Below are 144179 nucleotides of genomic sequence, written 5' to 3'. Positions count from 1 at the left end.
TTGATTGTATCCTGAAAATCCATCCAAAAAAGACATTAATTCTGAGCCTGCTACTGCCTATAATATCTGCTCCATAGGTGGGAGGGGAAAATTGTCCTTTTGACAGGCTTTGTTGAGATTCCGAAAATCGATACAGATTCTAATATCTCCGTTTTTCTTTCTAACGGGTACCATATTGGAGACCCATTTGGAATGTCTGACGGGGAAAATTATTCTGGCTCTTAATAACTTATTTAGCTTAGTTTTTATCTGATTTTCTAAATTGGGGTGGATTTTTCTGAGCTTTTGTTGGACAGGTTTTTCATTGTCAATCATAGGGATAGTATGTTGAATGATAGAAGTGTCGTATGTCTTCAGCTCATCGTAATTCCAGGCAAAAACATTTTTGTATTGTCTCGAAAGACGGATATACGCTAGTTTTTCTTCAGGGGCTAGGCCGTGGCCTAGATTAACGTTTTGTGGTTTATCATCGGTTCCTAGGTTTACTAATTCGTAGTTCAGAGTTGAACTGTAGAGCTTAGAATTGGTAGACCTTTTAAACTGAATTTTCAAATCATATAAGTCTTCTAACTTAACCACCGATTTAGGTATAGCATTATCAGTGCTATTTGTTGTATTTGTCGATCATGATGGTCTTCATCAATTATTTGATTGGAGTAGGATCCTTCAGAAGTGAGGAAATTTACAATGTCAGGATCGTCATTGAATACTCTCCAGTTTGTAATGTTGTCAGGGATGGACGGTCTAAAGATTAATTCTATTGAGAATCTATCTGGACTAAAATCTTCGGAGGGAATAAGTCTAGAGGCTACGTTAGCTAACAGGTCTGCACTCGCATTTTGGAGTCTTGGGATTGATGAAATATTGAATGCTATGGAATGTGCAGTCAGATCTTGTACTAAAGATTGATAGTGTTTCAGATGACCTGATAGACAATGTATGGTGTTATGTACTTGTTTGACGACAATCTCAGAGTCTTCGAAGACTTGAAGGTACTTAACGTTCAACCCAATTGCTTTGTATAGGCCTTTCACCAAGGCCTCGTATTCCGCTGTATTGTTTGTGCAATCGAATTCAAGTCTGCACGTAAGCATGGTCTTATTTCCTTATGGGCTAATCAGAACGCATCCTGCTCCTGCTCCCTCGTTAGATTTAGAGCCATCAAAATATAATTTCCAAAACAAAGATGTATTTACAGGTTTACCTAAAAAATTAACACACTTTGAATTATCAGTTTAGGAAAAATTTTCGACTTGGGACAAAACTGAATTTTCTAAGTAAGGTGAGGTATGAGCATTGAAATTGCCGAGGAAAGAATCTACCGAGTAATTACCTATGATACTGTTGTTTTATGCTATTGCTTCATTTTCTCCCTCCAATTCCGTTACTATGTACTTCTGGTGTAACTCTCATTTAACCTTTATTTGATTCGGTTTACCATTGTAGGGTAACCACATGTGCGACCAGTCGGTTGAGAAGTATCCATGGAGTTTTTTGGACCAATCCCTGCTAAGAATCAAGCCATAGAATTCTGGGATATCAGCTACTAGAATGTCAATAACCTGACATACCTTCGGGTTAGAAGACAATCTTATGGTCACTTTATTAAGTTCACCAATCACTTTGACTTGAGATCGATCAAGATAAACTATGCGCACTGCGAATTTTTGTGGTTGAACATTCAACTTGGCACATATTGATCTGGGTAAAATATTCGTTGAAGCACCAGAATCTACCAAACAATTGTGCACATTTTTATTGAAAATTTCATAAGTGAGAAGAAAAGGGGGAGTGTGAGACCTTGATCTTCCTCCAATCAAGGCGATGTCATTTGGATCAACCTTATTGATCGTGTTGGTTGCAGGTCTTCCCATGTTGTGGGAAGCTACAGCTGTAGGAAAAGATGTAGTAGGCACGGCATGTAATTCTTTCATCATTATCTTCTGTTGATGTTTCAATTTGCTCAATTCATAAAGAGTGATATTAGCCCTAGTCTTTTTCATGTCATCAATAATATTGTACTCCATTTCATCCGACACAATCAGTGTTCTTGATGGAGGTGATTGGTCTGATTGGACTGGGCTAGATTGAGTCACTTTAGCGGTTGTTTTCTTTGTTGCAACTTTATCTTTTGCTGCAGGGCTTGCACCCTTCTTCTTAGGGATAGTTTGGGGAGGACCAAGTTGATTTTTGCTTCGTGTGTTAACCGGAAATGCTTCTTGATCTTCTTCTTACGAGAGGATGAAATCCCACATTCCTTGTAGTTCCACAACTTCTTCGTCATCGGTCTGCCCTTCAGTGGTATTCTCTTATTCTTCCTTTTCTTCGGATTCGACGTTTGAGATAGCGTTGGGTGGTTTCACATCCATTGAAGGACTTCTTTTAAAAGCTCTATAGGGCTTTTTTGAAGAAGTTTCTGATACTTGTTTTTTTATGTCAATCATCTCGTTGGACATGGTTTTTAACACTTTTTGTAATCCTTCCAAATCGAAAGGGTCTTTCGTTTGTTTCTTCTTGGCGTCTTCCTTGAAGGAGACTTTATTAGATTTGCGTTCCTCTATTGCAGATCTTTTTTCCAGGGCTACTATGCATTTCTCTACTGCTATCGCCTCTATCAAGTTTTCAACTAAGGTTGTCTTATTTGCCCTATCCACAAAGATTGCCAAGTTTGATGGTAAGGCCGTAATATACCATTCACATCTTACTTCTTCGCTGGGTTGGGAAGCAGTGGGAATTTTGTTGAGGATTTTATTGAACCGTAAATTGAAATCTTTGATGGGTTCTCTAGCTTCGGCTTTAAGATTGGATAGGTCATTGATTAATGTCGATGTTGATCTGTCATCACCAAACTTGGTAAGGAATTGACTTTGAAAAATGTCCCAACTTGTGATAGACCCGGAAGGTAATGAAAAGTACCATGACCCGGCTGTTCCTTGCATTGTATAGGGCAAAAGCCGGACAACAGCATCCTCGTTGGTAACTCCGTTGAGATTGCAGAAAGCATGAAATTATTAATATGCTCTTCAGCTAGCATGCCTACTTCTGGATTGAATTTGGGTAGCCATTTCTCAGGATGGGCCGGTATTTGGCTCAGGGGTGGAGACATTAAAACTGCCCCATGATTGTTCCATGGAGACTGGGCCATCGTTGATCTGCTAGTAAATTAAAGTGCAGAGGATGATCCCTGATGCTGGGAAGATGAAGATATTATATGACCTTTGATGATTGAAGAGGAGGGGTTGTGGAAGATGGATGAGTGGTTTGGAATGAAGATGTGGGTGGCTGACTTCGCGGTGAGGGAGTTGAAATGGACGACGTAGATGAAAGAGTCTCACTGTCAGACTCTGGAGGTGTTTTCCTTGCTCTTTTCCTGGTGGGGAGAGGGAATTTAGTTGGCTGGATGCCAAATTTTTCACTCTTTAATCTGGTCAGGGGATGAGAAGGATTGTACTGCGAAGTCACGCTGCTTTGAGATTTATCAGACCTCTGCGTAAAAATAGAAAATCCCTGGAGTTTGTGAATCAGAGTTTGAACTTCACGGGGTTCAATGGTAAATTGGTCTGAAATATTAGGGTATGTAGCAGCGGTTGATACTCGAGCGACTTCTGACTCTGGATTTAAACGTACTGGGGAATTCGGGGGAGTTGATGAGGGCGATTTACTCTCAGAATGGTATTTAGATTTTGATTTAGGTGCCATTCATAGTTCGGGTCCTCCTTCTAGCACCAAATATGTTGAAGCCCCGAAGATCGGGTCGAAAACAAGGGGGATACCCACCCGATCAGACCTTGGTTGCCAACTCCTTATCCGTTTGGCATAGCGGGTCCGACTGGGGATAATGGGACCAGTTTCCCAATCTAAGGGTGTTTGTGTGTGTAGAGTTGGATGATGCTGATCTAGGAGTACTTAAAGCTAATTTAATTCAAACTTCTAAACTAACTCTATGCTATTGTAATCTAATGAGAAACAACACATCTAATCTACGCTAACCCGGGGTGTATTTCTTCTATTATGCGATCTAAAGAGATTTTGAACAATAACTGGTAATAAAGATCATTCAGCTATCATAAGAATAGAAATCAATTAAGATAAACCACTCTGCATAAAAAGTTAAGAAAAACAGTTATGAACAACATATCGCATAATAAGTTATTCATATATCAAACACAAATAAATGATTGCACCGTACAGAAGTGACAAATGGTAACCCACACATTCATGCATTAACATATAAACAACTGAAAACTGTATATCACTTTAAGAATATAAGCAGAAATGGTCAAGAGATAAAAGTACCATTTATGACTGGTTCCACTCATAAGCTTCAAGAAACAACGATTTATCTCTACTTTTTCTAACATCTACTAAGAGTACAGAAGTGTAACATCAGTAGCAGACGTTAAAATGCAAACATTAATAAATCTCGATCCATCCATTCGTCAAAAACCCCCTCCGAGGGTGCAAAAGTGCATGTTCTGAGGACAAGTTTTTTGACAAATTTTTGGACCCTTCTCCAAATTCCCGAGAAGGGTTTAAATACTGGTAACTAATTAATCTTAATTACATAAATTTAGGACACGGTTTTAAATGACCGCCCTTCTACTAAAGCAAATTTATTTCTAAAAATTGAATCTAATTCCTAACCATTTTTGTATTTGCTCCTTAGTGCTGTAAGCATGCAACATTTGCTTGGGAAGAGTCAGTTGGTCGTCTTCTCCTTTCGTTTGAGCTACGAAAATAGAAATAAAAAGCACTGGCACCACTTTCTGGCAAACTAGAAGATATTTTCGAAAATCTTCCTCTGGCTTGGTGTATTCACTGTGTGTATACTTGGTAATAACCCAAATTTCTCTCAAACTGGTTCTGCTTTTGCTATTTCAGTTTCCGGCCTTGCAAATGACTGAATAAGTTAGGTACTTTTCTCTCTGAACAATTTTCTGTATTGGAAACTGCCTCCGTTCTTTTTTCCGGGCTTTTCTGGTGCGTTTTCCCTCTTTAGTGCCTTCTTTCTTTTTGCTTTACCGGGCATAAGCTTCAGGATCTTTTGCAAACATGCTGCTTTTGTGCGCCTTTGATTCTGAGTTTTGGATGGCCTATTGACATCAGTATCTGTTGAGTGATACTGTGGAATCTGTGGTCCTGTTGCATGCGGCATCCGTTTGTGAAGGCATCTCTTCTCTGTTCTCCGAGCATTGACGCTTTCCCCTTTTCCTTAGATGTTTCCTGCACATTGCTTTATGTTATTTGCTGTCTTACAATTTACGCAAAGGAAAAGAGTACTGATGAAAAGATTGACATGAAAGCTTTAAGCTCTAATGAATGCATAATCATGACACCCATAATGAACTGACTCTTCGAAAAACACAACACAATCCTTCTTGGATACTTTGGCGTATAATCATTAATTTCTTTTAAGGCGCGCGCCCAATTTTGGTCTACAGACAACTTTCCTTGAATACTGTGCCGAGGAAATTTTGCGATGGGTGATTTCTGCGACTCGCATCGCAGTATCGAGGATTGCATCGTCAAGATGTGTCATCGCAGGAATTGATGATCGCATTCATCGTAGATCGCAACATCGCAAATCGCAACATCGCAGATCGCAAATCGCGCTTAGTCATCCAATCATTATGTGCTGCTTATGCGATGTTGCGATATGCGACGTCGCATATCGGCCGTCGGAGATTCCTTAAGTTTTTCATTTAAGAGTGCTTCATAATATATGCGATGCGATGAATTTCGTGTCGCTTCTTCGCAGCTTATTATGCGCATAGGAAAACGTTTCACTCTCTTCTCGCGATGCGATACAGCTTTAGGGAGTTAAAATACAAAAAAAATTGATAAAATGTTTTTCTTGGATTTTTATTAAGGGTCCCCATTGCTTGGTGTTATTGCTAATACCAAACAAAGAGGGGGGTTGCTGGTGGCCACAACAGGATCCCAGCAAGCTGCATGAGCATCCGAAGGTGGTGGACCTCTTCACCCGTGCCAATTGGATGTCCTTTTGTGAAAAAATTTAGGGTCATGACGATGCGATAATGGAGGAATTCTTAATGTCCCTAAAACCTGAATCAAAGACACAGGCCACAGTGAATTTTAGGGGTTTGATCCTAGAAGTTACCCCTGATCTCATCAGTCATGTTACTGGTCTCCCATTAGGTCTCCCTTGGAGAAAAGAAGAAAGGTCATTGGGCCAGGCAGCCAAGAAAGCATTCTTCCTACCTGAGGAACATCCTATAGGAGACAAGAACGGAGTCCAGAGAACCATCTTACCTCCTCTCTGGAGCGAATTCAGTTTCCAAATCATGAAATAAATTACCTGTGAAGGGAGGTTCAGCACTGTCTACGACTATCATTTTAGGTTTCTAAATGGACTAAGACATGGAATGGATTTACCTCCAGAAGAGAAGTTGAGCATCCCCTATCTTCTTCTGCAGTCATTAAGTGAATGTGGCACAAAATTGAATGAATGGACACCAGATCAGTTAGCCCATCGTGGGCTCATCAAACTTTTAGTGGAAGATGCCCTCCACACCTACACTGTCCCCCTCTCTTGGGAAATTTTCCGAAACATGTCCAGAGATCACGATATCATAATTCTGGCCGAGGAGGTCACCTCATCGAGCAGTGAAGAAGGGGAACACATTGAAGCAGGAGAGAAAACCAGTGGTAAAGAAACACAAGACAAAATAGCACAAGCAGGACAAAAGAGAAAGAGGGAAAGGGCCAACTTGCAGAGCCTAAAACAGAGAAAGGAATAACAACACAAACACCAAGGGAAAAGAGACTGCAGAGGAGAGCAGAGAAGGCAGAAGCATCCCAAGTAAAGGCTAGCATAGCCACAAAAGTCACACCAAGACAAAAGGTAAAGACAGATCTTGAAATGGCCACAATACAGACAGACACAGTTGACACAAAGGCTTCTACAGGAAGCATGGAAACAGAACAGCAAAGTGGGAAATCACCAGAAATATTGGCAAGACAGGCAGCAGCTGTGCTGGCCGCCTTAAAAACACCTCCAGAACAAAAAGGGAAGTGAAAGAGGCAAACCTCCATGTACTTTAAAGCAAGAAGGAGCACATGTATCAAAGTAGGCAGACCCCAGTCGTAGTCAAATCAGCCAATTATCATTGACGACACAACTCCTAAACCAAACAAAGGGTCTCCTTCAAATATTTCCATCACCTATGAGCGAGGAAGCCCAAAAACTTCCACCTGGAGAGAAAGACTGAAGACAATGGACTCAAAGACAGTTCTATAAGAAGATGAGAAAGCTCTACAAGAAACTTGGGCTAAGATAAAAGAGACCGAGAAATTGGAGGAAAAGGTGGCCAAACAACCACAGGAAGAAGAAAGGACAGGGGAAATATTGGAACCAATCCCCCAGCCCAGTTTGGGCTCATATTATAACCTGTTAGAAGCTGGGAAAATAATTCCCAGAATTTTGCGGTGCCTCTATTTTTTTCCACTAGAGGAAGAAAGAATTAGGACTCATACTTGGATGAGGATTTCCAAGTCCAAGGGTGTGGCAGACCTAGGCCCCCTAGAAGAACAACTCAGGGAGTCAAGGAAAGAATTGGCCATGGTGAAGCTTGTGGAAATCATTCAGAGGGCCAAACTACAAGAAGAGAATGAGCTGCTGAAATAGCAGTTGTGGCTACAGGGAATCCATAAGGAAGATAGGACCTCCATTCTAGGAGAACAATAGCAATGGGAAAAGCCTCCAACAGATAAAGAAACCTTGGATGAACAACAAAGAAAGGATGGGTTCAGGCTGAGATCGAGGCACTAACAAAACAACTATAGGAGAAGGAGTTGCAGGCAGCAGACGAGATACAGTCTCTAAGGAAATAGGTACATGAGAAGCCCAACTGGCCTACGTGGCCAGCTGGGCAATAGAGGCCATATAGTGTAGGAAACCTGCCAAGTCATACGCTTTGTACCTTAAAGATCAATGGTTGCAGTTCCATATTAACAACTTGGCACAAAGGGGCACTACTCTGTTTCAAAACTACCATCAATTCATGGCTTTATGTGACAGTAGCTCATTGGAGGACAAGGCTAAATTATCAGAGTTTTATTTACACAACTTGGCCCTTCTAAACATGAATTTGTGGGATCCCAATGCTGTGGTAGGAGATGTGCAACTTATGGCCATGGCCTCTTGGTTGAATCATGAGGAAAAAAGGGCAGCAGAGGTCCGAGATATTATGAACAGGGAACTCAGTGAACCACTAATTATCAGAGCAGAGACGAAGGATCCCTCAGCATTGATAAGTGCCCACTAGCACTTGGCCAATAGCCCTCAGGATTTACCAGATTACATTGAATGACAAGCTCAAGCTATTGCCCACTTTGAGGACATGGAGAGACTGTTGGGGGATAAATGCCTTCATGCTTGCAAAAGGAGGTGGAACACACTGCCCCATAGTTTTAAGATAAGAGAATACCACTCTCCAACCAGGATGAGAGAGGCCTTGGCAAGGGTACCCCTCTACAAACAGTCAATGCATAATCTGTAGGCCAATTGGATCGGCCTAAAGTTGAGTCCTCCCTTGCTTTTGGGATTGCTGGAAGGAGTTAAGGAAGAAGAGGAAAACATACAATGGGAGGAAGTGGAAAGAAAAGTAGGATTTCATGACCGAGAAGAAGACATGACCTTGGAGGCCGAGGATGTGAGAGAGGCAGTCAAAGATATCAAGGATGATGAGCTAGATTAGTTGCTCAGAGGATGATCAACCCATTTACCAGGGGGTGATGATGAGCCCCAAAAATGGGTAACTTATTGGGCTCATTTTGCCTATTGTTATTCATCAATCCACCATTTTTCATAGTTTATGCATGTTTTTTTAGTATGTTTATGTTAGTTCAACGAATGAGAATAGTCACTTGACCAAGAAGGCTAACACGTGGTTATTGCAAATTTTTGGACAAATTTTGGACCAAGGCCAAGCATTTATGAGCCATATGATAGCCAAGCATGAAGGAACAAGGGTGAGGATTCATAGGAAGGTTGTCTCCTGCACTAAATGGTCCCTTCCTCGAATTCTCCACCCTCAGCTCGGAGTTCAGCAGTCCACCAAAAAGGATTCCCAAGGGCATCCAAGCAGTTTTATGTAAAGTGACTGATCACTGGCAGATCGAGCAGCCGATCCCCTCGAGTTAAGGAGGGTTGTTGGAGACTCTCGTAGTGCATAAATAGGAAGTCTTCCAGCCTTCGTAGGTTACTTTTTAAACAGTTGTATTCTGCACTATAGTGCTGCTAGTTTCTCAGCTCATTTTGTAGCTTCTGTTGTACAACTTTTTTGTGACATGGTTATTTTTTAGTAATGGAAAGCAGTTTATTTTGGCACCATTTCTAAGATTTTTCCTAGGAGCCTGTAGTTCTTGGGGTTGGGCCCAACCCAAGTTCCAAGGCCTCCTTCGTGTACTGTTATATGTTTTCAATGTCTTTATCAAATACTTTATGTTAAATAGATTCCAGTCTTGCTTGGTTACCTAGGTCATTGTTGATGATTAAAAGGGATTTTCATGTTCAAATTTATTTGATAGGTTAATAACAGAGAAGATCTTCAGAAAAAGGCAATCAAGCACCCCTGATCTCACCTCTCCCTCTGTGGGACCATTATCTGAGACCAAGGTGTCCTTGCCACCACCAAAAACATTGTCTTTACTTCATCATGCAATTGTTAGTGTTAGATTCTCTTTTGAAGAAGTTGATACCAGTTGTGGTTACACACTCAGGTTCATGATTTCTTAGTTTTCATAACTATTTCACATGATTTTGCTGCTAATAAACTTCTGTTCATTTTCTTTGCCGATATTTAGGTCAGATTAGGTTAAAGTAGCTAGGTCTTTGGTTTTCCGAGTCTTTGTTTGAATAGTTTGGAAAATAAATTGCAGAGCACCTGTGAAACCTCCTCTCCTACCCTTACCCCATAAATGCAACCTGCTTTGTCCTCTAATTGATATTCTTGCCTCTCGTTTGCCACGTTTTCTCACTTTGCCCTAGCTCCTACATTTTCGCACAACATTGCTTCTCTTATCTTTGAACCAACCCAATCACCTTAGCCACTCTTCATCCTCATTCACCAAGTCCTAGACCTCCTCACACCCTTATCTCACCTCCATACCCACTTCTTCACCTTTTTCCACCATCAGCCCTTCAAAATTTCCTTTCGGAACATCCTGTAGAAACATCCTATAGAAGCTACAGTACATCCTATAGAACCCCTGCAGACTTCCTGTAGAAGCTCACGAAAATGGTTTCTTGTGATCCGAACACTATGAAACTCTCTAGAAGGGTGCTAGGGACCCCTTAGGCCCTCTTCTAACCTTCCCAACCTCCTGCAAGTGCCTACTCCATTTCATTTCACCAATCAACCTCTGCACAGTGGTTAAAAACAGTTAAAGCACATGCAAAATAATTCTGAGAGATTACTCAAAAATTCAAAAAGATTTTTTCTTCGTATTTCTCTTCCGAATTAGCTTAGTCACATGCATTTTACCTTTCTAGAAGTCAATGGCATCCATTTCTATAGCTTTCATCCTTTTACTTGCACTAGTAGGGTTAGTCGGTAAAACTAGGGTTTGCGTTCCTTTCTAGCTTTCAACTTCTTTCTGCAAGATAGATTAGCCTTTGGTTGAGTTATTTTTCATCCATAATGGTTAAAAGCTTCTTCTAAGAGCTCATAAAAGTTGGCTTAAGCTCCTAGCGGACTTGTACCAGCTGATCAAGTGACAGCCTGTGGCAAGAGCTAGTACTTGTGCATATAGCACCGTCGCTTCCAAGTTTGTTACAAACTACCGGGTTGATAAAACAAAAGAAGGGAATACCAAGAGTTGCAACATTATTGCTGCAATACTGGAGCCCACCTATTCTCAAAGAGGAATTTACAATAACAGATAGTTCTGTAAATTTATCTCTTATTTAAATTACAACTTCACAAGGATCCAAAATGAAACTGAAATTCAATTAAATTTTAAATCGGATTACTCCAAAAGACATGATTTATATGAAGAAGACATAATGAATAAATAAAATTAAATACAACTCACTGAGAGAATACCATATGAGGCAAATCCATAATCTTTTATTATCTCAAAAATGCTCCAGCTTAGCATAAATCTGCTTGATAACTTGTTCAAGGGTTCAACCTTGAATACTTCGACAGAATGAAGTATTTAAGAAAAAATACAAAAATATTACAATTAATTATTGAGTGACACGACATTCTATTATTAACTTAGAACTAATAGAAAAGAATTAATTCGATCAAAAGGAATGAATCTAAAAATCTGGCCCTACTTTGAAGGAGAATAGTTGTTGAGTGGCCACTATTCAAGTCTTGCGTTGGTGAAGATGACCTGTCTTTTAGTCCTGAAATTCACACAACTTATCCCCCCATTATTCATCTAGAATAATAATATTTGTTACCTTGTAGTAGATCTCATCTACCTCCAAATACCAATAAAAAGAGGGTTTTACTATAAAAATGTGTTTTATCTCAAGTTGGATAAAACTTATGTTGCTGATAGCTTCATAAAAAGCTCTGCCTGTCATAAAACCTTTGATATTGGAAGACTTGGTTGTATCCTTGGCAATGTCCTAAAGCTTCTTCATGTAGTCTTCTCTGGTCATTATTTTATCATTAACTACAAATAAGGAAGGCAAACCTTTTTTGTTCAATGCATCAATTCTACTGAAAATCCTATTAACTTCTACCTCCAGAGTGTGACACTTCTCTATCAGCTACACAACTAAGTTCTTCTTTGTTAGAACTTTCTTTACCTCCAGAATAGTTTATTTTCTGTCATCCACTCCTAGATCATTCAGCTCATATCTGTTTTTGGAATTGAGGAACTTTATGATGTTGTTGGTTGTAGCAGGCATTTCTCCCAATTGAGCATTGATAGTAGAAATAGTTTGCTTAGTTTTCTCCATCAATTCCTTCTGCTCGAATATAATCTGGATACATGGCCAAATTTCATCTATTTCTTAAATGATATTGTTCCATATGATTTCTTTAACATGACCCAGTGTGTAGCCAATAGAAGACTCAGTTTCTGACTTCTTCCATGCCTCTATCTGATTTCAATGAGCTCTATGTAGCTCTACTACATGAAAAGTCTTAGTGTTCTTTTGACGATCCTGTAGAAGTTTCACTTGATCCTGCAACTTTTTGATCTCTTCAGTCTAGAGAGACATGTTTTGTACTACATTTTCCAACTGACCTACAACATCCCATGTACTCATTGTAGAACATATGCCTATATGAATGGTTGTAATAGGGAGTGCTTGCAATGGGACAACATCCATTTTGGGATCTTTCTCCTTCTCTTTAATCAATTTTTCCATCTTTGTCACCATTTTCTTCAGTTGTGCACTTTGCTTCATGATGACCTTCATCATATCTGCCTTTTGTGTCTCTTTCTCTTCAATATCCTTGGCTAGAGGATCTTTTGTAGATGGAATTTTAACTGTTTTCTTAATGTTTTTATGTCTCAATTCTTTTTCTTTATAAGCCCTTCTACAGAATTGATGTTTGAAGGGTCATAAACCACTTTGATCACCAAGTCCTCCAGAGTTTTAATCCTGGTGTCTTTGGCAAGTGCAGAGACCTTCTCCATCTTCAGTTGTGATTGGACATTTGCTAATGTAACCTACAGTTTAGACAAACTCATAGCAGTGTTAGTGATAGTTGAAAATATCATTTCTCCAGTCTGCTTATGCATCTCCATTTGGTCAATGGGATGTATATCTTTTACATCAAACTCAAAAGTTCTCTTCTTGTAGTTTGATGTTGCCTTGGGCTAGGGAACCTATGTCTGTAGGAACGCCATTTGCATTGTCCCTTTCTCTAAATGAAAGGCTGACAGAAGCCTACTTTGAGCACCAGAAGTCTGCTTCCAAAACTAGTTGTAGGTGTTAATTTTCAAGGCCTCATTCCTGACTTTTATCTCCTTAAAAATGCCCATTATAATTTTCTTTGTCTCCCTTGAAGTAGATTTTCTGGTTTGCATAATTTTTTGCTGCTCTTGTGAGGTCATGGAGGTACTGGCAGACTGTGTGGTCTAATCACCCACTAATGAGGAAATAAGTGGCGCATTAGTGGTGATAATGGTCTCCTGCTCTAAGTCCTTGCTGAGGCTTAGTTTGGATCTAAGCTTGGCCTTTTTCCTATACATGATTTTGAATCCCTCACTGAAAATTTCAATCCCTGAAGGGGTCTCTTCTTCTCTGCTTCTCTTAGTTTTTTTCTCCTACATCGTAGGAGTCTGTACTGTAGAGGATGGAACCAGCTGCTCTTATGCCTCTTGTAGGGTATTCTCAACCCATTCTAGCAAGTTCTTGTACTTCTCTATCTCTGGTCTGGATGTGTGAAAATAAGGAGTAGATTTGGTTTCTATTCATAATTTAGAAATTATCCCTAATGGATGCTATGACCAAGTAAAGCTTAAGCTAAACTACATTTCCTTTAGTAGCTTGTCTGCTTCTTCCCCTACTACTCTTGTGTTGCAAATGAAAGGCCCAATCTGTGTTTTGATTTTAAACTGGGACTTCTTCTTGGTAGCAACAAAGTGGATTTCATCCATAGTTAGCATCTGCCTTATGTACTCTCAAGAAAAAATCTTCATTAGGAAGAATTTATGTAGCTTGTAAGGTGCAAGCTCACACCCAAATATTCTCAATTATGTATAGTTTTGGTAGAGGTACCAATCTCTTATCTGAACTTGGTCTGATAGCTACAACACCCTTCTAATTTCCTCACTGATCCTTGGTTTTATGATATTGCCTAAAAGACCGATTGTTTGATGCAGAAACATCTGTATGAACTTTTTATATGTGTATTCCTTCATCACCAGAGTAGTCCAAAAGATGAATGACTATTTCTTTCATTTTTCATCCAGCTTTTGCAAACCAAGGATGATGTTGTCTCCCTGAAAGTATAAGAACATATAAACTAATACAAAAGAAAACTTGAATACCTCCTTAGTTGGGAATTTGATAAGATTCCGATGAATTGACTCTACAAGAGATTGGCTAGTGTTAAATATGATGGAGGGATTAGAATCAATAGAGAAAATGGACAAAAATCCTATGATGGCCTCATATACCCACTCATCAGAGTAGTAGCCAAGAAGGTAGGAGACAACTGTGATGAATTGTTTAGCTCTCTCAAGGAAAATAGAGGAGGGATAGGGAGGATTTTTCTTTGGCAATGGGGCATCTTGTGTCAAGAACAACTCAAGAGTTTGGGCCCTCTTGGCAAAGTCTAATTTCTGGTATAACTCAACAAGTGCTTCATAGGAAAAGGGGGTGGCATTCTCTACTGTGGGGGCTTGCATCATCTTTTCTATGGCTTGAGGAGTAATAGTAAAGAGAATTTCTCCAGTGGGGGTAATGATGGCCCTTTGGCTTGGAAAATAAGATGCATGGAACTTCTTAACAAACTCTGGGGTGTTGTGGGTACGAGGGAAAATATAGTGGGGTAAATTGGACTCCCACAGCTAAATGTCATCGGATTTTTCAATGTATTTTTCCTCAAGCCAGCAATACATCTCAAAGAGGTCCAATTCACAGAGAGTTTCATGGATTTTGAGGTCTCTTTCAGCCAAAGGGATGTAGTGAAAACCAATGGGAGTATAAATAAGAGGATTGACAAGCTCTTCTGGTCCTTTGTCCTTTGGAGGCATCTTTGGATAAGGCTATGGATAGTAGTGAAAATCAGATAGGAGGTTTCAATACATAGAGAGGAGTCAGGTTTTGGGGGAAAAACAGAGGTAGTAAGCTAAAAACAAGTTAGCAGATAGTTTTGTTGGCGGGTGAAAATGTCGAAGTTTATCCCAGCGAACCTGTAACAAAGCAATACAGTGATAGTGAATGGATTCAGTAACATGTTAACAAGTGAAAGGGAAGTTTATATAACAGTGTGGCTTTTCCATTGAAGATGATGCAGGTCCGTTGGATAAACAACTAAACCATTTACTGCTTAAGGGCTTAATTGTGGGGGGAGCGGATGCAATAGTTGAAGCTAACTGACAAATGTCATGGTGGAAGGTGAATGGTGGGAGGAAAATGGTTAGGAGAGTGGTATTGGAAGTGAGGGAAATAGCTTTTTTGAGGGGGGGGGGAGTGGTTAGCAGTTTCACCCAAGGGCGGTCCAAAAAGCCATAGTGCTGACTCGTAAGGGAGGGGGTGGTTTGAAATACCACCCATTTTGGACCCCAGACGGTAAAGTTTAGATGGTGAGGGGGGGTCGAAATGCCATGCGAGCCATCAAATATTGGGAGATGGGTAGAGATGGAGTGAGAGGTGGTGGAGATTTAATCATGACATGACGGGACACCCAGTGGAGTTGGCAGGAATTAATTTATCACCCGAGGGGAATATTTGCAATGTATGAGGGGGGTAATAAACTTAGGAATAGGTGGGTGGAGGGTAATGTGAGCGGATGGGGAACTTTGGGGTTTTGAAAACATAGAGATAGGAATTGATACCAAAATTAATTGATATATAAAACCTTAGAGAAAAACCTTTACTCCTTTGCCTTTTCTTCTACACATGAAAATAACATTTGATATTTGACTTGTGGCACATTTTTATTAGCAGCCTGTGCATTTATAAAAATATAAAATGAAGCCACTCTTTTATTTTTTCTTTCCTAACATTTTATTTTACTTTTTCCTTATTTGTTTCAGGCAACTAACACCCAACATTTTATTGATATGAATGCCTGTAAAACATTAAATTGATCTAAAATTTTAATTGTTCTTTCTTTTGCATCCATATCCTAACTTATCATTTTAAAATTATTGTTGACTAATATAATAACTTATCAAAACCAGATAATGTTACAACATCAACTTCAGCTAGGGACTGCTTCCCCCTATGGAATGCAGAGAACAAGTAGATCCAAGTGCCTTCTCCTCAAGCTATGGAGTCTTTGCTAAAATAGATACTCACTGGCAAATTTTTCAAAAATAAAATAAACTCTCAGGATATTTACAGATGATGAATGAATGGAAGAAAAATTAATACTCTCCTTCTATATTCTGTAGGATGAATGTATTGTTCCCTTTGACTTCTTCAATGCTAAATGGACCAAACCAAAGCTTGTCAAATTTTTCATGCTTGCCTTTATCTTCTCTCCTTGTATCCCACCTAAGCACTAGGTCAACTTTCTTGAAATTTCTTTCTCTAGCCTTTTTGACGAATAGTTCTTTCATCTTGTTTTGGTATTTTCTTAGCTTGTACTTAATTTCATCCTTGTCTTCATTCAACTCAATAATTTGATTATCCTTCTTGAGAAATCATCTTTTTCTTCATAGGATTCTTGAAGGAATCTCATAACAGTTAAAGCTAAATGAGTAGGAAAAGCTTCTTCCTTGCCATAAACTAATTGGAAAGGAGACTTGCCTATTGATCTATTAGGAGAAACTATGTTTGCCCAAATTGCATGGATTAGATGGTTGTCCCAACTCTTTTTATGGTCTTCAAGAGTCTTCTTAATAACCTTAACTAATCTCTTATTGGAAGACTTTTCTAGGCCATTACCTTGTGGATAGTATGGTGTAGAATGGTGTAATAGGATTGAATATTTTTTACAGAACTCAAATATTTTAACACTGCTGAAAGTTGTTGCATTATCTATAACAATGTATTGAGGACATCCAAATCTTGATAGGATCTTTTCTTCAAGAAATTTAATCACAACAGTATCAATTTCATTTTTAATAGGCATGGCTTCTACCCACTTGGTAAAATAGTTTGTAGTAGTTAAAATCAATCTGTGTTGATTACTTGATTGTGGATGAGTTTTCCCTATAAAGTCCAACCCCCATTGTAGAAAAGGAGCTTGAACCAATACTAGAACCAAAGGAAGTGCTGAAAATTTCTATTTTCCTACAAATAATTGGCATGGTATGCAACTCCTTACTCTTGCTCCAACTTCTTTAAAACATGTGAGCCAATAGAAACCCGCATTTAAAATTTTTTAGGCTGTTGCTCTCTAGGCATAGTGTCCACCACAAAACCATGCATGAAATTGATTTGTAATTCCCTCTATTTCATTTTCGGTTAAAAAAAGAAGAAGGATATTAAGAGGGTCTTTCCAATATAGATTAGCATTGATAATGCAATATTTTACTTCTCTAAGCTTCAGGGCTTTGCACTGCTTCAATTTAAGATCAATTGGACATTAAAAATCCTGAAGAAACTGCACAATATCAGAAGAAGGAGGTTCTTGTGGGTTCTCCTCAGATATTAAGGAAGGTTCTTTTGGATTATCCCCTGATATTAAGGAAGGTTCTTTTGGATTATCCCTTGATATTAAGGAAGGTTCTTTTGGATTCTCCTTTGTTGAAATTTCAGAAACCAGATTTATCCCCAATTCTTTGCAGTGAGACTTGTTAGAGTCGGTCTTTACATCCCTCAGTTAGATATCAGTTCTCTTTTTGCATTTCATTTTTAGGTGTCTCGCTTGATTCATTCAGTTGAATTCCACTAGGAGCATGCCATAATCTGACGGAAGGGTTTTGTCATTCATTACCCTTCATGCCTTATCATTGCTGCCTCAGGTATGTCCATCAAAATCAAGTTTTAAAATCACTTACAGTCCTGTTTTAGTCTTTTGATCAGTAGAGTCATTTCAGTCACTAGGTCTAGGGTTTCATAAATTGTGTCTTAAAAGTGTCCAATAATGCCAGCATGACTCATGAGGGAGGTCCTTAATAAGTTTTCAGTTTCAATATTTTCATCATCATATGCTCGACTATGACTTTTCTTCAAAACTATATTTTGAAGAAAATTCGTCATTCCGTTTTGTAATAATGTCATCTAATTTTCAAAATTTTTCAGTTGTTGAAATCTCCAGGCACAGCCCCGGTCTCCCTTTGTCAAAACATGCCATTATCCCTGCATCAATCACCAAAAAATTCATTATTCAAGTCAAAAATCAGAAGGAAATTTGAAGAGACAGAAGTTGTATTAAATGCAAAAAGTGCCAAAGTTAAAAACATTACAAAATAGGTTATTAAGAAGAAAAAATTTAATCCATCTCTTTATAAGATATTTATAAAGTTATTGATCCATTTGCATCAAGAGACATTTAAAAATCCAAGTGAGAAGTCGATGTTGAAGTTTGGAAGGCTGACTGTGTGTTGGAATACAGAGCGCAGCGCATTGGGATAGGTCGCGGTGCACCCACAGAGCGTGGCGCATAGAGCCGAAATACACTATGTATTTTCTAAAGGGCGCGGTGCATCTAGGCTACGCAGCGCACTGGGCTTGCGCGCAGTGCACAGAACCTCCAACACAAAAACTCATTGTGGCCTCAACTAAAATCAAACCCATTACTCCATGATCCATGTTCATCACTTGAAACACATTTTTCTGTGCCAAGAGGTCAAAGGATATCAAATGGAGGTTTGGAGGAGCGATTTTGTTGTTTGAAGAGCCGAGACTGCATTGAAGGGTTGCACGACACATTGGAGGAGGTCGCGGCGCACACAGGCCACACGACACATCGGGCGAAATTCCGCAGTGTAAAATTACACTGTCACGGCGCATCCATGAGGCGTGGCGCACTGGGTTAGTGTGCGGCGCACAGAGCCTACTGGCCAATTTCATGCCATCGGTCATCAAAACTCACAATTTCTTCTGCTCCAAGTAAGTTCAAGAGCTCTTCTAGTGAATTTAACTTGTGTAAGGTGTTGTTTAGAAGGAAGATTTAAGGGTTCAAGGTGTGAGAATATAAACCCTATATATTAAAAGTTGCTCCTTTGGTGTTGAGAAATTGGTGTTTTCGAATTATAATTTTGGTGCCAATTTTATTTTCCCACTTGTGATCCCTTCCCTTTTCATAACCCTATCATTGTAATTAATCCCTTATCCTCTCACCTCCCATCCCTGCTTCCCATTTTCCATATCCTAAGATCCTATCATTCCCAATCATTCCCCCTTTACCATATCACTTTCAAAATCCCTAAATTCCCACATCCCTCAAAGTGACTGTTGCACATTTTAAATTTCACTTAGAAAGCTCCATCATTCACTTTTCCCACTATCCCATATTCTTCCTCACAGTCCCATTTCCCTTGGCACATTAGCATTGAAAACACATCACCTATTTCTCTTTTTCAAACCAAACACCCACTCAACATATACATTGCAGCACCATGACAGAGACAGATTCGTCATATGAGAAAGAATATGAGCAAAGTAGTGACTCAACCACTGAGCTTAATGTGCCGAGAAGGCCTCGAAAAGGTGGCAGACATGTTAGAGAAGAGCCTACTTCCTTAACTCAATTGCAGGTATGCCTACTTGCAATGAATTGCTTTTAGCAAATGTCATGCTTTCAGTATTGTGAGATGATTTCTCAGATCCAGCATCATCAAGAGTTAGTTGGTTGTTTTTTTTACATTTTCATGATAGTCATGTTACTCTTGCTGGAGTAAACTTTACCTTGACACCAGAAACCATCTCTCAAGCCACCGGGATACCGAATATAGGGGAAGAGTGGAACAAGGGGCTGCAGCTGGATAGATCATATTATGAACCTTACATCAGGCCTAGCTATTTGAGATAGCTCAGGAGAGTATTCCCATTTCATTTTCTGAAGGAATCTTATGTGCCATTGATGAGACTCATTATCAGATACTTCAGTTGTGAAGGTCGCTTCTCACACCTCTATGCATACCATATTAGGTTATTGATGCATTTCACAAGAGTGAGATTCATGAAAATTCCATATTTCATGTGCCAAAACATCAAGAGGATAACCACTATTTTGCAGAAGAAGACTCTGGAACAACAGTACAACATCATTTACCACTGCGCTCATCAAGATCATTGTTGTGCATCAACTTGGTTTGCAGGGTATCACATGGGATGATTTCATTTCTCGTGATTTTTTCAGAGCTTCACATGGGATTTTAGAAGTTGGGCATGAGATAGGTGGACCTTCTCATCAGTATGAGTGCCATGAGACTGTTAGTGTGCTTGGTTTCATCACATATCAGAGGGGCACTAGACATTTGCTTGCAACAGCAAAGCAAGTGTTATCTCCACCCGGGGTGGAAGGGGCCTCGCTTCCTCCATCAGCACCATAGGTACAAGACAAAGGCAAGAGTCCAATGCAGGATGATGGGCCTTCAGGTGAATGAGAGACTGACTTCATTCTCATTCATGATGATGATACAGATATGGGCCTAGAAAGTGCCAAACTTAGAGAGATCATCCAGGAGCAGCAAATAGAGATCAAAGCCTTATCCCTTGACCTGGAGAGGGTTAAGTGGACTATGAAATACTTGGAGTAGAGGAACAAATAGCTTGAAGATCAGCAAGCTATCATGGAGTTACAAAACATTCGCAAGAATGACCAAGCTGCACAAAGGAGGAGGATTGAGCTCACTTCATTGGAGCAAGAGATTAATGAGGATCGGGAATCTTGGCTCGAAAGAATCAACATCCACTTGGAGAGACTGCTAGACAAGGCTGATAGAGATAAAGCATTGTTGAGACACATGGTTTTCCATTACAGGGCATGACATATGAGTTCCAAGGCACGAATAAGGAATTTAAAGCAAAATTGAAGAAGGCGACAAAGAAGCAAAAGAGGAAAAAGGAGCATGATCGTCTTCATATCTTGGCCGAAGCTTCTTTGGCTGAGCATGGCACTTGATGAGGCACCTTCAGCCCAAATTTCAAGAAATTTTGAGGAAATTGTGTCAATTTTGAATTTTTGGTTTTAAAAATAGGTTTTTTTGCCCAATGCGTAGCGCCACTTGGCGAGCGCTTATAATTGGGAGATCTCTAGGAGGAAAACTTTACATTTTTGGATTTTTCATCAAAATTTATGTATTCTCATGGATTACCTAAGGATTTTATCAAGTTCTGGGTTGCCTAAAGGATCAAAAACACCTAAAAATGACCTCACTGCCCCTATTTTGACACATAGGAAGCAACCATCGGATATTGAGGTTTTGGAGGGGAAAATGACATCCAAATCTAGAAATTCCACTTGGGTTGGAAAGTAGACAGGTAGGGCTTTCGAACAAGCACACTTGGGCTCAATTTAGACTTCAGGAAGTGCCTACAAACCAGCTCCAAAGTGGCGCGACGCATACAGATTTTGGGGCGGCGCATAGAGAATTTTGGCCTGTTTTTCACTCAGCAACTCAGAATTTCGCATAGTTTTGACCAGTTTTACTTTTTGATGTAATTATTGATCTATATTGATGTAACTTGATGAATATGATGTAATTTTGTCACATATTTACTTGTTCTAGATTATTCATTCACTAAAAGGTGAAAATTAAATAAATGAATCAGTTTCCTAGCATATAGGGGTAAGTTGTTTGACTACCTAGATTTCAGTTCCTTGTTTAGAATTAGTTCAAACAGCTCCTATAATGATGATCTCGACCCCTAGAGGCAAAGGAATTGGTTGGGCTAGTCTATATCATGTATCTTCTGAATCATTTTCAGGGTTGGACACTTGGGATTGCTTAGCACTCTATTGTACATTTCATTTCTGCAATTTTGGCAAAGGAAAGACCAGGGTTTTGCAGCACTTGTTTGGATCCATGTGGCTCTAGGTTTTGATGGTGTGTTTCTCTATGTATTTTTAAGTTCATTGATGTTTTATGTATTCCATTTCCCTTCTCTTGTCTTCTGCAATTAAACAAATGAGTGATTAAGGTAGAATTCATGGACTGTTATGCTCTGCCTAGATATTTTGTTTAATTCTTCATGTTTTCATCTGTTTGAGGAGGAATATTGAGACTCTCTTGCCCTCATTGGCTCCTCACCAGTATGATCCACCCATTCATTCAATCCAAAGCATCAAAACTACTGCCTATCTTGCCCCTACCTGAACTCTGCAAAAAACTGGCCTCATCCCCGGACCCAGAATTTTCCTGTCCCTTTTTTCCAACAAAACCCCCAAAAAATCAAATCAAAACTTTGCACTTCATACCTAGCCTAATATTAGTTGTTAAATCAGTCATCTCAAGCCCCATCTGATTATCTTTTGCTGAGATTGACCCGGAGAGAGCCCTCTCCTATCCTCATAGGGCTAGCTACAAGGCTGAGCGTGGTTTGATGTGGACCTAGAACCTTGCCTTTTCAGCCTTAGGCAAATCTAGGCTCTAACAGGACTCAACTAACAATTTGGCCAAGCCTTGGCCTTTTACTAGCTTTGTGGTTTTAATTTCAAGGTAAAATTCAAGGATTTATGTAATCCATCTCCCTCTTCTTCCATCAGTATTAGGCTGGGTCAAAACAAATTTAACAGCATGATTAGGGACATAAGCACTAATGTGTGAATGTAGGACATAGGTTATAAAGGCTTTGAGGGTTTGAATTAAGGCATGAGCTTTTTTTTCAATAATATCATACCTAAGTTCAACGTCCCTCATAACTTTGGAAAAGAAGGCTATAGGCTGGTCATCACCATTTGTGTTCTCCTGTAAAAGTACAGCAGCTCAGGTTGTCTCGGATGCAAAAGAAAATATGCTAAAAGGTGAAGAATAATCAGGGGTGGCTAATGTAGGGGCCTCATATATAGCCTTTTTGATCTAAGCAAAAGCATATCTAGCAGAAACTATCCATTTCACTTCACTGTTTTTATTTAGCATATCATTTATATCCTTAACTATCTCTACATAATTAGGGATGAATCTTCTGAGAAAATTAATCTTTCCAAGGAAGGTTTGTATCTCTTTCTTATTCCTTGCTAGAGATAGGGTCTGAATAGTTGAAACTCTCTTTGGGTCAATTACGACTCCCTCCTTGGAGATTATATGCCCTAGTAATTTCCCTTCCTTTACAACAAATAAAGATTTCTTTAGATTCATGGATATGCCAAATCTCCTACACCTGTCAAAAACCTTTCTTAATCAGAGAAAACAAGTTAAATCATCTAAATAAATGATAGTAAATTTAGATGTTTTACCTACAAATGCTAGATTCATGGCTCTCTGGAAAGTGGCTCCAGCATTGGTTAACCCAAATGGCATTATAGCATACATAAATGCACCCCAAGGAGTGGTGAAAGAAATTTTGTCTTGGTTAGCTTGACTTACCATGATATGGTTGTAACCAGAAAATCCATCTATCATAGAAATCTTGTTTGCACCTGAAACTTTCTGAAGTAAATGATCCATTTTCGGCAATGGATAATTATCCTTTAAAGATGATTTGTTTAGATTTCAGAAGTTTACACATAGCCTAGTCTCGCCATTTTTCTTTCTAACCAGAACTAGGTTGGCTACCCAATTAGAATACCTTAAAAGTAACATGATATGAGCATCAAGCAACTTTTTAAGTTCTTTCTCAATGGTTGGAAGTAGTATGGGATTGATTCTTCTTAGTTTTCACTAAAAGGGTTTTACTTCTGGTTTCAAAGGAATCTTATGCTCAATCAAATATGTATCATAAGTTTTTAACTCATTATAAGACACGGTAAAAACATCTTTGTGATTTTTAAGAAGATTCAAGTATTTGATTTTTACATCCAAAGGTAAGGTTGATGACAATTTAATATTTCTCACATCATCCAAAGTCCCAATATTGCATTCTTCGATTTCTTCTTCAGGTGAGTTAAACAAGGGATTTTTAGAGACATCATTATTGTCAAATAGTTTTTCCAATGGAACTAATCCTTTAGGAATAAAATTATTATATGATTGGATGATATCATGATAAATAATTTTAGGATTGAATGAGGTTTCTATATTTAGGCGATTTGATTCTTGAACATCATTTTGATCTTCTTCAATTTGCATATTTGATAATTCATCAATGACTTGAAGAAAATATTTTAATTGTTCATCAACTTCAAAAAACTGCGAGTGTTTAAGGTTATTAGGAATTGATGGTCTATACTTGATTTGAATTTAGTATTCTAATAATACTGGCTCAGGGATTTTGAAAGATATTGCTAATACAGCTAGTGAGTCAGCATGCATATTTTCATCTCTTGTAATAGTAGTTATGTTAAATCCTTGAAAGAAATTTTCAATTGTGTCCCAAGCTTCATTTCTATATAACCTAAGCCTTGGGTGTTTCGTTTGACACAAATTTTGAGCCTAGTTCACTATAAGCTTAGAATCAGAAAAGACACTCAATTTTTGAACCTTTAATCTCCTAACTAGCTCAAGAGCAAGAAGAAAAGCCTCATACCCAACCACATTATTGGTGACCTCAAATTCAAGTTTACATGACTAAGTTATGTTTTCTTTATTTGGTGAAATCAAAACAATTCTTGCTCCTGCTCCTTTTGAGCAAGAGTCATCAAAATAAAGTTTACGTTTGGAAACTACATTTTCAATGGTAAGTTGAGTGTTCGATGCACTTTGTGAAAATAATTGAAAGCAACCAAAATCTTGATCTACTACATAGATAGGGTGGTTTTTTGCTTGATCATACCTACAAACAGTATGAAGGAATCTGACCTCCCTATATAACCTTAAATGTTCACCTCCATAGACTAGAATAGTAACAAAAGACATGTCCATCTAAAGTGATTCTCCAAGCTTAGAATATCATGATCTATATAGAAGCATGCCAAACTTGGCAGGAATATCAGTGACAACTATGTCTAAAACTATACTCTTGAGCTAAGGTCCCAACTAGTTCTTTAATCAATCCTAGGCATGGTACTTTCTTTGAATCAAAGGTGTAAAGATCATGATAAGAATGGGTAACTTGTAACTAAATCTGGTTCATAATTAACTTTGGCATAAGGTTATGAGAAGCTCCAGAATCAAACATGCAGTTATACAAAAGAAATGCATGAGCTTTCAAAGTTACATAAAATGGTGGAACAATTTCATAAATCATATTAGATATCATTTTTGGGATTCAACTGCGTTAAGTAAGTCATTCAAACGTATGACCATTTCCATGAGAGGAAGTCGTAACTGACTAATTTCTCATGATTTTTGAATAGTTCACTTAGCACTCATTGCATCGGGTGATGCTCACAGGGGTGAAGAAGTGGGATTGAAACTAGTGAAATGTGGAGAACGAATCACATAGCATCAATCATCACTTCCGGGGCTTGCACCCGGTAACCAGGACTTCCCAGGAGGTCACCCATCCCAGAACTCCTCTGGCTCAAGCGCGCTTAACTGTGGAGTTTTTCCCCACAATCAAGCCCACTTAGCTTGCTACCCCATTTGCAAAACCTTAGCAAGTATTGTGCCTCATGAACCATTCAAGTAGAGATCCCTTGACTCTTTTTGAATTTAAGTATCAGAACTAGGGACAAAGACTACTGAGAGCTTTTCATCTTGCAAACTAATAACATATCCCTCAAAATCTATGCTAGAAGACTGTATCCATTTAGACAACTGATTTTTATAACCAAGGTTTTTGGAAAGTTCAGCTAAAGGTATAGTAATCTTGACCCTTTCCAATTCCTTTTCAATATTAAAAGTTGTCAAAATAGTCTTGTCAAATGAAAAGGTTTCAATGGATGACTCTGTAGTCTGAGGTGTTGGAGTTTGTGTTTAAATGGATTTTATTTCAGGTTCAATTATAGTGGTATATTTTGAAGGTCTACCAAGACCTAATCTTGGTTATATCTCTTATTCAATTCTGCAATCAGAAATTCAAAGAATGATAAGTATTTTGAAAGTTAAGCATCTCCTTGTTCTTGTTCAAAAGACTGAGGTGAAGAGGAAGGAACTATTGTCATCTGTATTGTTGAATAATAAATATTATTGATATCTTCAGTGATTAAAGGGCTTTTATCTTTGTTGATCATCAATCAACAAAGGTGGTTGAACGTTTTGACCAGAACTTGGTCTTTGAAGAATCTGCATTTGAGGAGTTCTTTGAAATTGAGTTTGAGCTTGAGGTCTGACAACAGTTTGCTGAGAAGTTCTAGGTTGTGTTTCAATTTTAGAAATCCTATTAGAAAGGTTTCTGAGTAAACATGTAGTTTCATCAATTTTTTTATCTTCAAGTTTAGATTTGGAAGAAGACGAATCATCAACCCTAGCTTTTAGCTTTCTTTCGTCTTTCTCTGCTTTAGCTTTAAGTTTGCCAAAAGCTGACCTATTGCCTTCTACCTCTATATCATTTGTTTTCATGTCTCCTAATGTATTAGAAACCCTTTCCCTTAGCATGACTGCAAAATCCTCTTCAAATGCTTTGGAAAATCTGACCTTTGCAGCTGCTACTGGTCGTTTACAATCAGCAGGCATTTTATGATAGAGTTTGTTAAATCTTTTGATGAATTCAACAACTGATTCACTGGGGTTTCTCTTTAGTTCTCTGAATTCAGTGAGAAAATAAATAGGATCTTTCTTTTCCCCCTGTTGGTTTTTAAAGATAGTTATGATCTCATTCCATTTTCTAATAGAGTCAACTCTAAGTTGCCTAAACTAGATCCTAACATTTCCTTCTAAAGATTGTACAAGTAATATCATATAAACATCTTCATGTTCTATGTTCATATTTTCAGCAAAATCAAGGTAATTTGATACATGATCCTCTACTAAGGGACCTGTTTCTCCATTAAATCTTCGTAGATGTTTTAGATATCCATCAGGAAACTTTCCCAAGATTGCAAGGAGAACTAGAGTAGCATACCTTTCTTGCACAATGGGTCAAAAATCCATAACGATGGGAGGAGTATGGGGTGACTGAGTGGATGATGATGAGGAAGAGGAGGCTGGTGAAGATGAAGATGTAGGAGATGAGGATGAATCTATAGGTGTATTAGTATGTGGAAGAGAGAAATAGGGAGGAGACCTTTTTGAGGATTTTGAAGGGGTTTTAATAACCAACTTTTGAACTCTTGGTAGAAAGTCTTCCTTATTATCAAAAAAAGGATTCCAATAGACAGAAAATGTTTCTTCAAGATTAGTAGAGGTTTTTGGAATAAAATAAGGAGTTGGGGTAATGAAATCTTGAGGCTTGAATTCAGGTAAATGTAAACCCAATTCTTCATCAGATGAAGGTGATTTGATAGTAATGGATGGGACTTGATATGACTTAAGTGATTGTATTAAAAAGGTTGATGGAAGATCTACTCCTCTATAATGGAGTTCAGAAACCCTAGGACATAGTTCAGTCTAATTAGGATGGATTCTATGTCTTCTCCTTAAAGAGGCTCCCCTAACAAGTCTTTTTGGGTCTGGTAGATGGTTAACAATATCAGAATTAGAACGTGATTTAGTGTGCTTAAAAGGAGCCATCTTGGACCACTAGAATCGCCAGGTGAAAGATTTTGACCTATATCCTTATCCTTTATTCACCTTAAAGGAAAGGGAGAATCGTTTCCCTAGGGAAATTTTAGCTTTCAATTCTTTGCTCCTTGGAAACACCGCTAATATGATGTTATCCTTTGCGATAACCTAAGGTCAATTGGTTATGACAAAGCATCTATAATTTTTTGTTGATTTTAAATGATTGGATGACCAGTGAACTATTTATAAATAGGTTCTTTAAACTTATATAGATTCTTAATAAAATAAAAGGTTGTTCTTTACATGCACATGATTATTTTGATTTTAGTGGGATGGATAAGTAGAATATGGATAATTATAATTGATTTAATATTCGAACTAAGTATTTAACCATTTATAAGCATAAATTAAGAAAACAACATTTTCTTGATCAACAAAATACAAACAGACTATCACATAGGTCTAGTGCAATTTATTCTCAAAGAGGAATTTACAATAACAGATAGTTCTATAAATTTATCTCTTATTTAAATTACAACTTCACAGAGGATCCAAAATGAAACTGAAATTCAATTAAATTTTAAATCGAATAACTACAAAAGACATGATTTATATGAAGAAAACATAATGAATAAACAAAATGAAATACAACTCACTAAGAGGCAAACCATATGAGGAAAATCTAGAATATTTTACTATCTCAAAAATGCTCCAACTTAGTACAAATCTGCTTGATAACTTGTTCAAGGATTCAACCTTGAATACTTCAACAGAATGAAGTATTTAAGAAAAATTAAAAAATATTACAATTAATGTCTGAGTGACACAGAATTCTATTATTAAATTAGAACTAACAAAAAAGAAGTAATTTGATCAAAAGGATTGAAGTTGAACATCTAGCCCTACTTTGAGGGAGAATAGTTGTTGAGTGGCCATTATTCAAGTGTTGCACTGGTGAAGTTGACCTGTCTCTTAGTCCTAAAATTCACACAACTTATCCCACCGTTATTCATCTAGAATAATAATCTTTGTTACCTTGCAGTAGATTTCGTATACCTCTATATACCGAGCAAAAGTGGGTTTTACTGTAAAAATGTGTTTTATCTCAAGTTGGATAAAACTTATGTTGGTAATAGCTTCGTAAAAATCTTTGCATGTCCTAGAACCTTTGGTCTTCAAAGACTTAGCTGTATCCTTGGAAATGTCCTGAATCTTCTTCATGTAGTCTTATCTGGTCATTAATTTATCATTAATTACAAATAAGGCATACCATTTTTGTTCAATCAACCAATTCTAGTGAAAAACTTGTTACCTACTACCTCTAGAGTGTGACACTTCTCTGTCAGGTGTACAACTAGGTTCTTCTTTGTTATAACTTTCTTTACCTCCAGAATAGTTTCTGTTGGGTCATCCACTCCTAGATCATCCAGCTCATATCTGTTTTTGGAATTGAGGAACTTTATGATGTTGTTGGTTGTAGCAGGCATTTCTCCCAATTGAGCATTAATAGTAAAAATAGTTTTCTTAGCTTTCTCCATCAATTCCTTATGCTCGAATATAATCTGGATACATGGCCAAATTTCATCTATTTCTTCAATGATATTGTTCCATATGATTTATTTAACATGGTCTAGTGTGTAACCAATAGAAGACTCAGATGTTGACTTCTTCCATGCCTCTATCTGATTTTGAGCTCTCTATAGCTCTGTTGCATGAAAAGTATCAATCTTCTTTTCATGATCCTGTAAAAGTTTCACTTGATTCCGCAACTTTTTTATCTCTTCAGTCTGGAGAGACATGTTTTTCACTGCATTTTCCAACTAATCTGCAGCATCCCCTATACTTGTTGTAGAAGATATGGTTGTAGGAATGGTTGTAATAGGGAGTGCTTGCAAAGGGACAACAACCATTTTGGGAGCTTTCTCCTTCTATTTAATCAATTTTTCCATCTTTGTCTATATTGTCTTCAATTGTGCACTCTGCCCCATGATGAGCTTCATCATATCTGTCTTTTGTGTCTCTGTCTCTTCAATATCCTTGGCTAGAGGATCTTTTGTAGATGGAAATTTTAACTGCTTCCTTAATGCTGCTATGTCTAAATTATTTTTCTTTATAAGCTCTTCTGCAACATTATGTTTGAAGGGTCATAACCCACTTTGATCGCCAAGTCCTCAAGAGTATTAATCCCGGTGTCTTTGGCAAGTGTAGAGACCTTCTCCATCTTCAGTTGTGATTCAAAATTTGCTAATGTAACCTAAAATTTAGATAAACTCATAGCAGTGTTAGTGACAATTGAAAATATGATTTCTCTAGTCTGCTTATGCATCTCCATTTGGTCAATGGGATGTATATCTTTTACATCAAACTCAAAATTTATCTTCTTGTAGTCTGATGTTACCTTGGGCTGGGGAACCTGTGCCTGGAAGAATTCCATATGAATTTTCCCTTTATCTGAATCAAAGTTTGACAATAGCCTACTTTGAGCACCAGAAGTCTTCTTCCATAACTGGTTGTAGGTGTTAATTTTCAAGGCATCATTCCTAACTTTTATCTCCTTAAAAATGTCCATTATAATTTTCTCTGTCTCCCCTGAAGTAGATGTGTTGGTCTGCATAATTTGTTACTACTCTTGTGAAGTCATGGAGGTAGTGGGAGACTTTGTGGTCTGATCACCCACTAATGAGGAAACAAGTGGCGCATTAGTGGTGATAATGGTCTCCTTCTCTAAGTCTTTTCTGAGGCTTATTTTGGAAATAAGCTTGGCCTTTTCCCTATACATAATTTTGAATCCCTCACTGAAAATTTCAGTCCCTGAAGGGGACTCTTCTTCTTTGCTTCTCTTAGTTGTTTTCTCCTACATGGTAGGGGTCTGTACTATAGAGGATGAAACCAACTACTCTTTTGCCTCTCGTAGAGTACTCTTAACCCATTCTAACTGGTTTTTGTACTTCTCTATCTCTAGTCTGGATGTGTGAAAATAAGGAGTAGATTTGGTTTCTTCTCTTAATTTAGAAATGATCCCTAATGGATCATATGACCAGGTAAAGCTTAGGTTGAACTGCATTTCCTTTAGTATCGTATCTTCTTCTTCCCCTATTGCTCTTGTGTTGCAAATGAACGGCCCAATTTGTGTTATGATTTTAAACTTGGAATTCTTCTTGGTAGAAAAAAAGTTGATTTAATCCATATTTAGTATCTGCTTTATGTACTCTAGAAAAAAAATCCTCATTGGGAGGAATTTAGGAAGCTTGTAAGGTGCAATCTCACACCCAAATATTCTCAATTCTGTAGAGTTTTGGTAGAGCTACCAATCCCCTGTCTAAACTTCATCTAATAGCTTCAACACCTTTCTAATTTCCTCACTGATCCTTGGTTCTATCCTGCTGCCTAAGACACTGATTTTTGGATGCACAACATCTCTATGAACTATTTATATGTGTATTCCTTCTATTCCTTCATCACCAAGGTAGTTGAAAAGATGATTGACCGTTGGTTTCCTTTTTCATCTAGCTTTTGCAAAGAAAGGTTGATGTTGTCTCCCTAAAAGTATAGGAACATATAAACTAATAATGAAGAATACTTGAATACATCCTCAGTTTGGAATTTGATAAGTTATTGATGAATTGACTCTGCAAGGAATTGGCTAAAGTTAAATATGATGGAGGGCTTAGAATCAGCAGAGAAAATGGACATAAATCCTATGATGGCCTCATATACCCACTGATCAGAGGAGTAGCCAAGGATGTAGGAGACAATTGCGATGATTTGTTTGGTTCTCTCAAGGAAAATAGAGGAGGGATAGGGAGGATTTTTCTTTGGAAATGGGGCATCTTGTGTCAACAACATCTCAAGAGTTTAGGCCTTCTTAGCAATGTGTAATTTATGGTATAACTCAACAAGTTATTCATAGGAAAAGCGGGTGGCATTCTCTACTGTGGGGGCTCGCATCATCTGGTCTATGGCTTAAGGAGTAATAGTAAAGATAATTTCTCCATTAGGGGTAATAATGACCCTTTGGCTTGGAAAATAAGACACATGGCACTTCCTAACAAAATCTAGGGTGTTGTGGGTACGAGGGAAAATATAGTGGGGTAAATTGGACTCCCATAGCTGAATGTCGTCGGGTTTATCAATGTATTTTTCCTCAAGCCATAAATACATATCAAAGAGGTCCAATTCACAGAGAGTTTCATGAATTTTTAGGTCTTTGTCTGCCAAAGGGATGTCGCGAAAATCGATGGGAAGATAAATCAGAGGATTGACAGGATCTTCTAGTCCTTTGTTCTTTGGAGGCATATTTGGATCAGGCTAAGGATAGTAGTGAAAATTGGATTGGAGGTTTCAATACATAGAAAGAAGTCAGGTTTTGGGGGCAAAAATAGAGGTAGTAGGCTAAAAACAAGTTAGCAGATAGTGTTGCTGGCAGGTGAAAACATCGGAGTTTAGCCCAATGAACCTATAACAAAGCAATTCAGTGACATTGAATGAATTTAGTAACCTGTTAACAAGTGAAAGGGAAGTTTATATAACAATATGGATTTTCCATTGAAGATGGTGTGTTTCTATTGGATAAATGGCTGAACCATTTACTACTTAACGACTTAATTATGGAGGGAGTGAATGCAATAGGTAGAGATACCGGACGAATGTCGTGGCTAAAGGTGAATGGTAGGAGTGCAACATTTATGAGAGTGGTATCAGAAGTGAGGAAAATAGCCTTTTAGAGGGGGGAGGGGGAGTGGTTAGCATTTTCACCCAAAGGGGGGTCCAGAAAGTGATAGTGCTGACACGTAGGGGCGGGCACGCTTTGGAATACCACCCATTTCGGATCCATCATGCCCGACGGTAAAGTTCGAATGGTGGGGGGGGTGAATTTCCATGCGAGTCGTTGTATCTTGGGGGATGGGTATAGATGGAGTGAGAGGTGGCAGAGGTTTAATTATGACATGACAGGACACCTAGTGGGGCCAGAGGGAATTAATTTATCATCCAAGGAAATATTTGCAATGAATGAGGGGGGTAATAAAATTAGGAATAGGTGGGTGGAGGGTAATATGAGTGGAGGGGGAACTTTGGGGTTTTGAAAACTTAAGGATAGGAAATTAATATCAAAATTAATTGATATATAAAACCTTAGCGAAAAAACTTTACTCCTTTTTCCTTTCGCCTGCACATGAAAATAACATTTGATATTTGACTTGTGGCGCATTTCGACTAGCATCGTATGCATTTATAAAATTACAAAATAAAGCCACTCTTTTATTTTTGCTTCCCTAACATTTTAATTTCCTTTTTCCTTATTTTTTTATGGAAACTAGCACCTAACATTTTATTGATATGGATGCCTATAAAACATTAAATTGGCCTAACATTTTAACTATTCTTTCTTTTGCATCCATATCCTAACTTATCGTTTTAAAATTATTTTTGACTAATTTACTAACTCATCAAATCCAAATAATGTTACAATAGGTTACATGAGGACATGCCATAGGCTCGGCTGGCCGGGATGATGAGTGCCTCAATTGGAATCTTTTTAGCACCTATAGAATACCTTTTTGTCAACCATTTTCCCACTTTCCATCATTTCTTATTACCTTTTCCATCCATATTGTTAGATTTTTTGTCAAGGTAAGAATATCCTTCTATGTTCCATTTAAATGCCTATTCTTATACATTTTTCACGAAATTGTTGCCTTTCTATACTAACAATGGCATACAAGATACAAGTACTACTTAGTGCATGTGTCTTAGCAGTGGATGAAACCCCCTGAAGGCATTGCACTCTCTACAGGTTACAACTCCCTACAGGTGCTACAATTCTCTTTGCTTAGGAAAAAATCAATTGTTGCAACTCTGACATGTAACCATAGTTATTGCAACTCTTAATTGTTGTTGCAACTCTTCACTACCACTGCAACTACAAAGAGCTACAAATCCATATCACTATCACTTTTGCAACTCATGATGTCCATGCTAGTGTTTCATTGTTGCAACTCATGATTTCCATGCTAGTGTTTCATTGTTGCAACTCCAAGTTTTTCCTGTTGTTGCAACTATCGTGACAGTGTTGCAACTCTAAGCCTATTGTGCCAGTACAATAGTCAACAATCCAATTGTTAGTTTTTTATTGGAAAAGCAGTCAAAAAGTGGTTTGTCATAGAGGAAAATGATAGGATCAAGTGGATGACCAAGGATAGAGGATGAGTTAAACACCACCTATCATACAGTTGAATCAAGTAAGATGATGCTTGTTTTCCCCATTTGCTAAAGAAATCAATGTAGTAGGATGAACAATCTAATTCTCATGGTTTTCCATCCACATGTTTGATTTATTTAGATATAAGGCATCTTGTATAAAAACCCTCTTCTTTCCTTGAGTTGGGTAACTAGGAACTAGTAACCAGAAACTAAGAATATTGTTGTACTTTCTAGATTTTTGCAATTTAATTTCCTTTTCACTCTAGTTCAAGTAACTGTTTTGAACATTCAAATTCTATTAGTTTCTAATTGTTGCCTTGTCTAAGGAGGTAGGTCCCCTCCTGAGTCAAGTATTGTATGTATCAATAGCATAGATATAGTTTTAATTTTTTTTTTTGTTTATTTCTACATTTACTCTATTTTTCGTATTGTTGAAACTCTAACTTACTAATTGCTACAACTCCAATAAATTTCATTGTTGCAACTCTGAATTGTAGGTTTATTGCTACAAATCTAGTGCTAATGTTATCTTTATTTACTCATTAATTGATTTCAAAAGGGATTTACAACATTTCTTGAGTTAGGGTTGTTGTTGCAACTCCCATTGCTACAACTCTATTGTAGTATTAAAAATTACTCTATTCCCATAATCATAACAACTGTGTTTTCCTAAACATTTTGGATTGATTTTTTTATCAAGGATGTGGATTATGGTTATGTTTTATTTACAAGAAAGTGCCAATTAATGGTTTTTCATTGAATTAATTTCATTTCACTTGCAATTACATATTAGTTACAACAACCAAGGTCATATTAATACTTAAGAAAGTCACCTATAGATTCTAGTGTGATTTACTTTCTTGTGTGGGTGATTTACTTTCTCGTAAAATAGATTAGACAATGTGCATTTACATTCTTGTAAGTGTAGTGTGATTTAGATTACGTGGTGACTTATAAAGGCATATTTATATCTTGAACTCTGACAATCATTTAGTTTCTACAACTTTATACACATACACAAATATACTAGCATATATGGTCATGAAAATTCACAAGTTCCCCTAATATGAACCTTGGGTTGAAAATGAAATGAAAACCTTTTGGTTGTCTCTCTAATAAATTGGAAAGGTAATTAAGAGGCTTCTGAAAACCCATAACTTAAATATACCTATTTATTATTGGACCTTAGGAGGTCAAGCAGATATTATAAAAGTGGTTAACAAGAGTTTATTCCCTCATTCGCATCCTTGCATGAAACCTACCCTTATGCCCATCTTTCTAAGTGGGAGTATGTAGGTTTTAACCCCGTATAGAAATTACCTGCATACGAATTCTATAAATCGAAAATAAACAATGGCAAGAGCATAAAACATAAAATAGATATACATAGATATTTTCCCTTGGATCCCAAAACCAGGACAACCATATTTACTTTTCATTATGTTCCTTTCAATGTTACAATACATATATATACATGCCAAAGCATCCATAAACCCCAATCTATTAACCCTAGATTAGAACATAATCGTAGTTCCCTTCACTGGATCTACAAAATACCATGAACAATAAACCATCACGCCCAAAAAACATGTGCGAAATCCATGCACAAAACCATAGGTAGGTCCGTCGACCTAATATAGGGTCCAAAACAAATTTCTCAGGGCACTTCCCTAGACCGAGTATAGGGGGACTACCACCCCCTACATACCCCCCAGCAGTGCCTGATGCAACTTACGAGGGGGGTTACCACCCTCCTTGTGACCCCCCCCCCCGCGCGTGGGGTAGTCATGGAAAGAATATAACAAAACCCAACAGAGTATAGATTTGACCAAATCTCTTTGGTTTAATGGTCTTTACCAAGAGATTATTTTAGTTAGTGTACAAGAAATGGTATAACTTACCATGTCAACCAATAGTGTTACTGAAGGTGTCCCCAAGCAAACTTTCACATGATAAAATTGTACCATGGGTCCCATTCTCACCATGCCTATACCCTTCATTTTCTCACTAGGAGACTAACTTGAGTTTATTGTTTCCACCCTTTAGTACATCCAATGTAAGTGCCTCCACAATATTGGCAACAACCCCTCCATTCACATCTAGCATAAGTTCTAGTCCGATTATAAATATAATACCCACATCTATTATCAGATGTTGAAACATTGTATCCTAATCATGGGGTCTCCACCTAGTCAACCTATGCTATAGTTCCTTCATTTGTGGGATATTAAATAACTCCTCTGATTTCACTAGATATTGAAGAAAGCCTCCCAAAATGATTTTGTTGAACCCCCATCCCAATACATCTTGATAATAAAAAAATCCTTATTTTTTATAGATATCCCCTATTTACTAAGTACCCATTTATATACCCCACAATACATATTAACCCCCCCACCACCCCACATTCCCCCAAAAATATCTACAATATATTTGATTATATTTTTCACGATTTAAAAACCCCACTTTATGAATACACATGGTGACATATTGATCAACAAGGTTAATTTCCCATGCTCCTATTTTGGGTCTAGGAGTCCACTCTTCACCTTAGTAGCTTTGTAGGAAGTTCATTTAAATGTTACGTTTCTTTTTCGATGGAACTCTAACACTAGTTCCATATTGTTCCCTAGCACAAATAGGAGGACACACATTTCTCGTGGATTCACTAATCCATGGGAAATTCAACCTTGAGGGGGCTCACCTTTTTTAGGGAACACTTAATTCCTAAGAATGTCTAAGGGGTCAAGAGAAACATTCCCAATATTGTGTTCTACCCTTGGGATGCCAAGTTCTTTGATCATCATTTAGGTCCAATAGGTTTCCCACTTACACACCCTTTAGTCCTAGAAGCCAATAACCTTTCAGAAGTCCCTTTTACACTAGAGGTCCATCCCTTGGTGATGATAACCATTTTCCTACTTCCATGGGTCCCATAGTCAACCCCTCTAGGAATCCATTTTCCTTAGGAAGCCCAATAGCTTCTAGAAACCAAGCTATGGAAATATTGAAGAACCCATCTAGAGCATGGGGAGCACAACCTCCCCGAGGAGCTCATTCAACCTACCCTACTTGGAAACACTTATATGGCATGTTCTATCCAAGTTAATGTGCCAAAATTACCTATGCCAATGGTAAGGGGAAATGCCTTATGAAGGCCCCAATTAGGCCTATAAGCGTTGAAATGGAATTTACCATCAATATGTAGACTCGATTCTAACAAAATGAAGATTTGTTTAAATTTGTCTTATTCCTGATGCATTTATAAACTAATTTAAGAAAAATCAATCATAAACTATTTCGTGATGGCCATTGAACTAATAATATAAATAGTCATAAATATTAGTTATGGAAATCTAGAAGAAATTCATAACTCTCAACATAAAGTTTACTAACATTTACAATTTCTCATTCATAAGAAGAAGTTTATATGTAAAAGATATTTCACATGTCCTTTGAATTAAATTCACAACTTGCTCATAAGTAATTTCAATATTGAAAAGAACTCAATAAAACACAAATAATCAACATTAATGTAAATTTACATAAATATGGTATGAATTAGTTTTTGTCATTCTAAAGGTAGTATAAAGATGAATTCAAATTAGTACATCCATTTCACTTATAGTGGCATAAGTAATGAAAATTTAAGCTCAACGCCACAATGGCATGGAAATTCCACTTTGCACATTTTGTCCCAAAAATACAATATGATCTGAACTTAAATAGGAACACAGCAAAGTATAGATATAACCATAAATACAGAGATGCAGTAGAAATAAAACTTCATTTCACTAATATCAAATATTGAAATATTCTTAAAAATAGAATGGAAATAAGACTAGCTCAGGCGATGGTAGCTTATCTCTGAGAAGATATGTGGCGGCTACATGCCTCTGAATTGTGTTACAATGAGGCTCAGAGGCCTATTTATTATTGAGAAACAATTGAAAACCATAAACATCCAAAAACCTAGCCCTAGGAGATGAAGTGTCAAAACTATGGGCCGTGTTTGGGTAAATTAGTACATCAACTTCTCAGGGTCGTAACTTTGGCATATGATCTTCTTTTGATGTGCACAATACCTCGTTAGAAATAGCTATTCAAGGGCTACAATTTTCGAGTGGCCAACATTAGTCTAACACCTACATTGGCCCTGATTTTCCCAAAAAAACGTTGTTGAGGGCCTCAAAACGGCTCTGGAAGTTTAGGACCCGAAAAACTACCAAAAATAGTAAATTGTGCTACAATTAAAAAAACTAAAAAATTGAAAGATATAGTGGTGGGGATCCAAATGGAATAGGCAGGTGGCCACCAACATCCACCTAGATCACAATAACATGATACTTTATTTAACTTATAAATCCTAGATAAGAAAACCCATAACATGTTTATTTCCCTTTAATTTGCAAATTTCAACTTCAAATGTGATGCTTAACTCTGCACCTATGCTATTATTTTCAAGATCTACAACCACAATATCATGGCCTTTAACCACATGAGTGTAATTAGATTGAAAATTTTGAAATATTGCAAAAAACTGAGGGACATGAGAAAATTCAAACTATTGACTCTTCTCATGTCCTTTATATTTTAGGGTGTTATGGAATCTATAATTGCCATAAATTTGAAAGCTATAGTTCATGCACAATGTATAACCATGATAACATGGCCTTTCACACTATGCATCAAAATTGAATTTTTTCTCAGGGGAGAAATAACCATAGCATCTCTCTTAACCTAATATATTCCTCCCCTTCTTGTGGTCTAATAAATTTTTGTCCAACAAGACAACACTACACTTCAAGAGAGAGTTGGGCTTTGAATCTATCATTTATTACAATCAAATGTTCACCACTCTTAATTTAAATACTAGAGTGATGCAATATGGAGACGATTCTCATGCTTGTAGTTATTTTCCTTACTTATATTATGGATTCCTAACAAATTGATGTGAAGCATGTATCACTTGATGACTTGTAGGTTATCCTTGATTTATCAAAGCCACTTTGGATTTGTAAGTTGTACATTGGTGAACTAATCCCTTTTCATATGTATTTCTTCCTTTTTTATGACAATCAATTCTTAAATGATCCTAATTAAGATTAGGTATGAGTTAGATTAGTTGTATTTTGTTTTTGCATGCTTAGATGTTAAAACATAAAATAGATTACAATAGCCTATTTGTAACCAGAGCATTTACCATTTTCAATGGATGGGACTCTAATTAGACCCCTTTTTTGAGTGACTCGATGTGGTTGATAGTGAACATATTCCTACATCAACATCATCCTATCTCAAAATTTAAGGTTAAACTTTTTTATATTCCTTATGTCAATGTAGAGTCTGAAGATCATCTTACCATGACATCCCTTTTTGCCTAATATTCCTCTCTTTTCCTATATATTTACCACCTAAATAAAGCCATATCCACCATTTTTTGATGAAGGTATGTAATAATATGTCTTCTTATTCATGTTTTACTTTATAGCCTATCATTTTGTTAAAGAATGTAATTGGCTACCAAATCGGTTTGTTTCCACAACTAATCTAGATTTCTATAGTTGTCTCCATTGTTTGCAAGGTTTAAAAGCTCTAGGTCAGCAACAAAGGATGTGGATGGATAGAAAATGGTTTCCTCGTGGATCCCTTCCTATCCCCTTGAAACTGTTCATTAAGATAAGCGTAGGAGATCATGGTCAAACCCCATGTCAACTGCAGGATTGTCGCTGAAACAAAATCCGAATTCAATCGAAATCTTATCGATTTTCTTTCGGAATAGCAAATCAAAGATTTAGCAATATAGTTTAGCTAAGATAAAGATATTAGGCTTAAATTAATCATGTTGTTATGCCAAAGACCTGTTATAAAACTTATGGACGCTCTGTGATTTGGTGTGCGCCAATTATGTAATTTTGAAACAGTTTGTAAATTTCGTTTGCTAGCAATAGAATTGGTTTTGTGTGTATGATTTGCATTGATTGCAGATTATGAACTGATCTGTGGAGGGCCCCTATGAACAGTGACAATTCTTAACCAATTGCAATTCAATTTCTTTTCATTCCTTGAAAACTCAGTTTTGTGTGGAAATGTAGCATAATGAATTTGCCAATGAATTGTTATTTGCATAAGTACTTTCATATGATTCATACCTAGTTTAGTCTGTTATTTGAATTTATTTATACTTGGTACAACATGGTTGCTTCATTTTCTTATTATCTAGCATAGTTTAAGTGTGTTTACTTCATAGCATAGATGTTATAAGAAGAGCTTCAGCGTAAATCACATATAGAAAGACCTTTGTCGACGTGTTTCGAACCAACCAGTGTGGTTCATCGTCAGGACAAGTTGAAGAAACAGATCCAGCAATTGCATGTTATATAGTCTGAGCAGAGCCTCCAACGGCTATCAACGGCTAATTTTGACTTAGGGACCAGGGTCAAAAAGTCAAATTGATAATTTAAGGAAGTTAGTTATATTCGGTGACCATACCTTAAATATACATATATATAAATTAATTTTAATGGTATTAATAGTTGAAAAAGAATCTTTTGATAATTAAAAATTAATTATTATTTTAATTTAAATGGGATTTAGGTAAATATTAGAACGGGAGATTAGTAATAAGTTAAATAAAAATAATTAATTCATTAATTCATTAATTAATTAAATAAAGAACGTAGCTCGAGAAGGTTAAAGTTAGTTAAAATTAAATTAAAATAATAATAATAATAATAATAATAATAAAAATAAAAATAAATATATAAATAAATAAATAATAATTTATTTATTTATAATAAAATAAGATGATGATAATAATAATAATAATGATAATAATAATAATAATAATAATAATAATAATAATAATAATAATAATAATAATAATAATAATAATAATAATGAATGGTAGCAATGAGGCGGGATTGAGTTCTGGTGTGGCGATTCGACGCTAGGGTTTCTGCGAACACCTGCAACGGCAGGACATTTGGACGGAAGCCACCAGATCTGATAGCGGGAGCACAGCAGCTCACAGGCTGCAGGTTTTGGGAGACGGCAATGATGAACCCCCGCCAGGGGGAAGGAGGGATGCCTCCTCCAGTAAACGACATCCAGCAAGGGCATAGCGAAGGTCCAGAAAAGGAACAGGGGCGTACTGAGAGGAATAACAACAATAGTCAGCAAAAGCACACAGAACAGGTACAGCCAGATAAGCCAAAAGTAAGCTCATCTACATGTAAGCCAGTAGCCACGATACGGCCAAAAGTGGAGCTACCCAGTCATCGAATCAACGCCAGAATTCAATATATGAGAGATCATGCTCTCATAGGTAAATTTATAGGTTTTTGGCCAAATGAGAAAGCCTTGAGAGCCTGGATCAATGTTAAATGGCACCCAAAAGGACACATATCCTTGCATCTTGGGCCGAAGGGGTTCTTTATCGCAGTCTTCAACTACTTGGAAGACAGAAACAGAGTATTTGAGGGAGGGCCACACTTCTTCAACTCTACCGGGCTATTTCTCAGAGAATGGGTTGCACGATTCAATCCAGATAAGGAAGATCTAAGCTGGGCACCGGTATGGATCAGGCTGTATGGACTGCCATGGGAGTATTGGGAAGAAGACTCGCTCAAAGCTATCGGCAAGGTACTGGGAGATTTTGTGAAGGTCGCGGAAGAGACAAAAACGCAGAGATACACCTCTTACGCAAGGATCTGCGTCTACATGGATTTGAAGCAACCCCTGCCTGATACGGTAAGTCTCGATCATGAAGATACGGAATGGATCCAGTTAATTGATTATGAGCATGTACCCTTTAGATGTAGAAAATGTCATGATCTAGGCCACCTTTATAGAGATTGCCCGTTAAACAACAATCCTCCAGCGCAAGTTGACCAGGAAAACCAGCCATTGGACGGTTTTACAAAGGTGACAAATCGAAGAAGAGGACATAAAAAACCTGCAGTCCAGACAAAGGCAGCCCAAAAGGACCCATCAAAGCCCTCCACAAGCAACAGCTTTGAAGTCTTGGCAAACGAAGAGGTGCAGGATCCGGATCTCTTGAACTCCAAAGGAAAAATATCTACCCAGGACAAAACTGAAGGAACCCAATCTCAAAAGGGGGAAAAGAAGGCGGAACAAGATGGCAATAATACCAAGACCATGTCAAAAACTTGGAACTTCCCGGAAATGGAGATAGATAATATGGACCTAGTTACAAGAAAAGAGAAGGAGGGAGAAGGAAGTAATCAAGAACCTCAGATCATGGATGAGGACACGGAATCAATAGATATTGGCGAGCTCGATATTCTGGGTCTAGAACAAGCATGCAAAACAGGGAATTTCGACAAAATACCTGATAGACAGGTGGATAACCTAGTGGAAGTTCTTAATAAAGCCCAAAAGAAATACTCCTTAGGGGTTCAAATCGGCAGTCAATGGGATGGGAAATTCATCACCAAAGACAGCAAAAAGCGAGGAAGAAAAACGGCTTTAGAAAGAACCATCAGGATCGGTGAAGTCTTGGTTGAATCAGGCAGATATGCCAAGCTAACAAAGTACTACAAAAACAACCCCAAACCTTCCCAATGAAGATGATTTCTTGGAATATAAGAGGGCTCAATGGCCCAAAGAAAGGAAGACTTTTAAAAAATATTCTTATGGAAGAAAAACCAACAATCCTTTTTTTGCAGGAGACAAAATGTAACTTGGCAGTATTGGAAAAAGTTGCGGCAAAAGCTTGGCCGGGGGGGCAAGTCACAGCTGTAGATGCTCAGGGAGCCTCAGGAGGACTTGCAGTGCTCTGGGATGCAAGAATGATCCAATTAAATAACATACATGCTAACAAAAACTTCATACAGGCTATTTTTCATATTTTGGGGACTAACATCCATGGCCACATAACAAATGTGTACTTCCCCCAAGAAAGCCAGCACAATATAGAAATCCTGGATGCATCAACGCAACTTAATGCAGAAAGGACTTATCCGGTATGGGTCTCAGGCGGAGATTTTAACATGATCGCTTATATAGAGGAAAAGAAGGGAGGGAGATGCAGAACAAACATGGACGGCTCAATATTAAAAGATTTCATTCAAAATAACTGGTTAATAGATATTCCTACAAACAACGACCTCCACACTTGGAATAACAAAAGAGAAGAACCTATGCAAGTAGCCTCCCGCCTAGATCGATTTCTGATTTCCGACAATGCAGTGCATATAGGGGGAGAATTTACAGCCTCCATCCTCCCTTACTCAGGTTCGGACCATTGGCCCATAGCCCTACACTGGAACCGACCGGGTAGTAGCATACGACAGCCATTTCGGTTTGAGGCTTTCTGGTTGACACATCTGGAATTCCATGAATTTATCATACCAACTTGGAAAAATTTCAATCCAATGGATGGGACAAAAATGTCTATATTCCACAGGAAGTTGAAGCACCTCAAAGAGCAAATAAAGCGCTGGAACAAATCCACTTTTTGCAACATATTCAAATCAAAGGAACTCCTTACCCAAGAGATGAAAGATATTCAGCAAAAAATGATCTCTGAAGGACGTTCTGAAGAATTATTCCAGAAGGAGCAGGTTATAGAGAATAAAATCCTCGTACGAAACCTCCAGGAGGAAACTCTCTGGAAGCAGAAATCGAGAGTCAGATGGTTGAAGGAAGCTGAAAAGAATACGAAATTCTTTCACAAAACCACCGTCCAAAGAAGAATGATCAACCAAATCTCCTATGTCTATAATGAACAGGGAACCAAAATTGAAACCCATGAAGGAATAGAACAAGAGTTTATCAACTATTTCAAGAAGATGAATCAAGAACCCAATATAGATAGAACAGAGGCCATTGACACCATCATCGGGCAGATACCAAGATTAATCACTAAAGATCACAACACTCTCCTTCTCAAACCTGTTAGTCTTCAAGAGGTTGAAACCGCGGTGAATCAACTCAAAGCAGGGAAAGCGCTAGGACCAAATGGGTTTACTTCTAATTTTTTTCAGCACTTCTGGGAACTAATCAAATGGGAAGTCTGGCAGGTGGTGGAAGAATCGCGTACGCTCAGATGGATGTATCCAGCCCTGAATGCAACTTTCATCGCCTTAATTCCCAAAGTAGAGGAATCCAACACTCCAGATAAGTACAGACCTATCGCTTTATGCAACATCATATACAAGATTGTCTCCAAGGTCATAGCATTGAGACTGAAGCCCATGCTTCCGCTCATTATATCTCCAGAACAATCTGGTTACGTAGAAGGAAGACAGATCACGGATGGGATTATTTTAACCCATGAAATAATACATTCCCTCAAGCAATCAAAACAACCAGGTATGCTTCTAAAAATTGACTTATCTAAAGCTTTTGACAGCATCTGCTGGGATTATTTGCAAAAAATCCTCAAAGCTTTTGGCTTCGCCCCCCCTTGGATCAGATGGATCAGCAATCTTCTATCTTCCTCGTTCTTTTCCATTCTCATCAATGGCCTTTCGTCCCCCACCTTTCGTCCCTCTAGGGGCATTAGACAAGGGGACCCTTTATCGCCCTTTTTGTTTGTCATCTTAGCAGAAGGCCTAGGACGCAGCATAAAATCGTCCATTCTATCTCGTAATCTAAAAGGTCTAGCCATCCACCAAGCCCCCGTTGTCTCGCACCAACAATATGTTGACGATAATATGTTATTCGGTCACCCCTCTGTGAAAGAAGCGCGCTCTTTTAAAGCCATTCTTGATAATTTTTCGATCGCCTCAGGAGCCCTCATTAATAATGTCAAATCTCAGATCTTCATTTTGAACACTCCTCCCTCTACCCAACGAGCTATAGCATGCATTCTCGGTTTCACCATAGCGTCCCTTCGTTCTAAATACTTAGGAGCTCCTATAATTGCTTCAGCTCTCAAGCATTCTTCTTGGACCAGCCTTTTAGAAAAATTGGAGGCCAGATTATTCCTCTGGACACACAAAGCTTTAAATCTGGCCAATAGGACAGTGCTAATTAAAGCGGTCCTGCAATCTATGCCTCTCTACCTTTTCTCCATCCTGGCAGCACCGAAATGGGTTCTCAAAGCCATCAAGCAGCTGCAGCGTAACTTCCTATGGGGAAGCTCGGGGCCAAATAGAAAGTGGGCTTTAGTCAAGTGGGAGAAGGCTTGTTTACCTAAAAAAGCAGGAGGGATTGGGCTAAGAGATCCTGAACAAAGCAACAAAACTATGGGGGCAAAAATCTGGTGGAGATGGCTCTCAAACTCAAACACCCCCTGGGCAGTCTTATGGACAGCGAAATATGCTAGAAACTTGCCCTTAGAGGAGAGAATTAGAATGTCGGAAGTCAGTAAAGGCTCGATCATCTGGAATTCAGCAATCCAACATCGAGACTTAATTCAAAAACACAGCTTCTGGGAAGTGAAAGATGGCCTTTCAGCACGGTTTTGGGAAGACTCATGGCAGCAGCTTCCAAATCTCAAAGATAGCATACAGGGAATTGCAGAATGAGAAATCAACCAGCTTGACAAGGTAAGCTACTTCTGGAAATCACAAACCACCCAAGAATATAGAGAATGGAAAGAAGCTAGTCATATCTTACCTTACAGGTCGGAGCAGATTCAACTTTCTCTATCCTTAGAGCTTCAAAAACGAAAAATTCTAAAGCTAGCAGGTATGGATACTCTTAGATGGGGATATGAGGAAAAGGGGATCTTCACAACCAAGGAAGCTTACAAAATCATCATTAAAGACAGAGTAGTCAAAGACAAAATATGGGATAGAATTTGGAATCCTCCTATTTGGCCGAAGGTTTCAACCTTTCTGTGGCTTCTCTCGCACAACAGAGTTCTAACATGGGATAATCTCAGGAAAATAAATTTCTATGGGCCATCTATATGTCTTAACTATAATCAGGAAGAAGAATCTGCTTTACACCTCATGCAAAACTGTCAGCTCGGAAGGAAATTGTGGGAAAAGGTAATATTCCGATGTCAGAGGGATGGCAGAGTGATGGGGGATGTCACTGGTACCCTCCGCAACTGGACTCAAGAGCCATATCAAAGCAAGATTCTAAACACTCTTTGGCAAATCATACCGGGACTACTGATGTGGAACATTTGGAAGGAGAGAAACATAAGGATTTTCAAAAATCAATCAATGACATTGGAGTAGATATGGAATGGGATACACCATAACATCAGAGAAACTTTATCTATTAAAGGCTGGTCTAAGGAGGACTTCCCATCGCATCCGCAGGAACAAGTGATATGGGACAATTGGTAGATAAAATTACAAGATCCAACTTCTGCCAATGGAAATACATCTAATCATCAAGGGAACGCTGCGAGCTGGTCCCTGCCACCAATCAATGTGTTTCAACTTAATTTTGGAGCGTCGAAAGGAAATCCTGGTCAAACAGGATATGGTGGAGTCATAAGAGATTACCAGGGTAAGCCCCTCATATCATTTTTTGGTTCAATAGGTTGGAATACCAATAACGCAGCGGAATTGGAAGGCCTATGGAGAGGACTAACTCTAGCACAGGAGCAAAAGCTCTTCCCTCTGATAGTTGAAGGGGACTCCCAAATTCTTATCAATATGGCATTAAAAATTCAACAGGGATCCCCAGTACAGAAGGTCAGTAGTAGATGGAGAATGGCCACTAGATTGGAGCGTCTTCAACAATGGCTCAACAACAACCAAGCTATCTCCTTCAAGCATATCCGAAGAGAAGGGAACAAACTTGCAAACTTTCTTGCCAATATTGGCGTGGACAGTGGGAAAGAATTCTTTGCAGGATCACTACAAGACATAGCCTCGGAGAAACAACTTTCTACCTTCTATTCCATATTAACAAGAGATATGCAGTCAGGACAAGAACCACACCCGGATGCGGGTGTCAACATGAGAAGTTAATGTCACTACATAAGCAGATGGTAGCGGGCGAGGTGATAGGCTGGCGCAAGCGGCATAAGGTGGGCATTTATGGTTCATTAATGCCGACACGCTATCAAGCTACGCTGAGGGAGAAGATCGGTACGAGCGACGCCGGAGTGGGATGCCATCGTAGAGCAAGCAGGCGATTTTTTTCAGAGCATCAAGTCCTATTAATGAGGAATTGGGTGAATAGCAAGTGCGGTAAGTACTTCAGGATGATATCAAGATCTATATCAATAGCCCAGAGCCCGGAACTCTCTCTGGCTCATTCTAGCAGAGATCTCCCAGGTCGTATTGGTTCACAGGAGTTAGGTACAGAGCTAAGCATTTGGACGCCATCAGTGATCCACCGAAACCTGCAACAGGTCGGCCTCATCTGCTTACCTCTTCTTGCTAGTATGGCTCAACCTCATGGTGGTTCCCAAAGAGGAAGAAATTGAGGCATAAGGGGGAGGGTTAGAGGAAGGAGAGGTCCTGCTCCTCGACGCTTCTCCAGGCTTGTCTCAGTCTCACCTGCTTCTCCACCTTCCGACCACTCTGGTCCATCCCAATCCAGCTCTTTCCACACCTCTTGCTATACTTTCAAGAGCAAGCTTCACAAGCCTACTATCTCTGCCACTATCACGGTCATCTTCTTAGAGGAAGAATATGACCTTCCTGGCTCTGCCGAACATTCAATTGATCGAAATCTCTCCCAGAATTCCAAGGCCATTAGGGAGGCAGGGTAGAGGTTTCCCCCAATCTTCCAGAGATGCAGCAAGATGAAGGTCATGAAGAGGATGAAGGTCTTCAGCAAACTTCCTCACACGAGGAGGTCATTTTCTATGGACCGGCGCAGTTCTCCGGCACTGTTCTGTATCTGGTGATGCCTCCTGGGTGCAGTATTACAGACGTTGAAGACAATGTAATGATTGAGTGGGTCAGTTCTCCGGGCAAGGCCAATAGCGATGATGCAGAGTTACCACCTCGGGCAGAATCAATCAACGGCGAGGATTGATGGCGAAGATCGAACAACGGAGGAGGATTTCGAAAGGCCTTTTTTGGCGGAACTTTATGCCCCGAGAAGCCAGACTTGATGACGTCAGGTGAAATCCACGCGTCAACAGGAGGCTTTCTCGGGCTGGTCCTTACGGAAACTACTTGTTGGTCGACGGTGGTCCGATAAAATGGTGGTTTTTGTCACGCGTTTTTGTGCTGCCGCGGATGTCCTCGTCAGCCTTTTGTCATTGTAATGCTCTATCGTCCTCTTGTTTGTGCTTTTGGTTGGTGTTGTATAGGGTTAATGAGTCTTGGGCTCTCGTTTCTATTTATGTAAACAAACAGTCAAGTGCCGAGAGCCGGAATTTTTCAGACAGAGGGCTGGCTTTAGCCCCCTCAGAGGTTGCTACCTCTTTGTAAATATTTTTCTCTTTTCTTTTACTTAATAGAATAGTCTTTACTCAGAAAAAAAAAAAAAAAAAAAAAAATAATAATAATAATAATAATAATAAATTAAATTAAATTAAATAAATAAATGATAAAAAAAAAAAAAAAAGGACTTGAATAAAGACCATTAAAAAACCCAGAGCAGGAAGGAAAAACCCTAGGAGGAAGGAAGGCTCCAGGGGGAATAACGAAAGCTTGAAAAGGATAAAAGGGGAGGGGGGAGGAAAAGAAAGACTAGGACGAAAGGGCAGGGATCCAACAGCTACTGATCTTCCAGCCGTCGTCTCTATTGAGATTGTTAGGCCTTCTTTCAATCTCAATAGCTTCCCTTAATTTATGATGATGCAACTGAGCAACTTTGGCAACAACCTTGGCCTCCTCTATGCAAACATGATGTTTGGTCTTTTCCACATGCTCTACTAACGCTGAAGACTTGGTTCTCCCATGTCTTAGGTCAGCTGCATGCTCGCTAATCCTCTGATGGATGGAGCACCATGTTTCTCCGATATAAGGGGTCTCACAAGAGCAAGGGATCAATTATACACCCTTCATGTCCTTTGGGTCAACCAGATCTTTCACCGATCGAAGGGAATTATGAATGGTGTTGAGGGGCCTAAAGGTCGAGGGAATATCGTACCTTTTAAGGATTCGAGCAATCTTTTCCGTGGTTCCTTGGACATATGGAAGATGGACACCCAGTCGGCGTTCCTTCAGTTCCTTTTTAATAAACGCATTTCTAGAGGCTTTAAGGAGGGCCTTCTGACCTAGGCGCCTACTATAGCCATTTTCCACAAAGACATTAAGGAGATGAGATCTCTCCTTATCAAGGCTCTTCTTATCAGAAATCCTAAGAGCACGAGTAGGATGATTACCGTAAGAAGATGTTGGATCATCTTTACAATAGTGGCAGTTATAAAAAACTGTCCAAGAACCCCTTGAAGAAGATTTCTAGGAAAGTGGCTCTCGCCATCAAGTCTAGTAGCTCGGTGAGTTCCCTATGCCACAAACTCATTGAGAGCAGCCCATTACTCCTAGGATCTATGGGTTACCTAAGATTCACAAAGAAGGAGCCCCTTTGAGGCCGATCGTCAAAACCATTGGTGGTTCGACCTACCTTCTAGCTAAGTTCCTTGCCCTTAAACTTAAGCCCCTGGTTGGTCGCACTGAATCCTTCGTGAAGGACTCTACATCCTTCATTAAGGAGCTTAAGGATACTAGTCTTAACCCTGAGGACATTCTCGTCAGCTTTGATGTGGTCTCCCTTTATACTTGCATCCCTATAAAGGAGGCCTTAGAAGTGATCTATCGCCGAACAGATCCCGATACTGCACATCTGGTTGAGATCTGTCTCACTTCCACTTTCTTCTGTTTTGAAGGTGAGTTCTTCGAACAGACCTGTGGTGTTGCTATAGGTTCCCCCCTTTCCCCTATTGTTGAGAATCTTTTTATGGAAGATTTCAAAGCCAAAGCTTTAGCCTTGGCTCATCTCCTTCCCAAGCTATGGAAAAGGTATGTGGATGACACTAATGTCATCTAGCCCCATGGCCAAGAGGAGCTGGATCGCTTCTTCAATCACCTCAACTGTCAGTCCTCTGCCATTAAGTTCACCATGGAAAAAGAGGTCAATGGTTGCCTCCCTTTCCTAGACATTCTTATATCCAAGAATAAGGATGGCTCTCTTTCCCACTTTGTGTTCCGGAAGAAAACGCATACTGAGCAGTACCTTCATGCCGATTCCCATCATTTCCCTGCTCAGAAGATGGGTGTTCTCAACACCCTTGCTACTCGTGCGCTTAGGATTTTTGATAAGGAGAGCCTTGATAAGGAGAGACCTCATCTCCTTAATGTCTTTGTGGAAAATGGCTATAGTAGGCGCCTAGGTCAGAAGGCCTTCCTTAAAGCATCTAGAAATGCGTTTATTAAAAAGGAACTGAAGGAACGCCGGCTGGGTGTCTATATTCCCTATGTCCAAGGAACCACGGACAAGATTGCTCGGATCGTTAAAAGGTACGATATTCCCTCGACCTTTAGGCCCCTCAACACCATTCGTAATTCCCTTCGATCGGTGAAAGATCCGGTTGACCCAAAGTACATGAAGGGTGTATACTTGATCCCTTGCTCTTGTGGGACCCCTTATATCGGAGAAACAGGGTGCTCCATCCATCAGAGGATTAGCGAGCATGCAGCTGACCTAAGACATGGGAGAACCAAGTCTTCAGCGTTAGCATAGCACGTGGAAAATACCAAACATCATGTTTGCATAGAGGAGGCCAAGGTGCCAAAGTTGCTCAGTTCCATCATCGTAAATTCAGGGAAGCTATTGAGATTGAAAGAAGGCCTAACAATCTCAATAGAGACGACGGCTGGAAGATCAGTAGCTGTTGGATCCCTGCCCTTTCTTCCTAGTCTTTCTTTTCCTCCCCCCTCCCCTTTTATCCTTTTCAAGCTTTCGTTATTCCCCCTGGAGCCTTCCTTCCTCCTACGGTTTTTTCCTTCCTGCTCTGGGTTTTTTAATGGTCCTTATTCAGGTCCTTCTCCTTTTTTTTATCATTTATTTATTTAATTTAATTTATTATTATTATTATTATTATTATTATTATTATTATTATTATTATTATTATTATTATTATTATCATTATCATTATCATTATCATTATCATTATCATTATCATTATCATTATCATTATCATTATCATCATCTTATTTTATTATAAATAAATAAATAAATAAATTATTATTTATTTTTTTATTTTTATTTTTATTCTAGTTTATTTTATTTTTATAAAATTTTATTTTTATTTTATTTTATTTTATTTATTTATTTATTATTTATTTTATTTGTATTTGTATTGTTTATTTTATTTTTATTTCATTTAATTTATTTTATTTTATTTTATTTTTTTATTTTTATTTTTTATTTTTATTTGTTTATTTATTTATTATTATTATTATTTTTTAATTTTATTTATTTATTTATTTATTATTTTTATTATTTTTATTTTTTATTTTTTATTTTTTCCCTTGTGTATTTATTTATTTTTATTTTTATTTTTATTATTATTATTATTATTATTATTATTATTATTATTAATTTTATTTTAACTAACTTTAACCTTCTCGAGCTATGTTCTTTATTTATTTTGTTAATTAATTTTATTTAACTTATTACTAATCTCTCGTTCTAATATTTACCTAAATCCCATTTAAATTAAAATCATTTTTAATTTTTAATTATCAAAAGATTCTTTTTCAACTATTAATACCATTAAAATTAATTTATATATATGTATATTTAAGGTATGGTCACCGAATATAACTAACTTCCTTAAATTATCAATTTGACTTTTTGACCCTGGTCCCTAAGTCAAAATTAGCCGTTGATAGCCATTGGAGGCTCTGCTCAGACTATATAACATGCAATTGCTGGATCTGTTTCTTCAACTTGTCCTGACGATGAACCACACTGGTTGGTTCGAAACGCGTCGACAAAGGTCTTTCTATATGTGATTTACGCCGAAGCTCTTCTTATAACTATTATGGATCACAGAAGCCTCAATTCAACAGCATAGATGTTGTTTGAAATATCTTGTTTGAATGAAAAATGAGTAAGTAAAGGTGTGAGAACCTTCTTTTTAACAATTGAATTTAGACAGTACTTCTTTTCAGTCTAATAGAATATATTTCTCCTAGTGAATTAGAGCTGTAGCCTAAAAACTCAATACAAAAACCCCAAAACAATCCAACACAAGTAGAAGTTATTAGCATTCTCATATCATCCATAAACTAATAGAAACTAACTCTTAATAAATTAGTTGATAACTTTAGAGATTGAGACATTAATATAATCAACGACACCACCTCCATATTAATCTTAAGTTTAGGCCCTAACAAGAACATAATGACATAAAGAATAACTTGTAGAACACATAGTGCATCCGTACTTCATTAGTCTACACACCCTCGTTGACAATTTATGATTGATAATTTAAAGCCATTAAATTGGCCAAACATTTTGGTGCCGTTGCCAAGGAAGTACAAATAGAACTTAAAAAAAAAAAACAAAACATGGTATGCATAGGGATAGAGACTCTAGAGGTAGATTTGTAGGGAGAGGAAGAATTTTAATTCCCACAAATCCACTCACTTCACCTAGACTTTGAGAATCCACACCACCTACTCAAACCCAAATTCCTTTTAGAGGTTGACAAAGGCTTCCTGAAATCTCAAGATCAGAAATCCAATCCAGAACCTCACCCACTCCTTCTACTGAAGCTGTAATTGAAGAAAATCCTACATCTCCAACTACAAAAGTAATGTTTCTATCCTCCACTAGTGAGAAAATTTTAGGAGAAAAATTAGAAGTTCCTAGTGAAGAAGAGGAATTAGAAACTTATTATGAGAAACAATTGATAGAGGAACTAGAAAGATTAGAAGAACACTACATTAGTTTCGAAGAATCTATCATGGCTGAAGAAGGGGAAGGAGAAGTACACAATGTCTAGCATGGCGAAGAAGATAGGATTGGAGGAAGAGGAAGAGGTACATGTAGATGAGGGGGTAGAGGCAGAGGAAACTGAGATCCTTCTGGATTCCCTATTCTTGATGAAGATACAACCCTCACAATGAAAAATATATTACCCTCAATTCTTCCTAATTTCAACGGGAAAAGAAACGAAGATCCAGAGACATTTATCTTTGAATTTGAAGTATTATGCAGATCATATGACTATCTGCATGATGCTCAAAAGTTAAAATTTCTCCCTACCACATTAAAAGACTCAACATTAAAATGGTTCATGAGTATAGGAGTGCATTCTATAACAACATGGGGACAAATGAAAGAGGATTTCTTAGGAAAATATAGATATTATTGTATGCCTAGTAACCTTAAATATGAAGTCTTCAAAATGACACAAAATGAAGATGAAAATCTTGAAGACTTGGTAGAAAGGTTTGTTTGTAATGTTAAAAGAGAAAAAAATGCATAATTTGGATGAAGAAACCTTAAAAGCCCTCTTACTCAGAGCTATTAAAGATGAATGGAACGATCTCCTTAACCTAATTGGGAAAGGAGACATTTCCCAACTACCATTTGCAGATATTTTTGATTTATGTGTACATATCTCAAGGGGTAAAGCACAAGTTGGAAGGAGTCCTAGAGACCCTCTCTTGTCAAGAATTAACAAATCCACAGCTGGGACAATCAACAGGGCAGAATTAGGAAATTTTCTTGACACCTTCAAAACAAATATTTTAGGGAGCCTAAGTGAGCAGATAGACACCCTTAAAATACAAAACAAGAAAAATTCTGAAAATTTTGCATTATCTATCTTTTGTCCCAAATGTCGGAAGAAACATGCGCTAAGGGAGTATCCCTTAGATTCAAAATCCATAAAAACCTGTGCCATATGTGCAGATAATCATGATATGAAGGAGTGTCCATCCTTACCAGGTCTTAAGGTTGTATTCAATGATGATGGAATCTTAGAACCAGTAGTCCCTCTCTACTTTATAACCAAAAGACCATGGAAAAGTCCCCAACCAAATCAATGACAAGGATTTAGACCACAACAATTCGCCCAGACTTCACAAAATAATTGAATTCATCCTAGCAGCCTTGGGCTCAGCCACAGTCACAACTTTGGAATCAAGGATGGAAAAATCCTTGTGCAGCTTATGCTCAATGTCAACAATAATTGCCATCTTACCTTCCACCACAATTTTTATCCCCATCTAACGAAATTCCTCAAGCTAATCAATTACCACAAGTTCCAGTTCATAATCAAAACTCACAAGTTTCCTTACCATTTCCATAAAAATCAAATAAACTACCCGCTCAACCACTTCTGAATACTAATAATAAAATACCACATCAACTAGTGTACAACATGGAGGGTCAGAACCTCAAACTTATCTAATAAGTCCACTAGACCTAAATAATGTCCATTTGAGGTTTGGAAGAGTATTACCAAGAAAACCTCATGTTGTCATTCAAGAAACAAGATCCGATCTTCAAAAACACAAAAATCAATTAGAAGAAGGGGAGACTTCTCTCCCTCAAAAGAAGTTCCAATAAATACTCATATCATAGAACAACCCTCGATATCAATTAGACCACCTTTCCCAGAAAGGTTGAAAATCAATGAAGGAGTAGAGAAAAAAATTGTCTTGCCTGATTACAATATGATGGATGAATTGAAAAATGTTTGTATTAAGATTCATTTATCACAAGACATAAAATAAATACCAATTTTTGCAAAAACAATTAAGGAATTAAGTACACAAAGATCAAGGAGAAGAAGAAAAGATATAAAAAGAATTCAGTTAGTTAGAAAAATTGCAAACATTATGATGGGGAAGACGACAATTCAAAAATATTTAGATCCAGGAAGCCCCATTGTAAAAATTCACATCAATGGAACTGAAATACCAAACACACTAATTGATCTAGGAGCAGCCATAAACATAATGAGTAAACAAGTTATGGACACACTTAGGCTTCCTAACCTTCAATACACACCAACCTTGTTGCAATTAGCAGATAGGTCTGTTATTAAACCGTATGGTGTGTTGGAAGATGTTTGTGTATCCTTAGATTCTTGGGAATATCCTGTTGATTTCATGGTCTTAACACCCAAGAATAATTTAGGAGGACATCCATTAATTCTAGGAAGGCCTTGGTTGGCTACAACTGATGCTTTCATCGGTTGTAGATCAGGTGATATGTTTATCTCAGATGGAAATTCTACAAATAAATTTACATTATATCCCCCTGCAAGAACAACAATAGATACAGAAACTGAAGAATGGATAGAAGATGAAGAAGGTATACAACCTATTTTTGTTACTGAACAAGTAAAAGAGGAAGACCAACTTTTAAATTTACTGAAAAATAATGAATATTCCTCACATTATGATCGTAATCAAAATGAATATCTCTCGTCTAAACAAGTATCATTCCCCTCCATGGAAAAATTTGGGAATTCCTTGATAGAAATCTTTGTAGGAAAAACCTTGAATGTCAATGAAAACCTGGAAGAAATGCAAAAGAATCAATTGATAGAAATTTGACAAGAACATTCTTCTTCTTTTGCATGGGAATACACTGACATGAGAGGGATTGACCCTAAAACTTGCATACATCATATCTACATTGAACAAAATGAAAGACCAATTAGAAAACCTCAACAGAGAATGAACCCAAACCTAAAAGAAAAATTTAAGGAAGAGTTGCAGAAACTATTAAATGTAAATTTCATCGATCCAATATACGATAATCAGTGGGTTTCACCCCTTATAATAGTTCCTAATAAGAATGGAAAATGGAGAGTATGCATTGATTACATGGAATTAAACAAAGAAACATTAAAGGACCACTTTCCATTACCTTTCATTGACCAGGTCTTAGACACATTAGCAGGAAAAAAATATTTTTCCTTCTCTAATGGGTTCAATGAATATAACCAAATTCAGGTAGCCCCTGAAGATCAAGATAAAACAACATTCACTTGTCCATGGGGAACTTATGCTTACCGAGTACTTCCCTTTGGGTTATGTAATGCTCCAGCAACATTCCAAAGAGCAGTCCTCGGCATTTTCTCTAACCTTATTCATGATTGTGTGGAACTGTACATGGATGATCTCACAGTCTATGGGGATTCTTTCAATGAAGCACTGGAAAATTTATAAAAAATCTTAATAAGATGTAAAGAAACAAATTTCTCATTAAGCCATGAAAAATGCTTCATGATGTTTAATGAAGAAATTGTTTTAGGTCATCATATTTCAGGAGATGGAATCAAAGTAGACTCATCTAAAGTTGAAGTCATTTCTAAGTTATCAGAGCCAATTTGTCAAAATGATGTTAGAAGTTTTCTCGGTTTTACTGGATAATATAGAATATTTATAGAAAACTTCACAAAACTTGCATCCCCACTCTTTAAAATACTCACCAGAGATTATGAATTCAATTGGGATTCTAAATTTCAAGCTGCCTTTGAAACTTTGAAAAAGAGAATTTCTGAAGAACCTATCTTAAAAGGACCTAACTGGAAATTTCCTTTCCATATCTCAACAGATGCTTCAAATTCAGCCTTAGGGGTTGTGTTAGGAAGAAAATATCTTACTCCTTATGCAATCTATTATACTAGTAAAAATCTAACTCCTACAGAGTTAAATTATACTGTAACTGAAAAGGAGTTTTTAGTTGTAGTTCATGCCATTAACAAATTCAGACATTATATGATTGGCTATGAAACTTTTGTTCACATAGACCATTCTTCCATTAGATACTTAATGAATAAACCAGTCACTAATGGAAGAATAACTAGATGGATCCTACTTCTACAAGAATTCAACATAACCATTATAGATAGGCCAGGAAAACAGAACACGATTGTCGATTTTCTATCTAGAATACAAAATGAAAATAATGATCAACCTGTGGAAGATAATTTTCCTAATGAATATCCTTTTGCAGTATCTACTAAATCACCTTGGTATGCAGATATTGCTAACTATTTGGCTACAAGAAAAATGCCATTTCATTTATCTCCTAGAGAAAAGAGAAGAATAGTCCACAATAGCACATCTTATTCATGGATAAATGAAGAATTATACAAGATAGGACCAGATCTCATCATCAGAAGATGTGTTCGAGAGGACGAAATACTAGAGATACTTAAAGCTTGTCACGATGAGCCATGTGGAGGACATTTTTCTGACAAACGAACTACTTAAAAAATCTTACTTTTAGGATATTATTGGCCTTCCATTTTCAGGGACACCAAGGAATATGTTAAAATATGCGACAATTGTCAAAGAATGGGAAAACCTACTCTTTCAAATGAAATGCCACAGCAACCATAGGTACTCATTGAACCATTTGAAAAGTGGGCACTGGATTTTTTTGGACCAATCAGCCCACCTTCAAAGCAAAAGAAATTTATTTTGGTATGTACTAATTATGTCATTAAATGGGTAGAGGCTAAAGCACTTCCTTTTGCTACTGAAATGTTTTTAGTTTCATTTCTTTTTGAGGATATTTTTACTCATTTTGGTGTCCCAAGAGAAATTTTAATAGATAAAGGAACAAAGTTCACATTTAGACTAGTGCAAAAGCTTGTGGCCCAATACAAGATAAAACATTGGAAGTCTACTCCATACCATCCACAAGCCAATGGACAAGTTGAGTCCATAAATAAGGTGATTGAGGCTATCCTTACCAAGATTGTACATCTACACAGGAAGGACTAGGTGGAAAAGCTTCCAAAAGCCTTATGGGCCTATAGAACTACATGGAGAAATACTACAAGGCATACTCCCTAAGAACTTGTTTATGGGAAGCAATTCTTACTTCCGATAGCGTTCTAGATCTAGAACTATAAGACAGAAGTCCAGTTATATATTGACTTGTTAGAATCCCAGAAGCAAAGGATGACACAACTAAATGAGCTCGATGAAATCAGACAAGAAGCCTTTCAAAGAATTAGCTTAGTTCACCAACAGAGATCAAGATGGCATGCTGAGTACATTAAAGAAAGGAAATTTCATCCAGGAGATTGGGAATTTCTCTTTGATTCAAAATTCAAAAATTTTCAAGGAAAATTTCAAACCCATTGGCTTGACCTTATGAAGTTGAAAATGTCTTTGAAAATGGTGCAGTTAGAATCAGGACTATTGATGAAGAGAAAAATCCTCTATTAGTAAATGGAAATCGACTCAGGCTTTACCAAAATCCATTAACAAAAGAGGAATTTGTTAAAATTCTTCAAGATAATTCAAAACTAGAGGTGGTCAAGAAGAATTCTTCTTATTTTCCACCTTAGAAATTTTTACTCAGTTTACTCTTTAAAACAAAAAAATTAATAATAATAATAATACTAATAGTAAGTAAATTATATATATATATATATATATATATATATATATATATCTATATATATATATATATATATATATATATATATATATACATATAATAATATGTAAAAAAAAGGAGGTATAAACATGAAAACCAACATACTGTTGGCAAGTTTATACAAAAAGTTTAGAGCGAAAACAAATTTTTGTTGGCACTTCAAATTTTCCTTTCAAAAAAATAATAAAGACCCTTTATTAAAAAAAAATTCTTTCACAGTTGCAGAATCAGCAACTTTCCACAGCTTGGACAACTTTCCGTAGCTACAATAAGTTTCTACAGCCTAATAAATTTTTGGAGCCTACAAGGATACTTGGTGATTTGGATTAAAGGACAACTAGAAGATAAAAGTACCTGCAAGAGATCAAAGGACAATAAATAAGGCTAGCAAAAGAAGATCAAAGGTACGTGCTACTTTAATTTAACAATAGGGAAGGTTATATTGTATATATGATTAAGAAGATATAGTACTGTCGGAAATTAAAATGCAATCATTATAACCTAAGGGTGATGGCCACCTAACAAAATATCATATGCCACCACTTAAAAAGTCATGTCACGTCCCCATTCCAAATCTGTCGAAGTAATTACCAAATCATCAGTTTAAATGCGCCTAACGGTCGGATTCATTCCTATAACCCTTATGATAATTCACCTGTTCTTCCCTATTCTTACACTCCTCTGAACTTTCATAGCTACTCCATCTTTCCACCACTTAGTAAACCCTACCAGCTCCATTTTCTTGTCAAGGTAATCAGTCTTCGAGGCAAAGAATCCTTCAGAATGGTGATAATTGTTCAAACTAAGCCAGCATGGAAGCATTTCTTGGAGGGGTACCGAGAGACTAAGGAGTTGTTGCAAAAGAGACAATGGTTGCTGTAGAGCCTCTACTTTACACTTGATTATCCACCATTACCTACAGTTTTCCCTCATTCATCTCTCACTTTTGCCTCATTTTCCTTGCAAACCAACCCAGATCATTACATTATATGACTTTAAGCATGATTAAGGAATTTTGCTAATGTGTGACTGTTTTGTTTAGATTTTGACATATTTACAGGCATTCCGCAGCCATCTGCTGATTCCGCAGCCATCTGATGATCCCGCAGCCTTTTTGTTAATCTCAAGGTTCCACGTGTCACTTTGCCAAATGAGCCACATGGGCACTTAGGAATCAAGGTGCTCGAGGTTCCTGTGCTATTTGTTCAGCCATCCACGTCATCTGTACCTCCGGTCAACGAGGGTCAAGTTACGGTCAACAAAGGCAGCTTAACGGTGATGCGTAAGTTGTTGGGTCACGTCAGTTCAAACGGTGACTTGTCCGTGTTACGCAGGTTGTGGGGGACATAATCCAACTCTGGATTCAATGCCCATAACGACCAGAACCTCCTGCTCATCCACGCAGGCTTATGACGTGTTATTGAACCTTAATTACGCATGACAGTTAGTTTATTTTTCAGTTTTAGCTGTACGCATTAGGCCGTCTTTCAGATGCCTATAAAAACTAGCGTTTGCATACGCTTAATGTTACTTTTAGTTGCTGTGTTTTATGAATTCGTTATTATTTTAGTGCATTCCAAAACTCTGTTTTAATAGTGTTGTTCTAGCACTCTTGACTGTAATTTTCTGCACATGGAGTAATAGAAGCAGTGTTGTTCTGAAGTTTTCAATACCTTGAGTCTTCTTTGGGTTATATGAATGGAGGGCCCCTGTTCATGTTAGCCTTGTATAGTATTTTATGTTCAGCATTTCCTTATTTTCATTCAACATTTCTTTTCTTGAAACATGTACAGCTTAATTTACTTTCATGTTATTTCATTTCCAGCCTTTATTTTAAGCTGATCAGCATTGTTCTTTTGCAGGTTTTTAACCCGGGATTGTTTTTGTGTTTGTGTATTTGCTTTATATCTATTGGTAGTTTCAGTTGACAGATTCAAAGTTACTGCCTTTACTTTATTTTCATAGCTGATTTTTAGTTTAATTTTCAAAGTTGTCTGCTAACATATGAATGGTCTCTTTATCACAAAAGTGTCTATCTTTTAGAGATCAGAATACTAATCACTTGCAGCTGGCTTTGGGTACTTTTTAGACTAATCTTTAACTACTTTCTAATCGTGCTTTACACAGTACTATGTGTTAGAGGCAGAGAGTTAGAAAGAGCAAAACATTATAACTAGTCTTTAAAGTAGATTTTTCTTATTTTTTTTATCATTTCTTAGACTTATCTTTAGCTACTTCCTAATCGTGTCTTACATAGCACTATGTGTTAGAGGCAGAGAGTCAGGAAGAGATAAACTTTATCATTGGTCTTTGAAGTGATTTTCTTACCTTTTATTTGCAGCAGCATGAATGGTGTCTAATGCCGTTAGAAAGTGGTTCTTTGCTTTCAAGTTATTTCAAGTTATTTATTTCTTTCAAGCTTTTACTTTTCAGCAAGTAGTTAGAAACCACTGATCACACACTCTCACTCATCTAGAATTCACCTTACACACACCATCACTCATCTGTTTATAAATCACCACTCCATTTTAGGGAGATAAATTAACCACAAACAACACCCCAAACGACAAAAAAAGCTCTAAGAGGTTGCTTAAGTACATATAGTACACCTTCACTTCATCAGCGTACGAGCCCCGGGTTGACAATTAATGACATCAATTTAGGAACACTAAATTGACTAAACATTTTGGCGCCGTTGCCGGGGAAGTGAAATTAAGTAGCCATATTCTTAGAAAAAAAAACATAAAAATTTCAAGGAAAGAAGTTGATAACCTATCAAAGTATGCTCTCCTCTTGCACTGCAAGGTGATCTGGAGGATCAGAAAAGAGAAAGTTATTGATTTGGTAGTTTCTTGAGTATGCTCTCTTCTTGCACCTAGAGTGAACTGGAAGATCAGAAAAAGAACTATTAACTTGACTTGAAGAAAAATAATAAAAAATGACATGCATAGAGCTAGAGATTCTAGAGGAAGGTTTTTAGCTAGAGCTCGAAGTTCAATTTTTACAAGTCCATCTGCTTCAAGGGATAGACAAGAGACACCCCCCTTATCTCCAACCGAAACTCCTAGTCCTAGAATTCGTTGAATTCAAGAGCCAAGAGTTGACTCTCCTACACCTTTTATTGAGTTTGAACCAGGGAGAGACTCTTCTCTTTCTCCTACAGAAAGACCAATTGTAATTTAGGAATTGGAATCATCTGAAGAAGAAGGAGAAATCTCTTCTCATTCACCTTTTGTAGAGGAACCAGAAGACTTTGAAATCCCTAGGAGAATCATCATGGCAGAGGAAGAAGGAGGAGGTAGAGGTAGAGGTAGAGGAGGAGGAGGAAACAACAATAACAATAATGGAGGAAGAGGTCCCCTTGGAGGAGGAAATAGAGATGGGGATAATTCATTTAGGTTTCCCATTGTTAATGAGGATTCCCGAGCCACCATGAAAAACATATCACCATCTGTCCTCCCTAACTTCCATGGGTTAAGGACTGAGGACCCTGAAACATTCTTATTTGAGTTTGAAGTGGTGTGTCGAACTTATGACTACCTGGATGACTCCCAGAAACTCAAATTGTTCCTTTCAACACTGAAGGATCAAGCCTTGAAATGGTTCATGGGGTTACTCACTCAATCCATTAGGACTTGGGATGAAATGAAACAGACATTTTTGGATAGGTATTTGGACTATTGTATGCCTACTAATCACAAGGACGAGGTTTTTAAAATGATACAAAAAGAAGATGAGAGCTTAGAAGATTTACTTGAAAGATTTCAATATAACTTGAAAAGAGCAAAAATGAGTACCTTGGATGAAGAGACCTTAAAAGCCCTCTTATTAAAAGCCATTAGGGATGAATGGATAGACATCTTAAACATGATGGGGAAAGGGGATATTTCTCAACTTTCACTCAATGATATAGCAGAACTCTGTATCCATCTCTCAAGGGGCAAATCAAAAACTCAAAAAGGGCCTAGAGATCCTTCTCTCCTTAGGGCAAATAAATCTGCAACAGGATCAGTGAGTAGGGCTGAAATCGGCAGTATGCTTGATGAATTTAAAACTGACATCTTAGGGAGTCTTAGTGAACAACTTGATACCCTTAAGATTCACAATAAACAAAAAGCAGAAGCTGAGGCTTTGGCTATCTTTTGCCCGAAGTGTAGAAAGAAACATGCTTTAAGGGAATGTCCCTTAGATGCACACGTTGTAGAAACATGTGTAATTTGCTCAGAAACTCATGAGACCAAGGATTGTCCTTCAATTCCTGGCCTCAAGGCAGTCTTTCAAGAGGATCCAGATACACTTGAATCTCTCTGTTTTATTGCAAGGAGACCTTGGCAAGGACAACAGAATCAAGGGTTTAACAACTCTATGAATTCTCAATCCCAACCAAATTGGAATCCTTGGCAACAACCTTGGCCTCAACCTCAAAATGCTTTTCAAGCATGGATGCAAAGCATGCAAAATCCTTTTGGGAGATTTGCTCAATTCTATCAATATCCTCCATCATTTCAGAATCAGCAAGCTCCACAACTTCCAAACCAAGGTCAACAACTATCATTGCCATACCCTCAACAACAACAACCTCCTCCACAAAATCAAAATTCTCAACTATCACTTCAATCCCAGCAGAAATCAAATCAACTTCCCTCTCAGCCATTACCAAATCCAAATAATAGGAATCCTCAAAATGCTTACATGATGGAAGGTCAACCATTCCCTACCTATATGGTTGTTCCTCTCAATGAAGTACAACTCAGATCAGGTAGAATCTTAGATCAACCTTCTACAAGTGTTCAACAACCAAGAGTTTCTGATGAAGAATCTCTCAAAGTCAATAAAGGTTCTGAAGCATCACTTCAAAACAAAAATATCCAAAAAGAAAAAGAAAAAGAATCAACCTCTACAACTCCCATAGTTGAGCAACCTACACCTGTAGCTACACCTCCTTTTCCTGAAAGATTGCAAATTGACAAAGGAGTGGAAAAGCAGATATGGGTGCCTGACTATAGCTTCCTAGATGAATTGAAGAATGTCTGTATCAAGATCCCCTTGTTACAAGCCATTAAAGAAATTCCCATTCTAGCGAAGACAATAAAGGAGTTGAGTCTGAAGAAAACAGGAAAAAGAACTAGAGATACTAAAAGGATACATCTAGTTGGAAAAATTGCAGACATAATGATGGGTAAGATTACCATGCAAAAATATGTAGATCCCAGTAGCCCTATTGTAAAAACTCATATTAATGGGGTTGAAATCCCAAATACTTTGATTGACTTAGGAGCCGCGATCAACATCATGAGTAGACAGACCATGGATCAGTTAAAGCTTCCTAACCTTCTCTTTATGCCTACTTTGTTGCAGCTTGCAGATAGATCAATCATTAAACCTGATGGTGTATTGGAAGATATTCCAGTCTCTCTAGATTCTTGGGAATATCCAGTTGATTTTATGATTTTAACTCCCAAGAACAATCTAGGAGGACATCCTCTTATTTTAGGAAGACCTTGGCTAGCCACAGCTGATGCTTTCATAAGTTGTAGGTCTGGGGACATGTATATATCAGATGGTAATTCTACCAAGAAATTCAACTTGTATCCCCAAGCAAAAGCAATAACAGAAATAGGAGAAGATGAATGGGTAGAGGATGAAGATACTATTCAACCTGTTCTAACCATCTCTGAGATTAGTGAGGATAGTCAAATTCTAAATACATTAGAAAATTTTGAAATACCTTTAGAATATGACTCTACAAAGTTTCAGTTAGATGCAGACATTGAATATCTCTCCTCTAGACAGATGTCTCTCTTCTCAATGGAAGAGTTTGGTAGTTCTACAGTTGAAATCCTTCCAGGAAAAACATTGAACATTAACAAAAACTTGGGAAGACCACAACAAGAAGAATTAACTAAACTGTTGCAAAAACATTCCACTGCCTTTGCATGGGAATACACTGACATGAAAGGAATCGATCCTAAGACTTGTATTCATCACATCTATATTGAAGAAAACAGCAGACCTATTAGGCAACCACAAAGAAGGATGAATCCAAACCTTAGGGAAATCGTGAAAGAAGAACTCCAGAAATTGCTCAAGGTAAACTTCATTTACCCCATTTCAGATAGCCAATGGGTTTCTCCCTTGGTTATAGTGCCCAAAAAGAATGGTAAATGGAGAGTTTGCATTGATTATCGAGAATTGAACAAGGCAACCTTAAAGGATCATTTCCCTCTACCTTTTATTGATCAGGTACTAGACACTTTAGCAGGTAAAAAGTATTTCTCATTCTTGGATGGTTTTAGTGGGTATAATCAAATTCAGGTAGCACCTGAAGATCAAGACAAAACCACATTTACTTGTCCTTGGGGAACTTTTTCCTACCGAGTACTCCCTTTTGGATTGTGCAATGCACCCGCTACATTTCAAAGGGCTGTACTAGGAATCTTTTCAGATCTGATTCATGATTGTGTAGAGGTATACATGGACGATTTCACAGTTTATGGTAATACATTTGAAGAAGCTTTGGAAAATTTGGAAAAAGTACTGGTAAGATGTAAGGAAACAAATCTTTCTTTAAGTCATGAAAATTGTTTTATGATGTTTACTGAAGGGATTATTTTAGGACATCATATTTCAGGAGATGGGATTAAGGTTGATAGATCTAAAGTTGAAGTCATCTCTAAGTTACCTATTCCAAATTGCCAGAAGGATGTTAGAAGTTTTCTTGGGTTTACTGGGTATTACAGAAGATTTATTGAAAACTTCACTAGGATAGCATCCCCTCTTTTCAAATTGCTTACCAAGGACTGTGAGTTCAAATGGGATCCTGAGTGTCAATCTGCCTTTGAAGCTTTAAAGACTAGAATATCTGAAGCACCCATCTTAAGGGGGCCAAATTGGAAACTCCCTTTCCACATTTCTACTGATGCTTCAGATACAGCTCTAGGAGCTGTTTTGGGACAAAAGGATTTGATCCCTTATGCCATTTATTACACAAGTAAGAATTTGACTCCCACTGAGTTAAATTATACTGTTACAGAAAAAGAGTTCTTAGTTGTGGTACATGCAATCAAAAAGTTTAGACATTACATAACCGGCTATGAAACCTTTGTCCATACTGATCACTCTGCCATAAGATATTTAATGAACAAACCTGTCACTAATGGTAGAGTTACAAGATGGATTTTACTTTTACAAGAATTCAACACTACTGTGTTAGATAGACCTGGAAAACAAAACCCAGTAGCTGATTTCTTGTCTAGAATCCAAAACACTAATGAAGATTCTCCAGTAGAAGATAAGTTTCCAGATGAATACTTGTTTGCAGTGACTACCAAGACTCCTTGGTATGCAGATATGGCTAATTATCTTGTTACAGGGAAGCTTCCTCTACACTTATTTCCTAATGAGAAAAGGAAAATCATTCAGGAGAGTGCACATTATTCTTGGATTTCTAATGAATTGTTCAAAACAGGGCCAGATTGTATAATCAGAAGGTGTGTTCGGGAAGATGAAATGCCTGACATCCTTAAGGCATGTCATGATGAACCATGCGGCGGGCACTTTGCTGACAAGAGAACAGCCTATAAAATCCTTTCTCTAGGATATTATTGGCCTTCTCTCTTTAAAGATGCAAAGCAGTATGTTAGAAGGTGTGACAACTGCCAAAGAGTTGGGAAACCAACTCCTTCAAATGAAATGCCTCTACAGCCTCAGGTATGCATCGAACCCTTTGAGAAATGGGCTCTAGATTTCGTTGGACCAATTAATCCACCATCAAAGCAAAAGAAGTATATACTGGTTTGTACTGATTATGTTACTAAGTGGGTAGAAGCAAAAGCATTGCCTTCTGCCACTGAAAATTCAGTTGTTCAATTTCTTTTTGAGGATATTTTCACTCGTTTTGGTGTCCCAAGGGAAATTGTGACAGATTAGGGCAGCCAGTTTACATCTAAATTGATGGAGAAGCTGATGGAGGAATATAAGATCAAGCACAGAACATCCACTCCCTACCATCCGCAATCCAATGGCCAAGTGGAATCTACCAATAAAGTTCTTGAAGGCATTATCACCAAGACTGTTCATCTTCATAGAAGAGATTGGGCGGAAAGGCTCCCTGAAGCCTTATGGGCCTATAGGACTACATGGAAGAACACAACAGGACATTCTCCCTATGAACTTGTTTATGGGAAGGAAGTCCTGCTCCCCATTGAGTTCCAAATCAAGACCTTCAAGATGGCAGTCCAATTGGGAATGAGCCTCTCAGAAGCTCAAAGACACAGAATGGACCAGCTAAATGAGCTAGATGAAATAAGACAAGATGCAATTCTAAGGACCGATCTAGTTCAGCACCAAATATCTAAATGGCATGATCGTCATATCAAAGAAAGAAAGTTTCAGAAAGGAGATTGGGCTTTATTTTTTGATTCAAAGTTCAAAGACTTCAAAGGAAAGTTTCAAACTCATTGGCTTGGGCCATATGAGATTGATGAAGTCTTTAGCAATGGAGCAGTTCGAGTGAAAACTATTGATGAATTTCATACTCCTCTTATTGAAAATCTACCAAAAGCCATTCTCAAAAGAAGAGTTTGTCAAATTGTTTAAAGAAGATTCTGCAATCAGGTTGGTGGAGAAGGATTCTTCTCCTCCATCAGCCTAATCTTTGGTTTTTGAAAAAAAAAAAAAAGAAAAAAAAAAAAAATTAATAAATGTATGAGCCTGAAAACCAATCTCTGATTGGCAGTCTCATGCAGAAAACCTGAGGTGAAAATCAGGGTCACCTGACACCTCATGTTTTCCAAGAAAAAAATCTCTCTCCCTTCCATCTCATCTCGCCATTTCCATCCACTTCATTCACCATCTCATTCATTTAATCACTCTCACTTCACCTCATTTCTTTCCATCCATCCATCCATTCATTACATTTCATTCCATCAATAAAGTCATTTTTTTTAGACAACTAAAGTTATTTTGTGCAGCCGGAGGGTACCACTACAGATTCCGCAGCCATCTGGAGATTCTGCAGCCATCTAACGATTCCGCAGCTCTCTGCACCTGCATAAAAAAAACATAGTATGTTTGAAAAGAAATTTACAGTTCAGAAGTCATCAATAATAAGTGGAAAAGGGTCATGCAACAGCAATAAAACAATGAAGGGTTAGTGGAAAATAATCAAAGGCAATCCAAGCGCGGATCTGAGGTATGATCTAAATCTTAAACTTACGGTTATCTCATTTTGCAAAGTTTCCGGGGTTATGTTTCTTGCCATTTAATGTAATGATTACCAGTTTTTCCCATCATACGACCAAAGATCCACGTATCCCCCACACTTATCGGTCATGTTCATCACGATTTTGAAACTCGATTGCAGCTGCTCTTCCATTAAGGTTTTCGTACCTAAGTGACGTAGACTACTGTACTACGTCTATCTGCGTCATAATTCCCGCAGCCAAGTGTAAACCCATGACCGAAACCTAAGGAGCTAACCGTTTCTACCCATCATTTCATAACTCTCCTACGCTCGTATCACTCCATTCACGCTGTTTCATTTCCACAGTTCCCTTATTCCGCTGTGCTCACTACGCTGCTACCTTAACCATACTCTGTTTTACGTCCTCCTCTCTGCTAATTCTGATTATCAGTGTTACGGCTGTTACAGTAGAACCGTAAATTTACTGTCTTAAGGCCACTGTTGAAGCCGTGTAACCTTTTTCCAAAAGATTTAGAACAGAGCCGTAAATCAACTGTGTTAAGGCCACTGTTGAAGCCATGTAACCTTTTTTCAAAAAGTTTTAGAACAGAGCCGTAGAGCCAATGGGTAAATTCTTGAGAGTAGAACCCGAGGGTTCAAAATTTGCGGAGGGATATCCTCAAGTTAAAGAAGCTTTGCAGAAAGAAAACTGGCTCCAATGCATCCAGAAATTCAGAGGGTACCACAAAAAGGTTACGAAGGCCTTTGCACGTTCCTTCAGAGACAAAGACAATCAAGTGGAGATAGGGGACCTGAAGTTTACAGTCACTGAGAGCAGCATAGCACAGGCCACTTCACTCCCACAAACTGGAGAAAGATGGTTTAAAAACCGATCAGTACAAGACCAACAGTGGAAGCAAATCTTAAAGAACCCAGGTATGGATACCAGCATTTTTACAAAAGGGATTCCTGTTACTTATGTCAAGGAAGAATGGACAACTTTACTGTTATTAGTGCAAAAATTCTTTACTTGTGAGGGAAGGTTTGGAGTTTTATATGTTTACCATGCCAAAGTCATGATGCATTTCTTAGGAGATGATATTAACCTTCCATATTTTCTACTCTCAAGTCTTAGAAAAATGTGTTCAATTGCCCAAAGGAACCCAACAAACATTGAACCACATCTGTACCATCATGGTCTTGTTAAGATGCTAGTTGAGGAACAGTTGAAAGCAAAAAGAGATACCTGGGAGAAATTTCTTGTGAGAAACCATTTTGAAGAAGCAGGAGAAACCTCTGTGCCTAGAAAGAGTAGAAGAAAAAGAAAAGAGGTTACCCCTGAAACTGTTGTCCAAGAGGAAACTGTCCAAGAACAGATTGAAGAAGAAACTGATGTACATCATTCTGAACATGAAATTGATCCTGAGCCTGCTGTGGACACTGATCAAACAGCTCAAGGAATCATCACAGAAACCCTTTCAGAACTTGCCCAAGAAGTTGCTCAAAAGATAAAAGAGAGTAGGATGAAACAAAAGAAAGATAAAGGCAAAGTTGTAGCTCAAGAAACTTACGCTACTCCTGAGAACTCTAGTGAAGAAGATACTCAGCCCTTAGCACAAAGAATGGCCAAACTCCATGAAACTACCCTTTCCAAGAAGGTGGAAAAACAAAAACAAAAGGCACAAAAAGAAAAATAGAGTACCACCACCGTGAGAAGGAGTAGCAGGTTACAAAGAAAAGTAGGGGCCACAAAGGGTAAAAAGTCATTCTTTATTGACTTGAGCACACCTCAAAAAGGTGCTACAAGTCCTGACTTTGAGAAAAGCCCTTCACACGCTGAGTATGTTGAGACCAGTCCTCCACGTGAGGAAAGTCCTTTTGAGCATGAGCCTGAATTTGAACATGGATCCGAATTTCAGTATGAACCTAGCCCAAGGCGGTCACCAGAGGTTGAACCTGATCAGCAGAAAGTTTATAATTACCTGGAGATGCTAGAACAAGTAGTTGCTGGTCCCAGCACTGCTCAACCTTTGGAGCAGCAAGTCCAATCACTGAAGCAGGAAATATTTGAACTGGAGGTACTAAATCGCCACATCAAACAAGAAAATGAAAAACTGAAGATACAGGGCAATGTGGACAAGATGGTCCAAGATAACACCATGCTTCATATGGGCCTGTGGCAAAAGGAAAACAAAAAGCTCAAGAAGAGATGCAGAAAATTAAACAGAGCTTTAATCAATCTGAAATTCAGGTGTTTGATGAAAAGACCAAGAGTCAATGTGGCCACACAGAGAAAGAAGAGAAGGTTGGATGTCTTGGCAGAGGCATCCCAACAGGTGGACTGAGCAATGTTTTTGATTGCATGAGGACATGCAATGCCCTCGTAGTGGGGGTATGTAGAGCCTCTACTTTACACTTGATTATCCACCATTACCTACAGTTTTCCCTCATTCATCTCTCACTTTTGCCTCATTTTCCTTGCAAACCAACCCAGATCATTACATTATATGACTTTAAGCATGATTAAGGAATTTTTCTAATGTGTGACTGTTTTGTTTAGATTTTGACATATTTATAGGCATTCCGCAGCCATCTACTGATTCCGCAGCCATCTGATGATCCTGCAGCCTTTTTGTTAATCTCAAGGTTCCACGTGTCATTTTGCCAAATGAGCCACATGGGCACTTAGGAATCAAGGTGCTCGAGGTTCCTGTTCTATTTGTTCAGCCATCCACGTCATCTGTACCTCCGGTCAACGAGGGTCAAGTTACGGTCAACAAAGGCAGCTTAACGGTGATGCGTAAGCTGTTGGGTCACGTCAGTTCAAACGGTGACTTGTCCGTGTTACGCAGGTTGTGGGGGACATAATCCAACTCTGGATTCAATGACCATAACGACCAGAACCTCCAGCTCATCCACGCAGGCTTATGACGTGTTATTGAACCTTAATTACGCATGACAGTTAGTTTATTTTTCAGTTTTAGCTGTACGCATTAGGCCGTCTTTCAGATGCCTATAAAAACTAGCGTTTGCATACGCTTAATGTTACTTTTAGTTTCTGTGTTTTATGAATTCGTTATTATTTTAGTGCATTCCAAAACTCTGTTTTAATAGTGCTGTTCTAGCACTCTTGACTGTAATTTTCTGCACATGGAGTAATAGAAGCAGTGTTGTTCTGAAGTTTTCAATACCTTGAGTCTTCTTTGGGTTATATGAATGGAGGGCCCCTGTTCATGTTAGCCTTGTATAGTATTTAATGTTCAGCATTTCCTTATTTTCATTCAGCATTTCTTTTCTTGAAACATGTACAGCTTAATTTACTTTCATGTTATTTCATTTCCAGCCTTTATTTTAAGCTGATCAGCATTGTTCTTTTGCAGGTTTTTAACCCGGGATTGTTTTTGTGTTTGTGTATTTGCTTTATATCTATTGGTAGTTTCAGTTGACAGATTCAAAGTTGCTGCCTTTACTTTATTTTCATAGCTGATTTTTAGTTTAATTTTCAAAGTTGTGTGCTAACATATGAATGGTCTCTTTATCACAAAATTGTCTATCTTTTAGAGATCAGAATACTAATCACTTGCAGCTAGCTTTGGGTACTTTTTAGACTAATCTTTAACTACTTTCTAATCGTGCTTTACACAGTACTATGTGTTAGAGGCAGAGAGTTAGAAAGAGCAAAACATTATAACTAGTCTTTAAAGTAGATTTTTCTCATTTTTTTATCATTTCTTAGACTTATCTTTAGCTACTTCCTAATCGTGTCTTACACAGTACTATGTGTTAGAGGCAGAGAGTTAGGAAGAGATAAACTTTATCATTGGTCTTTTAAGTGATTTTCTTACCTTTTATTTGCAGCAGCATGAATGGTGTCTAATGCCATTAGAAAGTGGTTCTTTGCTTTCAAGTTATTTCAAGTTATTTATTTCTTTCAAGCTTTTACTTTTCAGCAAGTAGTTAGAAACCACTGATCACACACTCTCACTCATCTAGAATTCACCTTACACACACCATCACTCATATGTTTATAAATCACCACTCCATTTTAGGAAGATAAATTAACCACAAACAACACCCCAAACGACAAAAAAAGCTCTAAGAGGTTGCTTAAGTACATATAGTACACCTTCACTTCATCAGCTTACGAGCCCCGGGTTGACAATTAATGAAATCAATTTAGGAACACTAAATTGACTAAACAGTTGCAGTTCATTGAAAAATTCAATGGCTTTCACAGGGAAGTAACCAAGACATTTGTGCACTCATTTGATGGGATTGAAGTCGAAATAGGGGACATTAAGCTCACCATAACAGAGTCCATGATCGCGAAGGCTATTGAGCTACCAAGGAGTGGGCAAAAATGGTTTAAGAACAGGGGAATTGATGGCAAGGATTGGAAGGTCTTCCTCAAAAATCTGAACATGTACACTACTGTCTAGAATAAAGGTATTCCCAGCATAACTCTTAAGAATAAATGGAGAAACTTATTACTTGTGCTTCAAAAGTTTGTCACTTGTGAGGGTAGGTTTGGGCAAATGTAATTTTATCATGTTAGGATGATGATGCATTTCCTTGAAGATCACCAGATGAACCTTCCGTACTTCCTCTTAAATAGTCTCAAGAAATTGTCTACAAACGTTCAAAAGAAAATTTAGTGTATAGAAAACACCGTGTATCATTATGGCCTAATAAAAACATTAGTTGAGTTCCATCTGTGGAGTATAGGGGATAAATAGAAGAGTTTCCTAGTTACGAACCATTTTGAAGAAAGATCCCCAGAAAAATAAAGTAGCAGTAGGGCCCCTAGAGGAAGAAATAGAACCATAGAAGTAATAAAGGAGAAGGCACCTCAAACTCAAATAGAGATATCAGAAGAAGAGCTACCTATAGTAAAGATTTTGCAAAAAATGAAGAGGGGAAACCTTAAAAGAAAGGAAGCCAACAAAAGTAAAGAATAATTCTCACAAAATAAGACCCCTCCTCAACAAGAAAAATCAGAGACGAAAAAGAAGGAAAGTATAGAAAATACAAACCTTATGATTGAGGAGGAGTACATGGTTGAGCACAGTCCTACAAACAATCTCAAAAATTATAGAGTACATTGATCTTAAGGGAAATTAGCCAATAGAAAATGAGCCAATAGTGAATGATCCAATAGAGAATGAACCAATATAGGAGGAGCTAGTCTAAAACCCTGGAAGTTCTCCAAAAGGGTCACTGAGATCATCACTGAGAGTATCACCACAACCTTACAGCTCACCTCTAAGAAGCCTAGTGCATAATCTAGGTATTGACCCTGTTCAACAAGAAATATATGACTATATAGAGTCATTGGAAAGGAAAGAGACAACAACCAAAGAAACACTTTAGAGTCCTGGAGAAGGGAGCAACGAGGTAAATGAACAATCAGCCTCAAACATCTTAAAGCAAGATATCTTTGAATTAGAAACTTTGAACCGATATCTCAAGAATGAGAATCAAGCATTGAGGACACAAAGTGAGATCCAGATTGCAAAAAGTGATAATCTTTTCCTTCACTTGAGCTTGTGGTATAAGAAAAATAAAAAGCTGAAGAAGGAAAGAAAAAATATGCAAAGAGATATTATCAGGTTAAAATACAAAATTCTCATGAGAAAACCTAGAATGCCAATAACTGCAAAAAAGAAGAAAACGGTGAAACATGGAGGAGATAAGCAAGAGGTACAAGTGACTGATAAGGGAGAAGTGTATGAGGACATACAAAATCTCCAGTATGGGAGAAAGTAGATTCCAAAGATTTTCTTACCATGACATCCCTTTTTGCCTGATATTCCTCTCTTTTCCTATATATTTACTACCTAAATAAAGTCATATCCACCAGGTTTTGTGAAGGTACGCAATAATATATATTCTTATTCATGTTTGACTTTATACCTTATTGCTTTGTTAAAGAATGCAATTGGGTACCAAATTGGTCTGTTTCCACAACTAGTACATATTTCTGTAGTTGTCTCCATTGTTTGCAAGGTTCAGAAGCTCCAAGTCAGCAGCGAAGGATGCAGACGGATAGAGAATGGTTTCCTTCTAGATCCCTTCATATCCCCTTGAAACTGTTCATTAAGATAATCACAAGAGATCACAATCAAACCCCAAACCAATCACGGGATTGTCACCGAAATAGAATCTGAGTTCAATCGAAATCTTATCGATTTTCTTTGGGAATAGAAAATCGAAGTTTCAGTGATATAGTTTAGCTAAGATAAATGTATTAGGCTTAACATGCTCATGTTGTTATGCCACAGACCTATTATAAAACTTATGGCCGCACTGTGATTTGGTGTGTGTCAGATGATGTAATTTTGAAACAGTTTGTAAATTTCCTTTGCCAACAATAGAATTGGTTTTGTGTGTATGTGTTGCACTGATTGGAGATTATGAACTGATATGTGGAGGGCCCCTATGAACAGTGACAAGTCTTAACCAATTGCAATTCTATTTCTTTTCATTCCTTGAATACTTTGTTTTGTGTGGAAATGCAGCATAATAAATTTGTCAATGAATCATTATTTGCATAAGTACTTTCATCTGCTTCATACCTACTTTAGTCTATTATTTGAATTGCTTTATACCTGGTACAACATGGTTATCTCTTTTGCTTATTATCTAGCATAGTTCAAGTGTGTTTACTTCATAGCATAGATGTTGTTTGAAATATATTGTTTGAATGAAAATTGAGTAAGTAAAGGTGTGAGAACCTTCTTCTTAACAATTGAATTCAGATAGTACTTATTTTCAGTCTAATAGAATAGATTTCTCTTAGTGAATTAGAGCTGCAGCCTAAAAACTCAATACAAAAACCCCAAAACAATCCAACACAAGTAGAAGTTAGAAGCACTCTCATATCATCCATAAACTAATAGAAACTAACTCTTAAGAAATTAGCTGATAACTTTAGAGATTGAGACATTAATATAATCAATGACACCATCTCCATATTAATCTTAATTTTGGGCCCTAAAAACAACATAACGACATAAGGAATAACTCCTAGCACACATAGTGCATTTGTACTGCATTAGTCTAAGAACCCTGGTTGACAATTTATGATTGACAATTTAAAGAAATTAAATTGGCAAAATAGTCAACTATATTTAATCATTTGTAAGACTTTGTTATGCTTACTAATTAAAAAAAAATTACAAACTAAGACTATAAATTTCAATTCGACAAGATGCCACTGCACTTCAAGAGAGTTTTGGGAATTTGAACCTAGGATTTAGTACCATTTATGATTATTCAATTTTAATTTAAGTACTTTTCTCACTCAATGAAGGCTCATGGGGAGGTTATATCACTCTTTCCTTCCTAAAGCTATTATTTCCACTATATGAGGGTTTATCTTGGTTTGATACTCTTTGTTATTTGGTTCATTAGTATAACATCACTCAGCATTATTCATTTACTAACTTAATCTCCTCTAACTCATTGCAATCTTAGCTCCTTGGCCCATGGTTGAGAAATTATCCTTCATCTTTGTTTCTACTTGTTCCTATAATCAATATTCAAGGTTTGAGATTATAATACATCTGTAGATGTAATATTTCCAATCTATGTCTCAACTACTTATTACTTGAATTGAATGAGTTTACATGCTTCCTTAATTGTAAACACGATGTATGTGTGTATGATATTTTATAACATAGTTTACCTCTTTCATTTGAACATTAATATGTTGTTTTTACCTCATAATTTTTTTTTTTAATCTCTATTGGTTAACTTTTCTTTCTTATGCCACATAGTGGCTGTAGAGGAATATTTTGTTATGATTAACTACCTCCTTGTTGATTGCAAGATAATTCCCTTTGCATCATGTTTTTTCAACATAGTTCCTTTTATGTTGATTGTATTTTCTAACATAGCTTCCCTCTTTCATTTGGGCATTAATTTCTCAAATTTACCTCATGAATTGATTTGAATGCGTTAGCATTTAGCTTTTCTTCTTTATCTCAAGAGCTAGGTGATAGAGGAATTTATTTTTATAATTAAGTGTCTCCCTCTTTATTGTGATAGACTTGTTTTTGTGTATTTTGTTTAAACACTCAAGTTCCATCCTCCTCTTCATTTAGATTTGAAGTTAATTTATGTGTGAGTTTATCAATATTCATGCATATTTATTCTCCATGTAAGTGGTTATAGGTGGTGATACTAGAGGATTTGTTTGTTGCGATTAACTACTTCCATCTTATTGTGACATACTTCTCTTTATGTCTCTTGTTTTCAACAAAATCCCTTTTCCTTTTGTAATTTCTAACATATTTTTCCTATTTCATTTAAACATTAATTGTTCATTTTAGCTTATGAACTTCACTTGAAGAGTTTAGTAGTTAAGTTTTTCCCTTTAGCCAAAGGGAGGGTGGTAGAGGAGTTGTTTGTTATGATTAAGTGTTTCCCTCTTTATTGTGATAACCTTCCTTTTTCATATTTTGTGGAAACACTTTAGTTCCCTACATCTCTACATCTATTATTTTTTCATGATAAAGAGATTCATTTGGATTTGAAGTTAGTATAAATGTGGGCTAGAAAATATGTGTATATTTATTCCCCTTGTAAGTGGTTGTAGGTGGTCATAGTAGAGGATTTGTTTGTTGTAATTAACTACTTACCCCTTAATTGTGACATGCTTCCATTTGAGCCTTTTGTTTTCAACACCAATCCCTTTCTGTCTTTGGTATTCTCTAACATAGTTTTACTCTCTCATGTGAACATTAATTTGTTGATTTTACCTCATGAACTTGATCAGAGAGTCTTAGTGGTTAAATTTTCTTCTTTAGTCCAAGATGGGTTAGAGAGGAATTGTTTATTATGATTAAGTGTTTCCTTGTTTATTGTGATCGGATTCCTTTTTCTTCTTTTGTGCAACAACTTAGTTTCATCCTCATCTAAACCTATTATTTTTTCATAATAAATAGATACATTTGGCTTTGATGTTAGTTTATGTGTGTGTCAACAAATATGCATGTGTATTTATTCTCCCTATAAGTGGTTTTAGGTGGTTATACCAGAGAATTTTTTTGTTGTGATTAATTACTTCTCCTTGATTCCAACACGCATCGCTTTGTGTCCTTTTTTCAACTAGATTATGTTGTACCTCTGAGATAATAGTGGTCAACTATCAATGCCAGAGCATCTAAGATAATTGTTTTGGGGGTTTTTGTTTTAATGTGGAACACCAATGAATAAAATAGATGTAACACTATAATGCCTAAACTTTTGAATAATATTAATCCCAAAGTAAACGGCTTCTATAAAACTTCACACAATGATAAATCTTGAATAGTAGTGAGAAGAAACAAAAAATAATATGATTATTATAGTTTTCGGACAGAAAATTAAACAATCATAAGTATGAAGACCTCTAACCAATGTTCATAAGGTTCAAGAGAATATGCTTATGCTTACAACAAGATGTTGATGATTTATTAATTCAGAGGGAACTAATTAAACAGAGAGTTCATTAATCCATTCTCTTTAATGATTATCACTTTAGAAGCTTATAGGAATAGATTGAGACACAATTATTCGTACCTAGGTATATCTATAAGACATAAGAATATGAAGAAAACATAAGGTGTCACACTGGAAAAGCTTACAAGAAACAAAAACTATGTAAAACGGAATTCAGAATCCTCTTCTTTGTATTAAGGCTCCAGAAAAACTAGTACATCAAATGTTTACAAATGCTTCTTCAAGGGTGAACTCTCTTTCAATGGTTAACCTGCTACAATGATGAAAATACTGAAATATGCTTACAGACAGAAATGGAAATAAACTAGCTAGGGCGATGGTAGCTTATCTCTGAGAAGAGATGTGATGGCTACATGCCTCTGAACTGTTTTGAACTGTGTTACAGTGAGGCTCGAGGGCCTATTTATTGTTGAGAAACAATGGAAAACCCTTCACATTCCAAAACCTAACCATAGAAGATGAAACGCCAAATTGTGGGCCCCGTTTTCGGGTAAGTTGGTACATCAACTTCCTGGGGTCGCGAATTGGTCATACTATCTCCGTTTGACGTGCATGATAGCCCGTTGGAAAGATCTCTCCGAGGACTACGACAGAAAAGATGATTTTTATCAAAAAAATCGTTGGCGGTGTATTTCCCAAAAAACGTCGTTTAGGGCCTCAAAACGGCTCCGGAAGTTTAGGACCCGAAAAGCTGCTAAAAATAGTAAACTGTGCTATAATTAAGGAAACTGAAAATGCTGAGAAAGACAATGGTGGGGGTCCCTGTGGACTTGGCAGGTGGCCACCAATATCCACCTGGATCATTCCTCCCCCCTTAGGAAGCAATGGTCCCCATTGCGTTGAGCTCCTCCATGAGATGAGGAAACTTCTGCTGAACTTGTTCCCTGGTGAGCCACTTGCCCTGCTGAAGGAGTTGGCCCGCTTTGACAACTCGATGCAGTTGGATATTCTGTTGGCGAGTGTTCTTGATCTGTGTGTCCATGATCCGATCAGTTGCAGCTTGTTCCATGCAATCTGGATTTAATTCTGTGGGTTTGAGCTGTTCTGCAATGTCGGATGTGTCTAGCAATGGTGGAAAGTATGGCCGAAGGCGGTCCACATTGAATACTGGGTGCAGGCCAAGGAATGGGGGAATGCTGAGCTCAAATGCATTGTCTCCCATAGCCTTAGTAATGGTGTAAGGACCATATCAGAGTGGTCTCAATTTCCGATAGGCTCCAGTAAGGCGTTCCTTTTGCAAATGCAACCAGACTTTGTCGCCCACCTGAAACTTGTGTGGCACCCGATGTTGATCATGTCGCTGCTTGTACTTGGCATTTGATTTCTCAAGAATGTCATGGACCTGCTGGCGAATATGTTGGATGCGCTCAATGAAGCTGGTGGCCTTATCTGTTTCGGACTGGACATGAGCTGAATTCATGTGAGTAGCTGCAAGTGGCATGGCCACATCAATGGGGCATAGTGGCTGGAATCCCAAACCCACCTGAAAAGGGCTATGGCCAGTGGAGCTGTGAAGAGCTCGGTTGTAGCTGTGCTAAACGTAGGGGAGGCTCTCGTCCCATGTGCGTGGATGCTTTGAGTTATACATGCGCAGAATGTGCACAATCATCCTATTGACAACCTCTGTCTGGCCATCAGTTTGAGGATGGAAGGCTGTGGACTTCGTGAGTTTGGTGTCCAGCATTGACCAGAGACTGGACCAAAAGGTGCTGAGAAACCGACTGTCCCGATCTAAGATGATAGACTGTGGGATCCCAAAGTGCACCCACACTCGTTCAAAGAAGAGTTTAGCAGTGGCTTCTGCTGTGATATTCTTCTTGCAGGCCATCATAATGGCCATCTTTGAGAACCTGTCGACGACCACAAAAACACAGTCATTTCCATGCTTAGTGGAAGGAAGGCCTGACATGTAATCCATGGAGATGGATTCCCAAGGTCGACTAGGGGTAGGAAACGGGGTATATAGGCCTTGCTTCTTAATGGTTGGTTTGGCAATGGCACAGGCAGTACATGATCAGATGTACTTCCCAACATCCTGTCGAAGGTTCGGCCAATAGAAATAGTTTTGCAGTACTGCCATTGTTTTCTCGACCCCGAAATGCCCAGCAGCCCGACTGTAGTGTGCTTCCAAAATCATCTTGGCACGCTCGCTTGAAGGAACACAAAGGTGACCGAGGTGGCATAATAGAGCATCTTGGAGGTGAAAATCTACAACCTGCCGACCCTCCAAGAGTGTCTGGTATGTGTGGCCGAATTCTGGGTCGCTTTTGTAGAGAAGTGACCAATCAGAAGTCTCGTGCCCGCAAGAGTTGAGCACGGTGGTTAGCGCCATGATCGGTGGTCGACTGAGGCAATCTGCAACATTATTGGTGCTGCCCTTTTTATACTTGATATTCAAGTGAAACTGTTGCAGGTATGTAGACCACTTCTGATGGCGATCATTCTGCAATTTCCCTTGGGTCTGTATGAACTGCAGAGGTCGGTGGTCTGTGTGGATGACCGTTTCCTTCCCCAAAATGTAATGCTTCCATTGTCGGCAGGCCTGTACAATGGAATACATCTCTTTATCATAAGTGGGGTACTTCCGGACTGTGTCTGAAAGTGTTTCACTGTGATATGCCACTGGATGTCCATGTTGAGTAAGGACTGCCCCAATAGCATAGTCAGAGGCATCTGTCTCGACCTCAAATGGTTGTTGTAAATCTGGTAACGCGAGCACTGGTGCCATGCAGAGGCGATCCTTCAACTCCCTGAATGCCTTCTGTTGAGATTCAGACCAAAAGAATTTTGCTTTCGCCCCGCCCTTGGTGACTTGACTCAAGGGCCAAGAAATATGAGAAAATCCCAACACAAACCTGCGGTAGAAGTTGGCAAGACCTAGAAAGCTGCGGAGCTCTGTTAGAGTGGTTGGAGAGGGCCAATCCTGAATGACTTGGACCTTGGCTGGATCGACATGCACCCCCTGTTCATCAATGATGTATCCCAGATACTGAACCTCGGTCATGCCAAAAGTGCATTTCTCCAAATTGGCACATAGCTTGTGTTGCCGCAGTGTTTGGAGAACCTGTCGGATGTGTTGGAGGTGCTCTTCCCAACTCTGGCTGAAGATCAGAATGTCATCCAAGTATACTACTACAAAGGAGTTGGTGAATGGCCACAAGATGTCATCCATTAGCCTCATAAAGGTTGCAGGAGCATTCGTCAATCCGAAAGGCATGACCAACCATTCGAAGAGGCCCTCCTTGGATTTGAAGGCAGTCTTCCACACATCTGAGGGTTCAATTGGTACCTGGTGATATCCTGACTTCAGATCGATCTTGCTGAAATATTTCGCCCCCTTTAGTTGGTCTAGGAGGTCATCAATCCGCGGGATTGGGTACCTATTGCGGACAGTGATCTTGTTCAACGCCCGATAGTCAATACAGAGTCTCCACGTCCCATCCTTCTTCTGTACCAACACTATCGGGCTCCCACAGGGCGAAGAACTCGGACGGATGTGACCTTTCTGCAGGAGCTCCTGAATCTACCTCTTGATTTCATTGTTCTCCAAAACGGAGCGCCGATAAATTGGTCCATTGGGTAGCGGTGCACCTGGGGTCAGATCAATGGAGTGCTTGACTTGACAGTGCAGAGGAACCCCTGTCGGGGAGGTGAAGATGTCTTCGTACTCCTCCACAATCTTGTCCATCTGTAGCTGCCGTGCAGAGGGACCCCGTTTGGAGGCCGCGGCCACTGTCTTCTTCTTCCCTTGAGGGCGTATCATCAGGAAAACAAATTTCCTGGTTTTGGAAATGATCTTACTGCATTGTTTTGCAGTAATCAAAGAGATGGCAGCAGGTGGTGCTACCTCTGGTATCCTGAACAAATTATTTCCCAATGTAATAATAACAGCACGGGGCCTTGATTCATACACAGCATGTCGCTTCCACAAGTATGGTTGTCCTAGTAATACGTCACAAACTTCAAGGGGAGCAATGTCACACAATACCTCATCCGTGAAGGGCTTGATGTTGTATGGAAGGCGACACTGCTGGCTCACGCGAAGATCTCGCCCTTGGTGAAGCCGCCCAATGGTGTATGGTTGTGGATGTGCTGTGGTCGGTAAGCCCAACCGCTTCACGACCTCTACCGAAATGAGGTTCTTTTGACTCCCGCTATCAACAATGAACTGTATCGGGGAGCCCTTTACCCACATCTGGGAGTGGAAGAGACGCTCCTCCTCCTCTGGATCTTCGGGTTCATTTTTCTGGATCTTTGCGGTAGAAACAGTGGCGCTGAGATCCGCATCAATGATCTGCTTCCCTTTTTCATACCCCTTATCGGGTTCTGACTCAGAGTCGGAACATGCATCTGATTCTGAAACCTTTAGCTCAGCCACCAGTGACTGCTTGGCTCGACACTCACTTGTGTTGTGAGTGGAGCTCTTATGGAACTCGCACCATTTTCCAGTGTCCCGCCTTGGCTTTGTCCTTTGTTCTGTGGTTTAGGGGCACCTTTCCCCTGCTTTGGATTCGCAGATCCAAAGTCTCGCTTCTTTTGTTTAAACTTCTGCTCGACCTTGACGGCATACCGGTATGCTGCACCGAGAGAGGGGATGTTTAGGAACTGTATTTCTTCCTGGATGTACTTGTGCAGGCAGCCACGGTATTTGAGTATCAAATGTTGCTCCGAATCCTTGATTTCATAGTACAAAAGTATTGATCTTGTAGTACAAAAGTATTGATTCCCTTCACTTTAGCAATTGTTAAAGGTCCAAACCACAGGTTGTCAAACTTTCCATGCTCTCCTTTTTCTTATTTCCTTGAATCCCATCTTAGAACTAGATCACCTTCCTTGAAGTCCCTTTCCCTGCATCTTCTGTCAAACAGGCTCTTCATCTTACTCTAATACTTTTTCAATTTTTATTGAACTTCATCTTTGTTTTCATTTAGTTCAATAATCTAATTTATTCTTCTTGAAAAATCATAAGGTTCATCTGTTGAATCCTGTAGGAATTTCAAAACAGGGAAGGCCAAATTGGTAGGGAAGATTGCATCCTTCCCACAAACTAACTGGAAAGGAGATTTTCCAGTAGATCTCTTTGGAGTAATTATATTTTCCCATACTACATAAAATAAATGAGAGTCCCAACTCTTTTTATGATATGCTAGAGTATTTTTTATTACCTTTACCAGACTTTTATTGGAAGATTTAGCAAGGCCATTACTTTGAGGGTAATATGGATTTGAATGATGTATCAAAATCCGATATTTCTGGCAAAACTCAATCATTTTAATACTAGAAAAAGTTGTTTCATTATCAGTGACAATTTTAGTTGGGCAACCAAATCTAGATAAGATGTTCTCTTCAATAAATTTGATTACTACTGAATCAGTATCATTTCTCACTGGAATTTCTTCCACCCATTTAGTGAAGTAGTCTGTTGCAGTGAGGATCCACCTATGCTAATTACTTGAAGTAGGATGAATCTCTCCAATAAAATATAATCCCCATTGGCTAAAAGGTTTTGAGACTATTGATGGAAACAGTGGGAGAGTTACTAATTTTTGCTTACCAGCAAGCATTTGACTGTTGGCATTATGACACAGGTTGGCACTATGGCACTGGTGTGGCACAAGTGTTGTCCTTGATGGCAACTCACTCTAATGACAGATCTCAGTCCAGGCTCTCAGAATGAAGGAAAATATATATACGCAGGTTCACCTAGACGATGACGCATATACACGTGGGTTAGACGTTCCAAAGGCGCATATGTGTATACATGCACTTTCATGCAAGGAAAAGCACGTACATGTTGAAGAACTTACTTTTGGTCCGTGGAATTTAGTCCTTGGTAATTGAACCTATGGTTTTGGGCCATGGTATCTCGTCAGAAGTGTTGATCCAAAGTATTGGGTCCATGGTATTGTTTTGTTATGGTTTTGGACCGTGGTATTATGAAAGGCCTAAGACTATAAAAGAGGAAGGAGATCATTTGGGAAAGTATGATCTGAATTATTGAATATCTGATAAAGTGCTAGATCTGGAATACTAGTGATTGGGTTATGGTGCAGATCTAGATCTAAAGGAAGGAGGAACCTGAGCGCAAGGATAATGATAAGTTCTATTGATGGGTCATAATCTTAAGGCTTGAATAACAATATATTTGTATGATTTTAATCCGTTATATGTGGCTCATGATTGATCTATAAATCTGGTAATCTAGGTTAATTATTATCCTTTATAAATCTGTACGTAGGTTTAGTGAAGCGAAGGCACATATACACGTTGTTTCTGTGAATAAAAACAGCGTATACGCAGGTTGGTCCAAATACAGAAGCATATGCACATAGGTTTCTAGTTACTAAAGTAGCGTATGTCTCTCGAATTGTGTTCTAGTTGCATTTGTTTATTTCTGCAGTGTTCTGGGTTCATAATTTGGTGTGTGGTTCCTGTTACTGTGTTCTGGGTACAACTGTCAGAGAAGTTTCTACTTGATTCAGTTCTAATTGGTGAAAAGGAGTTTGTTTGATGCAAAAATTCTTGATGATTGATTGATGTTCATGGATCCAATCTGAAAATTTATGAAACGTGGTCCCTAGAAGAAAAAGAAGGTTGTAGCCTTCAGTAGGTCAGCACCTACGTACTAGTATCTCAGCTAGTACAAGAGCTAAGGGGATTGTAGCACCCTTCCAGGAGAAGCTGGAGAACGAGAGAGGGTTGCAACTCTCTGCAAGTTGCAGCCTCCGTACTAGTAAAGGACTGCACCAATACAGAATCATTGTAAAAAGAAGTTTCTAATTGAAAAATATAGAGACATATTGCAGCAGGCGGTTTTCACCCACAATGGGTTTCCACCTTATATCTTGTGTTCTTGTGTGTGACTGTCTGCATTTTTCCTATTTCTGTTTATTGTTTCTATGGTTCTGACACACAGATTTAAAATCAACATCTAAAGATTAATTAAATTACAAGTCTGTAAGTTATACGTAGGTTTCCTTTACTATAGTTGCGTATATACGTGGTTTTCCCTTACTGAAGTAGCGTATATGATCTCGGTGTGAAAAAGAATTTAATTGACTTGATAATACTGATTCACCCCCCCCCCCTCAGTATTATTTCCAACAATTGGTATCGGAGCAGGTCCTTCAGAAGAAGCTTGATCGCTTGAAGGAAGATGTATCATCATGAGCAACTACGAGAGAGAAGCATCGATCAGGCCACCAATTTTTGATGGGACCAACTTCGTCTATTGGAAGGTAAGAATTACAGCCTATCTTCAATCTCTTGGTACAGAAGTCTGGGATATCATAGATACAAGTTACACAGTTCCTTTAGCTACTCCTACAGATCTGGCTGAGAAGAAGCAGTATGAAACAAAGGCAAAGGATGTCAATACTCTATTAGGGAGTCTATCTCAAACAAAATTCGTCAAGGTTATGCAGTACAAAACTACAAAAGAAATATGGGACAAGATCGTTTTGAGTTATGAAGGAGATGAACAGGTAAAACGCGAAAAACTTCAAACCCTCAGAATTCAGTATGAAAATCTCAAAATGCACAATGATGAAAGTGTGGCTAACTATTTCCTATGTATAGACGAGATTGTTAATTGTATGAAAAACTTAGGTGAAGAAATAAAAGAGGCTGTGGTGGTTGAAAAGGTTCTAAGATCTTTGTCCTCTAAATTTGAATCAAAAGTTTCTGCAATAGAAGAAAAACAGAATCTACAGAACCTTACCATGTCACAGCTGCACGGAATTCTAACTGCTTACGAAATGAGGAAAGGAGGACCATCAGATAGGAGAGAAACAGCATTCAAGGCTTCAAGCAAAGGAGATTACTATGACTCAGGACATATGTCAGAAGAAGAGGAAGAATCAAATTTTGTCAAGGACCTTCAACGAGGTGCTGGAAGATTTAGAGGTAAGCTGCCTTTCGAATGCTTTGCTTGTGGAAGATTTGGTCATTATGCTGCAAAATGCCCTCATAAAGATAAACTAGACAAAGGTAAGGAACCTGTCAGATGGAACAAAAAGCAGAATAATAAGAGCTATTACACGCATGAAGATAGTGATGGATTGTCTAATAGTGATGAAGATGAACGAGGTAATGATGATAGACTTTTGATGGCTTTTGAAGATGATGATTTCTTGGATGCTGTAAATGAAGAAGGGCTTTATGAAGAAATTTCTAGACTTAAAGTTTGTTTAGAGGAAAAGAATATGATTATAGATACTCTAACGTGCCAACTTGCCGAAAAAGATAAATATAATGATAAGCTAGAATGTGAAATTGTGGGGCTTAGAAAAGAAATTGATAAAACAAAATCCCTTAATCTCAGATTTGATAAATGATATGAAACTTTAGATGAGATTATCAAAGTGCAACGTTCTCCACTAATCAAGACAGTTCTGGGATACAATGAAGAAGCATCTCAAGCATCCACCTCCAAAATTTATCTTGATGTAGCAAGGAGGAGTGAACAAATTGACAATCGACAGCAAAGGCTCAATGGAGATCACCAGCTAAATCAGGGAGAATTTACCTCAAGAATGAACAGAGACTACCAAGTAAATCGGGGGAAATCTACCTTAAGGATGAACAGAAACTACAATCAGCCATAGGTAAAACATTCTCAATTTTCCTCAAGAATGGATGTAAATAGAAACTACAATCATTCGGTTGGTAGATTTGATAATCGCAGGAGTTTCTTCAATGGCCAGTGTTTCTCTTGTCATAACTTTGGTCACAAAGCAGCTCAATGTGTTTCCTATAAGACAATCATGACTAGAGAAGCTCGAAAACAAAGAAGTATGACTGGGATCATGAAAAGGACCTACAATAACTTTTCTGCTCTTGAAAATGAAATAGAATGTTCTATTTGTAACAACTTCGGTCATGAAGATTCTGAATGCAGGAGAAGGTTTCAGCAAACAACTCAGAAGGAACAAGTCTCAAGTGCCAAAACATGGAGAATGAAAGAACCGCAATCAGAAAGATGTGGGATAGCCTTATACGCAGAAGGACAGGAAAATCAATGGTATATCGATAGTGGATGTTCGAAACATATGACAGGTGATAAAGAAAAGCTTCAATCATACAGTGTCTTAGAAAAGGCAAAGAAGGTCTCATTTGGAAATGACATTCCTGCGTTCATAAAAGGTAAAGGTTCTGTTCAGTTGAAAGAAAAGGTCAAAGCTAGAAATGCTATGTATGTTGATGGCTTAAAGCACAATCTATTGAGTGTCAGTCAAATGTGCGACCAAGGAACTGACGTAATATTTCGATCAAATGGATGTAGTGTTCGTGATCTTGATACAGGAAAAACAGTGATAAAAGGCATAAGAACTCCAAATAATTTATACATATTCAAAGAAGGACAACCTCAATGCTATCTAAGCAAGAATGATGAACACTGACTATGGCACAGAAGATTGGGGCATCTTATCTTCTCTCAAATAAGGAAAGCATGCAAATATCAGGCAGTTCGTGATCTTCTTGACATCAGAATTCTAGACAATACAATATGAAAATCATGTCAGTTTGGTAAGAAAACCAGAACGAATTTCCCTGAGAAGGAAGGATAAGCTAGCAGGCCACTTGAACTTGTCCATACAGATATATGTGGTCCAACTAGGAAAAAGTCACCTCGAGGTGAAGAGTACTTCATATTGTTTATTGATGACTTTTCAAGGATGTGTTGGTTAGGACTCATGAAGTATAAAGATGAAGCTTTCGAAAATTTCAAATCATTCAAAGCCTTGGTTGAAAATGAATCAGATCGACGAATCAATTGTCTCAGATCTGATTGAGGAGGAGAATTTACCTCAGATGAATTTTTCGATTTTTTTGAAGCACATGGCATAAGAAGGGAATTTGCTGCTACAAGAACACCTCAACAAAATGGAGTAGTGGAAAGGATGAATAGAACGGTTCAACAAATGGCTCGTGCTATGCTCGATGAATCTGGAGCTCTCGGAACTTTCTAGGGTGAAGCTGCATTTGCTGCAGTAACTATTCTTAACAAGACAAATGTCCAAGTAAACGGCACTCAGACTCCTCATGAACTTTGGTATGGTAAGACTCCCACGCTGAAATATTTCAAAATTTTTGGAAGAAAGTGCTACATTAAAAGGACTGATGAAAATCTTGGCAAGTTTGAACCTAGAGCAGATGAAGGCATTCTCCTTGGTTACTCTCCCCATAGCAAAGCATATAAGTGTAACAATAAAAGGCTTGGAAAAATTATTGAAAGTATTGATGTAGTGATTGATGAATAAGGAAATACCCCTAGGCAGGAAAGATCTAAAGCTTTTGGAGATGATGAGGACTATCCCTCAACGTCAAATAAGATTCATGATGAAGAAACCCATGAGAGACTAGAAGAAAAAATAAGAATAGAAGAAAAGACTCCATCCATATATGTTCAGAAGAATCATCCAGAATCTCAAATTTTGGGGTAGAAAGAGGCAGGTGTCCAAACAAGGAGAACCATTTCAGAAGCTTCAAGCTATCTATCATTGCTCTCCTCCATCGGACCACAAAATGTATGAGAAGCATGCAAAGATGAATGCCAGGTCAAAGAAATGAATGAAGAACTTGAGCAGATTGAAAGGAATAACACTTGGGAGTTGGTTCCTAGACCAAAAGATAAGAATGTCATAGGGACAAAGTGGATTTTCAAAAACAAGCTGAATGAAAATGGAGATGTGGTTAGAAACAAGGCAAGACTTGTGTGTAAAGGATATGTGCAACAAGAAGGCATAGACTTTGAGGAAACCGTTTCACCAGTGGCTAGACTTGAGGCTATAAGAATGTTCCTTGCTCTCTCTAGCTTTCAAAAATTCAAAGTATTTCAGATGGATGTAAAATCTGCCTTTCTAAATGGAGACTTGAATGAAGAAGTGTACATTGAACAACCAGATGGGTTCATCCTTGGAAATGATCCAAATCTTGTATGCAGACACAAGAAGGCTCTCTATGGTCTTAAACAAGCTCTAAGGGCTTGGTATTTTCGGTTGGATGAGTACCTTCATTAAGAAGGTTTTGCAAAAGGATCAATAGACAACAATCTATATATAAAAATTGACAATCAAAAGTTGCTAATACTTGTTGTATATGTTGATGATATCATTTTTTGCAGCAATGAAGAAGACATGAGTCAAAAATTTTCCTTGGTAATGCAAAAGGAGTTTGAAATTTCCATGCTTGGTGAGCTCACATATTTTCTTGGTTTACAAGTCCAACAAAACAAAGATGGCATTTTTCTATCACAAACCAAGTATCTTAAGCAGATCTTGAAGAAATATGGGATGGAGGATTCGAAACCAGTATGTACTCCTATGGTTACAGGATGCAGTCTCAGTACAAATGATGAATCAGCCGCTGTACATAAACCTACCTATAGATCCATGGTTGGTAGTCTACTCTATCTAATAGGTACCCGCCTAGACATTATGCATGCAGTAGGGATAGTTGGAAGGTTTTAGGAAAATCCAAAGGAAACTCATCTTCAGGCAGTCAAGAGAATTTTCAAATACCTTCAAGGGACTCAGAACTATGGTTTATGGTATCCTAGAGATACAGATATCACACTTCATGCATATATAGGTGCAGATTGGGCAGGTAGCATGGATGACAGGAAAAGCACTAGTGGTGGTGCATTCTTCATGGGTCCTAGATTAGTATCATGGTTCAGCAAGAAACAAAGTTCCATTGCATTATCTACAGCTGAAGCAGAGTATGTAGTTGCTGGCATCTTGCTGCACACAACTCCTTTGGATGATGGAAACATTGCAGGATCTTCAAATCACTTGTACTCCACCTATTTCCATTTTTTGTGATAATACAAGTGCAATCAGCATCTCAAAGAATCCTTTCATGCATTCAAATACCAAGCACATACCTATCAAATACCATTTTCTTCGGGAACAAGTGCTTGAACAAAAGGTCAAGGTGGAGTATGTTCCCTCTAAGGAAAAAGTTGCTGATATTCTTACCAAACCACTGCCCAGGGAGACATTTGAATGCCTCAGACAGAAGATGGGGGTACTTGATGCATCATCTTGCTGCTGAAACCTATCTGTTTCAGAGAAATATGGTTGTACACGAGTTTAATGAAGGGGATCCGTGTACATATGCCAATTTATGTAGATACACTCGCGTATATGGTGGTTTGAACGAAATCAGTGGGGACAGACTCTGGCTGAAGAGAGTCTGATATGGGTCTGTCAAAAGACCATCTGGCACAGGTTTAGGGGGGGTAAATAATCTTCTAATAATGCATTGTTGGCATTACATTAGAATCTCCTGGTTTGAATACACAAGATGTTTTGGGTTCAGGTGGATCAGCTGCAGAAGGAGAACAGAAGGAGAACATGGTTGTTGATCTGCATAGTGCTGCTGATATTAGTTATTGGTGACTTTCATAGTCTTGCTCTAGATAATTCGTCTCTATCTTTTAATATTATTATCAAGGTCATGTAACAGCCTATGTTGGTTTCCCCACTATGCTTGGGATGAATGTTGTAATGTTTTTGGTTGTCATATGTAATCTTTTGATGTATCCCCACTTGTTTGGGTGGATGATCCCCACTTGGTTGGGTGATGGATGTTGTATAGAGTCTTTTGGTGATAGGAAGGTCTTTTATGATGTATAAATCATTGTTCTTCATGAAGAACATATTTTTGCAGATCTTGCCTACAGTCAGGGGGAGCATGGCCAGCATAGTAGAGCAAAGATTTCAGCATGTACTCAGGGGGAGCATAACCCTTTGCCCTTGATGACAAAGGGGGAGAATGACTTTGAGGATCTTGGGGTTGCCATCAAGTCCAAAGGGGGAGATTGTTGGCATTATGACACAGGTTAGCGCTATCGCACTGGTGTGGCACAAGTGTTTTCCTTGATGGCAACTCACTTTGGTGACAGATCTTAGTTCAGGCTCTCAGAATGAAGGAAAAGATATATACGCAAGTTCAACTAGACGAAGATGCGTATACACGCAGGTTAGACGTTCCAAAGGCGCGTATGCATATACACGCACTTTCACGCAAGGAAAAGCTCGTACATGTTGGAGAACTTACTTTTGGTCCATGGTATTTAGTCCTTGGTAATTGAACCTATGGTTTTGGGCCATGGTATCTCATCAGAAGTGTTGATCCCAAGTATTGGGTCCATGGTATTGTTTGGTTATGGTTTTGGACCGTGGTATTGTGAAAGGCCTAAGACTATAAAAGAGGAAGGAGATCATTTGGCAAAGTATGATCTGAATTATTGAATATCTGATAAAGTGCTAGAACTGGAATACTGGTGATTGGGTTATGGTGTAAATCTAGATCTGAAGGAAGGAGGAACCTGAGCGCAAGGAGAAGGATAAGTTCTATTGACGGGTAATAATCTTAAGGCTTGAATAACTGTATCTTTGTATGATTTTGATCCGTTATATGTGGCGCATGCTTGATCTATAAATCTGGTAATCTGGGTTAGTTATTATACTTTATAGATATGTACGCAGGTTCAGTGAAGCGAAGGCGCGTATACACGCTGTTTCTGTGAATAAAAACAACATATACGCAGGTTGGTCCAAATACAGAAGCGTATGCATGCAGTTTTCTGGTTACTGAAGTAGCGTACGTCTCTTGAATTGTGTTCTAGCTGCTTCTGTTTATTGTTGCAGTGTTCTGGGTTCAGAATTTGGTGTGTGGTTCTTGTTACTGTGTTCTGGGTACAGCTATCAGAGAAGTGTCTACTTGATTCAGTTCTAATTGGTGAAAAGGAGATTGTTTGATGCAGAAATTCTTGATGATTGATTGATGTTCATGGATCCAGTCTGAAAATTTATGAAACATGGTCCCTGGAAGAAAAAGAAGGTTGTAGCCTTCAGTAGGTCAGCACCTACATATTAGTATCTCAGCTAGTGCAAGAGTTAAGGGGGTTGTAGCTCCCTTCTAGGAGAAGTTGGAGAACGAGAGAGGGTTGTAGCTCTCTGCAAGTTGCAGCCTGTGTACTAGTAAAGGACTGCACGAGTACAGAATCATTGTAAAAAGAAGTTTCTAATTGAAAAAGATAGAGACATATTGCAGCAAGTGGTTTTCACCCACATTGGGTTTCCACCTTATATCTTGTGTTCTTGTGTGTGACTGTCTGCATTTTTCCTGTTCTTTGTTATTGTTTCTATGGTTCTGACACACAGATTTAAAATCAACTTCTGAAGATTAATTAAATTACAAGTCTGTAAGTTATACGCAGGTTTCCTCTACCGTAGTTGCGTATATACGCGGTTTTCTCTAACTGAAGTAGCGTATATGATCTGGGTGTGAAAAAGAATTTAATTGACTTGATAATACTGATTCACCCCCCTCTCAGTATTATTTCCAACATTGACAAGGAACCCAACTTCTGACTTTTGCTCCTACTTGTAAGGACAATGTTGGTCAATAAAATCCTCCCCTTAATATCTTATATGATGTTGCTCTCCAAGCATAATGTCCTACACAAAATCCTGTATGAATGTGGTCAATGATCCTATTGAAACCTAATCATCAGGATTGGGTGAATAAGTGAAATTGATGTAAATAAATAATAGAGAATAGGAATAGTCACCGAGAGATGAAATGAACACTCTCTCCCTCATGTATATAATAACGACCAACCTGAATGAATATCAACGAATTCTTTTTTAGAAGTTACTACCTGATCTAACATGGTACCAGAGCCAGCGCCATTTTTGGTTTCTAACTACCATTGTAACTCCTTTCTGCCATTTTTCAGTAATCTGGGTCTTCCCTCTACTTGGTAATCAGGGTCTACCCTCTGCCTGATAATCTCAGTAATGCTTGAGCTTTTGCTTCTCTCTCCACGCTGGTATAACAACGCTCCATTTCTAGACCTACTCCATCTGCGATTTACCATTATTCTCTGACATGGTTTTTATGACAGCATTTTTATGACATGGTATGATAGTACTATATTGAAATAGTGTATTATAATGAAACGCAGTGGGTATTCAAATGCACTTTAATATCCACACTAATACCTCCATCACAATCATTTTTTTTTAGAAACAAATTTTTTTTTACAGTATGCATTCAATCATATCTATTGTGGGAATATTCCTCACTGGCAAGGAGAACTCTTCTGAGAAGTCCCGGATGATAATACACACACTCATTTTCAATGATTTGTGGAAAGGAGTGTGTATTGGAGACAGAGACAAAGAGCCAGAATAGCCTACCTTAGACAAAGAGCTCGCCATTTGGGAAAATAAGAACAGCAAAGACTATGCATTAATTGCAGCATCTGCAAGTGAAGAGGTGAGTCACCATATTTCACCATTTTCAACTGCTTTCGAAGCCTTACAAAAGCTGAAAGAACTCTATGACTCACATTCTACATTTGAAGTTGTTCAATTCATGATTAAACTCTTCACTCTTGAATTGCAAAATAATGATCCTCTTGCTCTTGCATCCAAAGTAAAACCTATAATGCATGATATCAACGCCACTAAGGTTGAATTGGATATTCCTCTTATCACTTTTATCAAGGCACTTTATCCTACTTACTCCAATTATCTTGAGTCATTGCAAGCAAATGGAAATCTCAAATATATTACCTTTGACTCTCTTGTGAAAAAAATTGCTAAAAGAGAGAAAGATTTTGGAAAGAAGACAACCCCTAAATCTTCTGAAGAGGCTATGTGCCTTGCTCATAAAGAAAAGAATCCTGCTCAGGATTCTGAGAGGAAGAGGTGGTTTAAGAGGAAGAGGAAGATATTTTAGAGGCAAGGAGGCAGACACTCTCAAGGAGAAAAGTCAGATTTGCACTGCATACGTTGCAAAGCAAATGGATCACATGATGCCTCTAGATGAAAGTTACCTTGGGACAAAATTGAGCAGCAAAGAAACCAACAGAAAAGTAAAACTAATGACACAAACAAAGTTAAAGCACCTGAATCCGCTCTTTATGTTGTGGCACATTGTAATATCGGAGTAAATGAAGATTTATTTAATGCTTCACTTGATTCTTGGAAAAATGATTGGTTGCTTGATTCAGGAGAAACTTGCCACATGACTCATAGAAAATATTTTTTTGAAGAATTTACTGACAATTTTGATGGAGCAGTATACTTTGTAGACCAATAAAAAATCAAGCCATCAGGGTTTAGCACAATCAGGCTCAAATTGCCTGGTCTTCCAAACTTTCTTCTGCATCATGTTCTATATCTCCCAGAGTTGAAGAGAAACTTGTTGTCCTTAGTCCACATCCACCAACAAGGTCACTCCATTCATATTTTTGATGGCAAGCTTGAGGTGAGAAAAGCATCTGACCACTCACTTGTCATGAGGAGAATAGAAGAAGAAAGGCTTCTCAAGCTGCAAGGTACCTCTACTCGTGCACAACATGTCTCATACAACTCTCATTATGAAGAAGGTACATGTCCATCAAGTTTATTATGGTATGCTAGATTTGAACATTTGAACTATGATAGCCTCCACTTGTTGAAGAAAAATGGTGTTGCTGGTTTGCCTACAATTCATAGGAAACTTAAGCAATGTGATGCTTGCATTCTAAGAAAGCATAACAAATAGACTTTTCATGATTCACATTCAAGAGCACATAGAAAACTTGAACTCATTCATTCAGATTTATGTGGTCCAATGCATGTTCCTTTTACAAATGGAAATAAATATATGATGAAATTTATTGATGACTACACCAGAATGTGTTGGGTTTATTTATTGAAGAACAAATCTGATGCTTTTCAAACATTCAATAACTTTCATACATGGATTGAAAATGATGCACAATCTCATATTGGCTCTATTCGCACTAATAATGGAAAAGAATACAGTTCAAATGAATTTGAAAACTATCTTCGCCAGCATGGGATCAAACATCAAACAACTATGCCTTATAATCCCCAACAGAATAGTGTAGCTGAAAGACTAAATAGGGCAATCTTAAATATGGTACGCTCCATGATGTTTTTCAAAAATGTAAAGTTGATGTTTTGGGCTGATGCAGTTCTATGTACTGTATATATAAAGAATAGATGCCCATCTAATGCTATTAGAAACAATACTCCATATGAAATGTGGTATGGGCACGTTCCTTTGGTAAAGCATCTCAGGGTCTTTGGTTCCACCTGTTATGCCTTGATACCAAAGGTATATAGAAACAAACTTGGTGCAAGAAGTGGTAAGTGTATCTTCCTGGGGTATTCAAATGCCTCCAAATCATACCATCTCTATGATGAAGTTAATAAAAAGTTTGTTGTATCTAGAGATGTAATCTTTCTTGAATAATCCAAAACTGACAATGTTGTTGAGTGGCAATTGATCGCTTGGATAGATTCACAAATGAAAAATCATTTCAAGAATTTGATATTCAGATTCCACATCTTGAAGGGGGGATTCCTATACTAGATCAACTTGTGGAATCTTCTCCTGAAGAACTCTCTCCCCTCCATGAAACTCCAATAACGAATGATACTTTAAGTGATGTGATTGATAGAATTGGGAGACTCAATCTTGATTCAGTCCCAACTCAATCAAAAAAGTAGCCTAGACCATCTAAGAAAGGTCCCCAAAGTGGTTGATAAATACACTTGAAAGTGCTCATCCTGATGAGGTTCAAAAGACAGGAACTAGAAATTCAAAACGTTAAAATGGAGGTGATGTAGATGACTCTAATTCACCTATTGATATGGATTTTTCTTATGATTGTGAATTGAATTTGTCTATAGATTTCGAACCAACTTCCTTCAAAGAAGCTACTTCTCATGATGAATGGAAAGAAGCGATGCAAAAGGAGTATGATGCCCTGATAAAGAATGGCACTTGGAAGCTGGTTGATCCTCCATTAGGAACCAAACCAATTAGCTACAATTGGGTCTACAAGAACAAGTATAAAGCAGATGGCTCACTTGACAAGCACAAAGCCAGGCTTGTGGCAAAATGTTTTTCACAGAAGGGGTTGATTATGAGGAGAATTTTTCCCCCACAGCAAAATGGGCTACCATCCGGACACTCTTTGCCCTAGCAGCTTAGAACAATTGGAAGGTCCATCAAATGGATGTAAAAACTGCTTTGTTGAATGGAGATCTAAAATAGAATGTTTTTATGTCCCAACCGGAAGGATTTTCTGTGAAAGGACATGACCATAAAGTATGCAAACTTGTGAAATCCTTGTATGGCCTCAAACAAGCACCGCAAGCCTAGTATGAAAAACTAACTAAGCATCTTCTGAAACTCAATTTCAAACATTATGATCTTGATGATGCAAATTTATTTGTCAAGAAAGTTGGAAAAACAATTGTATATCTTGTAGTATATGTAGATGATCTTTTGATGACAGGGAACAATGAAAGCTACATTGCATCCATAAAGAAGGAATTGAAAAAGGTTTTGAAATGACTAATTTGGGTTAATTTCATTACTATCTTGGTATTGAAGTAACTCAACCTCTGAAGTCCATATTTCTTTCTCAAAAGAAGTACATTGGAGATCTGTTGAACAGGTTTGGCATGAGAGAATGCAATCCTCTTACTACTCCAATGGAACAAAACTTAGAGCTCAAATTCATTGAAGGAAAAGAATTTGAGGATGCAACAAAGTATAGACAACTTGTAGGAAGTCTCAACTACCTAACTACTACCAGACCAGAAATTTCGTTTGTTGTTGGAATCCTCTCCAAGTTTATGCAAAAACCTTGTGAGGGACATTGGTCTGCTGCAAAAAGAGTTCTAAGGTGCTTGAAGGGAACTCAAGACTTCGGAATCAAATATACACAGGTGGACGACTTTAGCCTCATTGGATACTCCAATTTAGACTTTGATGGAGACAAAGAAACTGGGGTATCTACTTCAGATTATGCTATGAGTCTTGGATCAGGAGCTGTCTCCTGGAGATCACGTAAATAATTAGTTCCAATAGATTCCATAATAGAAGCAGAATATGTGGCAGCAGTTGAGGCAACAAAAGAAATTGTGTGGCTCAGGAAAATTCTTGAAGATCTGCAAGTAAAACAAGTACAATCAACTCTACTCATGATTGACATACCTAGGCAATAGAATTAGCCAAGCATCCAAAGTTCCATGATAAAACGAAGCACATCAATACTAAATATCATCTGATTCGACATCATGTTGAGGCCAAAACAATCCATCTCCGCCATTGTTCCACTAATGAGAAAATTGCAGACATCTTCACCAAAGAGCTTGGAAGAGAAAATCTTGAAAGATTCAGAACGATGCTTGTACTTACCAACATCCCTTCAGATTAAGGGGGGGAATGTTGACACCTAATCATCAGGATTGGCTGAATTAGTGAAATTGATGTAATTAAATAATAAAGAATAGGAATAGTCACCGGGAGATGAAATGAATAGTCTCTCCCTCATCTATATAACAAAGACCAACCTAAATGAATATCAACGAACTATTTTTGAGGAGTTATTTCCTGGTCTGACAGATCCCTTCAGTTCTTGATTCTGTTAAACATAATAAAAAAATATTCAATGGGTCTTTCCAGTAAAAATTTGTATTTATGATACAGTACTTGACTGCTTTCAGTTTGAGAGTTTTTCACTGGCTTTTGGAGAATGACGTTGGACGTTCAAAATGGCTCAAGAAATTTACAATATCTTGGTAGCAATCTGACAACATAAATTTTTCATCAATGTGTAAAGGGCTAATCTAATCTGAAGGTAAAGGTTCTTGTGGATTCTTTTCTTCATGATGATTGGAAGGTTCTTGTGGATTCTCCCATTCTGCAAGGACAGAAGGTTCTTGCATATTCTTCTTTTCTAAAGTTTGGGAAGGTTCTTGTGGATTTTTCCCTTGTATCTCTAAAACAGAATTGATTCTGAGCACTTTATAGTCGAATTCATCTAGAAGCTTAGCTAATACTTGGCCTTTTACTAGATTTGTAGTTTTGATAGCTAGATAAAACTCCATAATTTAAATGATCCATCTACCTCTCTTTCCATCAGTGTCTGGTTGGGTTAAACAATTTTCACAGCACTATTAGGAACATAAGCAGTAATAGGAAAATGTAGGACATACATCCTGAATGATTTCAGGGCTTGAATAAGGGCATAGGCTTGCTTCTCAATTATGTCATACTTAAGCTCGACATCTCTCATAACCCCTGTGAAAAAGGCTATGGGTTGGTCATGAGAATATTCATTCTTCTATAGTAGAACAGCAGCAAGGGTTGTTTATGAGGCAAAGGAAAATATATTGAATGGTTTAGTGTAATCAGGGCTGGCCAAGGTGGTAGCTTCAGAGATAGCTTTCTTGATCTGATCAAAGGCATGCCTGGAAGAGACCGTCCATTTAAGTTCATGATCCTTTCAGAGCATGTCAGTTACATCTTTTACAATCTCAACATAATTTGGGATGAATCTCCTTAAAAAAATAATCTTGCCTAGAAAAGCTTGAATCTCCTTATTATTTCTAGGTAAGTTCAATGTTTGAATGGTGGACACATGCTTGGGATCAATCACCACTCCTTTTGAAATTATGTGGCCCAACAGTTTTCCTTCTTTGATAGAAAAGAGTGACTTTTTAGGATTCAATGATACTCCGAATTTTCTACACCTTTCAAAAACCTTCATCAAGTGCTTTAGATGTTTCTGGTCAGATTTAGAAAAAATAGTTATGTCATCAAGATAAATGACTACAAATTTATTTACCTGACCCACAAAATCTACATCTGTAGCTCTCTGTAATGTTTCTCCAACATTGGTTAAGCCAAATGGCATTCTGGCATACATGAATGTACTCCAAGGTGTAGTAAAGGTTGTGTTCTCTCTGTCTGCTGAATCAAAATTTACCTGATTGTAGCCTGAAAAACCATCAAGCATAGAAATTCTTTATGCTCTTGAAACCATTTGAACTAACGGATCCATTTTGGGCAAAGTATAGTTATCGTTTAATCATTCCTTGTTCAAATTTCTAAAGTCCACACAAAGTATGATTTCTACATTCTTCTTTCTAACAGGAACTAAATTGGAAACCCAATTAGAATATCTAAGAGGGAGGATGATCTGGGCATCTAATAATTTCTTAATTTCCTTTTCTACAGTAGGTAGAAGAGTTGGATTGATCCTCCTAAGTTTCTGTTGATAAGGCACTGTTTCTGGCTTTAAAGGAATCTTATGTTGTATTAATGAAGTATCATAGGTTTTTAGATCAGCATAGGTCCATGCAAAAACATCCTTATAAGTTTGAAGTAACTTAAGATATTGAGCTTTGATCTCAAGATCTAGAGATGCACAAATTTTGATGTTTTTAATATCATCATTTGTTCCAATATTAATTTCTTCTATGTCATCTTGTGAAGAAATGGACTGAGGGTTTCTGAGGACATCATTTTGATCAAACAATTTTTCTAAAGGGATGAAGCCTTTGGGAATAAAATTGTTATACAATTGAATAATGTCATGATCATAAATTTTTTAATTGAAATTTGAAGTATCATTTCCATCGACATTTTCATCTATTTCTGTTCTATCTTCATCAATTTGTAGAACTGAAAAATCATTTATAACTTGTAGAAAAGATTTCAAATGTTCATCATCTTCAAATATCTGCCAGTGTTTTAGATTGTCTGGGATGGATGGTCTGTACTTGACTTGTATTTGATAGAGTACATTGGTCTGATCAGGAATTTTAAATGAACTAGCAGAAACATCTAAGGCATCTACATGAATATTCTGATCTCGTGGAATATAAGTCAAATTAAAAGCATCAAAGAAGTTTTCAATTGAATCCCAAACTTCGTTCCTATAAGACCTAAGTCTAGGATGCTTAGTCTTGGAAATATTTCTCACTTGTTTGGCAATAAGTTCTCAATCAGTAAAAACACTTAAGTTTTGAACCTTTAAGCTTTTGGCTAATTGCAGTCCCAAAAGGAAAGCTTCATATTCAGCCACATTATTGGTAACTTCAAAGTTGAGTTTGCATGATTGGTGTTAGGGCCTAAATCTACCACAAGCTGAGAAAGGTAGAATCTAGGGTAACATCAAACGACGCTTAACCTGGTATCTAGCCCTACCAGGTCGGGAGAAGGCTTTTTCCTTGTGAATATCAAGAAAATATGACCAATAAAACTTGATATGACTGATTTTAAGACTAATTTTAGGCTAGGTATGTGCTTAGAGGAGTTTGATTGAATTTAATTTTGGTTTGTTGGCTCAAATGTGAAAGGCAGATTTGGTTCCGGGGAATGGACACAGTCTTGTAGAGATCTCTATGGGCGAGGTAGGCAAATGGTTTAGTACTTCAAATTGAGTAATATGGAGAAATTTAGACTGGTGAGAAGTTGGAGAGGGCATGCAAGTCTCAAGGATCCTCTTCAAATAGCTGAAAACATAAATAACTAAATAAACCCTAGGTAGAGCACTGCAACTTCAATGAATTCTACCTTTATCCTTGTTTCGTTTAGTTAAGATGAATAGAGAGAGATGATGGCATACATAAACACATTTAAACTTTCAATTACAGAAGGAAACACAATATCAAATCAAGTTGCCACAAGAATCCCATAAAGTGCTGCAAACCCTGGTCTATTCTTTTGCCAAACTGCAGAAAAGAGTGTACAATAATGTTCAAAGCATTCACAAGAGTCCAACCTTTACCAATGACTGAAAAACTACTAGACATAGGTAACAAACAACTCATGCTAGGCTTTAGGGTTCGAATTCATGATTTTAGGAGTTGTTTCAACAAGATCTAAAGTAAGAACTAAAAAGTAGGCAGTGGAACAGCATGCCTCTAAAACCTAGGAAACCGTTTCATTCAGTTGCAAACTACCTTTTCATGATGTATCTACCTCCATGAGTGAAATTTTAGCATATTAACATCAAAATCCATCAAGTCACATCAAATTACATCTTGAGTTTTACTATTAGAAATATGAAAGTCAAACTGAGAAGAAACTAGGCGAAAAACAGAGTTTTTTGGCCAAAATGACAAAATTTCATCTTGTGCGCCGCGCTCCTGTCCCTGTGCGCTGCACTACTTTGGAGCTGATTTTGGAGGTCTTCCTGTGCACAAAATTTTCTCCAAGTGGGATTTTTGGAAAGGTCTTCCTGTCTACTTTCTAGAACATGGAATTTCTGAATTTAGTCTCCTTTTTCCCCTCCAAAAATGAGTTCTCCCAACACTGCTTCCTGTGTGGCCAAAAAGGGGTAGAAAGGGAATTTTTGAGGTGTTTTTGGCCCTTTTGGAAGCACAAAACTTGTCAAAATTTCTTGCCCATGTGAGGGAATTCATATTTTTCCATAAGGAATCCAAAAATGTTTAGTTTTACTCCAAAGGAGGTCCCTAGCAAAAGTGTGTGCCAGGTGGCGCGATGCACTAGGCAGAAAAACCTGTTTTTTGGTCCAAAAATTAAAAAGTTTCAAAAAGTTTCCCAAATTTCTTGAAATTTGGGCCAAGTATCCTTCATCAAGTACTATTTTTGGCTAAGGAAGCCTCAACCAAGATCTGGAGTCTATCTTGCTCCTTTCTCTTCCTCAATGCTTTCCTCAACTTGGTCTTCAAAGTCCCGATTCTTGCTTTGCAAGCTTTGTTTCTTGCCAAGTAGTGGTAGGCCATGTGCCTCAACATATTTTTTCTCTCTATTAGCCTTCTCCAGCATCTTTTCCAAGTGCATGTTTGTCCTCTCAAGCCAAGATTCACGATCAGCTTCTATTTCGTTTTCAAGCGGTGTCAACTTGGTTTTCCTCCTCTTGGCAGCTTGTTGGTTTGCCCTTATGTTTTGGAGCTCCATGATGGTTTGTGTTGGCATTATGATTCAAGTGTTGTCCTTGATGGCAACTCACTCAGAGGTTGGTACAGGTGCTCAGAGGTTGGTACAGGTGATGGCAACTTAATCAGAGGATAGATCTTAGTACAGCATGGCAAGAAAGTTCATACACGCAGGTTCGTTAAGCCCAAGTCGCGTGTACATGCAGGTTGGCTTCAGCAAAAGCGCGTGTATGTGGAAAAGTACCTTTGGTCCATGGCGGTTAGTCCTTGGAAGTTGTGCCTATGGTTTCGGACCATTGTGTCTCGACGGGCGTGTCGATCCCTAGTTTTGAAGTTGATGGTATTGTGTTGCTATGGTTTTGGCTCATGGCATTGTGAAGGGCCTAAGGCTATATAAGGAGAAGATCATTAGGCAAAGTGATAAGTAAGGTGTGTCTGACGAAGTGAGAAGATCTGGTATTACTGTTTATCTGTTCGGGACGCTTGGCAAGGGTCGGATCTGAAGTAGCGTATTCATAATAAGATTTGATATTTCAGGTTGCTGCTGATTCTGGTGGTTGTTGCAGAGTTCTGGGCTCTGGTTTGGGTTCTGTGTTCTTGATGACAGGGTTTCAGTGATTCAGTATTGGGTTGTTTAATGAATTATGATGCAAGTATAAGTTGATGATTGTATTGTGGTAATGTTTGTTTTGTACTCTTGGATCCAGTCTGAAAATTGATGAAACGTGGTCCCTGAAGGTTGTAGGGTCAGCACCTACGTACTAGTAAATAGATCGGCTAGTACAAGAGCTGAGGGGGTTGTAGCTCCCTTCCAAAAGTAGTTGGAAAACGAGAGAGGGTTGTAGCCCTCTGCAGGTTGTAGCCTGCGTACTGGTAAAGGACTGCACCAGTACATTGTAAAAGAAGTTTCTTATTAAAGAAGAAAGAGACGAATTGCAGCAGGTGGTTTTCACCCACATTGGGTTTCCACCTTATATCATGGTGTTCATGTGTGTGGCTCTTGTGTGATGTTCTGTTCTGTTATACTGCACCTGTTTACTGTTAATATGCTTAATAATGTTCTGATGCATTTACTGAAGATTAAAGATAACTGAATTATAAGATCTCTGGATATACGCTAGTTGCTTTAGACATAGTAGCGTGTACACGCAGGTTCACTTAATTGAAGTAGCGTATATGTTTCTAAGTATGAAATTGGAAAGGTTTTACTGATCTGATAATACTGATTCACCCCCCCCTCTCAGTATTATTTCCAACAATTGGTATCAGAGCAGGTCCTTCAGAGGAAGCTTGATTGCTTGAAGGAAAAGATCCATCAGAATGGCTAATCCAGAAAGAGAGGCACACATCAAGCCACCAGTCTTTGACGGGAACAATTTTACTCACTGGAAGATAAGAACCATTGCATATCTACAATCACTTGGAGCAGAAGTTTGGGGAATCGTAGAAGGAGGATACAAATTCCCATCAGCAACTCCTACAGATCCAGCAGAGAAAAAGCAATATGAGCTCAATGCCAAAGCGGTTACTGTCCTATTGAGTAGTTTGACTCAATCAGAATTTATGAAGATCATGCATTTCAAATCAGCGAAGGAAATATGGGACAAAATCGTTACAAGCTACGAAGGAGATGATCAAGTAAAAAGAGCAAAGCTTCAAACTCTCAGAATCCGGTATGAAACTCTTAAGATGCGTAGTAATGAAAGCGTAGCTAATTATTTCCTACGTATGGATGAGATTGTGAATTGTATGAGGGATCTGGGTGAAGAATTTGAGGAAGTCGTCTTAGTTGAAAAGGTTTTGAGATCTCTGTCTACTAAATTTGATTCTAAAGTATCTGCCATAGAAGAAAAGGAGAATGTGCAGAAAATCACCATGTCACAACTTCACGGGATCTTAACTGCTTTTGAAATGCGACAAGAGGTACCACCAGAGGCCGCATTCGAAGTGTCAGAAGAAGAAGATGAGGTAAATTTTGTCAATAATCTTGAACGGGGAACTGGACGGTTCAAAGGTAAGCTACCTTTCAAATGTTTTCTATGTGGTAGAGTTGGTCACTATGCTGCTAGATGTCCTCATAACAAAGGAAAGATATCTGAAGAAGATGGTAGAAGCTATTATACCCATATTAAAAGTTCATTCAATGATAGTGAAGATATTAGAAGTCTCATGGCACATAAGAAGAAGAATGCTTCATCCAATAATAGCGAAGATATTAAAAGTCTCATGGCTCATGAAGAGAAGAATGCAGAAACTGAAGAAGTTGCCAAATTAAAAGAACAATTGGAGACAGAAACCAGGGTAAGGGAGCAATTGCAGGATATAGTAAAGGATCAGAGCACAACTATTCAGAGACTTGAATCAAAGATCCTCTCTCTAAAAGAAGATCTTGAAGATCAAGAACATGAAATGACCAAACTAAAGCGACAAATGGAAGAAGGAAGAAAATCTGAAAAAGACCTAAGAAATCGGTATCTGAAAAAGGAAGAACAACATCAAGTTGAGGTAAATATCTTGAAAGGTAAAATAGAAGAAAAGGATAAGCTTTTACGATTTCAAGATAGTACTAAAGTCTTGGATGATATTCTTAATAGTCAAAGGTCTCCTGCTATCAAGACTAGTCTTGGTTTTCCTGAATATGTTGAAGGTGAATCTAGTTCACAAGGTGAGGCAAGAAACTCTAATGAGAAGTCTGAAATGCTCAAGGAACAACCAAGGAAAGAAATTCCTCAAGGAAGATTCTTTACTCCTAACTATGGACGTGATAGACGATTATTTCCTCCACTGAATAATGTTGAATGTTATGTATGTCATAATCTTGGACATGTTGCAGCCAGATGTAGAAGTAGAATGGTTCAAGAAAGATCATCGCATCCCAGGTATTTCAGAGGATATTGCTTTGCCTGCAATGCATATGGACACAAAGCAATTGATTGCGATAAAAGGAACATGAAAAATGTAAGGTGTTATACATGCAATAACTATGGGCATAAAGCAAGGGAATGCAGGAGCAGATTTCAAAATTCAAAACAAGAGGACTATACATCATCACAGCTCCAGGAACTGAAGAAGACAGAGACAGAAAGGTGTGGCATAATTCAGACAGCGGACATAACAGACACAGGGGAATCTGAAAGTGATGAAATTCAGTATTCCATCTTGCATACGCTGATATAACGAAGACAAGTCGCGTATATACGCGAGCTACAGGCTGCAAAGTCGCGTATATGAAGAAAGGGCAGCAGAACAGACCCAGGTTCAGTCATGGCTGGCTCAGGCTCAGGGGGAGCAGAACAGACTCAGGAAATGGTTCAGTCATGGTTGGCTCACACTCAGGGGGAGCATATACTTCAAATAATTCATTGTTGGCATTATGGTTGCTGATGAAACTAAATGATACATCTTGTTGTTTGATCAAAGGAATAATATTGCAGGCTGATGCTTATGGTACAGATCTGAATGGCTGGTCTTAGAACCTGCATCTGCTCAGGGGGAGCATGGATGGATTGATACAACTTGGCATATACAAAGGGGGAGCTAAATCAGAAACTTCAGCATGTACTCAGGGGGAGTATGGACAGCAGTATGGACAGTAGAAGGTATACCAAAGAAGAGAATATCTTGATCCGCCCTTTGCCCTTGATGTCAAAGGGGGAGAGTGACTTGGTGTGGTGGTTGCCATCAAGTCCAAAGGGGGAGATTGTTGGCATTATGATTCAAGTGTTGTCCTTGATGGCAACTCACTCAGAGGTTGGTACAGGTGCTCAGAGGTTGGTACAGGTGATGGCAACTTAATCAGAGGACAGATCTTAGTACAGCATGGCAAGAAAGTTCATACACACAGGTTCGTTAAGCCCAAGTCGCGTGTACACGCAGGTTGGCTTCAGCAAAAGCGCGTGTATGTGGAAAAGTACCTTTGGTCCATGGTGGTTAGTCCTTGGAAGTTGTGCCTATGGTTTCGGACCATTGTGTCTCGACGGGTGTGTCGATCCCTAGTTTTGAAGTTGATGGTATTGTGTTGCTATGGTTTTGGCTCATGGCATTGTGAAGGGCCTAAGGCTATATAAGGAGAAGATCATTAGGCAAAGTGATAAGTAAGGTGTGTCTGACGAAGTGAGAAGATCTGGTATTACTGTTTATCTGTTCGGGACGCTTGGCAAGGGTCGGATCTGACAGCGAAGGCATAAGAAACTATTTCTAGATCTGCACGCGGGTTGCCTTTGGTGAAAGCGTGTATACACGCGGTTTTGGTACAGTGAAGTAGCGTATGCATAATAAGATTTGATATTTCAGGTTGCTGCTGATTCTGGTGGTTGTTGCAGAGTTCTGGGCTCTGGTTTGGGTTCTGTGTTCTTGATGACAGGGTTTCAGTGATTCAGTATTGGGTTGTTTAATGAATTATGATGCAAGTATAAGTTGATGATTGTATTGTGGTAATGTTTGTTTTGTACTCTTGGATCCATTCTGAAAATTGATGAAACGTGGTCCCTGAAGGTTGTAGGGTCAGCACCTACGTACTAGTAAATAGATCGGCTAGTACAAGAGCTGAGGGGGTTGTAGCTCCCTTCCAAAAGTAGTTGGAAAACGAGAGAGGGTTGTAGCCCTCTGCAGGTTGTAGCCTGCGTACTGGTAAAGGACTGCACCAGTACATTGTAAAAGAAGTTTCTTACTAGAGAAGAAAGAGACGAATTGCAGCAGGTGGTTTTCACCCACATTGGGTTTCCACCTTATATCATGGTGTTCATGTGTGTGGCTCTTGTGTGATGTTCTGTTCTGTTATACTGCACCTGTTTACTGTTAATATGCTTAATAATGTTCTGATGCATTTACTGAAGATTAAAGATAACTGAATTATAAGATCTCTGAATATACGCTAGTTGCTTTAGACACAGTAGCGTGTACACGCGGGTTCACTTAATTGAAGTAGCGTATATGTTTCTGAGTATGAAATTGGAAAGGTTTTACTGATCTGATAATACTGATTCACCCCCCCCCCCCCCCCTCTCAGTATTATTTCCAACAGTTTGTTGATCCTCTAACTATTTGTTTCTCTGCTCCAAATAGTTTATTATCCACTTGGCTCTTTCCAAGTTGAGAGACAAGTCATGAATGTCATCTTGCTACTCTCGAATGATCTCTTTGAGCTTTGAGCTCAAATCAGTGTCATCATCCTGAATAAGAATGTAATCTACCTCTTGACCTCATAAAGATCCTTCATCATGCAATGGCTACTTACCCTTGTCCTGTACCTGCTCTGTTGTTGGAGGAAACGAGACCCCTTTCACCCTAGGTGGAGATAATACTCGTTTTGCTGCTACAAACGACCTTCTAGTGCCCTTTTGGTAAGTGACAAAAACTGGCACACCGGTGGTTTGTGTTTCATGCACCTCTTGCTGATGTGAAGGCTCTCCTACCTCATAAAAAACTGATGGGGGTGTTATCACTCAGGTTGTCCCTGAAGGTTAAGAAAGGGATATGGCCGAGGTAACCACAAACCATCTTTGGACTGCAGGTTCTAGCCTGCCTGCAGTCAAAGAGGGCTCTCTCTTATAGATTTAGCTTTGTTTGAAAGGATTTTAGGCTAGGTCTTGGGTTCAAGGGGTTCTTTGTTTTGTTTTGGTGGGAAAATTGACACTTTCAGGTAAAGAGGCAGAGAATAGTATGAATGTTTCAAACCATTGGGTGTGGAGTCAAGGAGTGGGACTGCTGGTGCGTCTTTTTAATAATAGTGAGGGAACATGGAGCAAGATAGCCAAGGTTGAAACAATTTTCAGGTTTAAAGGATGAAATGAATGCTAAATAAGGAGAAGCAGTTAAGAATCTCTCCAACAGATTAGCAGAGAAAGTAACAGGGCGCTACCTAAGGGCAGTTAAGAATCCCTAGATAATTGGCCAACACAGGTGAATTGGGGTAAACATGAGCCAGAAGGAATTCAATATTCATAACCAATTCATTCAGAGGAAAACATCAAAAACAGCAGGAATCGAGCATAGAGAGTATTTAAACTAATTCTGGGCTATTCTTTTTTCCTGCTATTTAGATAATGGTAAACACATAAACAAAAATAAGAGGCACTTATTGTTTCAGGCCACAGCACAAGAATTCCATCTTCAGTCTCCAAAAGCATTTATCAACAACAGACAGTTTTCTCTCCAAGCTTTCGACAATCTTTGATTACAGAGAAATCCAGGTATACACAGCAAGTCTCCAGTGAAGAATTCTCAATTTTCCAACCCTTAAAACTATACAGAAGGTGGTATATATAGGGAAAAACTTTCTGTCTACTATTTTTTTATTACATATTGACCTAATCAGGTCATAATTAACTGACCTAACTCTACCAGAAATAAATGCATGAAATAACTCGGGCTGCGCTGGGGTGGCCGTGAACAATAATTAGTAAGTGATGTAGTCCTGGGTGCCTTGGGGCAGTATCTTCTGAAATAAATATGCATGGGTTCCTGCTTCCTTATTGTCCTGGTGCTTTGAATACCTTAATGGTGATTTGAGGGCAACGATGGGCAGATGCGTATTGATTTGACTTTCTGGGGGCTTCATCAATGCGCAGGTGCTTCGAGCCCCTAAACAAATCTTTGCTGATATTCTTTGGCGTCTTTTCTTCGACTGGTACTCTTTGACAAAATCTAAACTGCTGATCTGATATGTTGCGGGTCTAATCACCAGTAAAAGGCCGCTGTTCGGCCTCTGTATGAACTGGAATTGTTTTATGTTCCTTCTGGTATGCTTTGTGAAGAAAATGGGTCATTTTTGCGCCTTTTCGGGCTTCCTGGGGCCGCATGATGAGAAGATTCCCCAAAGATTCCCTGAAGATTCTCCATTTCGGCCTAAAAAATCCTGTGATGAGCGATTTGCCAAAAACTGCCTCAGAATTGGATTCCGGGGCTCCGAAGTGCGATTTTCGCGCCTTTGCGCCCAAAAAAGAGTTGATAACATCAGCATGATGTGACATTGTATGGCAGGTGACGTCAGCATGACATCAGCAAGACGACATGGCGGGATGACATCAGCATGACGTCATCCTGTACGGACGATGACGTGGCAGGTACAGCGGCTGGGACATGTGGCAGGAGGCCACGCAGGCAGGTGACGCGACATGTGACTGGGCGAGGGGGTGATGTAAACGGTGACGTGGGCAGGTGACTTGGGGCGTGACATCACCGGGCAGGGCGGTAAGCGGTATTAGGGCGCACCGCTTTTTGGGGATGGTGGTTTTGGGGGATGGGGCTCCGCCACAGCCCAACGCTTGACGCGTGGCAGGAGTACGGCGGTAATACCGCCCATCTCACGGACGCTAAAGCTCGGGCGCTTTGGAGATGGTACAGCCCGCCCACCATAGATCTGTTGGGCGGGGGATCTAACGGTTGGCGGCGGACGCGAAGTGACTGCGGGGTATATGCGGAGTATATTCATTTTTTAATATTTGTGCGAGTGGGTTTAAAACTTAGGGAAACGGGTTTATGTGGGTTTTACGGGCGCGGATTTATATTTACACACCGAAACTTTGGGTTAGGGGTGGAATATGGGTTTTTTACAGCGCTGGGGTGAAATTTTACAAGGAAAAAAAAGGTGACAACATGGGTTTTTTTTTTTTTTCGGGGGGGGGTGGGGTTTAGGGTTAGGGAAGAGGTTACTAGCTGACCAGATGTCAGACTAGCTCCTTAATGACGCGGATGGGCTAAAGACAGCCCCAGATGGACTGTGATTTCCCGGACTTAGTAGAATTATGGCTATAATGCCAGGGAGGGGATATTTACATAGGGGAGTCTTATATACATGATTTTAACAGGGGAAGTGGAAGACTGATAGGGAGTTATATAATAAAGTTAATAGTTAATATGGAGATGAAAAGAGGGCGCTAAGGTGTGAGACCTTATGCCATTTTGGGGAAAAGAAGGCTCACAGATGATGAGTGAGCGGTCCTTGAGTGAAGCAGATCCTCACCAAGGCGAATGTCATGGAAATGATGAAACTGAGAGGCTCAAGCAGATCTTGACCTCTTGGGGGATGTTAGCAAGTGACTTGGGGGGAAATGAGGAGAGGGGATGTTAGTGAATTCCAGCTCGAGTACCTCCTTTGAATGCAAGACTGCCTGACAACTGTGATCTGAAAAGATAAGACATTGTGAGATACAAAATTGATCATCAGTCATCACTTTGCCACCGAACAGCTACCTACCCAGCCTACTGTCCTAACATTTTTTTTCTTCTTTTTGTTTTGGGTGCACTTAGACTTGCAGACCCAGATTCACAATTTTTCTTTTGGATTTTCCTATCTAGGTCTGCACTTATTTCTGCCAGGGCCCAGATTAAACAGTTGGGTCCCTTCGATTCTCTACCTATCTACAAATTTGCCAAGATTAAACTGTTTGGACAGATGCATTCTCTATATTCTAAAGCAGGAAATTGAAACCTAGGGAGACCAAGATTGGACTGTTTGGACCTCCCTTCAAACTGGAAAAATTCTTAAAAATGGAACAACTCATCAAAATTGGAAACAACAGTGGCATCTGGATCAGCACACTTCATGGCCTTTTTCTTTGGTCTCTTCTGGAAATATGGAACACTGCAGCTTGCAAAGTATGACATATTTGGCATGTAAAAATGTCAATCATGAAAAATGAAACCCTGTTGCAACAGGAGGCTAATAGGGGGCACTTGAGGACCTGTAAAGACCTCATGTGAAATGAAATCCTCCCGTGAAGCATTCCATAAGCTGACCTGATGCAAAACCACGATTTTGATTAGTGCAAAGTGATAGATGTTGTTATACTACTGATGAGGAGGCTTCCTTTGCACCAATGTGGTCAGCTTCTCAATATTCTAGCAAATAAAGTAGGGGAGGTTCATCATCCTCACCCTAGTGAAGTGCATCAACAATCTGATATGATAGGTGTATAAGCGAGAAAATCTGCCCTCACAGCTAAAATATTTGATTATGAGTTTCATAAGGGGAGCATATGTGTCCTGTAGGTACCTGAAGGGGAAGACCCTACTGACATGCCTCTGAAAACCAGCCTTGATATAAGGTTGATAATGATCTTTGTCCACCAGCTGCCCCTTATTCCACTGCTCACCTACAATCGGAATACTGATTGCTTGAGATATAGTCTCAGGTGTCAAGGTGAATGTCACACCTGCCAAATTGACCTGGCCATTGTGAAGATGGAGTACAAATAGTCTGGCAAGCTCATGGTAGTATTTGAATCTTTCCACCATCTCATAAAACTGATAACAATATTGATGTTGGAAGCATGTGACAACAAGAGGGTAAGCCAACAGTTAAGCAAGTGGAGTAGGCTCCTCCCAGTTATGTTTTCCACTTTTATGAGGTTTCCTTGGTGCATGAATTTCTTTGGAAGAGTCACTGATTCTTTCCTCATTTCTGTCATAAGAAAAATCGGACTCCATGTTTGCCAATGCTTGAGTTTTCATAGATGAGTATGAAGAGATTTTAGAGTGACAATAGGTATTTACTGCCAAAAGATATGAATTGATGAGGGACTATGAAGGCACTGTGTATGAGGGGTTGGGGATGCTACTGGTTGGGTTTTTTGGGAATAGAAGGGTTTAGGGAATGATATTTAGGGTTTAGGGATATTTGATTAGGGTTTGGGATAGTGGGATTAGGGTTAGTAGTTTTTAGGGATATGGGGAATAGGTATATGTGAGTGGAATATGGAAGGATAAAGGAGGTGAATAAAATGTTGTGAGGGAGTGAAAATGGTAGGGGTGGGATTTAGCACCAAAAACATTGATTTGTAAACCCTAGGCAGTGTTTTTCGACAAACTGCACAAGGAAATAGGGTTTCAATATTTCAGTATTAAATCACCATAAATACTGAAGAAAACTCATGGATTGGCCATATGGGAGTGTCAACTTACTTGTGCAATGAGAAACTAGCGGTTTTCGGAGCTTTGGAGGAAGATTTGAATGATTTTCAGCCTTGAAGACTGGTGTGCCACGCCTCTCTGGTACGTCGTGCCAGTTGTAAATTTGAATGCGAACAGTGCTCTATGAGCGCCGTGTGGGCCAAGTGCACTGCGCCTTGACCCAGGTGCGCCGCACCTGCAATTTTCATTATTTTGGTACAAAATCACTCCCTTGGCTTTTGAAAACACAAATGCACTTGGTCTCTTCTCGTTTAGCATGCAAACGAACCTCTTTGACATTTAAAAACTTTATATACCCACGGTTTTAATTTTTGACTTATGAAAACCCACTTTGCTAATGTTTGCTTTTCACTTGCTTTTTTAAAACTCTGTTTTGCGCAGTTTTTCTTACTTTTTTCCTTTGATGGACTAAATGCTTTGACATTTTGTTTCTTCTGTAGGAACTAGAGTGGCAGAGGCTTGGCAACGTGACTAGGGCTGCCTCTTGAAATTATTACATATAGAAAAAATGATACATAAAATTTGTACATAAAACATAAAAAACTCTGTTTTTACTCAAAATAGGTTTTTGAGGAAAAATCAATCACTGAGCATGTGATTATTGAAATTATTGTTGCTGAGACTTTATTTGACCTCCTCATGCACCTGCTGACCATTATTGAGCATTTTCAAGACCTTATTGACCAAACCCTATACCTAATGAGACCTAAAACCCTAAGAATGACTCTTGCAGATTTAAGGACAAAAAAATGACTGCAAATGACCTAAATGTATGAAAATGGTCTAGTAGGTAAAGAACATGAGGGAAGATCTATAATATGTCACTACCATCAGATGATCCATGACCCTAATGGAATGCAGCTGATTGGATGAGACACCTAACATGCAATGCAACAAGAGAATTTGATCACTGATGGAGGGATGAAGATACTGACACTAACATTTGGGTGATATTTTCATTTTCTAGTGAAATTAAAACTACCCTAGCTCCTGCTCCATCTTTTTTACAAGAACCATCAAAAAATAGTTTCCATACATGAGTTTGATTTGGTTCAAGACTTTCAATTACATCTTATATTTTAACTTGAGCTTCATGTTTTTGGTTTGAAGAGAGTTGAAAGCAACCAAAATCTTGATCAATTGCATAAATGGGATGGTTCCTAGGCTGGTCAGTTTTGCAAACAGTGTGCACAAATCTTACCTCTCTATATAACCTTAGTTGTTCTCCCCCATAAACTGGAATAGTTGCATAAGACATATCCATCTGAAGAGTTCCCCCTAATTTGGCATAGCAAGACCTAGAAAGGATCATTCCAAATTTGGGAGGGATGTCTGTGACAACTATATCAAGAACTACACTATTCACTGGGATTTGGGAAAGGGTGACTACTAAATCCTTAATCAATCCTAAACAGTGCACCCTTTTAGAATCAAAGGTGTACAAGTCATGATAGGATCTATTTATGTCAAGTTTCAAATGGTCCATGATAGTTTTTGGCATGAGGTTATGTGATGCTCCAGAATCAAGCATACAATTATATAACATGGAATCATTTGTCTTAAGAGTTACATAGAAAGGAGGAACTATTTCATCTATCATATCTGAGCTAGGACCAAAGACAATTGCTGGTTTTTCATCTTACAGACTAATGATATCACTTTCGGCATCAACCGAGGTGTTTTGTATCCATTTGGAGACTTGATTTTTTTCCAGGTCTAGGCCTAAGATCATATCTCTTGTTCAACTCTGCAATTAAAAATTCATAGAAGGCATGGTATTTAGAAACATGTGAGGATCCTTGATCTTCTTGAACCTGATTTTGTGGTGAGAGAGGAATCATAAATGTTTGATTAGAGGAAGTGTCCATGTTATTGATAACTTCAGTAATATTTATAGTACTTTCATCAGGTTGTTGGTCATCTACCAATAAAGGAGTGGGAACCTACTCATCATTACTAGGTCTCTGAAGAATTTGTAATTATGGATTCCTTCTATACTGACCTTGCTTTTGATTTTGATTTTTGGGTCTAGTAACTATTTGTTGAACTTTCCTAGGTTGAGTCTCAATCTTGGAAATTCTATTCAATAGATTTCTAAAAAGAGAGGTTATTTCATATATTTTAGAGTCTTCCTTTTTAGTCTTAGAAGAACTAGAGGAACTAGAGGCTTCTTGAATAGATTTGAGTTTTATTTGGGCCTTTCCCTCTTTAGCTTTCAAGGAAGTCGAAGTAGCGCTATTTTCTTCCACCTCTATACCATTTGTTTGCATATATTCAAGATTTCTTGAAGTTCTCTCTCTTAGCATTACAACAAAATCATTGCCAAAGGCTTTAGAAAACCTAGACTTCGTGGCTGCCACATGGGGTTTACAATCAGGGGGCATCTTTTGATAAAGTTTGTTGAAACTTTTGATGAAATTTGATACAGGTTCACCAAAGTTTCTTTTAGTTTCTTCAAATTCAGTCAGAAAGTAAAGAGGATCTTTCTTTACACCCCATTGTTTTTAAGTATGTTTGTAATCTCTTCCCAATTTCTAATGGAATTTAGAGGTAACTTCCTAAACTAGATTATTACATTTCCTTCAAGTGATTGTACAAACAATCTCATGTAAACATTTTCTTGTTCAATATTCAAGTTGTCTGTAAAGTCTAAAAAATCTTGAAGATGGTCCTCAACAGTAGGACCAGTTTCTCCATTCTACCTGGGAAGGTATTTCAAGTATCCAACTAGGAATGCATCAAGGTTAGCAAGTAATACATATCTAGCCTGTACAATAGGTTGGAATGCCATAGTAGAAGGTTGTGTATGAGGTGTTTGGGTGGATGAAGAAAAATAAGAAGATGAAAAGGAAGAAGGAGAAGGTGATTAAGGGGGTGTGTGACTATGTGGAGGTGAAGAAGGAGGGGATCTCCTGAATAACTTTAAAGGAGTCTTAAGAACTAACTTTGGGACCTCTTAAGGAATGCCCTCTTTTGGTTCAAAGAGAAGATTTGACTATACAGTGATGGTCTCTTCAGGTTGTTCCGAAGTAGATGCTTCTGGTCACTCAGAAGTGGAAGGGAATGAATAAGTGGTAGGGGATATGAAATTTGTGGGTTTGTATTCAAAAAATGAACACCAACATCAGACTCAGTTTTAGGTCATCTTAGTGGTAATGGGGGTTCTGGATGCTTTTCAAAGGAATGAATGAGGAAAGATGAATCTAAATCAACTCCCCTATCTAATAGTTCAGAAACCCTAGGAGGTATTTGTGTCAAATCAGGATCATATGGAATATTACTAAAAGTATCAAATGATACTAACTCTTCAGACTACAAGGCAGAAGAGGAAGAAGAAGATGGTTGTTGCCTCCTTTTAGAACTGCCTTTTCTAAGAAGTTTTTAAGGATCTAACAGAGGGTTAACTAAGTGAGATTTTGAATGAGATCTGGTGTGCTTAAAAGGTACCAATTTGGGTTAGTGGAGTTGCCAGGTGAAATATTTTAACCTTTATAGACCTTTAATCACCTTAAAGGAATAGAATGTATATCATTGTCCCAAGAAAACTTAATGAAATTCGAGTCCCTGGAAACAGCGCCAGGCTGATGTTGTACCTTTGAGATAATAGTGGTCAGCTATCAATGCCAGGCCATCTAAGATAAATTTTTTGGGGGGTTTTGTTTTAATTTGGAAGACCAATGAATAAAATAGATGTAACACTATAATGCCTAACCTTTTGAATAATATTAATCCCAAAGTAAAGGGTTGCTATAAAATTTCACACGGTGACAAATATTGAATAGTGGTGAGTAGAAACAAAAAAATAATATGATTATTATAGTTTTCAAACAGAAAATTAAACAATCATAAGTATGAAGACCTCTGACCGATGTTCAGAAGGTTCAAGAGAATATGCTTATGCCTACAACAAGATGTTGATGATTTATTGATTTAGAGAGAATTAATTAAACAAACAATTCATTAACCCATTCTCTTTAATGATTATCACATCACAAGCTTATAGGAATAGATTGAGACACAATTATTCCTACCTAGGTATCTCTGTAAGACATAAGAATATGAAGAAAACATAAGGTGTAACACTGGAAAAACTTACAGGAAACACAAACTATGTAAAACTGAATTCAAAATCCTCTGCTTTGTATTAAGGGTGTAGAAAAGCTAGTACATACAAATTCTTCTTCAAGGGTGAAATCTCTTTTAATGGTCAACCTGATTCAATGATGAACAATGAACCTTTAATAACTCGAGAAGATATTTATTTATAAAATATTAGAACTAAAAATATCCTAAACTGTTTAATGATTTATTCTAGGAAAAGGAAATATCTTCATGCAAGAAGATAGAGATAGCTATTGAACTGCTGCTTGTTGTCCCTGTTATTTAGGTTCTGTTGCCTTTGATCTTTGGTATTTTTCCCTTTAAGCTGCTTGTCTATTTGATCTTCACATTGGATGTAATATTTACTTATGACCTTTCATCTAATACACTTTAATCTGTATGTTTTATTTGCCTCCTATGTTTTGTCTTTTAACTGTGTAAATTGTTTGTTTTAACATTTACTATGTAAAATGACTTTTTCTACCCTATCTCTAGTTTAAACTTTATCTTTTGTTTGTACACAAACTTCTGATAAATGAAGCCATTTGAATTTTCTGAGAATCTTGGAGTAAATAGGTTTTTAACTAGTGTCAAAATTGTTTATCCAGTCTCCTGGCCTTCTACTAGTCACCTGCAAAATACAACAATTGTCAAGAAAAAAAAGAGCTTGATAGGGAGGGCCACAATGGCTTCATTTGAGTTGAAAGGTCTATGGATGGAGTCCAGAGCATTTTCGGGAGGTAAACAGTGGTTAAATCAGTTGCAGAGGCTTAGGGTGGTGCAGGAGGGTTATATAGGTTTTACTGTGTAAATGGACGAAAAGAGTGAAAGTGAGGGTTTTCGCACATAAACAGTTAAATGGTTAACTTTTTAAAATTTGGTGCAAAGTGAACAGTGGATGGTTTGTCGTATGCAGGGAGTAGTTTCAGAGGCTAATTGCATCGCGTTTATCCGTGGGGTGGTTTTTCTTCGAGGGCACACAAGTTAACGTGTGAATGACTGTTTCGTCCCTATAATACTAGTGATTACCCCATTACTATTGTAGTTATACCCCTTATTAATATTTTTGTGCCCTTATTTCCCCCATATTTCTATTACTGTGCCCCATAGAATCCCTCTATTGTTATTTTTGTGGCTTTATATTATTATTGTTAGGTCGGCTAGATTATATTGTGACTCCTTAGACTCCTATATATAGAAAGGAGGTTTTGTCATTTGAATCATCCAAGAATTGTTCATTTATGTAATGTAAAGGAGGTTTCCCCCTCGAAGAGGCTAAATTCTAAGGCGTTGATCTATCTTTTCTATCTTTTCTTGAGTTGGTTTCATAACATTTGGTATCAGAACTTTGGATTCTAGGGTTTCCTCCAAACAGGTCATCGTGGAATTTTCGCTATAAATTTTTTTCTACGATGTTTCAAAAGTTGAAAAAAAAAAACCATTTGAGAAGAAATCGCGTTGAACCTCGTTTCTGAATTTCAGAGATTTTCGCACTATATTTGCGGAGATATGATCTGAGGAAGTTGGTCTTTTTGCAGACTCCTTAATTACATTCCAAACAGGTGACCTGGGGAAAATCGTCATAACTTTCTCTCTGGGGATCGGATTGAACTTTCGTAAGAAGGTAAAAAAAGAGGATGAACTCTAGTTTCTTGTATGCATTTTTCAGATCCAAAGGTCGAAATAGTGACTCGTGCCACGTCGTACAAGTTCGCTTTACTGAACTAGTCTATAATCAAGTCACTGTGGGAGATTTCACATAACTCTTCCGTGGAGAATCCAATTTGGGTCAGACTTGTGGCATTGGAAAGAGGACACAGAGGGATACTATAGGTCACAAATTCAGAACTAGATGATCGAAAAGTACAGAGATACATCAGAGGAAATATCGAGCTCCTACAAAGTGAAAAAAGGTGTGTAGATTTTCTTAAATTTTTGCTTAAGATCGGTTTGAAAATTATTTTGAAGGAATTATTATCGGTAACTGATGCAGTGAGGAAAGAAAATACAAACACCTAGTAACGAACCTGAAATCTCTAGCATGACTCATGAAGAAGAGGAAGAAATGCTACATGATATATCAAAATAACAAGAACAAGTGCAACAAATGTCAAGCTCACAAAAGCTAACAGAAGCTAAGATAAATGGCATGGAATCTAAGATAAATGGCGTGGAAGCTAAGATGGATGATTGGAAGACAGATTTGAAGACAGACATGGAAGAATTGAAGATAGATTTGAACACAAACTTGAAGACAGGCATGACAGATATGAAGACAGATTTGACAAATGTTCTACAAGAAATACTCACTAATGGTGAAAAGGTAGTAAAGGAAACTCATGATGCGAACAAAAGAAATGTTAATCATGATATCATAGACTCTAATGTTGGATCGAAGACTCACCATATTCCAAAAATCGATATGAGGAAGTTTGATGGCAAGGATCCCGTCACATGGATATTACAGATGGAGCAGTTCTTCGATCTCAATAATATGCAAAACACACAAAAGGTACGTATGGAAACTTTATATTTGGAACCAAATCAGTTTGTATGGTATCAGTGGCTTTTCTCTCGTAAACAATTTATCACTTGGGCAATTTTTACGGAATAATTGATAGCACATTATGAGGATACAAAAAGCAACACTCTTTTTAGCCAATTGATAAGTCTCAAACAAAAGGGTTCAATAATGGAGCACATTAAGGAGTTCCAAAAATTGAACATAAGGGTAAAAGATATTCCAGAGGAGCATAGGATTGATTTGTTCATAGGTTATTTAAAGGATAATATCCAACATGATGTTCAGCTTTGGGAACCTGATTCATTAGAAAAGGCATTTAGGTTAGCAAGAAAAATGGAAAGCAAAATTATGGCAACCAGGAAGCATACCACTCACAACTATAAAGACGGAAGCGTTGTTTCCCCTAGTCTTCCACAACCTATAAGGTTGACACCACAACAATTGGAAGAAAAAGGAAAAAAGGGCTTTGTTACAGTTGTGATAGCAAATACACTAAAGGTCATAAGTGTGCTGAGAAGAAATTATTCTACATAGATTGTGAAGAGGAAGAAGAAAAGGATCGAGAAAGGTACAAAGAAGAGGATATACTCCAGGAACAAAGCCTAGATGAAGAACAATTAAATCTGGCCATATCTTGTAATGCATTGGCAGGAATTACCACTCCTTAAATCATCAAGCTAGAAGGACAAATCAAGAAGAAAAAGGTAAAAGTGTTGATTGACTCAGGAAGCACCCACAATTTTATTCATTGTAGGGTAGCAAAAGAATTGAATTTCTTCCTATATCCAGCACCAGAGTGTCAAGTGATGATTGCAAATGGAGGAACAATAAATTGCTCTGGAAAGTGCCATAATATCAAGCTATCCATGGGAGAATATGTATTGACTAGCCCAATGCTTTCCATTCCAATGGGAGGTGTTGATGCTGTAATAGGAGTCCAATGGCTACAATCCTTGGGTACAATAGCTTTTAATTTTCAAGAAATTTTCATCAAATTTTCTATGGAAGGAAAGGAAGTTGAATTAAGGGGTATTGCAGGGAAACCAGGAAAGATAATCAACTCTAATGGTATGACAAAGCTTCTAAAAAAGGAGCAAAGAGGTGTAATTGCACAATTATGTTCGCTATATGTTTCCACATCGGAATCATCTATTTCTCCAAATCTCCAAAAAGTCCTGGACAATCATTCCAAGGTATTTGAGAATCCCAAAGGTCTCCCACCTATGCGTGATCATGATCATGCTATTCATCTGATTCCAGGAAGTGTTCCTCCAAACATCAGGCCGTACAGATATCCCTATGTCCAAAAGGGTGAAATTGAATGTATGGTTGCAGAAATGCTAGAGGCTAGTATAATTCAACCGAGTCAAAGTTATTTCTCTGCTCCAGTAGTATTGGTGCACAAGAAGGATGGATCATGGCGCATGTGTACGGATTATAGGGAGCTCAACAAGCTCACTATTAAAGACAAGTTCCCCATTCCTGTCATTGATGAATTACTAGATGAATTGCATGGATCAATTTACTTCACCAAGTTTGATCGTCGTTCAGGATATCATCAAATCGAAATGAAGATCGAAGACATTCCGAAAATAGCATTTAGAACTCATGAGGGTCATTATGAATTTTTGGTGATGCCTTTTGGCCTTACCAATGCACCTTCAACATTTCAAGGTTTGATGAATTCAATTTTCAAACCATTCCTTAGAAAATTTGTGTTAGTATTTTTTGATGATATACTAATCTACAACAAGTCTTGGAAGAATCATGTTGAACAGGTTGACAGCATGCTACAACTATTGGAGGAGAAACAATTATATGCAAAAAGATCCAAATGTTTCTTTGGAGTCCAGGAGGTGGAATATTTGGGTCATATTGTATCTCATGAAGGAGTTAAGGTAGACCCTAGCAAAATTAAATCCATTAAGGAATGGAAAATCCCCACATCCATAAAGCATCTGTGAGGATTTCTTGGGCTGACAGGGTATTATCACAAGTTTGTTAAGAATTATGGGAGAATAGCAACACCACTAACAACATTATTGAAGAAAGATGCATTTTCATGGACTCCGGAAGCAACAAAGGCCTTTGAACATCTTAAAGAGGCAATGTGTCAAGCATCGGTCTTAGTTACACCAGACTTCAGAAAAACCTTTATTTTGGAATGTGATGCTTCAGGAAATGGAATTGGTGCTGTTCTAATGCAAGATGAAAGACCCATTGCTTTTGAAAGTTGTCCAATCAAGGGAAAGTGTTATGAAACCAGCTCAAGAAAAGATAGAAAATAAATATCAACGCCTTAGAATTCAGCCTCTTCGAGGGGGCAACCTCCTTTACATTACATAAATGAACAATTATTGGATTATACAACAGACAAAACCTCCTTTCTATATATAGGACTCTAAGGAGTCACAATATAATCTAGCCGACCTAAGAATAATAATATAAAGCCACAAAAATAACAATAGAGGGATTCTATGGGGCACAGAAATAACAATATGGGGGTAATAGGGGCACAACAATATAAATAAGGGGTATAACTACAATAGTAATGGGGTAATCACTAGTATTATAGGGACCCAACATGCCCCTCTCCTTCAAAAAAGTGTTGTCCTCAACACTTGAGCAGTTCTGGATACTTCTGCATAAAATTCTCATCCTCCCATGTGGAATCTTCAGCGGATAAGTTCTTCCACTTGATAAGATACTCTGAAATTGATCGATTTCGTAGCTGTCGAGTTCTTGTTTCTGTGACTGCTTTCGGTTCCAATATAATTTTTCCTTCCTCGTCAAGTTCTATCAATATTGTTTGAACTGGGAGCTTGTCGCCTATAACCTTCTTTAAACATGAAACATGGAAAACTGGGTGCAATCGAGAAGCTGCAGGAAGCTCCAATTTGTATGCCATAGTACCAATCTTTTCCAACACCTTGTATGGACCATAATACTTTGGTGATAATTTATTATCCTTCTTAGCTTGCTTTAGGGACATTTGCTTATATGGTTGTAGCCGTAGGAATACCCAATCACCTACATCAAAACTTCTTTCACTGCGATGTTGATCTGCCTGTTGTTTCATTCTATTTTGTGCCAACACGAGGTTATCCTTTAAGAGTTGGAGGACTTGTTGTTGATGTTCGATGTGATGTTCCACTGCCTGAACCTTAGAATTTTCTCTTAAATATGATGTGATTGATGGTGGTTGATACCCATAAAGTGCCATAAATGGGGTCATTTTTGTTGTTGTATGGAAGGAAGTGTTATACCACCATTCAGCCAGAGGCAACCATTTGACCCATTGTGTCTGTTTATCAGATACAAAGCAACGAAGATATCCTTCCAAACATTTGTTTACTATCTCAGTTTGCCCATCAGATTGAGGATGATAAGATGAGCTATGAGCTAACTGAGTACCAAGACAAGAAAATAATTATGTCCAAAAATTTCCAGTGAAAATGGGATCTCTGTCACTTACAATAATCTTTGGGTTTCCATGTAGCTTTTGAACTGTTTCCATAAATGCAGTAGAAACTGTACTGGCTTTAAATGGATGTGATAATGCACAAAAGTGTGCATACTTGGTAAGTCTGTCAACTACCACCATGATGACACTCTTTCCCTCAGACTTGGGTAAACCTGTGATAAAATCCATTGAAACCTCCTCCCAACGTTGGCTTGGAATGGATAAAGGTTGTAATAGACCCGGTGTCTTAATTGTTTCAACTTTATTTTGTTGGCAAACCAAACATTCCGCCACAAACTTTTGAATATCTGATTTAAGGCCATCCCAAAAAAATTCCTTCTTAACCCTGTGGTAAGTTTTTAAAAATCCTGAGTGCCCTCCTAAGGGAGAAGTGTGCAATTCCATAAGAATCTTTTGTTTTAGCTGGGAATTCTTACAGAGGTATAAGCGATCTTTGTACCATAACGAATCATTTTTCCAGCTAAATGTATCAGAAGTACTGGAATCTTGTTGTAGCTTTCGAATAAGTGCCCACACTTCTTCGTCATTCTTCCATTCCTCCTTTGCTTCGTTTATCCAATCTGGTTGGATAATAGAAATGGCACACAACAATGCTTCCATATCCTCATCCTTTCTTGAGAGTGCATCTGCCACCACATTTTGCTTCCCTTTTTTGTAGATGATTTCAAAGTCATAACCCAACATCTTTGTGACCCACTTTTGTTGCTCTTCAGAGGATAATCTTTGTTCTAAAAAGTATTTAAGGCTATCATGATCCGTTTTTACCTTGAAGTGTCTTCCCATTAGGTAGGGTCGCCATTTCTTAAGTGCATGGAGTATTGCCAACATTTCCTTCTCATAAATAGCTTTGCTTAAAAACTTTCCCTTGATTGGACGACTTTCAAAAGCAATGGGTCTTTCATCTTGCATTAGAACAGCACCAATTCCATTTCCTGAAGCATCACATTCCACAATAAAGGTTTTTGTGAAGTCCGGTGTAGCTAAGACCGGTGCTTGGCACATTGCCTCTTTAAGATGTTTAAAGGCCTTTGTTGCTTCCGGAGTCCATGAAAATGAATCTTTCTTCAATAATGTTGTTAGAGGTGCTGCTATTCTCCCATAATTCTTAACAAACTTGCGATAATACCCTGTCAACCCAAGAAATCCTCGCAGATGCTTTATGGATGTGGGGATTTTCCATTCCTTAATGGCTTTAATTTTGCTAGGGTCTACCTTAACTCCTTCATGAGATACAATATGACCCAAATATTCCACCTCCTGGACTCCAAAGAAACATTTGGATCTTTTTGCATATAATTGTTTCTCCTCCAATAGTTGTAGCACCTTGTCAACATGTTCAACATGATCCTTCCAAGACTTGCTGTAGATTAGTATATCATCAAAAAATACTAACACAAATTTTCTAAGGAATGGTTTGAAAATTGAATTCATCAAACCTTGAAATGTTGAAGGTGCATTGGTAAGGCCAAAAGGCATGACCAAAAATTCATAATGACCCTCATGAGTTCTAAATGTTGTTTTCGGAATGTCTTCAATCTTCATTCTGATTTGATGATATCCCGAACGAAGATCCAACTTGGTGAAGTAAATTGATCCATGCAATTCATCCAGTAATTCATCAATGACAGGAATGGGGAACTTATCTTTAATAGTGAGCTTGTTGAGCTCCCTATAATCTGGACACATGCGCCATGATCCATCCTTCTTGTGCACCAATACTACTGGAGCTGAGAAAGAACTTTGACTCGGTTGAATTATACCAGCCTCTAGCATTTCTGCAACCATACGTTCAATTTCACTTTTTTGGACATATGGATATCTGTACGGCCTGATGTTTGGAGGAACACTTCCTGGAATCAGATGAATAGCATGATCATGATCACGCATAGGTGGGAGACCTTTGGGAGTCTCAAATACCTTGGAATGATTGTCCAGACTTTTTGGAGATCTGGAGAAATAGATGATTCCAATGTGGAAACATCTAGCGAACATAATTGTGCAATTACACCTCTTTGCTCCTTTTTTAGAAGCTTTTCCATGCCATTAGAGCTGATTATCTTTCCTGGTTTCCCTGCAATACCCCTTAATTCAACTTCCTTTCCTTCCACAGAAAATTTCATGAAAAGTTCTTGAAAATTAAAAGCTATTGTACCCAAGGATTGTAGCCATTGGACTCCTAGTACAACATCAGCACCTCCCATTGGAATGGAAAGCATTGGGCTAGTCAATACATATTCTCCCATGGATAGCTTGATATTATGGCACTTTCCAGAACAATTTATTGTTCCTCCATTTGCAATCATCACTTGACACTCTGGTGCTGGATATAGGAAGCAATTCAATTCTTTTGCTACCCTACAATGAATAAAATTGTGGGTGCTTCCTGAATCAATCAACACTATTACCTTTTTCTTCTTGATTTGTCCTTCTATCTTGATGGTTTGAGGAGTGGTAATTCCCACCAATGCATTACAAGATATGGTCGGATTTATTTTTTCTTCATCTAGGCTTTGTTCCTGGAATATATCCTCTTCTTTTGACCTTTCTTGCTCCTTTTCTTCTTCCTCTTCACAATCTATGTAGAATAATTTCTTCTCAGCACACTTATGACCTTTTGTGTATTTGCTATCACAATTGTAACAAAGCCCTTTTGCTCTTTTTTCTTCCAATTGTTGTGGTGTCAACCTTGTAGGTTGTGGAAGACTATGGGCAACAACACTTCCGTCTTTATAGTTGTGAATGGTATGCTTCCTAGTTGCCATAATTTTGCTTTCCATTTTTCTTGCTAACCTGAATGCCTTCTCTAATGAATCAGGTTCCCAAAGGCGCACATCATGTTGGATATTATCCTTTAAAGACCCTATGAACACATCAATCCTATGCTCCTCTGGAATATCTTTTACCCTTATGTTCAATTTTTGGAACTCCTCAATGTGCTCCATTATTGAACCCTTTTGTTTGAGACTTATCAATTGGCTAAAAAAAGTGTTGCTTTTTGTATCCTCATAATGTGCTATCAATTCTTCCGTAAAAATTGCCCAAGTGATAAATTGTTTACGAGAACAAAGCCATTGATACCATACAAACTGATTTGGTTCCAAATATAAAGTTTCCATACGTACCTTTTGTGTGTTTTGCACATTATTGAGATCGAAGAATTGCTCCATCTGTAATATCCATGTGGCGGGATCCTTGCCATCAAACTTCCTCATATCAATTTTTGGAATATGGTGGGTCTTCGATCCAACATTAGAGTCTATGGAATCATGATTAACATTTCTTTTGTTCACATCATGAGTTTCCTTTACAACCTTTTCACCATTAGTAAGTATTTCTTGTAGAAAATTTGTCAAATCTGTCTTCAAATCTGCCATGTCTGTCTTCAAATCTGTCCTCAAATCTATCTTCAGATCATCCATCTTAGTTTCCATACCCTTTATCTTAGATTCCACACCATTTATCTTAGATTCCATGCCATTTATCTTAGCATCTGTTAGCTTTTGTGAGCGTGCCATTTGTTGCACTTGTTCTTGTAATTTTGATATATCATGTAGCATTTCTTCCTCTTCTTCATGATTCATGCTAGAGCTTTCAGGTTCCTTACTAGGTGTTTTCATTTTCTTTCCTCGAGGCATCAGTTACCGATAATAATGCTTTACTATGCCCTTGGAATTCCTTCAAACCAAGCTTATGCAAAAATTAAAAAAAAAAACTACACACCTTTTTTTACTTTGTAGAAGCCTGATATTGAATTTGATGTATCTCTGTAATTTCGAATCATCTAGTTCTAAAATTGTAACTTGTAGTAGCCTTGTATTTCCTCTTTCCAATGCCACTAATCTGATCCAAATTTGATTCTCCAAGAAAGAGTTATGCACAATCGCCCGCAGTGACCTGATTATAGACTATTTCAGTAGAGCGAATTTGTATGACGTGCCACGTGTCACTGCTTCAACCTTTGACTCTGAAAAATATATAAAAGAAAACTAAAGTCCGTGCTCTTTCTATACCTTCTTACAAAATTTCAATCTGATGCTCAGAAAGAAAGTTATGACGATTTTCCCCAGGTCACTGGTTTTGAGTGTAATTCAGGAGTCTGCAAAAGGACCAACTTCCTCAGATCATATCTCCGAAAATATCATGTGAAAAGCTCTGAAATTTGGACCCAAGGTTCAACGCGATTTCTTCTCAAATGGGTGTTTTTGCAACTTCTGAAACGTCAAAGAAAAAAAAAAGTTATAGCGAAAATGCCACGATGACCAGTTTGGAGCAGCGAAACCCTAGAATCCAAAGCTCTGATACCAAATGTTATGAAACCAGCTCAAGAAAGGATAGAAAAGAAAGATCAAGGCCTTAGAATTCAGCCTCTTCGAGGGGGCAACCTCCTTTACATTACATAAATGAACAATTCTTGGATGATACAAATGACAAAACCTCCTTTCTATATATAGGAGTCTAAGGAGTCATAATATAATCCAGCCGACCTAACAATAATAATATAAAGCCACAAAAATAACAATAGTGGGATTCTATGGGGCACAGAAATAACAATATGGGGGTAATAGGGGTACAACAATATAAATAAGGGGTATAACTACAATAGTAATGGGGTAATCACTAGTATTATAGGGACCCAACAGAAAATTTTTAAGAAAAGCTATTTATGAGAAGGAAATGTTGGCAATACTCCATGCACTTATGAAATGGCAACCCTACCTAATGGGAAGACACTTCAAGGAAAAAACGGATCATGATAGCCTTAAATACTTTTTAGAACAAAGATTATCCTCTGAAGAGCAACAAAACTGGGTCACAAAGATGTTGGGTTATGACTTTGAAATCATCTACAAAAAAGGGAAGAAAAATGTGGTGGCAGATGCAGTCTCAAGAAAGGATGAGGATGTGGAAGCATTGTTGTGCGCCATTTCTATTATCCAACCAGACTGGATAAACGAAGCAAGGGAGGAATGGAAGAATGACGAAGAAGTGTGGGCACTTATTCGAAAGCTACAACAAGATTCTATTACGTCTGATACATTTAGCTAGAAAAATGATTCGTTATGGTACAAAGATCGCTTATACCTCTGTAAGAATTCCCATCTAAAACAAAAGATTCTTATGGAATTGCACACTTCTCCCTTAGGAGGGCACTCAGGATTTCTAAAAACTTACCACAGGGTTAAGAAGGAATTTTTTTGGGATGGCCTTAAATCAGATATTCAAAAGTTTGTGGCAGAATGTTTGGTTTGCCAACAAAATAAAGTTGAAACAATTAAGACCCCGGGTCTATTACAACCTTTATCCATTCCAAGCCAACGTTGGGAGGAGGTTTCAATGGATTTTATCACAGGTTTACCCAAGTCTGAGGGAAAGAGTGTCATCATGGTGGTAATTGACAGACTTACCAAGTATGCACACTTTTGTGCATTATCACATCCATTTAAATCCAGTACAGTTTCAACTGCATTTATGGAAACAATTCAAAAGCTACATGGAAATCCAAAGATTATTGTAAGTGATAGAGATCCCATTTTCACTGGAAATTTTTGGACAGAATTATTTTCTTGTCTTGGTACTCAGTTAGCTCATAGCTCATCTTATCATCCTCAATCTAATGGGAAAACTGAGATAATAAACAAATGTTTGGAAGGATATCTTCGTTGCTTTGTATCTGATAAACAAACACAATGGGTCAAATGGTTGCCTATGGCTGAATGGTGGTATAACACTTCCTTCCATACAACAAAAAAAATGACCCCATTTATGGCACTTTATGGGTATCAACCACCATCCATCACATCATATTTAAGAGAAAATTCTAAGGTTCAGGCAGTGGAACATCACATCAAACATCAACAACATGTCCTCCAACTCTTAAAGGATAACCTCGTGTTGGCACAGAATAGAATGAAACAACAGGCAGATCAACATCGCAGTGAAATAAGTTTTGATGTAGGTGATTGGGTATTCCTACAGCTACAACCATATAAGCAAATATCCCTCAAGCAAGGTAAGAAGGATAATAAATTATTACTAAAGTATTATGGTCCGTACAAGGTATTGCAAAAGATTGGTACTATGGCATACAAATTGGAGCTTCCTGCAACTTCTCGATTGCACCCAGTTTTCCATGTTTCATGTTTAAAGAAGGTTATAGGCGAGAAGCTCCCAATTCAAACAACATTGCTAGAACTTGACGAGGAAGGAAAAAATATATTGGAACCGGAAGCAGTCATAGAAACAAGAATTCGGCAGCTACGAAATCGATCAATTTCAGAGTATCTTATCAAGTGGAAGAACTTATCCACTGAAGATTCCACATGGGAGGATGAGAATTTTATGCAGAAGTATCCAGAACTACTCAAGCATTGAGGACAACACTTTTTTGAAGGCGAGGGGCATGTTGGGTCCCTATAATACTAGTGATTACCCCATTACTATTGTAGTTATACCCCTTATTAATATTGTTGTGCCCCTATTGCCCCCATATTTTTATTTTTGTGGCTTTATATTATTATTGTTAGGTCGGTTGGATTATATTGTGACTCCTTAGAATCCTATATATAGAAAGGATGTTTTATCATTTGAATCATCCAAGAATTGTTCATTTATGTAATGTAAAGGAGGTTGCCCCCTCGAAGAGGCTGAATTCTAAGGCGTTGATCTATCTTTTCTATCTTTTCTTGACTGGTTTCATAACAATGACACATAACCACAAGAGGCCCGAGCAAAACCACTAATTTTGCGTGCTCTTGGGATGGTAAACATCAGAGATTCGGGGCACACGATATGGTTGTCGATCATTAGATCTGGGAACAGGTGATCGGATGGCTATCGCGCGGTCAAGATTCGCAGAGAGAGCAGGCGAAAAGATTAACGGGCCCAGGGAATAAATACAAAGGATTTGTAATTATTTAATGAATAAAGCATGGGTTTAAAGTATAATGTGATGGGTTCAATAAAGTGGGATCAGGGTTAAAACATAGCGGATATGAGTTAAATGGGTATATTGGCGGAGTTTAATTAGATAAAGTAAAGGGGGGAATTTATACTTAGGGTAATGGGATTTTATGGGATTTTAGGGAAATCACAAGGGAGATTAATATTTTCAAATGGGGACAGGTTTCACACTATGGAAAAGGGGTTTTTAGGTAGGGGAATGAGTTTGGAGGGTAAATTGCTAGGAAAATGTATGAAACCAAGGGAAAGGGTGAAAATGAAAGGAAAAGGTGGAAATGAAGGGATGATGAGGAAATTAGTAAGGATGTAGTGGGGAATGAAATGAATGAGGGGAAGTTAACCAAATCAACTTGTGAACCTCTTTTCACCTTCATAACTGCTCCTGCACACTGAAACACATGATCAAGTATGGTAAATGTGTTTATGCCTCAATCAACTTTGTACTTCTACAACCTTTCTTCTACCTACCCATTTACGTACCCTAACATTTTATCTTCACTTAATTGTGTGCATTTAGGCTAGCATCCCTTTTTCTTTCCTTTTTTTTAAACAAACTATCTAATTCTAACCTTATAACGTCCAAGGGCTCATATTAAACTAATGAGCTCCTTATTATTCTCTACCTAACTACTGATCTACCAATATTAAACAGTTTCGCTATATCTTTATTCTCTAACTCTAAACATGAAATTTAAAGCATGAACTAGTTAAGATTAAACTATTTGACTATCATGGGTTGTGGCATTTATGACAAGCTGCACACAACCATTATTTTGCATAATAAAGTAAAAGTAGTGTCACTTGGACTTGCACACTTTTAGAGTTTATTCTTTTTTCTTTTCTCTCTAATCTAACATTTTATTTTTGCCTTCATTCCTTAGGGCATCTATTCTGACATTTCCTTTGATATGGACATATTTATCAAGATATTTCCTAACATTTTTTATTCAATATTCTTTTTGTCCATATGCTAGCTTAACATTTTTTGAAAAATATTTTCAATTTTTTACTAATTGATTCTAACTTATCAAAACCAGAAAATGCCACAACAGATTATACTCATGAAAACATCCCACAAGTGTGTAGCTTGTTCTTCCAATAAATTAATCAACTTGCCCCAGCCTAGTTACAAAAAAAAAGCATGCTTCACTTTTGTATTTTTTAACATAGTTTTCCTCTTCCATTTGAACATTAATTTGTTCATTTTATCTCATGAACTTAATTTGAAAGACTCAATTATTAGCTTTTCTTCTTTAGTCAAGAGCAAGTGACAAAGGAAATCTTTGTTTTGGCATCTCTCCTGAACACCCGCTGCGTACGAGTGCTTTTAGTGAATAATTACTGTTGGGTGCAAGAATTGCAATTAAGCAAGCTCCTTTCAACATTTAATTTGTCAACCCAAGGTTTCGTACACTTCGAGGCATGGCACAGGAAATTCCAAGAAATTATATGAACCTTCTCTAATTGTATTCCTACTTCTTAAATAACAAATATACAAAATCGAAATAAAAATGATGGTCAAGCGGCAATTGATACTCAAAGAAATTCTGGTGCTGGAATAAATGAAAAGTACTTTTGCAGAAACTAAAATGGATTCTTAATTCATTGTGAACAATATTAACTAATGAAATGACCCTTTATATTTACCTTCAGTGAGACAGTGTGATAAATAAGTTATTCAGTGTATATGTCTTCTTTAAAGATATTATTTCCTGCACTAAATTGTTATTCCTATACTACAACAACGTTCCTGTACCAGAACGTTGTGCCTACACTAGAATGAGGTTTAGATACCAGAAGGATGTTTTGTACTTGTACTGAAGTTCTGACCTTTGTACAGGATTTCTAAGTCTCTGGGCTAGAACACTCTGATCCTGTACTGGATCTGAGATTCCTACACCAGATAATCAATATTTTTGCACTTGGTTTCTAGATTACTTTCGAAAAATAAAAAGTGTGTTAAGTTAAATAGAGTCAAAGCAAACAAAATTTGAAAGTAAATTCTCACAAGTAGAAAGATTCTTCAACCAAACTTATATTCTAGATAGGAAATGATTTTCAAAAGTTAAATTAAATCTTTCTTTAAAACAGAAAACTCTTTTATGTAATTACATAAATTATCTGGTTGTGTAAACAGGCTTTCCCTAAGATACATGTGCATATAATTTAGATATGATTTTTAATGTTTTAACTCAAAAGGTTCATTTAATAATTAATCATGGAATTCAATCCTTTCTTCAAAAGTGTTTAGTGAAAGCACAGACCTATAAGTTACTACAACGATTATTCCATATTCATCATAGCACAATTAAATCTTAAGTGAAACCTCAGATATTAATAATGCCCTTAGTTTAGAAACAAAAATCAATCTTGCAAGAAGGAATAAAGAACTCTTGCGAAAGGAAAGGAGTAAAATACTTGTGAAACTGAACCAATGAAATCAACTTGCAGAACCAGAAATGCACTTGTACAGGCAGCGTGCTTGTACTAATCTTGCATAAATGAAATCAAACATTAAAAGGAAAGCTTATGGAAATTGAAATCAAATACTTCTAAGCCTGCACACCATGGATCTGTAACACAATAACTGTAAATCAAATCAAATTTGTGACTTGTGAGGAAAATCAAAGTAAATAACAAATTCACGCCTACACTTTAAATTAAATTAACACACCTTTAAAGAAAGGGAGAACGAGCTGGGTTGGTTGGGCCCTGGCCAACCAGCTCGTTTCCCTGTTAAGAAATCAAGAAACGTAGTTGGTCAAAGATTCATCACAATGCAAATGGAAAATGAAACTGTGTACTGGCGCATTCCTTTATATTAGTTTCAGAAGAAAAAATACATCTTGAATCTGTGATCCAGCCCAGAGAGGTGATACTCCAAAATAATTACAATCTCTTAACAAAATTTTACCATAGCATTTCTCCTTAATTCCTATCAGAGTTTTACATTATATACAAGCCTTCAGGCCTATGGCTGTAACAAAATCATAACAATAGCTTAACTAAGCCTTTCAGTTGTTTACAAAATGCTAATCAAAGATATGTGGCCGAGGTCATGATCTTCAATCTGCTGATTTCTCTGTCACTCTGAACCCAACTCAAGGTCAACTGATCCTTTACCAAAGATATGCATCGATTGGTGAGTTGTCATGGGAGTGCAGGAATCCACCAGCTGGTGCAGGAATCCTACCAATGAGCTATCACAGGAGTGGAGGAATCTGCCAGCTGGTGCAGGAATCCTACCTGCACTCAACCATTCTATCACAATGATTAATACATTTGTTTATCAAATACTTTAGGAAAGAAAAATATTAGTTGCAAGGATAATTAAAGGTATAAAATCCATAAATAAGTAATTAAGTCCATGATAAGCCTTTAAATATGAAAATACAAAGAGGGTGCAGGAATGTGCATAATTTTAGAAAAAGGTATAGGAATGAATAGGGTCTTAGGTTAAAATAGAGGTTTAGGTAATGTGTCTAGAGTAGGATAGAGGTTAAAAAATAGGACAATTTAGCCTACCAACATCCTCCCATCCCTATTTTGTTGTGTGTCCTCACACAACCTTTACCTGCTGCAAAAAAACCAAAACAAGGGAGCCTTCTTTCAGTCTTGTATTTGTATGCTAATTCCTGCTTTCATTGTCTTCCTCTTCTTGCCTTGACCCTTCTTGAGACGTTTGGTCACCTTTCTGAAATGACCGTAGCAATTTGATGCTCAAAATTTCCATATATTCACTTGGCATTTTTCCCCCTTCACTTTTCCTTCCAGCTCTATGTTCTTTTGTTTCTGCATTGTCCCTTGTACTTTCAAAGTCTGGTTCAGTACCTCCATCCCATAGATCCATTTCTTAAGCTCTTCTATCGGAATTTTCAGGTGGAGAGTGGGGTATTCCTTAACAAATTCTTCCTATGCAGGAGTTTTCTTGATAGTTGACTCCAAACCAGTGCAAGAATCATCAAGGTCGATATCACCCTAGTCATTAACCTCCTTCATTTCAATATCATGAAGGGTTTTAGTACCCTTCACTTCAACATCCATTGGATCCTCTATCGGGCCTTTATCTGCACTTGAATTAGGTGTCGGCATCATTTTCCTTTTCTTCATTTTTCCAAGCGAAATTGAAAAGGGTGTGATGTTTTCTTCATCAATATCCCCCTCGCTAAACACTATATGGTACACAACATCGGAAAGGACTGTAAGGTTCTCTGTGGCTGGTGAAGGAGGTGGGGAGTCGTCCAAATTGATTGGGGAAGTCGATTGAATGTGGGCTTCCTTCAAGGAGGCAGTCCTCTTGATCGAGCTTCAGGTCCTCGTTTTTTATGTAGATGGAGTCTCAACAAAGAGCTCTCGCTCCTCTTCCTATTCTAACTCTTCTCTATTCTTATTCTCGATAGGGTGAAGGGTTAGGGTTTCAAGCTTCCCCTTCTTGCTTGTACCCTTCTTGCTAGAGGATTTCCCTGCACCTCTTTTTTGTAACTCGTTAGAAAATACTTCGTAGGTCATATTCTTGAGCTCCAATTCCTTCTCAACTAAAATTGCAATCAACCCATGATGGTATAACTTGTATACAACTTGGATCGTCTTACCTTTATGAACTCCTTTTGACATTTTATTCAAGCTTCTTAGCAGAAAATAAGGGAAATTGATAAGTTTACCTGACTCAAAATGTAGCAACAAATGAATATGATACAAGAAGGTCAATGAGTAATGACCCTTGTAGCTGAGGAACTTCTGTAATATCTACAGCAGGCCTTTCCAATTTCCTTGTGTGGCACTATGTGGTAGTCCTTTCTTCCAATCCACTTTTTGTTTCCTATCGACCACAAACCGACACCACTTTTTCTTCTCGGTCTTCTCCTTTTTGAATCACTTCTCACCTTCTGTTGGTAATCTTGTTGCTTGTGATATAAACTGCTATGTTACTTCAAATTCCAATGATCCTACCTTGGCTCAGCTCCCATCAAAGTTCTGAGCAAACTCCAATGCCACGGTCGATTCAAAGTCATTAAATTTCAACAGATACTGGAGGAACCTGGATTCTTGCTATTGTGGAAGATGGTTCTGGTATTTAGCCATTTTCTCTAACTCTTTCATAGAATAGGGTTCAATTCTCATGGGTGCCATCCTTAATTCACTAAACTTTGTCTAAAACCTTTTAGAAAGATCACATGGTCAGGATTTAGGAGCTTTGTCTAAAACAAACCTTGTGATAACTGAGCTATCCAACTACCACTATATTTGTTGAAAATTGGCAACAAGAAATTGCTAAAAATAGAAGTGCTAAAAATAGAACTACTAAAAATAGCAGTTTGGGCACCAGTGGTGGATTGGGCAACAAGGAATGAAAAATGGAAGTGCTAAAAATAGAAATTCTATTTTTAGCATTTCAAGTTGGATTCCTATTTTTAGATAGTCCCTGGTCTAAGATAGGAAGTAAAATTAGAATTTGGTCTTACCAGAAGTTTGAATATTAATTGATTAATTCTCCATGAGTTAATTAGTTAAGGAAAATCAAACTTGAAGTCTTTGTGAGAACATGCATTAATTTCTCCACTGATTGGGGAATGTGTCCTTGATTTGCTCCAATTGAGGAATTAAGGATGATTTCTATATTGAGTGGATCAGTTGACTTAGTTTAACTTAGTCAAGTTCAGTTAGATTAATTTAACAAGTTGTTAAATTAATGAGATACAGTTTGTTAATGCTTGCATGCATGTGACAACTGTTATTGTCAGATAACTGAGTATTCTCTCATGGATAATTGATGCATGGTAGTTCAGACAGAGACCCAGTTGAGATCAGAGAAGGGACAATGTACTATCAAGTTGATCAATATTTTTCCCATAAAGGAAGCTCATCCATGATGAGGATTTATCTCCTTCAAGTTTATGTAGTTAGATCAGAGGTTAGTGAGTGTGTGAAGAGGCCAATTCACACAGGTGGTAGCACTGGACCCCAAGGAAACTGTACAAGGAAATAGGAGGCTTGGAGGGCAGAGGAGAAGGTTTGTGAGAAGCCTTTGACTGTTTATGAGCAGCAGAGGGATTGTACTGAGAGTTGGACAGCTTCCAAGCTAAGGCTTTGTGTAATCCAGACCATATTTCCACTCGTATGATAATACAGAGATGGGGTTTTAGGCAAGTGCTTTCACCAAGTAAATTCTTTTGTGTTATGTGTGGTTGATTCCTTCTTATTAGTTATATGTGTTCATGCTTGATGTTGCTCATGTTTCATTAACTTCCACTAAATTGGTTGTAGAAGTAGATCAAGTATTTTTCTTTAGTCTATTGCATTATCAAGTGATCTACAAGTGGGAAATTTCTACATGGTATCAAAGTTGACTGATTTGTAGAAAAATTCTACAAAATTCTACATGGTATCGGAGCACAGGTGATCAAGGAGAGAACATTATACTAAGAGGAGATTTCAAATTTTTGAGTTTTGGGCCGAGAGTTTGCAGAGAATACCTGAAAATGTTTGTAAAAAATTTTTGGAAGTAAATAGCATATTTGAATTCCTTGCAGAAAAAATACCCAAAATCGAAAAAAAAAATCAACTGAATCGGAGTTCAGATGAGGGATATATCACTAATTTAAAATCAGCTCTTTTTCTAGAAAATTTCATGACGACGGGAAAGTAGAAATAGATTAGTGTGCTAGCTAAGAACCTGTATGCACTTGAGGTACAATATGCATGCAAAGCCTTGAGGAGCAATGCAAAGGTTACAGACTTGGTGGTTGAGAGGGAGAGTGTATTACCTCTCAACATGCAGCTCCAGAAGAAGTCTCAAACAATTGTGGATGAGCCATGATTGGTGCAGCATCTTTAGGAGGTTGTGGAGCAACCACAACAGGGGAAGTTGAGAGGAGATTGAGTAGAGTCATCTACTCATGCAGAGACCTCCAGTAAGAGGGAACTTTGAGCCAGGGGGGCAAAGGGATCACATGCAGCCATACCTCTAGGTAGGAGGTGGGGCGATGTGGAGTGATTGTCCCATGGAGGAGGGGCAGGATCCTTGAGGTACCCAACCTCTTGGATGAGACCTTGCTATAGGAGCCCCGATGTGGAGTAGTAGGAACTGATTGATTGGGTAGAGATAGATGCGTATGGAGTGGCAGAGAGAGCTACAGTGCAGGGAATCCCAGGATAGCGCATAGCATGTAGGCTGAAGCAATGCGAGAGGCACAAGTGTGTTGCACTATGCAGGGTAGCATAGAGAAGGGTGCAATAGTGTGATATGCATGGAGATGTTGTAGTAGCATAGAGGTTAGAGAGGGAGCACTTGTTAGCAGCAAGTAGAGCTTCAGCATCAGAGTAAGTTTCTAGCCCAACAGAGTGGTTAGTTGGGAGTTTTTTTTGTTTCGAGAGTTGTTGGAGCAACCACACTTGGTAGATGTGTTGCATGCAGAACATTCCAGAGGTACAGGATCGGGTTTGAGAGGAAGCCTTTCTTATTGAGAGGGAGCGTTGAAAAATGGCAACAAGAAATTGCTAAAATAGAAGTGCTAAAAATAGCAGTTTGGGCATCAGTGATGGATTGGGCAACAGGTAATCAAAAATGGAAGTGCTAAAAATAGAAGTTCTATTTTTAGCAGTTCAAGTTGGATTCCTATTTTTAAACAGTCCCTGGTCTAAAATAGGAATTAAAATTCGAATTTGGTCTTACCAATAGTTTGAATATTAATTAACTAATTCTCCATGAGTTAATTAGTTAAGGAAAATCAAACTTGAAGTCTTTGTGAGAACATGCAATAATTTCTCCACTGATTGGGGAATGTGTCCTTTATTTGCTCCATTGATTGAGGAATTAAGGATGAGTTCTATATTGAGAGGATTAGTTGACTTAGTTTAACTTAGTCAATTTCAGTTAGATTAATTTAACAAGTTGTTAAATTAATGAGATACAGTTTGTTAATGCTTGCATGCATGTGACAACTATTATTTTCAAATAACTGAGTATTCTCTCATGGATAACTGATGCATGGCAGTTCAGACAGAGACCCAAATTGAGATTAGAGATGGGATAGTGTACTATCAGTTGGATGAATATTTTTCCTATAAAGGAAGCTCATCCATGATGAGGATTTATCTCCTTCAAGTTTGTACAATTAGATCAGAGGTTAGTGAGCGTGTGAAGAGGCCAATTCACACAGGTGGCAGCACTGGACCCCAAGGAAACTGCACAAGGAAATAGGAGGCTTGGAGGGTAGAGGAGAAGGTTTGTGAGAAGCCTTTGACTGTCTATGAGTAGCAGAGGGATTGTACTGAGAGCTGGATAGCTTCCGAGCTAAGGCTTTGTGTAATCCAAACTATATTTCCACTTGTATGATAATACAGAGATGGGGTTTTAGGCAGGTGATTTCCCCGGGTAAATTCTTCTATGTTATGTGTGGCTGACTCCTTCTTATCAGTTATATGTGTTCATGCTTGATGTTGATCATGTTTGATTAATTTTCCACTAAGTTTATTGTAGATGTAGATCTAATATTATGCTTTAGTACATTGCATATATCAGTTGGATCTGTAGGTGAAATTTCTACATGATATCAGTGAGCTAGCTGATTTGTAGAGAGAATTCTACAATATTGGCCACCTCCTAACCGTCATGCTCTATCATTAAATATAGGCCTTAGGATGGATGAGATATTGATAGGTTGTGGTACAAGCATATATGATCATTAGTTAAGGCGGTGGTTAAGGTGCCATGATTAATATGACAGTCATGTGCAGTATGGTATGAGGTCGGGTTGTCATTAATAGGTAATGACAGTTTTTTTTCAAAAAGGTGAGTATGGGATGATGGGTTAAATCGTACACATCCCGCAATCACTTCATTATTTCACACAAGGTGTACATGGTATTTTTTTTTAAATAAGATTTCATAACTTAACTATCCCTGTACTTAAAAGATTTCCTTTCTATTTTAGCATATGATAAAACAAAGCTTAGTCATAATGAAAAATTATTGAATGCTATCAACCTGGAACTGGTGCATTCATTCTGCCTGCACATGATTTTCATGAAACAAGAATAATCTTTCCAGATGCGTATTATTGCACCAGGTATTCCTACACCATATTACAAATTTTGGCACTAAAGACCATTGTTCCTGCACCAGGATGTGTAGTTTTGTACTCGAAAGTCCTCAGCAGTGTGAATTCCTGCACTTAACATTTCTTCACTCGAATAGTCCTACACTGAACATTCGCACACTGAACATTCTTGCACTAAACATTTCTGCACTCGAACAGTGTTGGGATGGGGCCCTCTAGGTCAATTTTGGGGTAAAAACCCAAGTTTTGATGCAAATTTTGGTAAAAGATGTAAGGTATCCACAATTTGTGGATGTGGAGCCCGTAGATAGTTAGGAGTCAAAAGGGAGTTTTAGCCCTTGGTTTATGTAAAGATGAGTCGGTTTTGAGATCCACCCATGGTCTGTGGACCATGGGATTGTATGTGAAAAGCTACAAATAGGTGTGTCTTAGAGAATCTAAGGCAGAGATCTATGCCCACGTCTGAGAGAGGAAAAAAGGACAAGTAAGCAGTGGGTAGATAGATGGAGAGAGGCTCCATAGCTGAGTGTGTGAAGGCCTAGAGTAAAGTGCGCAGCTAAGTGTGCAGGGCAGTTCAAGTCTCTAACCTCATATTGAAGATCAATGATCCGAATTGGACCCATGAAAAATTATTAGAGTTCGATGACTGTATCAAATCATGATAGACTTCAAAAACTTATGAACAATGAGCTATTAGGGAAGACCTCTGGATATTGGCAGTTTGTAGCTAGCACGGAATGATGAGGACCTTGGTCAAAGCACGCTGACCGAGGCCCATGGAGACCACGCAGTGGTGCAAAACTAATAGTTAGGAAGCTTAGATCAGAAAACAGAGGTCATTTCTTATGCGCGATTAAAGTGCTAATAGTGTATCGCTGGGAAAAACCCCTTGAAATGGAATAGCCCCGAGCACTCGGTCACAAAGGAAATCTGAAAACTGTGGGAAAGGCGCTAAACTGAAAGGCAAGCCCCACACTCCAAAAACTAGTGGAATATTAGAGTTGTTTTGGGTAGTAAGTGGATTTGGCAAGGGAATGAGCGATTCCATACGTTGATTGACGCATGTCCGTCAAATGAGAGAGAAAATCGCTCTCATTGTGGGCTAACATTTGAGCAATTCAACCGTGCGATAGGAGCGATAACTGTAGGATCAGGAGGCCCCAGATCTAATGGCGAAGATTGGGACGAATGGGGAGACTAGATTTGGCGGAGAAAATAAGCTACAATGCATAAGGTTTGAAGTATGACTCGACCGCTGACATGGCAGATGAATCATTTCACAAGGTAACCGAAATACTAAACCATTTGAGGATGAGTTGGTGCTCAGTTCGTGAGAGGACAAGTGGTCACCTCGCTGTGAGACATTACACAGTGGTGCTAATGTAGAGGCAGGGAATTCCAAGGGGACAGAGGCAGGCGAACCGAAGGGACAGAAGAGGAAGTGAACAGTTAAGGGATGGATTAGATTTAAGCCAAGAACAGACAAAGAACAAAAACAGAGAAGACAGTGCAGAAGAAGACAGTGAGACAAGCCTGGTTCTCTGCTTCACCTGAGACTCTGTTGAAGTACATCGGTGGTCTACACAGCTACATGAGGCACACTATCCTCATATTTAATCCCACTAGTATAGATGAGGTATCTGTTCAAACTACTCATCTAGAAGCTAGAGGAAAGAATGGAAATCCAAAAGTTGGGGGATCATCCCAACCCACTGCAAGCAAGAATAAGGAGAAAAGAAAATAGAAATGGAAAGCAAGGAAGGCTTACATTGCACAGAAAAGCAAGGATTCATGCACTCACTGTAAGAAGGATGGGCATGATGATGAGCACTGTTGGATTCTACATCCGAAGCTGAGACCTAAGAAGTTCTAGGGCAAGAAGGAAAAGATTGTTGCAGCTATTCAGAAATATTTGGGGTCAAATTCAGGAGATGAAACAACTATTGTAGAAACAAGTATAAAAGGTAAGAATTCTGAAGCATCTACTAGTAATTCTGCACAATCTACTATTGATGAAGAAAATGTGAGAAAAAGATATGAACTTTTCCATATTCAAGTTATTTCCAAACATCAAAAGATTGATAATTTGTTTGATAGTGGCTCACAAGTCAATTTAATTCCTGAAGAAATTGTAAATAATTTGGGATTACTGACTACACCTCGCAAGAAACCATACCCATTAGGATGGTTAAATGATAAAGCACAACTACAAGTGACTATACAATGCAAAGTCAAGTTTTCTTTTGGGTCAGCATTTGTAGATGAGGTTGAGTTAGACATAATTCCTTTGGATATATGTGGAATTGTTTTAGGAAGTCCTTACTTATATGACAGAAAAGTTATCTTTTATAGAGCTGAGAACAAGTATCTACTCGTTAAAGATGGAATCGAATACTTTGTAACAACTCATAATCTCAAAAAAATTATACTCTCATAAACTCAGGGAAGATGAAACGAATGATAAATTCATGCAAAAAATTCTTACTGAAGGTTGTAAAGGAAAAGAAACTTGATAAAATCAATGTATTTGAGGGCTATAATGCTAAACAGCAAGTTGATTTAGAAAAAGTTATTTCAGAGTATGATATCTTGTTTCAAGAACCTAAAGGTCTGCCACCCAAAAATGAAATAGTGCATGAAATTAATTTGCAGCAAGATGCTCCATTGCCTAACATTGGAATGTACAGGTTGTCTGCTTTAGAGAATGCTGAAATCGAGCAGGTGCACGAGTTGCTCGAGAAAGGGTTCATCAAACCTTGCACATCACCATGTGGATCTCCAATCGTTTTGGTGGGAAAGAAAGATGGATCATGGAGAATGTGCATTGATTACTGAGCACTGAATAAGATAACAATCAAAAATCATTATCCCCTTCCTCGCATAGATGATATCTTAGATCAATTGAAAGAGGTTGTTTATTTTTCCAAGTTAGACTTGCATAGTGGATATCATTAGGTCAGAGTTGTAGAACAAGATGCATGGAAGACTACTTTCAAAACAAGCAGGGATTGTATGAGTGGCTGATTATGCCTTTTGGCTTGACTAATGCTCTTGCTACTTTCATGAGAATAATGAATGATGTACTCAGACCTTTTCTTGATGATTTTGTTATTGTGTATCTGGATGACATTCTGATATTTAGCAAAACATGGGAAAAACATTTAAAGCATGTTAAGCAAACACTAGATGTTTTGGAAAGAGAAAAACTTTATGTTAAACTCTCAAAATGTGAATTTGGCAAAACATCTTTAAATTATTTGGGACATATAGTAGGGGTGGTGAATTGAAGATAGATCCCTTTAAAGTGGTAGTCATTGTAAGCTAGCCTAAACCCAAATCTGCTACAGAAGTTAGGAGATTCTTAGGAGCGGCATAATATTGGAGAAAGTTCATTTCTAACTTTTCCTTAATTGCAACTCCCGTACATGCTTTGACAGGATTGAACAAGGTGTTTCAGTGGGGAGGAAAACAATAGAAGGCCTTCGACACCTTTAAAGAAAAGATTAGTATAGCACCAGTACTAGCATTGCCTCATCTTCAAAGACCATTTGAGATCCAAATGGATGCCAGTGACTATGCCATGGGAGCAGTGTTGACACAACACAGTAAACCCATATGTTATCATTCTGAGACTTTTAATTCTACAGTAGTTAACTATCCTACATATGATAAATAATTGTATGCATTAGTACAAAGTGTTAAAAAGTGGAAACATTACTTAATGGGCAAAGAGACAGTAATACATACTGATCTTCAACCACTTCAATATCTACACTCCCAAACTAAGTTGCACCAATCAAGACACTAGAGATGGATGGGTTTTCTACAACAGTTTCATTTAGTCATCAGATATAAAAAGGGCATACACAATAAAGTTGCATACATGCTATCTAGACCCATTATAAATGCATCTACTATACTTAAATATAATTCTATGTTACATGAGAGCTACATTGAACAATATGCTCAAGATATATACTTTAAAGATGTATATGCAACTTTGAGTCAAGGAAAATGAATAGAAGAATTGGATTATCATGTAAAGGACTGACTCTTATATCATTGTGGGAAGTTATGCATTCCAAAAATTGAAAGAGTAAAGATAATTTGAGAAGCACACACTTCTCTAATATCAGGTCACTTTGGGGTAAGTAAAATAGTTGCACAGCTACAAAGATTTTTTTATTGGCCAAAAATGAACAAGACAGTTTCTAGATATGTAAGAGGGTGTACTATGTGTGCTAAAAGCAAGCCCAGCAATAGAAAACTAGGCTTGTACACCCCATTGCTAGTTCCTTCTCATTCTTGGGAAAGTGTTTCTATGGATTTTGTTTGAGGACTACCTAAATCTAGGAAATTTCATGATTATCTATATGTTGTTGTGGATAGGTTCAGCAAAATGTGTATTTTAATACCTAGTAAACAGACTACAGCTGAACAAACTGCAAAACTGTTCTTTCAACATGTATGGGTTCATTTTGGATTGCCCACTTCCATTGTATCTGATCGAGACACCCGATTTGTGGGGAAGTTTTGGTCGAGTTTGTGGGAACTAATGGACACCAAACTGAAGAAAAGCACAGCTTTCCATCCACAAACTAATGGCCAGATAGAAGTAGTCAATAGGACAGTGATCCAGTTGCTCAGAGGATATTGCAGTAAGCATCCTATGCTTTGGGATGAACATTTGTGTTATGTGTAGTATGCTTACAACATAGCCAAACACTCTTCTACACAAAGATCTCCTTTTGAGACCTGTTTTGGTTTCACACCAAGGTCTCATTTGGATTTTGTCTTTGGTAAGGACACAATAGTTGAGGGACACAGTGATGTGGACAGGGCAACTAGGTTCATTGAACAAGTCCAAGAGATCCACCAGGCATTATAGGAACAACTGGAAAAGAGCCAATCCAAATACAAGACAAGGCATGACAAGCATCGGATGGAGCATAGTTTCCAAGTTGGTGACCAAGTCTGGCTATATATTGGAAAGGACAGGATGCAAGGTGAAGGTAAAAAGCTAAAACCTATCAGGTATGGACCTTTCAATATACTTGAGAAAATTGGTGAGAATGCTTTTTGCCTTGATTTACCAGCTTACATGCACATCTACTCAGTTTTAAATGCAAACAGCTTGAGACTATTTGAACCTTCATTAATTGAGGATCTCGAAGAGCAGAGTCAATTGCCTTCTATTGATGACCTGTTACCTAAATATCTTAATGATTGTAGGAAGACATAGTTCGTGACAGGAAGGTGAGGATGGAATACAGGGGAGATGTTGAGTACCTTATAGTTGGGCTAAAGGGTTCAAAGCTAAGCAATGCAAAATGGATAGAGATTGGACAAGTGAGACAAATGTATCCTCACTTAGTCGATGCTTGAAAACCAAATTTTAGTGGTCCAAAATCTTTTTCACTGGAAGGCCGTGATCCAAATTGGATCCATGAAAAATTATCATAGTTTGATGACTGTATCAAATCATGACAGACTTCAAAAACTTGTGAACAATGAGCTATCAAGAAGACCTCTGGATAGTGGCAGTTTGTAGCCAACACGGAACGATGAGGACCTCAGTCAAAGTGCATTGACCGAGGCCCATGGAGACCATGCAGTGGTGTAAAACTATCAGTTAGGTAGCTCAGATCAGAAAACAGAGGCTGTTTCTGATGTGTGATTAGCTGGGCAAAACCCCTCAAAATGGAATAGCCCCAAGCGCTCGGTCACAAAGGAAACCCAAAAACCATGGGAAAAGCGTTAAACTAAAAGGCGGGTCCCGCGCTCCAAAAACCAGTGGAATATCGGAGGCGTTTTGGGTGGTAAGCGGGTTTGGCAGGGGAATGAGCAATTCCATACATTGATTGATGCGTGTCCGGCGGATGAGAGAGAAATCCACTCTCATCGTAGGCTAACATTTGAGCAAGTCAACCGTGCGATAAGAGAGATAATTGTAGGATGAGGAGGCCCCAGATCTAATAGTAGAGATTGCACCCAATGGGGAGACCAGATTTGGCAAAGAAAATAAGCTACAGCGCATCAGGTTTGAATTCCGATTCGACCGCTGATCTAGCATATGAATCATTTCACAAGGTAACCAAAATACTGAACTGTTTGAGGAAGAGTTGGCACTCAGTTCATGAGAGGACAAGTGGCCACCTCCCTGTGATACATTACATAGTGGCGCTGCTATAGAGGCAGGGAATTCCAAGTGGACAGAGGCAGGCGGACTGAATGGACAAAAGAGGAAGCGAACAATCAAGGGATGGAATGGCTTTAAGCCATGAACAGTGTAGGTTTTAACCCTGTACAAAAATTACTTGCATACAAATTCTAAAACAAAAAAAATAAATAATGTGAGAGTAGAACACATAAAACACATATACATAGAGATTTTCCCCTGGATCCCAAAACCAGGACTACCAGCTTGATTTTTCATTATGTTCCTTTCAATGTTATAATACATATTTATACATGCTGAAGCATCCAATACCATGGAATGAAAACCATCGCGTCCAGAAAAAACATGTGCAAAATCATGCACAAAACCATAGGTGGGTCTGCCCAACCTAACATAGGGTCCAAAACCAGAATTTTCTAGGGCGCTGCCCTGGACCCCTTAAAGTGGGGTTATGGGTGCCCCTCAAACCCCCTATTAACTAGGTGGAAAGAATATAACACAACCCAACACTCTCCCACTTGTTGTTTTCCTTCCACAAGGGGCACAAGTGAGCTTAGTCATTTTTTCAGCCCTGAAATGCCCATTGTCTCTCTACACCAAGAGAAATTCTCAGAGCTTATAGATTTTGTCAATGCATCTGAGGTATTCTTCAAAGTTTCCACCTTTACCAGCAGCACCTTTTTTTATTCTATCATATCCCTCACAAAGTGATACTGAACATCAATGTGCTTTGTCTTTGAACGATATGTAGGGTTCTTTGCCAAGAAAATTGCACTTTGGCTGTCACAGTCTATCCTTATAGCTTCCTGTACTAACCCCATACTTGAACACAATCTTTGCAACAAAAATTCTTCCTTGCTTGCATGAGTGGTTGCCATGTGTTCTACCTCTGTAGTTGACAGTGCCACTACAGATTGTTTCTTACTCATCCAACTGACTGTACCTCCAAATAGGTTAAACACATACCCACTTGTAGATCTTCTCTGATCCAGATCTCCAGCCCAGTCTGAATCAACAAAGCCATGAATATCCAACACTCTGTCCAATCATGGTCTTCCTTGGTAGCACAAACCATAATCACTAGTGCCATGCAAATACCTGAAAACTCGCTTCACTACTGTCCAGTGCTCCTTCCCTGGTTTTGACATAAACCTGCTCAATACTCCCACTGCATGTGCAATGTCTGGTCTAGTACAGACCATTGCATACATCAGGATACCTACTACACTTGCATATGGAACACAAGACATGTCCTCTTCCTCTTCTTGTGTCATGGGACACTGTTCAACAAATAACCTCACACCTACAGGATTAGGAACCTTTATTGGTTTACTATCCTACATATTAAACCTATGCAATATTGTCTCGACATACTTCCTCTGGTTTAACCAGAGCTTCCTCTTTGCCCGATCTCTTTTAATTTCCATGCCAAAAATGTAGTTTGCAGCACCAAGATCTTTCATGTTGAATTTGGAGGAAAATTTGGTCTTCAAATCCAACCAACAACATATCATCCACATACAAGACTAGATAAATAACATGGTCACCAATTAATTTAAACTAGACACAGTGATCTGCTTTGCTTCTGGTGAGGCCAAGTCCTCGTATAAATGTATCAAATTTCTGATACCACATCCTTGGTGACGGTTTTAACCCATATAGAGACTTCTTTAACTTACATACAAGTTCTTTCTTGCCCTTCACCGCAAAGCCTTCAAGTTGCTTCATGTAGATCTCCTATTCCAGATCCCCGTGAAGAAATGTTGTCTTCACATCCATCTATTCTACCTCAAAATAAAAAGCAACAACAACATATAAAAGTAATCTAAGAGAAGTTACCTTGGCAACAGGAGAAAA

The sequence above is a fragment of the Pinus tabuliformis genome, chromosome 2_2 (assembly GCF_031772625.1).
Source record: "Pinus tabuliformis cultivar Carrire ecotype Pingquan chromosome 2_2, CPIR1, whole genome shotgun sequence".
Taxonomy (NCBI): Eukaryota; Viridiplantae; Streptophyta; class Pinopsida; order Pinales; family Pinaceae; genus Pinus; species Pinus tabuliformis.
Note: the sequence above shows the minus strand (reverse complement) of the source record.